Source organism: Neovison vison, chromosome 1 (assembly GCF_020171115.1).
Source record: "Neovison vison isolate M4711 chromosome 1, ASM_NN_V1, whole genome shotgun sequence".
NCBI lineage: Eukaryota > Metazoa > Chordata > Mammalia > Carnivora > Mustelidae > Neogale > Neogale vison.
This window is the reverse complement of record NC_058091.1, coordinates 309117330-309260650: the sequence shown is the minus strand read 5'-3', so window position 1 is coordinate 309260650 and position 143321 is coordinate 309117330. Positions and strand designations below refer to the sequence as shown.

The 143321-nt window shown below is 48.1% G+C and overlaps 3 protein-coding genes and 1 long non-coding RNA gene across 5 annotated transcripts; 2 read left to right on the top strand and 2 right to left on the bottom strand.

Moving 5' to 3' along the window:
• Nucleotides 1–81232: 81232 nt before the first annotated feature.
• On the bottom strand, nt 81233–98050 carry ATPSCKMT (ATP synthase c subunit lysine N-methyltransferase). The gene is made up of 5 exons (XM_044241795.1): nt 98020–98050; nt 93998–94284; nt 90482–90619; nt 88924–88974; nt 81233–81927 (listed from the first exon to the last, which is right to left on the bottom strand). The coding sequence occupies exons 1-5, from the start codon at nt 98033–98035 to the stop codon at nt 81763–81765; spliced, it is 657 nt and encodes a 218-aa protein (XP_044097730.1). The 5' UTR covers nt 98036–98050; the 3' UTR covers nt 81233–81762.
• Nucleotides 98051–98430: 380 nt separating this feature from the next.
• Nucleotides 98431–111888, top strand: CCT5 (chaperonin containing TCP1 subunit 5). Its single transcript, XM_044233875.1, has 11 exons — nt 98431–98613; nt 101069–101129; nt 101636–101800; nt 103263–103461; nt 105054–105246; nt 105326–105475; nt 107726–107845; nt 109095–109280; nt 109853–109990; nt 110434–110614; nt 111621–111888. Exons 1-11 carry the CDS (start codon nt 98509–98511, stop codon nt 111746–111748), a joined length of 1626 nt encoding a protein of 541 aa, XP_044089810.1. The 5' UTR covers nt 98431–98508; the 3' UTR covers nt 111749–111888.
• Nucleotides 111889–116031: 4143 nt separating this feature from the next.
• On the bottom strand, nt 116032–139252 carry CMBL (carboxymethylenebutenolidase homolog). Its single transcript, XM_044233850.1, has 6 exons — nt 139054–139252; nt 126294–126527; nt 124246–124353; nt 119936–120078; nt 117810–117901; nt 116032–116509 (listed from the first exon to the last, which is right to left on the bottom strand). Exons 2-6 carry the CDS (start codon nt 126506–126508, stop codon nt 116330–116332), a joined length of 738 nt encoding a protein of 245 aa, XP_044089785.1. The 5' UTR covers nt 126509–126527; nt 139054–139252; the 3' UTR covers nt 116032–116329.
• LOC122895973 lies at nt 120075–128481 on the top strand. 2 transcript variants are annotated; one of them, XR_006382343.1, is made up of 3 exons: nt 120075–122219; nt 124291–125388; nt 127592–128481. It is a non-coding gene; the product is annotated as an uncharacterized LOC122895973 (long non-coding RNA). The 2 variants fall into 2 exon arrangements; XR_006382342.1 differs by lacking the exon at nt 127592–128481 and having other exon boundaries at nt 124291–124534; nt 125221–126046.
• Nucleotides 139253–143321: the final 4069 nt, after the last annotated feature.

Below are 143321 nucleotides of genomic sequence, written 5' to 3'. Positions count from 1 at the left end.
GAGGCAATCACAGAGGTCCACCCAGGGCCCTGAGGAAGGACACAGATTCACCCCTCAACAGAGGAGCAGGGGCAGCGGGAGATGCTGCGGGGGCCTGTCCTCGGGGCGCACCATCTGCCCTGAGACTTCCTCACACTTCCTGTCACCTCTCGGCCGCCCTTCAGGCCCTGGGAAACCTCAAAATCAAATGACTTCATTCTACAAAGTAACTCATTGTTCCCTTTGATCCTCCTGGCCCTGCCCTGGGAAACCTCCCCTTTCCCACCAGAATGTTTTCCGCAACTGTCAGCGCTATTTTGCAGTAAGCAGGTGTGTCCCGATCGGGGTATTAGCACGAACTACTCAGCCAGAAGAGTATCTTCCGTGAGATGGATAGGGACCACTTGGGCACAGAGAATTTGTTTCATCATAACTTATGGAAGCCACATTCACAAAGCTGTATTAATACTTTCCCTGTAATGGGGGGGCAAAAATATTTAGTAAGTGAACGGATAAATAAATGAATGAATCAAACATGGACCATCAGCCAAGATGTGGAAATAATCTCATTACTTGGAACTGAGTGTTTTAATGTTATTCATTAAAATAGATTCTGTCTGTATTGGTGATATATGTGTGCTTAAAATTCATGGAGAAAATGAGCATTTTAATTACAAAATGCTGAAATCATTAATAATTCAAAGATCATTATTCAGCATCCCTTTCTAAGTAACCAAGCCCTTCCAGACAAATCAAACTAGCGCAAGGGCAGGGCCAAAGGTAACTGGGGACAGAGGGAGGGAGGGGGAGAGCCAGTCCCCCCTAACCTGTGGACACAGATGATTTCAATCCCGCCGGCAAAATGCATGAGGCCCCCGGGGATACCGCGGGAGAAAGAAGGGCCCGGAGTCACATGGGAACTATGACTCCCCTGAGATCACAGCCTCTGCTGAGAGACCACAGCCTTGCCCACCCTCTCCACCCCTGCTCTGTCAGCAACCCCCTCCGCTGCCCCAGGCCAGCCTGCATCCTCCACTCGGACTCCTTCGTCCCCTGGCCTCCACCTCCAGGAAGGCACCTGCCCTCAATTCCCACCCACTAAAGGGTCCCATCTCTAGGACCCAGTCAAACACCATGTCACCGAGAGGCCAAAGGGCCCCCCTCGCCCAGCCCAGGATCGACGGCCCCTCCCCTGGGCCGCCAGCTCTCTGCACTGCCCCAGCTCCATTCTCTGGTCTCCAAAGAGACACGAAGATCCCACGTTCAGGATGCGCTCCCGATGCGTTCTCTCCTTGCCGACTCCGTGTTACCCACTCAGCAGCCCCCTGAGGCACCGCAGCAGCGACTGTCCTCATGTTACAGAACAGAGCCCCGGGAATGAGGGACCTGCTCAAGGCCACACGGCCTGTGTTTTAAACACAGATGAACGCTGGCGGCCCGCCAGTCCATGTAACAACCAGTCACAAAGTCACCTTGGGGGGGCGGGGTTCCCACGCCAGGGAGGAGGGTTCATGTTCAGGATCTGGTGGCGAGTTACGGTCATATCTGCCCATCGCAGACAGAGGCAAATTCTACTCCTTTCGAGAGCATCCGACGCTGCAGTGACATGGAAGACCTCGGTTCATTCTGTTGTGTCCCCGAGATTTATGAGGGAAGGCGAGGTACTTACAACAGTTGTCAAGTATGTGCAAGAGGTTAGTTACACTTAACTTGTACCGAAACAGTAAGGTTTCCAAACTGGCTTGACTTCTTTAAGATAACTAGTTAAGCATTCATCGATTGTACAAACACTTTGGGAAAAAAACTGACGCTCCATCTGTCCCTTCGACGTTAGAGTCACATTTCAAGTGAGAATGCCAGAAAGTGATGTTACACAGGAAGCTTCCGAGCAGGACACATGGAAATGCTTCCCGGGACGACACGACTTAGCCGCCCAGCACAAGCCATGTCCCCCGTGAAACCCTGGCAACCGCGCACTTGACACGGAATTTCCTCAGCTGTTGAAAAGAGTATTTTCAGTGGATTTTGATCCCATATGTTTTAAGTTGCATAACTGGCGGGTGGGATTTTGAAAAAATGAGTTGTATCAAAGTCATGAACCCAATTTCTGGAATTTTCTGTAAAATGGAATTTTTTATGAATCTTTGCCAAACTCATCCATTAACATCTTCAACATGACATTTCCTTCTTCATATGATTAAGTGATTTTTTTAAAAGGGGGGGGTCTTTGAGTAAACATGAAATAGATTAACAAAGCTGGCTGGCTTAGTCTGCAGAGCGCGCAGCTCTTGATCTCGGGGTTGTGAGTCCGAGCCCTATGCTGGGCGTGGAGATTACTTAAAAATAAAATTTTTAAAATAAACAAATAAGTAAATACAAATACATGAAGATTGAATTTGAAAAAGTTCTTGACAAATTTGCAGAAGTTAAGACTCTCAGCAACTTATTTTCTGTCAAATAAGTGAGTTTTAAGCACACAGGCTTCCACCGTGTCCAACTTCTTGTTAACAGACCCGCGAGGAGCTGCTGCCTCCTGCTTTCTCTCAGCAGGAAGGGGAAGCAAAGGCCTTCCAGAATCTTCCCTCTGGCAGCTCGTTTGTTGCTTTCCACCTAACTTCCTCTCTTTCTCTTCTGTCACAGGGCTCACCTTCTCCACCACACGTACACACACACCCCAGAGGCTACACTTGCTTGGAGTATTTTTTAATAAAACTTTCAGAGTTCCTGTAGAGTAAATTGGCAATTTCCTTTTGAACCAAAATCCATGATATATCATGAACGTGCCCCCAGCGGCCAAAAATAGGAATTCTTTCCAGTATTACCCAAAAATCAATCCAACCTTCCCTCACTTATGTATTATCACGGATAGGCACCTACAGACTCAAAGGATGTGGCCCAAAGTTGACATTCCTTTATTCCTTTGTTTCAGGCCTGACTTCGAGTTCATCCCTTAGGCAGACTCCTGGTGCCAGGATAAAGCCCAGTGCCTTAGGGTCAGTCCTCGACGGATCCGTGCACAGCGGCCCATGGCACAACCCAGTGCCAGCAGCCACCTGCAGAGAGAGTGCGACGTGGTCCCCCCGAGGCTCCTAACTGACCCTGGGATAAGCTGCAGCTGAGACAGCAGAACGTCACGAAGCTGGCTGGAAAGACCTGCCACAATTCACTCAAAATCACAGAAGTAACTTGTAATCTGAAGGATCCATCCTGGGGTGGGGTGAATTGCATCCTTCATGTTCATTTCATGTTCAAAGGCCAGGCCCTGCCCCTCCCCACTCCCGCCAATGCAATCTGATTTGAAAATAAGGTCCTTATAGGTGAATAAGTGAAGATGAGGTCATTAGGGCAGGCCCTAATCCAGCAGGACTGGGTCCTTATCGAAGGGGAAATCTGGACACAGACATAGATATGCACAGAGGGAAGACGATGTGAGGAAGGCCAGTGATGACAAGTCAGAGGTCAGCATGGTGCAGCTGCAAGCCAAGGGACACCAGGCATTGCTGGCCACCAGCAGGAGCTGGAAGAGACAAGGAGGGATGCTCCCGGAGTCTCAGCAGGTGCACTAACCTGCCAACACGGTGATCTTGGCCTTCCAGGCTCCAGAACCATGAGACAGTAACCTCCTATTGTTGAAGCCACACACCCTCCCAGCCTACAGTACTTTGTTATGAAAACCCTGGGAAATTAACACACAGAAATCAAAGCAGAAAATGTAAACTATCCATTACTCAGTTAGTCATTGCTAGGTACTTTCTTTTTTTTTTTAAAGATTTTATTTATTTATTTATTTATTTGTCGGGGCGGTAGGGGGGAGGACAGAGCAGCAGGCAGAGGCCGAGAGAGAAGCAGTCTCCCCCCTGAGCAAGGAGCCCGATGCGGGACACGATCCCAGGACCCTGGGATCATGACCTGAGCCGAAGGCAGTGGCTTAACCAACTGAGCCACCCAGGTGTCCCCATTGCTAGGTACTTTCTATTCATCAAGGAGATTGTCCTAAGCCACAAGATCTATAATGCACAAGAAGACAAAAAAAAATGTTGGTGACAAATGCCATACAGAGAATGGAGAGTCGTAGAATTACTGTAGAGAGTGCCCAGCAGCTAGCCTGGGTGGCCAGGGTGTCACCAACTTATTCTGTGGTTCCCAAGAGCATCACAGCAAACGAAGCAAAACGCAGCCACCTGCCTGTCACTCTGCCCTGATAAGGATGGCAACCAGGCCTGCCATTATGAACTGAATGTGTGTCCCCACCCAAGATGCATTATGTTGAAGCCCTGACCCCAGTGTGGCTGTCTTTGGAGAGGGGGCCCTCTAAGGAAATAATGAAGGTTAAACAAGGTCATCAGGGTGGGGCCTTGATCCAATGGGATTAGTGTCCATACTGGAGAAGACTGCAGAGTTTACTTGCTCTCTGTCCCCAAGCACGTTCATAGAAGAAAGTCATGTGAGGGCACAGCGAGATGGACGTCTGCAAGCCAAGAACTGAGACCTCACAAGGAACCGAATTCACCGGACTTCCAGCCTCCAGAGCTGTGAGAACATTTCTGTTGTTCAAGCCATCCACTCAGAAGTCTGTTGTCATGACCGTCCAAGGAGACTACACACGTGTCCATTTGAAACTCTTCCAGGCAGGCCCTCAGTGTGTCCAGAGCAGCATCTCTCTCCAGAAACTCTTTCTTCAGCTAGGTGCACCCAGAATCTAAAGTAGTGTGTGGGAGAGGGGGAGTCAAAATGCAGATTCCCTGAGCCCCCACCCCCTGAAAGGCTCTGATTCCATGGGTCTGGATGGCATCTGGTCTGTTCATGGTCAACCAGTCCCCTACTCAGCTGATGCTCTAGATTTCTTTTTTTTTTATTCATGTATTTGACAGCAAGAGAGAGACAGAGACCACAAGCAGGAGGAGCGGCAGAGGGAGAGGAAGAAACAGGTTCCCCGCTGAGCAAGGAGCCTGATGTGGGGCTCAATCCCAGGACCCCAAGATCATAACCTGAGCCAAAGGCAGACGCTTCACTGACTTAGCCACCCAGGTGCCCCATACACAGGCAATTCTGACGAAGGGATCTCTCCAGCACTCTTCAGCCAATGGCAGGGGTAAGAAAAAGGAACCCAGGAAGGAAATCTATGGAATGTGAGCTTCACTGCCCCCAACAAGAGTGTGGCCTCCTTGCCCCTGCCCCCACTCAGCCCAAGAAGCCAAGGTAAGATAGGTCACCGCCAGTGATTTACCCCAGGAGATCGCCAAGGAAGAGAGCATCTTCTGTTTTTCCTCCCACCATCCCAAGCAGGAAGCTTGCACACTGTGTTCACAAAAAGGCTGCTGCACCTCCCGGCATCTTGTCTATATTCCAAGGAGGAAGAAGTGGCTTTGTCTTCTTATCTGCTGAGGAATGCCCTCCCACTGGAATTCTGCCTGTTGCTTTGAGTGTGTGACCTTCATCACATGGCTGGCCTGAGTTGCAAAGGACACTGGGACATCAAGTATCTTTATGTAAGGGTAGTGCCCACCCAAATGAATTTCAATTTTTAGAGTAAAGAAGGAAAGACATTTCTTTATACCACACGCAAAAATAGACTCAAAATGGATGAACGCCTCAGTGTGAGACAGAAATCCATCAAAATCCTTAAAGAGAACACAGGCAGCAACCTCTTTGACCTCAGCCACAGAGACTTCTTCCTAGAAACATCGCCAAAGTCAAGGGAAACAATAGCAAAAATGAACTATCAGGACTTCATCAAGATAAAAACTTGTGCACAACAAAGGAGACAGTCAAGAAAACCAAAAGACAACCTCCTGAATGGGAGAAGATATTTGCAAATGACATATCAGATAAAGGGCTAGTATCTAAAATCTATAAGGAACTTATCAAACTGAACATCCAAAGAACAAATAACCTAATCAAGAAATGGGCAGAAGACATGAGCAGTTACTTCTGCAAAGAAGACATCCAGATGGCCAACAGACACATGAAAAAGTGCTCCACGTCACTCGGCATCAGGGAAACACAAATCAAAATCACAATGAGATACCACTTCACACCAGTCAGAATGGCTAAAATTAACAAGTGAGGAAATGAAAGATGTTGGTGAGGATATGCATAAAGGAGAACCCTCCTACACTGTTGATGGGAATGCAAGCAAGTGCGGCCACTCTAGAAAACATCATGGAGTTTCCTTGAAGAGTTGAAAATAGAGCTACTCTACGACCCAGCAATCGCACTACTGGGTATTTACCCTAAAGATACAAATGCAGTGATCTGAAGGGGCACGTGCACCTGAATATTTACAGCAGCAATGTCCACAATAGCCAAACTATGGAAAGAACCTAGATGTCCACCAGCAGATGAATGGATAAAGAATATGTGGTGTATATATATACAATACAACATTGTGCAGCTATCAAAAAAATGAAATCTTGTCATTTGCAATGACATGGATAGAACCAGAGGGTATTATGCTGAGTGAAATAAGCCAATCAGAGAAAGACGATCACTGATATGTGGAATTTGAGAAACAAGACAGAAGATCATGGGAGAAGAGAGGAAGAAATGAAATGGAATGAAGCCAGAAACAGAGACAAACCATAAGAGACTCTTAATCTGAGGAAACAAACTGAGGGTTGCGGAGTGCAGGGAGCGGTGGGGAGGCATGGGCTGGCTGGGTGATGGACATTGGGGAGGGTATGCGCTGTTGTATGGGCAAGAGCGTGGTGAATTATGTAAGACTGATGAATCACAGACCTGTATCCCTGAAGCAAATAATACATTATGTGTTAATTTAAAAAAACATAAAATAAAAAAAAAAGGAGGAAGGACAGTAGCTATACCCCCTGCCATGGTGGCCACAGGTCCATTCCCAGGTACATAACAGATTTCATTGTTGTTACGAATGGGATCATTTTTTCCTATTATAACTTCTAGTAAGTTATTGTTAGCACAAGGAAAATTACTGATCTTTGTATGTTCAACTTACATTCAGCATTCCTACTAACGTAGTGACTCTAATCATTTATCAGGTGATTCACTGGTATTTTGAATTTAACAATTATAACATCTGACCATTGTTGCTTCCTTTCCAATTTGTATTTCTTTTCCTGAAATTCGGCTAAGATATGTAACAGAGCAGCAGTGACTTGACTTTAATCTTGTTTTCTCATAAAAAATGATGGCTCCTCCAGTTGTTGGGTGTATCTTTTTTATCAGTTCGGAGGGTTCCCTTTGATCCACTTTCTGGGTGTTTATACGATGGGTGAGGTGGGGGCAGGTGGCATCCATCGTGAAAATCATGGAATTTTTTTTTTCTTCATTTAAGACAGGCACACTGGTAACTGTTCTTTTCTGAACCAACCCTAGTGGCTCAAGATGTATTAGTCCATTAATAAACTGTAGGATTCAATTTGCTAATATTTTCATTATGGTTTTTGCATGGATATTCATACGTGTAATGAATCCCTGGTTTTTTCCTTCTTCTCTCCTTGCGGAGTTCCATAATAGGGTTTTTACTAACTTCATAAAGTGGTCTGGTTAATTTTTCATATTTTTCTTCTCTCTGGAACCGTTTCACCAGATCTGGATTACTCATGTCTTAAATTACTTTGTAGCGTTCACCTACTGAACAATATCGACTCAGCGCTTCTTGCTTATCGATCTTTGTCCATCATTTCCATTTATTTTACAGTCATCTCTGTATCAAGTTTTCTACTTGTTTTGGGGTCAAATTCGATTATTTATATTTAAGAAGTTTTCAATATCAGCTACTTCCTTATGTACTAATATAAAAATATTCAACTCTTTAATAGTCTTTTTTTAAGATTTTTATTTATTTATTTGACAGAGAGAGATCACAAGTAGGGAGAGAGGCAGGCAGAGAGAGAGGAAGGGAAGCAGGCTCCCTGCTGTGCAGAGAGCCCAATGTGGGGCTCGATCCCAGCACCCAGGGATCATGACCTGAGCCGAAGGCAGAGGCTTAACGCACTGAGCCACCCAGGCGCCCCTCTTTAATAGTTTTTAAGGGTCAATGTATCCATAGACTTTTTGTTTCCTTTTGATATTTATTCATGCTTAATTTCTCTTGTTGATTATAACTGCCAAAAGTTTGTCAATTCCATTAATCATTTCAAAGAACTTACTTTTGATTTTGATGAACTCTGGGGGACCTTTTGGCTTTCTGGTTCACTAATTTCTGCTCTTACCTTATTTCCTGCCTTCTACCTTTATTAGATGTATTTTGTTGTTCCTTTTTATAGTTTCTCAAGGCAAAAGCTTAGCTAATTTCTTTTCAGTCTTTCTTGTTTTCTAAGAAATGTACTTCTGGCTGTAAATTCCCATGTGAGGACCGTTTTGGCTTCATCTCACCAACTGTTTTCTTGTTAAAACATTAATTATGTAGAAGATATTTTTTAATGTCCCCATGTTTGTGGGGAATGTTCTGCCTCTCCTTTCGTTGGTGGTTACTATCTTCATTGCATTGCCCTGAAAGGAGGGGACTCGACTCCAGTCTTGGAAAACTGTGCGTTTTTCTTTGTTGCCTAGGACACGGTTAATTTTTATACATTTTCCTTTGTATTTAAAGAAGAATGAGTATACTCGATTGGCTGTCAAGTTAAATCCTTCAAATCCCTGATATTCTTATTAGTTATTCTTTTACTTGATCCATCCTCTCTTGAGAACTATGTTTGTTTCGGGGCTGCTGTCACAAATCACCACAGAGGCAGGGGCTCACACCAACAGGAATTTCTTCTCTCAAGGTTCCGGAACCAGAAGCCCAAAATCAAGGTGTTGGCAGGTCCCACTCCTTCCTGAGACCGTGGGAGGGACCACCCAGCGCCGCCTCTGGTACTGGCGGCGGCCCCATCCCCGGCTGGCAGCCACGTCACTGCCATCCCTCCCTCTGGCTCCTGTCACCTTCTCCATGCCTGTCTGGTGTCCCTCTGCTTCTCTCCTATAAGGACACTTCTGATGTCGGGTTCACCTGGTGGATCAGGAGGACCTCACCTCAAGACTCTGAACAAATTACATCTGCAAAGACTTTTTCCTAACAAAGTGATACGCAGACGTTCTGGGGACTGGGACATGAACGTGTCTACAGGGCTACCACTCTGCTCACTACCGGTGTGTGTGGCGGGGGGTGGTTAAAATCTCTTCCACTCGGTGTTTGTCAATTTCTCCTTATAATTCAAGGAAATTTTGCTCTATAGATCACAAGGATGTGATAGCAGGTGTCTACGGTGCCCCAACGATGTTATCTCCCTGGTGCCTTTTTTCTTTTATTAACACGAAATGTCTGTCTCTGTCCTTCTTAGTACCTTCCATCTTGAGTTCTAACTTATCTGTATTATACTGCTACATTATCTTTTTAAATTAATTTTGAAACTTTCAGAGTCATTTTGTCTCCACTTGATTTCATTTCATTTTTATATCATCACAACTGATAAATCTGGCCTTATCTCTGCCGTTGCGATTACTTTTCCTCCTCACCCTCTTCGTCTAGGGCCCTTGTCACCTGATCTATCTTCCCCGATCGGGGCCTCTACTCACTCCTCCGCACCACTGACACGCACGTTCAGTTGGGTGTTTTCAACTTCAATTACAATGTCCACGGTTGGTTTGGGTCATACGAAGGAAGCCACAGCTCTCCCCAAAGCACACAAGTCACGCCCTTCTTGCAAGTACAAGTTCCGAGAGCAACCAGTTTCAATTTCCATTTTGCGAGAGCCGCTGTTCCTTCTTGCAGCCCCAGCAACAAAACCCCTAGGTCTTTATGAAATTTCAAGGGAACTCGCTATTTTGAAAATGTATCCCGTCACGCAGCTCTTTGGTTGAAAAATAATAATAATAATAATAATAAAAGTTTTGAAGTATCCTGCAGACACAGCCAAAGAACACACATTGAGGGTAAGCTGGGAAAGGTGCTCAGTCTCAAGGCAGGGAAGGAAAGCCAAGGAGCCCCGTCATTTGACATCGTCACGCACTGCCTTTTTGTGAACCACGCTGCGGCGGAGCAGACTCTGAAAAGGAGAGAGTTACATAAGGGACCAGTGTGCTCGGAGGGAGCAGGACCACGGAGGCAGAGCGCGTTTCTGTGCCACTCAGAGCAAGTGTTCTTGGCTCAATTCACCTGCAGCTGCTGAGCTAGTAAAATCTGAGAAGAGAAGGAACACAGTGACTAAAGAAGACAGAAATGAAAGAAGAGAGTGCAGCCAAGAGAATCCCCAGATAAGGCAGAGGCATTAGAAAGAAAAGGAATTTATAACCCAGAGAACACACTTAGCAGGGCCTTCTCCCTTTTCTCCTATCTGTGTTCAACTCATCCGGGTTCAAATAAAAGAATGCTCTGTCCCGGTCATTATTCATGTTTCTTTTAAAGGCAGAAATTCCAGCATAGGCAATTTCAGTGGGAACTGAACTATTCATTTACCGGAGTCTTTGCTTACGACTGTTGTAGCCAGGCGAGTACAAAAGGACCCAGCACGCACGGAGAGTGGGGCTGGTGTCCTCTCTCCTGTGAGGCCGAGAGGGCCTTGCCTGACCCAGAATGAGTGTGGGTTATAAAATCTCAGCAAGGCCAAGGGCAGAGGAAACACCCACTTGGTGAGGGAAGCCGTAAACCAGACAGAAAGACATCCTCCGCCCGCTCTGCCAGGACAATTTCAGGCCTGGGGTTTAAATCATTCTGTGAACCGGTTTCCACATCTGTAACCCGGTGACGGAGCAGCCACAGGCTCAGAACTGCTGGGAAGAGCTGCAGGAAGCGCCGGGGAGGCACACGGTGTCCCTCACCCCGAGACGGACACCCCAGCTCCGCCCAGCGGGAATAAGTAAGGGCCTCGGGGACCAGCCGGTCACCTGGTTCCCTGAATGGCCAGAGCAGGGCTTTCTCACGACGGGTATCTCCAAGCATGAAACCAGGGGTGAGCCCACCCCTGCCATCTGTGCCCTGGGGAGCAGAGCAAGTGCTTCTTTGCAAGGGACTGTCCATCCGACTCCAGAAACCCTCCGTGAGGGACAGAAGAGGGGCTGGGCAAGGGCTTCCAGCTGCCTCTGTCTTCAGTAGGACCAGGGAGCTAACGCTACATGACCCTGCTCTCTCCAGAGCACTGTAGGCAGGTCCTTCCAGACCATTCTCCAAACTTCCCTGGGAGACTAAGCTGTCTCTGATATATTCAGTGCCCAGCTGTGAAACCCCTGCTGCCCCAGTCTCCTCCATGGCATCCCTATGGCTCCTCCTTCCCAGGGAAACCATCCCCCCACCCCTGACTCCAGGACGGTACCATCCACCTCCTTCCATGGGGACTCACTGGTCTGGGCCCTTGTGACGGACACGGCTAAGCACCATCCCCCATTTCTAGCAGATGCCGCGTCTCCTGCTGGAGAAGCGCCTCTCCCACGGGCTGCCTCCTTTGTACTGCGGCACTGAGACAGGAAACCCAGGAGCTGGAGGGTCCCTGGTGCACCCCCACTGGAGCTCTGGGGAGGCTGACGGCAGGGGGCCTAATTTTCGGCAACCACGTGGGAAGTAAGGGACCCACCCCTACCCTTTTGCCGCCCCCACCCCGTCTGCAAAGGTAGCCATTGCCCCGGACTCCCCCAGAGGAACAGCCAGGGTCCCCGAGTCACCAGGTGAGCCTTGCCCGGCCGCCAGGAATGTCTTCCCCGGACTCGCACGGAACGCAAGTACCACTAGGTCCAGCCACTGAAACGTGGCTTTTTACTTGCTGCACGAGCTAAAGCTGCCCAACAAAGGTGGGCAACAAAGACACCAAAAAGTCCGCACGCAGAAGAGTGGATCGTTCTGAGAGAACCGGTCCGACTCTGTGCTCTGTTTTGCTTTGAACCTTCCACAGTGACCGTCTTCCAGGTCTGGTGGGATCTGCGCCTAGTCCCCCTGCCCCACTCTGAAATCTCTCCCTGGTTCAGTTTGAAGTCACAAATCCACAACCGCCCCGTAGTCCCGGCCGGCCCATGGTCTCAGGGTTCAGCCAGCCCTGGGGCTCACGGTAGCGTGGAGGGCACTGTCCTGCCACCCCACCCCAACTCTCCCCTGGGCCCCAGGAACTGCCTAGACCTGCGGGGTCAGCAGGGGGCCGGGGAGGGTGAGAGGCCCGGAGGAAGTGTTGGGGGGACCTCCACGGGGAGGAGAGGGAGCAGAGAAGGCCCCTCGGACGCTGTGTGGCCTGATTTGGGGCAGGGAACATCAGCGGTATGGGTCTTTCTTCCGCCCGGTTTCCTCTCTCCTATAAAGCACAGCCGAGCTCGGACCCCTCCGTCTCTGAACACTCGGAAGCACCCACATTCACCAGGAACTGGGAGGCTGGAGCTGCCTTTCAGCGGAGCTAAGCTTCCAGCCCAGTTCCTGCAGGACCGCACAGCCTGGCTCCGCTCTGACCACCTGCCGCTGTGACGGCCACTCCCGTCCTCCTGCACTCTCTAGCCAGCCGGCCCTGAGTCCCCGGCCCTGCCTCCCAGTCCATAAGACCCGACGTCCTAAACACTGGCCAGAGACACAGCACTGCAAAGGAGTTCAGTTTGTCCAATCATTCTTTTTTTTTTTTTTTAATTCTGCATATTGATTCTATATCCTACAACTTTAGGGAATTTGTTTATCTGTTCCAGCAGTTTTTTGGTGGAAGCATAGGGTTTTCTATCTCATGTCATCTGCAAATAGTGATGGTTTTATTGCTTCTTCCTTTACTATTTGGAGGTCTTTAATTTCTTTGTCTTGCCGGACTGCTCTCCAGGTCCTTCTCCTGTGAGCATTTATTGAGCACTTGCTGTGAGCCAAGGGGAGTGCAGGCGCCCCACCCCCAAGGACGGTGAGGTACCCACATCCCTGTTCCCAAGAACCACAGTCATGAAGGCCCCGGGGAAGTAGTCACAGCGCGAGCCCCATAGAGGCCTCACACAGGCAAGGAAAGGGCTGGGACACGGTTACTGCAGCTGGGGGGGGGGAACCCCAAGACTTCCCAACACACAGCCAGTCCCCACATCCCGTTCAAGGTGCCCAGACTGGTCAGCCCTCTGCTGACCCATATGGTGGATTCAGTCAAGCAATACACCTCCTTGATGTGACACGATGACGTCCTTGGCCAGGGCCTGTGGATGAGGCCTCCATGCCCCCAAGCCGGAGACACTGTGGAGAATGGTCTTTCCACTTCCTGGGCTGCCCACAGGGCTGAGTCCCCCCCAGACCTGCTCGGTTTTCCCAGCACCCTGTGGGTAAGCAATGTCTTCTTATGTAGCAGAGTGTCCTGCACACGTCCACGCTTCTCAATCCCGGTGTTTACGTCTAACTGCCACACTAGGATACTTGCATGAAATTAACAATAATAAATTCCTAGAAAAGAGAAAGGGAAAGAAAGACATGCAAAACACACACCTCAATTTTTTATGATTAGCCTCAGTAGACATAACGTTACTCTATTGAAGCACCGCAGACGTTTCCAAACACTCTCGGTTCTGATCTTATCTGTCTCACGGCAGAAAGTGTAATAGTTCTGGAGCCCTTGGGGAGGTGCTGTCCCAGCCCCGGGGCAAACGGGTCTACTGTCCCCTCGCCCGCGTGTCCTCTGCGGCCGCTCTCCTGGACCACAGAGCTGAGTGGCTGAGACGAGCGTTTCCTCTCTGGCCCTTTACAGAAGGTGTTGCCTACCCTGGCCTGGACTGCCTCAAGGACACTGTCTGCCCATCCCAGCATGTCAGGTCTCCTCCCCTCGAGGGACGGCGAGAACGTTACATCAGCCCCAACAACGAGATCACGTGCATGAGTGTACCCTCTCCCCGGGCTGCCGGAACTAATGACCACGCACTTGGTGGCTTCCAGTGACAGGAATTTCTTCTCTCCTGGATCTGGAGTCCAGAAGGCTGAAATCAAAGTGTTGGCAGAGCCATGCTCCCTCCTCTAGGGGAGGATCCTTCCTGTCCCCCTAACCCCAGCTTCCTGGGGCTCCCTGCGATCCTTGGCTTCTGGCCACATCACTCCAAACTCTGCCTCGTCTTCTCACCACCATCTTCTCTGTGTGTCTATTGTTTCCTCTTCCGTCTCTTATGGGGCCACTGAATTTAGGACTCATTGGTATCACCCAAGATGATCTGATCTCAGGATCTTCAACTTAATAACATCTGTGAGAACCCTTTTTCCAAATAAGGTCATATTCACACATTCCTGGGGTTACAATATGGACCTATCTTTTGGGGGCCCCATTCAGCCCACTACATGGAGTGTTTGCTCCGTGCCAGGCAGTGTTCCCGTGTTAATCTCAGCCTCATAACATATTGATGAAGAAGGGACTATTGTTGTCCCCAACGTTAAATGAGGAAATAGGAAGGTGCCTCCAAGGGTTGGTCAGCAGAGACAGTGGGCAGTTGTAGTCCAAGGCATTGCTAGCCCACGTGGCACTTTCTTGCAAATTATTCAAAAGGACCCCTTCTTCGAGACTTTCATCCAAAAAAAAAAAAAAAAACTATGCCAATCTTTGTTAGAACAAGACATTTACTGCCACCTGCTGGAAAACTTTAGTAAAATACACAAATCTGCAATGTCTGTGAGAGGAGTGGGGTGCCCCCTGCAAATGAGTACCTTTGTGCAATGCACAACCTGCACATCTGTACAGAGCAGCTCTGTGTTGATGATGAGGCCAGAGGGGCAACAGAGGCCAGGCCAATCCGAAAAGCAGGATCCAAGGGTAAGAGGGGACCTCTGGATAGACCAAATATTGCTGGTATCAGCCTCTGGCATTTTAACTGCTGGTGGAAAAGCCTGAAGGGAAGTGGAGGCACAAGCAAACACATCCTTTCCATAGACACTGTAGTCTGAAAGACTGCATCCCAGGAGCATGTGAAGCAGACCTGCCCCCTGCACGCTGCTCTCTAGCTGCCCACTGGAGCAGGGCCCACCTTTAGAGTGCACACATGAACCCCAAGTCTCAGAAACAAGTACAAGAGAGTCATAAAGAAAGCAGCAACTTTAAGGTTGTCTATCTGAACTTGAACCGACTGTGCAAGTCTATGAATTGCCTCTTATCCATCTGTGTTCCCACCACAATGCAGCCTCTAGTCCACACCACCCAGGGCAGCTGGGGTGGAGGCAGGTGCCCTTTCCCTGGCACGGAGGAGGCCACACCAACTCCTCTGCGGACTCCATGACAAGTCAGGTTGTCCTAAGGGCCGGCTACCCGCATCTCTTCCTAGGGCCCTCCAGACTGTTGCCCCATAATACCAATACAAATAATACCCCACTCCAATCATTGTGGTGACATAGTACTCTTCTGGGTTGGTTGGTCTCTTTTCTTTATGTTATTTTTTTTTCCTAATAAGTAGGTTTTGGGGGGCACTTTCAGGTTCACAGCAAAACTGAGCACCAAGTACAGAGGTTCCCATAAACCCACACACACACACAGCTTCCCCTACCATCAACAGCCCTTTTTAAAATGTGTAAGTCTCTTATCAGCACTTTTTCATGAAGGAGAAGTAAAATCAACAGCAAGATACGCTTCACAAATGGGGGCAGAAAATCACGAGAGGAGCCGAGCACTTACAATAATTCACATACACACACGCACACGCAGCACGGCTAGGACACCTGTGAGCTATTTCTACAACCTATTAGGGGCTTGGACAATTCCAGATTTGTCGAGGTTCTCGGTTCTCTGAGAGTACCTCCTGGGTTGTCTCTGGCGTAACTCAACGAGATCTGCAAAACTTGAGGTTGACTTTTTACAGAAGTGACAGTAAACAGAGGGAGAACCCTCGGTAGTTCTACTTCTCTGCGTCCATGTAAGCCCCGCAGGATGGGGGATGGGCCCTCCGCACCAACGGGCCGCTCTTCTCACCCCAGCCCTGGGTACAATGGACACGGGGGGATCTCGTCCTAGGAGTGTGGTGAGGAGTGTCTGAAGAGTTCAGGACATCGTCGGAAAACATGCTACTCCAGCCACCTGCTAGAAGATTCGTACATTTAACATGACCGGAAGCAAATGACCATTCAAATTTCACTGCATCCTCTGGGTAAGTTTCATAACTGTGGTCATCACCGACGAAGCACAACGACCACCTTTGTGAGAGGGTCCCTGGAAGACAGGGGTCCTGGACAGCGTTACCGACGACACAGCATCACGAGGGACAGCGAGCCGGCCTGCAGTCTGTGCGGCGGGCAACGGCGGAGGCAGGATGGGCTGTGCTTTTTCAACATGCATCAGTTCTGGAGAGCCACGCTGTTGGGAATAACGGGGCGGGAGACCGGGAATTTCGGGGACCGGTGCCTTTGGCAATAAAGACAATCAGGGAGAGATGGTGCCTGGAGGGAAGAACCATCGCTGACTGGGAAATAAATAAGTGTGAGTATCTCTTTTCTACCCATTATTCTCAGTCTTCATTGACAAATCAGTACAGCTCAATGGGCCCATACGTTTTATAACACATTTTTCAATCACATGGGTAATATGGACAGGGGCCACAAAGGAATATTTGCCTGGGATCCCACACAACCTGGGGAAACCCTGGTAAGTACCCCAGCAAATACCGTGGGGGTGCGGAAAATAAATGAACGGGCGTTCTGGTGCTCTGTTAGCAGGAGTGCAAACTGGCACGGCCACTGTGGGGGTTCCTCAAGAAGATAAAAATAGAATTACCATATGATCCCCTAATTCCACTTCTGGACATTTACCCAAAGAATACAAAAACACTAATTCAAAAGGATTCATGCGCCCCTATGCTTACTCCAACATTATTTACAATAACCAAACTATGGAAGTAACCCAAGTGTCCACTGACTGACGAACGGATAAAGAAGATGTGGTGTGGGGACACCTGGGTGGCTCAGTCAGTTCAGCTTCTCCCTTCTGCTCAGGTCACGATCCCAGGGTCCCAGGATCGAGCCCCATGTTGGGCTCCTTGCTCAGTGAGGAGTCTGCTTCTCCCTCTCCCTCTCCTCACTTGGGCTATCGGTCTCTTTCTCTCTCTCAAATTAAATAATCTTTAAAAAAAGATGTGGTGTGTGTATACACACATACACACACACACACACACACACACACACAATGGAATATTACTCAGTCATAAAAAAGAATGAAATCTTGCCATTTGCAGGGACATGGATGGAGCTAGAGAGTATTCCGTTAAGTGAAACAAGTCGATCACAGAAAGACAAATACCATATGATTTCACTCATTTGTGGCATTTATGATTTATGATCATAATTTATGATTATGTACCATATGATTTCACTCATTTGTGGCATTTAAATGTGTGGCATTTAACAAGACAAATGAACAAAGGGGAAAAGAGAGAGAAACCAAGAAACAGACTCTTCACTATAGAGGACACACTCATGGTTACCAGAAAGGGGGGAGGGGAAGGGTGAAACAGGTGATGGAGATTAACAGAACACTTACCCAAAGGAGCACTGAGGAATGTGCAGAATTACTGAATCACTGTATCGTACACCTGAAACTAATGTAACACTGTGTGTTCACTACACTGGAATTAAAATCAAAAATTCACTAAAAAAAATTTTTGAAAAGAAACTAATGGCCTCAAACATGAGCGCTAGGAGAAGCCAAGAATGTACATCAGAAGGAAAAGGCAGAATGATGGAATAGGAGTGAGATTCTTTTCCAGATCAAGAAGAAGTGATGGCATGGTTTGCATTTGAGAGTAGTTATGTTGTCCCCACGTCTTATATTTTGGATGGGAAAGAAGAAAATCGGCTCTGTTGGTTGTCAGAAAATAAGTACATTGAGATTTAGAAAGTATACACATGGCTGGGACATTTTCTTTTCTAATAATATACCACCAACCTAGCCAACATAACCAACAGAGACATTAATATAGGTTTAAACAAGTGTATCTCCTAGGCAGATCCTTAAATTCCTTTAATTTTCATTAGGATATAAAATCGCTCATTCTAATGGGTTAGTAAATGCATAGTCCTTCCGAAGCCCCATTGACAAAAACACAGCATAGGCAGAGGGAAATATACTGTTATTTCTGCTCTGGCTGTATTTCCATTCCCTAATAACAATAATGAACTTGAAGCATTGTATTTGCATACAGATAGGTCTGGATTCCTGTTCCGCTGCGGCTGTACAGTTAAGCATGTCACTGATGCACACTTCCCAGCCTCAAAACACAATTTAATGACCACTTTATGGAGAGTCGAATTACAGCAATGTGTTTAAGCATTAGGGCTGTGGCTTTTCCAAAAACTGTTGGCAACAGGGCAGAGTTCTATGGCACATAAAAGCCGAACACAAAGTTCAGAGCTGTTACAGCTCATTGATTGTAGCTGTTCTTTCGATTTCTTAATGTCCCAGCCACAGTATACTGCCACCCATTCCATTTCCGTGCTCCTTCCTTCCTTCCTACCCTTCTTCCTTCCCCACTCCTTGCTCACACACACACACAAACGGCTGCAGGGGCCATGCACAACCCCACACACCAGTGCAAAGACAGGAATGCACAGGCCCTACCCTCCAGCAGTGCAGAGCCTACCTTGGGCTGATGGGAAGACAAACACGCACAGTACGGGGTGAATCCTGGTGTGTTCCGGTCACCATGAGCACACAGACACTGCAACACGTGCCATGGCCCATGGAAACCACACCTCTGTGAACATGAGTTCAACGGACAGACACTGGGATGGGGCGCGAGAAATGCATCCCCCACTGGTGTAAAAGTACAGAAGTGCATTTGAAAACATAACAAACACAAAGACACAACTTTCCTAGGAAACAGGTGGTTGAACTGTGAGGCAGGGCAAGGAGCTGAAAAGCAAAGGCCAGATGATGAACGTTCTTTAATGTGAAGCCAAGAGGTACAAGCAACTGAGGGCCACCAAAGACGTCGTATTGGTTTTGTTGACTGGTTGGTTGTTGCTCTTATTTTGTTGCAGGAACAAAGAAAAGAGGCAAAAAAAAGAGAGAGTAGAGGCAAGAAAATCAGCTAAAAGTCCATCACGGGACTGAACCACACACCCCAAGTTCTGAATGGAGGCACTGACAGACCAGTGCCTGGCTTTGAGTGACGTTTATGGAGAGGACTCACCAAGGGCTTGGCATCCAAATACGAGGAAGGTGAGAGAAACAAATGCCTACAAGGTTTTGACCTTGAGCCAAGAGACAAAAAACCATGCCATTTTTTAAAATTCCAGAATGTCAAAGAAAAATATTGATGAATTCCAGAATGTCAAAGAAAAAAATGGGGGTGGGGGGAGAGGGATCAGAGTAATTTTTACTTTAAACATGATTTTGAACATCCACTGGAGAGATCCCAAAGTCAAATTGAGGCAGACAAGGCTGCAGGTGTGGAATCGGCATGGGCCCCAGGGAAGGGGTGAGGAGAACACAACCCTGGAGGAATGGCCTTGCCAGAGAACGCCAAAGCTGAGACCTCAAAAAGGGAGACCAGGGTAGAGATCTTAAGGAAGGCCCAGAGGTAAAGCCAACGAGAGTCACGTGTTATTGACAAAGGACTAAAGCCAGGAGAACACACCATGGCCACAGGCCTTCCCCGAAGGCCCCAAGCCAGGTCACAAGTGAGGAGAGAAGGTGCCACGGCCTGTTGCCGGGACAGGAAGGACCTGAGGTTCGCTTTATCAAACAGGGTGTGAGTAGAATGAGCTCAACTGAGGACGGGCACCTAAAGGGCCAGCCGAAGCAGCAGACTGAAATCCCAGAGAAGTCTGAGGCACAAGGATGCCTTCGGTAACTTGCACAGTACTTGAAGAAAAGGCGTGCTGGACACAATGGGTACGGCCAAGGGAAGGCCAGCTTAGCCAGCAGGAAAGCCTCCACCCACCCTGGTAAATCCTCCATGGTCTGGGCTGGCCTTGGGCCAGGCAGCCCAGAGGCTTGTCTGCACGTAGTGTCAGAGGGTGTGGAGCTGCGAAGCTGACCCTTTGCTCACGAGGCAACAATATATGTTGGCTAACTGAACATAAATAATAATAAAAATAATAATAATAAAGGAACTCAAAAAGGGGAAGATGGGTTGATAAATGAATAAAGTCATTTTGTCACATTAAAAAAACAAACCTAGATCTAGACTTACTAATTCACAGTGAGAAATACAGATGTCATGTGGCCTGAAGCTCTTGTTTACTGACAGCTCAGCAGGACCTTGTTTCTTGCGGACAGGGAGGCAGCCCCCATGAGCTCCATGGTCTCCTGATGCAGTGAGAACAGGCTGGGGGTCCACCAGACCCCCACCCGGCATGCTGGACGAGGCCCAGTGAGCCTTTCCTATCTCCTCCTATCTCCTTTCTCTCTGTTCCCCTCCCACCAAGGTCTCTCTCCACAAAATCACACTCCCTAAATCCTACCTGATCTCCCCAGCTTCGAGAATCTTCCGAGTTCCTCGTGCCAACACAATGGAGCCCAGTGCTTTAATGAGGCTATCTAGGATTGAGACACCCCCTCCCTTCCGGACTCCCAACTTCCCACACCACCACACACATGTGATTCACTAGGGAAGGTGGTCAATGCGTCTTTGTCTCCCACCTGATCTGTAAGCCCTGGGCCCTCATTTCTGTGTGCTAGTGATGGCAGTTCACACCAGTTGAGCTCCTTCCCTGCTCCATGCACTAAGCGAAGGTCTGAGTACCTATCTGTCCATCTAATCCACATCTGGTGTGTCTAGTCCTCGGCTCTAGAGAGTTGGTTTGACCATCAGATTCGTTTAAAGATGGGGAACAGAGACTCGAGTGATAAAGAAATATGCCCGAGGCTAAACAGCTATCAAGCAATGCAGTTAGCCTAGGAACCCAGCCCTGAGCTTGGAGTCTACACTCTCAGAGTTGCCACCTACTCAAGGCACTGACATGGCCTGCACTGCAGCTGTTTATTTAATCAATTTGTAAATAGTTTACATTTGTAGTGTGAAAAAATGGGGATTATAATCATGAAAGCAAGGCCTTAAAATACTTTATTGCTTTTTTAAAAGATTTATTTATTTATGTGAGAAAAAGAGAGCACGAGCAGGGAGAGGCATGGAGGGAGAGAATCTCAAGCAGACTCTGCCTCAAACGCAGAGCCCGTCACAGGGCTCCATCTCTCCACCCTGAGATCATGACCTGAGCCGAAATCTAGAATCAGATGCTTGGCCAACTGCACCACCCAGGCACCCCCTGAAATACTCTGTTATTTTAAAGACCATTTTCCTTCATTGTAAAAGGAGATCTTCAAGACTGCATCCCTAATTGTAAAACCCTCACGGAATCTCCTCCAGCCACCATCTCTCTGGAGGTAAAAGACTGCATTTTTTTTTTCCGAACATCCTGTCATTCAGACTGTTTCTCCCCCAAATTCCCAAATTGGTCTGAATTGATGAGGCTTTACCGTAAAAAGCAATCTTCAGCGGACATGCAACATCATGTAGAAGCTAAACGTCTCGACTCTAGAGTGTGCTTTCCTGAGTGCAAACGTTGGCTCCATCACAACATTACTGGGTGGTTTTGAGCAAGTTAATTAACTCTCTGACCCACATTTCTACATCTACCAAATGGGAGTGATCGTCCTAGCCCACCCTCCCTCCAGGGGTGTGGTACACACATAATCCGGGTTATCAGATGGCATAGAGTGGACTCTCATACCCTATGGACACTGCCAGGGTATTTCATCTGTATTTAGAAATGAGATGCGCACTGTCTTTTTTTCCATTCTATTTAAGGAATTCTTGGGGAAAATGCTAAAAAGTAAAATCAATTATAAAATAAGATAAGAACATGTGCTAGCTTGGACAAATGGCCCGTTCTTCTGTTTCGGCCTTCATTGCTCTCTGGGAAGAAGGGAGCCATGGCGCGTCTGTGCCCTCCGAAGCAGCAGCATTCCCTCACTGCCAAAAGAGAGGAAAGCTCAGGACTCTAAATTCTGAATCTCTCAGACAGTCCCACCATTTTCCAAACATTGCACCAACATCACAAAACACTTTAAAATCAGTAAAAATGAACGTGGCAGCAGAAGGCAATTATTCATACATTATCTGAAAACAATAAAGTAAAATATACCATCCACTCAATTTTGGAGATTATACTACAGGTGAGTATTTATTTTTAGCTGCCTTTCCCCCCTCTTTTTCTTTTTTGCTCCAATTGTTAGTTTCAGAGGGTCAGAGAGAGTTCAGTTGTATAGAGAAAGTACTAACTGCTGAATGGGTCTGTCAGGCTCCTGTATTTAAGGAGACGGAATTGCATATTACAAGAAAATGATTGTTCAGCTACCTTTTCATTAACAATTTGTCTAAAAGGAGACAGACTTAACTGCTTCCATTGAAGTTGGGAAGCAACAAATTGAATGTGTTCCATAAGGATTATGTCATACTTCAAACATATGGTGAGCTACAAACACCGAGATAGTGTGCTCAGAAATGGTAGTGGGTTCACTGTTGTTTGGTGGCAGTTTAATTGAATAGCTATAAATACTACTAAAAAAAAAAAAAAAGGAACTTGTCGTTATCTGCACAATCTCAAGTGAAATACTGTAATGATTTTCTTTTATATATTTTTTTGGTCCCTGGCACGTTAAAGAAAAATTTCTTTTGGGGACCAATACTGAAGGTTATTAAGGAAACATCAGCTACTAAATGCATCCCAGGTCGGTTTCCTATAATGGCTTTCCATGTTTGAGCACACAGAGGAGACATCCAAGGGGAGAAGAGAAAACTTCAGAATGAGCCCATGGCCAATGCAAAAGGGATTTCCCTGGGCGCACCCCAGGACCACGGTCCTGGGACACACGGGTCAAGCAGGCTTGCTTCTATGTCTGCCCAACAACAAAAAATCCTGTCACTTCCCATCCTCACCCACAATGCCCTACCATTTGGGGGGTTTTTTTAAGATTTTTTTTTAACTAATCTCCACACTCAACATGGGGCTCAAACCCATACCCCCAAGATCAAGAGCCACGAGCCCCAACGACTGATCAGCCAGGTGACCCAACAGTGCACTTTCAGCCTTCTTAACTGACCAAATGATGACATTCCTTTAGACATCTGCAGAAAGCTCTGTTGGTGCTGTGTTGTCCTAACTTATACAGCCAACAAATTTAAAGCAGGGAAATCCCCACAACCCCATCCATGGTTTCAAGGGGTCCAGATTTATTCCTGTCCACCAGGAAATCCACTCTAGCTCAGTCACGGAAATATTACTCATTAACACTCACTATATATATAATGTTCATGTGGTCGATGCCAAAACAGCTTTTCTAGTCTCCTGCTTAATAGAAAGAGATCACTAATTACTGCAAAGGGAAAAAATATATACTAAAAAAAGAAAAGTCCATGCAGAACAAAGGAAAATCATGGAGGCGGAACTGGGTAAATAAAGCTGGCTCCAAGGACCAGGTGTGGAAAAAGCATAGCATTGCTAGAGAGAAAGACAGAAGAGGTTGCTTTCTAACAATTTTCTAAAAATAATATATTGATGAAAAAGACTACAGATGGCCAACAGGCACATGAAAAGACATTCAACATGATTAATCAACAAGGAAATGCAAATCAAAACCACAGTGAGAAACCACCTCACAGGAGTCAGAATGGCCAGTATCAGAAAGACAAGAAATAAGAAGTGTTGGCAAGGATGTAGAGGAAAGGGAACCCTTGTGTACTGTTGGTGCAAATGTAAATTTGGTGCAGCCACTGTAGGAAACAATATGGAGGATCCTCAAAACATTAAAAAAAAAAAAAAAAACAGAAATATCATAGAATCCAGTAATTCCACTTCTGGGTCTTTACCCAAAAAAAACCCAAAAACACTAAATCAAAAATATATGTATCCATATGTTTACTGCAGCATTATTTACAATAGTAAAGATTTGAAAGCAACTCAAGTGTCCACTGATAGACAAATGGATAAAGAAGAAGTGATCTATATATACCATGGACTGTTACTCAGCCATAAAAAAGAATGAGATCTTGCCATTCGCAACAAATGGATGGACCTAGAGGGTATTACACCAAGCGAAGTAAGTAACAAAAATAAATAACATGATTTCATTTGTATGTGGAATCTAAAAGACAAAACAAACAAAAAAGCATAAACAGACCCATAAATGCAGAGAACAAATTGACGGTTGCTAGATGCAGGAGAGTAAAGAATGGGCAAAGTGGGTGAAGAAGAGTGGGAGATACAGGTTTCCAGTTACGGGATGAATAAGTCATGGGAATAGAAGGTACGGCACAGGGAATATAGTCAATGCTATTTATAACTGTGTTGTACGGTGACAGAACATAACTACGCTACCTTTGAACACGGCAGGTCGTACAGACTCGTCAAAATCACTGTGTAGTACACTCAAAACTAAGGCAACATTGTATGTCAACTATATTTCAACAAAAAGATAATAAAATAAAATTTAAGAAAAAGATAGTATGTTGACATGACTATTAAGACCATAAAGACACGAGAGCTGCTGTCGTCAACCCATTATGATAACAAATACTTTATGTGTATCACTTTCTATCTGGAGATAGAGTTTGTGTAAAATATCACCTAAAACAACACTTACCAGGATAACTTCTATCAAAAAAAAAAAGAGCAAAAGAAAATAACAAGTGTTGGCAAGGATATGGAGAACCGTAACCCTCCTGCACTGCTGGTGAAAATATACAATCACGCAGCCACTGAGGAAAACAGTACGGAGGTTCCTAAAAAATTAAATATGGAACTTCTGGCTCAGGTCATGGGATTGAGCCCCATATCGGGCTCCACACTCAGCACGGAGTCTGCTTTCCCCTCTCCTTTTGCTTCTCCCCCTACTCTCTCTCTAATAAATACATAAAATCTTTTAAAAAAAATAAAAACAAAATGGTTAAGATGGCTAAAATGTGTGTGTGTGTGTAACATAACACAAATAATTTTTAAAATACTCAACACAATGTCCTAATGGTGAAAAAAGGGGAGAAAATAAATTTGTGACAAATGTCCATACACTTTGAGACAGCTATGTTCGCAGAACACAACCCTAGAGGGTTTAATGCAGGAGTCAGTACTTGCTGCTACCCTAGCATCTTCAAGGACACAATAGCCACAGCGGCAGGTGGACAGAGACGGTAACTCCCAGCAAAGCTGCAAGCAAAATGATTTTACCTGGCGGCTGCCTTCCTGGAAATCTTAGGGCACATCACACCAGGATTTATGGAAAACAAGAGTATTTTCACCACGTGAAAGTCCCATGGGACATCTGAAACTGACAGGACACAGCAGTCTTCACTGGACAATACTGGACCACACATGGCAGGATGCTGAGTACTCCTCTGTTGTTGTTGTTGTTGTTGTTTAATTTTATTTTATTTATTTATTAATTTATTTGAGAGAAAGAGCATACCAAGCGGGGGTGGGGGGCAGAGGCAGAAGCAGATTCCCCACTGAGCAGGGAGCCCAACTCAGGGCTCTACTCCAGGACCCTGAGAGCATGACCTGACCTGAGCTGAAGGCAAACACTCAACCCACTGAGCCACCCAGGTGCCCCGGAGGCTAAGTGCTCCCACGCTTCAGTCACTCGATGCTGGCAGAGCCCCCCAGTCACTCACAAACAAAAACGCCCCCTCTGAGTTCCAGCATGTAGAACCCCCAGGGGAATACCCCCCCAGCGGAGGCAGTGAGTACTGACAACTCACCCGTGAGACCCAGAGAGAAAAATCAAAGGGCAGGGCCTCTTATTTGGGGTTCTGTCCCGCCCCTCACCAGCCACACAGCTCAGGCCTAACCGCCAGGCCCTTGCCCAGGGGATACTTTCAGGATGCAAGCAAAAGGGCCCTCTTGGCAAAGCTATCTGGGGACAAAACTTAGATTTTCTTTTTTTTTTTTTTTTAAGATTTTATTTGCTTATTTGACAGGCAGAGGCAGGCAGAGAGAGAAAGGAGGAAGCAGGTTCCCTGCTGAGCAGAGAGCCTGATGTGGGGCTCAATCCCAGGACTCTGGGATCATGACCTGATCTGAAGCTCAGAGGCTTTAACCCACTGAGCCACCCAGGTGCCCCAAAACTTAGATTTTCTGATTTCATTTCTTTGACACTGGGTTTAGGCCCTCTCCCACGCGGGTCCCCGTCAGGGGATTTTATTGACTTAGGCTCATAAAAATAAAAGGCTTCAACCTCAAAGGAGCGAAGCACTAATGGTGAAAACGTATGTGCAGTCCCACCAGCGGGGAACCATCTTTGGTCTTCCTGATGCTCCCCAAATAGTCCGGAGCCTGGGGCCACCCACTCAGCCAGCAACAGGGGTGCTCCTGGATGGACCGCGCATGTCCCTGCATCTCCACGTAGCGATGGGCCTCGCCCTTCCGGCTGGGCCGAACAGCCACAGCCCCGACGGCTCCCCCAGCCTCTCCGGGCTCCGCGGGCCCCAGCCTGAACCAGGGCTTGTTGGAGACAGAGGCAAAGGGCCTAACGAGGAGTTACTTCAAGGAGAAAGTGGGGCTCAAACACCAATCCGACACTTGCTAACATCTGGGCCACGTGCCCTACATACAATAAGGGGATGACAGGCTCCCTTCCAGGGTCAAGGCCATGTCAGAAGAATCTCTAGAGGCTTTCCTGCCGGCCAGATCCCCCTACGCTCACGCACTGAACGAGGTACATGCTGGCGTCCTCGCTAGACCCCGAAGATGAGATCCCATCCCTTCGCCGAAGCAGTTCCAAGTCAGGATGCAGGACCACAGGCAACTACGGCATCTTTGAGAACCTGGGGGTCCCCACAGGGACAGGACTGGCAGGAGGCAGTAAAAACTTCCTCCCAACTAAAATGCCTGAGGTCCGGAAATGACTGGGGCAAACTAGTTTCATATGCCTGAATGACCAAGAACATCAGAAACCGTAAGCAGATTTTGTGTCTAGACAGAGCCCCGTCTAGGAACCGCATATGATATCCAATTTTCTACTTAGCAAAGCAGGTACGCAGAATTCAATTTGGGGGCGATCTGTATTCTATTCAGTTTCCACAACAGCACTCAAATGTAGGCAGGGACGGAGGGATTCATCTTCTGTGAATTCAGTCCCTAGGGGTCCGCTGGCTCATGGTGGGTCCAGGGCTAGCTCAATGGGTGGCTGAACGGACAAAAGCAGGAAATTACAGCCACAAATTGCCCTGTGGGAGCCTGGGTGCTAGAGCCGCTGGCTTGTGCCGCCTCCTGTAATTCCAGACCCAAAACTACTGCGAGAGGAAAGGCCTCCCCAGCTCCCCACCGAGCAGGAAATCTTTTCTAACATATTTCCTTGAGCTAAAACATTCTGCCATTCCGTCACATTTGATCATTTCTGAAATCTGGAATGTTGTGCGGTCAAATTGTCTGTTTTAACTGGTATTTCACTCTCCTCATCCCACACACAAGTACTATTAGTAAATCGATCATGTGTTTTGCAAATCAGTAACCTCTTAGGATTTGGAAATTCAGCTAGGACCATGATCTAAAATATATTCCATAGAACAACTAGAAACAGAAGCTAAACTGGGAAGCTAAGTGTGGCTTCCCACTCACACCCACATTATCAAATGTCTTTGGGTCACACCTGGGCCACCCAGCAGTTCAGCTTTTGGAATCCCCAGGGAGCTGAGCCTTCCCAGGGGACCTCTGTCATACCTAAGGCTCCACAAGGGAGAGAGCCTGGTCAAGCTCTCCCCAGGAGGGAGCGACCAGGCTCTCGGCGGGCTTGGGGTACACTCAAGCTTGGGAGCAAGCCAGGTCGGAAGGCTGGAGTCACACCCCGGAGCTCAGCCCATGTTCAATCTTCCATCTTCAGAAAGATGGGGCCCTGGCGACACTGACGTCTGCCTCTGATGGGGCTGGGGGACGGGGATCCTGCATTAGATGTGCGAGGCCTAGGGTGTGTCAGTGCTGCCGGAAGCCCATGCAGCCGCCAAGCTCCGCCAGCGTCCAGGGACAATGTATCGCTTGGAAGCAAGTGCTTGACCATGTCGTTCTTGGGGAGGAGGTATCAGAGCTGACCTGGTCCCAAGATGGAGCCAATGGATGGTGAGTCACTCGCCATGTGGTGGGTCTACTTCTACCTCGCACCCTCTCCGGGCTCGCCCTTCATGGCTCTTGAACTCAGGCCCCTCACCTTGGGCCCCAAAGGGGTTCACCAAGAAAGAACGGGTAATGGTAAACAGGAGACATTCCTTTCCAATGTCTTGATCCCAGAACTAGTTAGAAGTTGCTTTGTGTTGTTTTTTCCCCAACCGATCCAGGGTTTTCAGGAGGAGCCGCTAACTGTGGAACAAAGTTCTGAGAGCTTTAGGAAGTGCTAGAAGCATCGCCAGCTGTGGTTGACAAACCTGGGGAGTTCGGGGCTGACTTGAGAGCTGAGGTTTGGGGCATCCGTTGAAGGAACTGTTAATAGTCTGAGCGGTAACACGGGGAGCAAGAAGTCTCCCTTCTCCACAGGAGCCGGTGCGAGCCAGGCATCGGCCCAAACACCCACAGAAGCCAGCTCTCAGCTGGGAAATAAGAAGGGGAGCAATGCAGGAAACCAGACATCGCCAGGAGGCGTAGTTTTACTGCGAAGAAGCCGAAGGAAAATGCAAAGCTAACACTGGAGAGCCTGGAAAATGCACTGCTTCCTTGACACTTTTTTCTTTCTTTTTTTTTTTGGAAGTAAAAAATTAAGAGACAAAAACCTACACGAAGTTTTATAAACATTGTTTTGGAAAAGGAACTGATGGCCCCGTGTATCAAGGCATGTATTTTCTAAAGTACAAAAACCACCAGAGGCAAGCACATCTATGGAACACCATAGCCATAGGAAGAAGTGGGATTCTGGAATCATAAAAAGGCATTAGTTTGGGTAGAAGCCAACTGGAGACTGAATGATCCAAGATCCTAGAAAGAGCAGAACCATAAGAAAGTACTTGGGGACAAAAGCCACCCACCAACTAGGAACCCCTGACTGGGTTGTCATTTGAGCAAGAAACGAAGGTCTACACGGTGAGTCCTGAAATGTAGAGGTTTACTTATTCACCAACAAGTGTGACCCTGGTGAACACCAGCTCTGTGCTTACCAGAGCGTGATCTTAATGGTGCTTCCTAAGTTCTCTGGGCCTCAAAGTCTGTACCTGTAAGATGAAGCCGCACTGCTCCTTCACGGGTGTGCTGCAGTCATCAGACTGAGAAGGGAGTAGGGTATGAACCTGGAACGCTGTAAGCCCTCAATAAAGGTTTGGATTTACTTGTTTTTTTCCCCAGGAACAGAGACTGAGAATGGCCAGGAGACGCAATGAGGCAAATAAAACTTTAGAGCATCACTAGAGGGGCGCCCAGGTGGCTCAGTCAGTTGGGCGTCTGTCTTTGGCTCAGGTCGTGATCCCAGGGTCTTGGGATTGAGTACCACGACAGGCTGCTTGCTCAATGGGGAGACTGCTTCTCCCTCCACCACTCCCCTGCCCCCCCTTCCCGCTCATGTGCTCCTTCTCTCTTCCTCTAGCAAATAAATAAATAAATATTTAAAAAAAAAAAAAAAAGAGCATCACTAGTAGCAAGAAAGAGCTTACTGGAGGAGCGCCTGAGTGGCTCAACTGGTGAAGCGTCCAAGTGTTGACTTCAGCTCAGGTGATGATCTCAGGGTTGTGAGATCGAGCCCCGCGTCAGGCTCCACACTGGGTATGAAGCCTGCTTAAGATGCTCTCAAAAAATAAAATAAAATAAAATAAAATAAAGAAAAGGAAAGAGCTTACTGGAAATAGATATGAGAAAAATAAAACATTTTTTAAAGACTTTATTTATTTGACAGACAGAGATCACAAGTAGGCAGAGAGGCAGGCAGAAAGAGGGGGAAGCAGACTCCCTGCTGAGCAGGAGCCCGATGCGGGGCTCGACCCCAGGACCCTGAGATCATGACCTGAGCCGAAGGCAGAGGCTTTAACCCACTGAGCCGCCCAGGTGCCCCAAGGGAAATAAAACATTTTAAATATGGTTTTCTTCTATGTAACAGGAGGCACATGCTGCCATCTAAAAGTTCTCTCCCTCTGAGCAGTTCTTAGTGTCGGTCAATTTGGAATGGTGAAGTGCACGACGTCAGGCCGGAAACTACTGCCGAAGCCCTACTCCACCTCTGCCCTCGGTTCACACGCTGTTCTTCCTCATCAAGCAGCGCGTCCTAAGAGGGCAGCCAAGAACTTTCTGGAAGAAAGGCCTGTGAACAGAGGTGATGCCTGTCACTTGCAGGTCTGGTTCCTGAAACCCTGCATGTGTCCCCACACTCCTTCCCCTTCCTGCTGGCGGAAGTACCAAGGATTAGGGTGACCCTGAAAGCCACGTGTTGAGAACTGCAGAGCCATGGTCCGCGGAAGTCCCCGCGTGACCACAGGGAACAGAGCCACCACCAACCTGCACTGTTCCAAAGTCAGTGATACATTACAATTCTGTAGTTTGCCGTCTCTGTTACAGCAGCTAGCGTCACCCGAAGCAATACAGACCTGCCCACCTCTGGATCCCCGGTGCCTACAACAGAGCGTGGCTCTGTTACTCGTTGAATAAGCAAAACGCAATGTCTCTACATAAAGCAGGGCTTCGCAGAACTTCTCCCAGTGCTTGGAAAAACAAAGTGAGATTTTACTCCTCGTGATGAGGAAGAAAGGTCATAAAGCAAGGAAAACACCGGAGTCGGCAAGTACAAGTACCGGGAGGAGCCATGTGGAGTGCACGTGTAATCTGGAAAACCTCAACCCGTGAAATTAGTCATCTGCCATCCCCACTTCCAGCATTACCTCCCTCTCCATTCGAGGTAAAAATGCCAAAAGTCTTTACAAACCTCCCCTCCACCACTCAGCTCCGTGGTCGAGACAGACCCCTCTGCCCTCCCCGCCCCACCCCCACACTGGCACGCTGGCCCAAGTCCAACAGGTGATTCTGGCCCCTGAGCCACGGAGATTGATCTGCGCCTGGTCGGGGGAGCTAGGCCAGACCACGACGTCAGGGTATGAAGACGGACTAGAATGGAAAGCATGAGGTCAGGCCACCTCAGTGTACCTGCCGAGACGGCCAGCATGCCGAAGGTACTCCGAGCTACGGTCGCCCGGGCGCCAAAGAGACCCGCTGTGACCTTCCTGTGACCTCCAAAATTCCTTAAGTCAGTGCAGCCTTCACAGAGTGAGCCATCCCCCAGGTCGTGGGGCTTGGAGCCCGAATTCAGCATTCGCAGGCCACGTCAGCGGACAAGGCCCTAAGCAGTGCGATAGAGAGGCTACCGTACAGTTAGCTGCGCATCCCGTGTCCCATGTCCTATGAGTCACTGAGCCTACGGTAGGCCTGGCCATGGTTTATGGCACCCCTTTATGAAGATAGAGACAGATGCTCTCGTACCCCGCCCTGTCCCATTGCGCCCAGCGACACAAACAAGCATTACCAGGACACGGCAGGGCATGGCAAAACTATACTAAGAACCTAACACTAAATGAGCATGTGCTATTACAGTGTAAACCCCTGCTTCTGAGCAGGTAAATGGCCCGTTGGAGGCCACGATAAGGCTTGAGACGAAGACCAAACCAGGCCCTGACTTGTGTCTCCCTTTAAGTCCAAATACCTTAATAAAGGGTTACGGACAGGAAAGGCTGAGTAGCAGAGAAAGGGTCTGTGCTATGCACCGTGCGCTCGCCTACGTGACTTCCCACACGTTCCCCAAACAGAAGGGAACAATGTGGTCAGGGTCATCAATTCTTAGTTGGTCCTTGTTGTTCCTGTACTTCCCATAATCCACTCCCTGGTTGATTCTAACTTCTTGTATCAATAGTAGCTAATGGCGGGACGCCTGGGTGGCTCAGTTGGTTGGACGACTGCCTTCGGCTCGGGGCGTGATCCTGGGGTCCCGGGATCGAGTCCCGCATCGGGCTCCCAGCTCCATAGGGGAGTCTGCTTCGCTCTCTGACCTTCTCCTCGCTCATGCTCTCTCTCGCTGTCTCTCTCTCTCAAATAAATAAAAAAAAAAAAAATAGTAGCTAATGGCGTTAGCCGTGATTACCTGGCATCACCAGATTTGTTTGTAGTCAATGTAAAACTTGTTATAGGAACTTGCGGTCATCTGACTAGGTACCGATGTATTACTCCTTCTATTGTGCTCTGCCTTATAAATGCTTGTAGGATGTGGAACAAAATCGGCACTGTTGGACGTCCCCCTCAGTGCTCCTCCTGCCCCATCTCTCTGCTTCTCGAGATCTTTTCTTCATCCTCTTACCCTCACATTCCTGGTCGATTTGTCATGCCGGTCGCGACAATGACCCAATTCCAGCAGTGATACTTGGACTCCTGAGACCACTGGAGGGTGTGAACTTCACCAACGAAGAAGTCACGGTTCTGTGGCCTCACCTGCAGGCAGCTCATCAGGTTTTCCCTGCCAGACTCATCTCAGTGGAACCCACGTCCAGAAATGTGTTCTTGAGGCCACCAGCCCAGAGAACTGCAATACGTCCAACCCAACATCATCCTTCCCCTGAGGAACCGGCTGGTGGGAATCACGAGTGATCCCGGTGACAGTAAGTCTCCCCCAAGAACTCTACTACATGGCCCTTGCCCTCTCTCTGCCATCCAGGATGTCGTAGGTTAAATAGTGAAAAAATTCATGTGTACCCCAAAACTCAGAAGGTGACCTTATTTGGGGAAAAGAAAGGCTCTTTGTAAAAGTCATTAGCTAAGGATCCCAAGACGAAATCATCCCGGGTTTGGGGGCCATCCCTGTCCTACATTCAATGGCTGGTGTCCTCATAGGAAGAGGCGAGGACAGAGTGACACACAGGCCTCCATCCCCCTTAGCTTGCTGCCAAGAGCCCCCCAGATCTCACCTCTGGGACGTCTTCGAGATTCATCTCACAGGCTTCCAGCGAGGTCTGGAGGATGACAGGCTGGGTGTCCTAGTGCTGGCTCCCCCACTTGGCAGCCCACCCACCCCCATGTCCCCAATACCTCAACAGAGGACACTCGCAGGGCCGGACACAGCCACCAAACGCCCTGGGCTCCCGGAGGCCATCCCAGTACATGAAGCTCTTGCCTTGATGTCCCTCCTTCCTCGTCTCCCAGTCAAGCTTGCAGTCATCCTTTGCCATCCTGTTAACTACCCCAAAAGCTCGTCCTGACCAACACCATCCACCCCGGGTTTGCACTCTGGCAAGAGTAAGGACGGGGCCTTATTTGAGACTGTCTTTATCACGGTTTATCAGGAAGCCAGCCACTGAGCAGCGCCGAGGGCATGGGTGAGAGAGGGACACAAAGGGAGTCAGGAGGCCCCCCCATGGCCTCCCAACTTCTCATGAAGGGACCTAAATGCCAACAACTCCCACACACAGTGAGCTTCTACCAGGCCCCGAGAGCTCAGAGCTCTGGGCTCACTTGCTTCACACCACAAGAATGGCAGACGGGGCACATCGACCCTCCAGGGTTTAAGGAAGGAGTGTTGTACCACCAACATTCGTGCTCCCTCCGTAGGCACGAACATGACTTCACAGAAGGGATAGCTACCATTTAGGAGAAGCCCGCGCACACGTGTGCATGGAGGTCGCCATCACAGCCATCATTATTCCCCTACTTTCCCTCCCAGGCACAGGGCAGCTGAGCAACCGGCCTTTTCCAACTCTCCTTAGACATGGAAGATGGGGACACACGGGTCCCCTAGACCTGTCCCTGTTGGTCTGGGGCATCCCTCCAGTATCCTGTCTTCAGAAATGTTCTGGTTCAAGGACAGCGTTCCATCCTCATTTTCCAGAAGTGTCCTGAAACGTTAGGAAGTCACATTCAACACTCTTTCCCTCCCAGGAGTACAAGCAGGGGTGCTTAATTCCACAAACGCTCTCTCCCCTAAAGGAAGACTGGTTTTGCCTCTCCCTAGACTGCTCTGATGTTCCTTCCCAGAGGGATTCGGTGCTCTGGTCTCCTCCAGCATCATCACGTTCCCTGACAAGACCCCTACAGAGCCCCCATCAGAGACTGGCAGAAAGTGGCTGCCAGGCCCAGCAAGGCTTCCGACCCTTCCAGTGACTACACAAGAAGCCACACAGGGCCTGTGGTGAGGGCGGAGACAGGCCTGCCATTGCTGGAACACCCCCGGGGGGACTTGGACAGCAACCCTCTCCCAGATGAGCTCCAGTGGCAAAAAGTGAAATCTCACCTCCAAATCCATGCTTCGTATTTGTGGTTTTTTCTGATGACAGGAAATACCACACACTCGTTATGAATTTTTTAAAAAGTAAGGGAGGCAGAAAGTGGAAAGCATCCAAAATCTGTCCCTCCTTCACAAAAAAACTCCCTCATAAAAAAGGTAATAGGGGATGTGTACCCCATAGGGATCTATACCTGTACGAGTATATTGGTATAGGTATTAGATTATTCCTAGATTATTATTAGATCAGATGATTTCTAATCAACCACTTAGCCAAGCCATCATTGTGTCTTAGTGTTCCAGTAGTAATTTGGGCTAATAAGATACCAAAAAGGCAAACTAATCATTTACTATATATTTAAGAATAGGTCAGTTCTTCACAACAATGTTCTGGCTTCTGGTATTTTCCCTACAGTTTTTTCTTTCCTACTGGCCTCCACGTGGAGCAGAATTCTCCCTGTCCATCCATCTCTGTGTGTAAAGGTAATACAGTTGGATGAAGCAGTCAGATGACACGTTCAAGCTGGGCCGGTCGCTCCCTGGAGGACAGGAACGTCTTCTCAACACTGGGAAGTCACTCACCTGGATGCTTTTCTTCACAGGAGGACAGTCACCGTGCCTTCTGGTCGAGGGTGGCTGAGGGTGCTCCCGGTTCCAGAAAACAGATCTGGCTAAGGTGGTGACCGAAAGCTGTAAAATGCCCAAGTTCAACCGGTCTCTCCTTCCCCTTTCAAAAGGCTCGCAAAGCCGTGGGAGCACGTGCTGTGATGGGCCCAGCCTGGTGCTGGGAATCGAGGGCCTGCAGTGGGTACCGAGAGGCCGATCAGAACACCCCGTGCCCCATGGGCAGGCGAGATGCTCACTTGCTAAGCCTTGCACTCTCCCCTTTGCTGAAATAGCTACGATGTCCAGCCACGCGGCCAGTTCTAGCTACCATTAACTGACCGTGTAAACACACACCGTCTTCGAGAAAATACACTGTACACAAGCTCGTGCCGCATCTCACTGAGCCTCGAGCCCAGTCTGGGCCGGAAAGGCAAGGGCACGGAGTGTCTGGATTCCAGGGCCAACTCCGTCACTTCTTAGGCCTAACTTTGGTCGAGTTGCTAACATCTGAGGCTCCCTCACCAGTAACATGGGACTAAAAATACTTCTCTCCGAGAGTCCTTATTAGAACGAAAGCAAGCAAAATAATTTTTCTTTTAAACAGGCAGGAAAAAAATACAATAAAACTGTGTGTAGAGCAGAGGAGGCCCTCTGTAAAGGGCAGCTTCTTCCCAAATAAAAGCAAGTCCAGGGAAGGCAGGCACAGCACTCAGGAGAGGAGCGCCGAGCGGGGACCAAAGATTGTCCAGAGGAGACAGCCTAGCGCCGCATGCCTGGGAGGACCAGCAGAGCTGGCCGGCCCAGGGTTCAAATCCCAGCTCCCCACTCCTCCCCTCACTAGCTGCGCACCCATCGGCAAGTGACTGAGCCCCTGCAAGCCTCAGTACCCTCATCAGGAAGAGGATTATTAACAGGACCCTCCTCGCAGGGTAGTCAGGACGATGACATCAGGCCACGCATTTCAATGGCTAAAAGCAATCTGCAAAATGCTGAGGATTGCTGAAGCCGGGTATGTCCAGGGAGGAGCCTTTTACTGTACTCCTTACTTTGTGTGCATTTGAAACCATCCCTAATAATTTGCAACCAAGTTCTTAAATAGGCCTCACACATAAATGCTTACTAACTCCTTCCTAAACCCTCAGCTCTTATGTAACAAAGAGAGACATCGCATGCTGTTCTTAGCATTTGGAAGATCATGGGCCCCTCCAAGGATGTGATGAATAATGTGGACGTTCTTCACATCATTACACCACAACCCTTGCCCCACCTTGTACACAAAGCCTGTCTGGAACCCCTGGGGGCTCCACGGATCCCAGATTAAGAAACCCTGCCCTTCCACTGTGGGGAAAAGACAGAGGTGCAGTAACTCTCTGTCATGCTACCCAGAGTTTCCCAGCCTCCCTTAGATCAAAGTGTACTGTGGGAAATCACTGAAGGAAGAGGAGCTGAAATCATGGGCCAGTCCTCACTAGGAGAACCCCAATCCGGCACCCAAAACAAGCAAGACATGTCTCATCTCTGTGGTTGGTAGTTATTTTTCTGCCTTGAGTCATTTATCCGAACATGGAGTCCTTTTCATTTCCAGCCAGAGTAGGAGAGAAGTTTTAGCTCCGTAATTGATGGGGTTTGAAATTTTGATACACCTGTATCAGCTATCATATTCTTGGGTTGAATCTTCTCCATAAGAATAAATCTTAGGAAAAAAATAAAAGCAAGATGATGAGGTGTATCACTTCTGATTCCAACAGGATTCTTGGTTTAACATAGGACTTTTTGTCTTTGTTAACATTTTTTATCTAGTTTTGTGCAAATAGATGGAAAAATATCTAACGTGGTACAAAATACAAGTGTGACATGAAAGCTCTATTAAAGCCACAAGCAAGAAAAATCAGCTACAAAGATATCTCTCAAGTTGAATAAAATAGTTTTAGTTTTGGCTGAACTATCAATTTGGAACACAATTACAGCCCAGTAGTTAGCAGATCACTCAGAAATGGATATTTTAGTGTTCTACTTTTCAAATTACAATGTGGAACTTTCAGCAATAAAGAGCAGTTTGAAGAAGTGAAAAGTCATAAAATGGGAAATGTAGCACCTCAAGCATGAACAAGGGGGAAAGGGAAATGTGTGGAGCATGAAACGGGACTGGAATCACTGCGAAATTTTAGGAATAGCAACACTCTGATCTGAAAATCCCAAGATAGTGTAAAACAAGGGAAGGCTGGATCAGTTAAGTTTAAAAAAAAAAAAAAAACAAAAAAAAAAAACAAAAAAACAGGATAAACAGAACAAGTACTCTGAAATAAATGTGGAGGAGACCAGTATAAACAATGTCAGCTAAAACCAGGTCAGGGTTGTCAGTGGGAATTATCAATAGCATGCTGCTGGGGGAACAAGCATGAGCCCGGGATTGTTCACACTACCACGTAAGAGTGGTTCAGTACTCAAGAGGAGTTCATGAATGATGATTTGCTTGAATTTGCTCAGCTTCCTGTCCAAATGGTACTTCCTGTGTTCCAAGCCAAAAAAAGACAAAGCTGCACTCCAAACACCTCCCACCGCAAACAGGAAAAGCAGTCTCAGTGCTCTGAGGATGGCGTGCTGAAAACCCCAAGGGAGGCACATCTCTCTCTTCCATGGCGCTAAGCAAAGCTACCACTTGTTCTGGAAGAAAATATCATCTCTGTCTTGCCAGGCTGTTTGCTCTAAAAATCTCCATAGAAAGGACAATCCTAAAGAAGGGCTGTCAGTGCCTCCTTTGCACAACATTCAGAAACACAAATGATATTTACAATGACGCAGACTTCTCTCCAATAACATTCCATGTAGGGAGACAATGGAATGACATCATTGAAATGATCTAAAAAACAAGTAGTCAAGAATTTTATCCCCTCAAAAGTAAAAGCAAAACACACATCTTCTCAGAGAAATGTAACCTTTAGGATGAACTACTCCAAATTCTGGGATGCACTCATAAAGCAATGGAAACTTACTAACATCCATTTTCATCTCATTTTTGCTTTGAAACTGCCAGTGGACAAGTTCCTCTTCTACTCCTGGATAAAAACTCAGCCCCATCAATGTCCTGGTCATAATCAGATTACAAAAATCTAAAAAGGGATAAATCACAAAAGATCAATTCCATATTTTAAATATCCATTTCTGGGTAAGTGTCGAAACTCAAACCACTGCTCCCAGCTGCGGTTTCTCTGTTTCCCCCACACATGAGGCTGTGCTCTGCAGTTAGGAAAGGGGCTGCCTCAGCCTCTGCTCTTTCGCTAGGCTTAGGCTTCTATCCCTGCTTCTGACCCCTGCAGCCAAGCGGGAAGGAAGAAAATGCAGAGAGCAGAGGAAAGCTCTTGCTGACTCATAGGGGAGGTGAGTAACATAGCGCTCTTGGGGTTCAGCAAGTGTCCACGTCTGACCCTTCATCTCATGGTGTATTATGAACTGTGTCCCCCCAAGATCACAGATTGACTCCTCACTCCCAGTGTGATGGTATTAGAAGGTGGGGCCCTTGGGAGGAGATTTGGTCATGAGGGTAGAGCCCTCAGGAATGGGATTAGCATCCCTACAACCTACAAGAGGAGACACAGAGCTTCCCCTGTCTCTACCCTACTCCCAACTGGTTCTCCTTCACTCTCCCATGTGAGGATATAATCAGAAGACATCCATGAAATTCTTAGAAGTAAGGTTCTTAAACCCCAGTGAAAGGATCAGTGCACCCCAGGAAAAGTGGTGGCACGTGGCAGGATCTACAGACTCTCCACAAAATGGCAGTATCCCTACACCTTCACCATCTGGTTAATGGACGCACACACGGCGCTTCAAGGCACACAGAGCCCTAATCCCCTTTTAAATGGCCCATCCTTAAAAATTAGCTACCAGCCCAGGATCTCTAGACCCATGAAAAAAGCCTCTTTATGACTCAACTACAGCTGTTTGCAGACGATATGATCTCATACACAGGTAACCCTAAAGACTCCGGCAAAAAACTGGGAGAACTAATAAATTCAGTAAAGTTGCAGGATACAAAATAACATATAGAAATCAGTTGCATTTCTACACACTAACAATAAGATAGTTGAAAATGAAACAATCCCATTTATGAGAGCATTGAAAACAATCAAGTACCTAGGAATAAACTTAGCCAAGGTGGTAGAGATCTGTACCCTGAAAACTATAAGGCTTTGATGAAAGAAACTGAAGATGACACAAATAAGAGGAAGATACCCTGTGCTCATGGACTGGAAGAATTAATATTGTTAAAATATCCATACTGCCCATAGGAGTATGGATACAATCTCCATCAAAATTCCAATGGGATTTTTCACAGAAATAGGAAAAAACAATCCTAAAATTCATATGAAACCACAGAAGATTTCCCTCCTTTGGCTAACTATATTTAAATTAAAAAAAAAAAAAGAAAGAAACCACAAAACACCTTGAATAGCCAAAACAATCTCGAGAAAGAACAATACCAGAGACATCACACCTCATAATTTCCAACTTTATTATAAGGCTACAGTAATCAAAATAATATGGTAAAAAAAATGTGTTTCAGTACTGGCACAAAAATATACATATAGACCAATGGAATGGAATCTAGAACCTAGAAATAAACCCGCAGGTATTTAGTCAGCTAATACTTGACAAGGGAGCCAAGAACACTCAATGGGGAAAAAATAATCTCTTCAATAAACAGTATTGAGAAAACCAGATAATCCCTTCTTATAACACTTACAAAAATTAACTCAAAATGGGTTAAAGATTCAAACACAAAAACTAAAACTATAAAACTTCTAGAAGAAAACAGAAGCTAAAATCCATTGACATTGGCCTTGGCAACGATTCTTTGAAAGGGCACAAAGAGCACAAGCTACAAAAACAAAAATAAGTACATAGGACAAACATATGAGAGGTATTCCCTTGAGGAAAGTTGGAATAAAGTTTGGAGGAAATTGCTGGTTGAGTGTGTAGAAAAATAATGCCAGGGAGAGGAAAGAAGACAGAAAAGGGAGAAGAAAAACTGCAGTTCCAAACTGAAGGAATCGAAAATGCACAGGAAAGGAAACAATCACTACCATATAATTTGTCTCATCTGTAAATAAGATCAACACAGCTAAAGTAATGAAAACACTACCTAACCTCTCCATCCCTAAAGGTGGGGAAAGGAAATACGTACACTAAAGGATTATGTGATAGTGTAACAAATCTTAATTCTGAGTTTTCTTAATATAAATTCAACAGTAATAAAATGGTACTCAAAACTAAAAGTCAAGAAATAGGAGTATAAGCATTATCTTTAGAATTATGGTGGTAAAAAACATAAGAAAACAGCAAAAAAAGAAAAAAGTAGAAAGCATCTGCCAATGGGGGTTGGGGAAGGATAGGGAAAGGGATGCTCTTTTTCATTAGAGACTATTTTATTTAACTGTATGTGCCAACTTGACTGGGCTAAGAGCTACCCAGATAGGTAGAAAAACATTACTGCTAGTTCCTATGAGGGCATCTCCAGAAGAGATCAGCATTTGAATCAGCAGGCTAAGGAAAGATCATCCCCACCACAGCCAGTGGGCATCACCCAATCTGTTGAGAGCCTGAATGGAACAAAAAGGCAGAGGAAGGAGGAATTCATTCTCTGTGAGCTAAGACATCCATCTTCCCCCGCCCTGGGACAATGGTACTCTTGGTTCTCGGCCTTTCAGACTCAGATTGGGACTTACATCATCCCAACCCCGACACACTCAGACCCTCAGACTTCAACAGAACGACACCACTGGCCTTCCTGATTCTCCAGTTTGCGGACGGAAGATAGTGGGACTTCTCCATAAACGTGAGCCAATTACTATAAGAAATTTCATCTTACTACCTAGGAATAAACCTAACCAAAGAGGCAAAGAATCTATACTCAGAAAACTATAAAGTACTCATGAAAGAAATTGAGGAAGACACAAAGAAATGGGAAAATGTTCCATGCTCCTGGATTGGAAGAATAAATATTGTGAAAATGTCTATGCTACCTAAAGCAATCTACACATTTAATGCAATTCCTTTCAAAGTACCATCCATCTTTTTCAAAGAAATGGAACAAATAATCCTAAAATTTATATGGAACCAGAAAAGACCTCGAATAGCCAAAGGAATATTGAAAAAGAAAGCCAAAGTTGGTGGCATCACAATTCCGGACTTCAAGCTCTATTACAAAGCTGTCATCATCATCATCATCATCATCATCAAGACAGCATGGTACTGGCACAAAAACAGACACATAGATCAATGGAACAGAATAGAGAGCCCAGAAATAGACCCTCAACTCTATGGACAACTAATCTTCGACAAAGCAGGAAAGAATGTCCAATGGAAAAAAGACAGTCTCTTCAATAAATGGTGTTGGGAAAAGGACAGCCACATGCAGAAAAATGAAATTGCACCATTTCCTTACACCACACACGAAAATAGACTCAAAATGGATGAAGGACCTCAATGTGAGAAAGGAATCCATCAAAATCCTTGAGGAGAACACAGGCAGCAACATCTTCCTAGGAACATCGCCAAAGGCAAGGGAAGCAAGGGCAAAAATGAACTATTGGGATTTTATCAAGATCAAAAGCTTTTGCACAGCAAAGGAAACAGTTAACAAAACCAAAAGACAACTGACAGAATGGGAGAAGATATTTGCAAATGACATATCAGATAAAGGACTAGTGTCCAAAATCTATAAAGAGCTTAGCAAACTCAACACCCAAAGAACAAATAATCCAATCAAGAAATGGGCAGAGGACATGAACAGACATTTCTGCAAAGAAGACATCCAGATGGCCAAAAGACACATGAAAAAGTGCTCCGTATCACTTGGCATCAGGGAAATACAAATTAAAACCACAATGTGATATCACTCACACCAGTCAGAATGGCTAAAATCAACAAGTCAGGAAATGAGAGATGCTGGCGAGGATGCGGAGAAAGGGGAACCCTCCTACACTGTTGGTGGGAATGCAAGCTGGTGCAACCACTCTGGAAAACAGCATGGAGGTTCCTCAAAATGTTGAAAATAGAACTACCCTATGACCCAGCAATTGCACTACTGGGTATTTACCCTAAAGATACAAATGTAGTGATCCAAAGGGGCACATGCACCCAAATGTTTATAGCAGCAATGTCCACAATAGCCAAACTATGGAAAGAACCTAGATGTCCATCAACAGATGAATGGATAAAGAAGATGTGGTATATATACACAATGGAACACTATGCAGCCATCAAAAGAAATGAAATCTTTCCATTTGTGACGACGTGGATGGAACTAGAGGGTATCATGCTTAGCGAAGTAAGTCAAGCGGAGAAAGACAACTATCATATGATCTCCCTGATATGAGGAAGTGGAGATGCGACGGGGGGTGGTTAAGGCGGTAGGAGAAGAATAAATGAAACAAGTTGGGATTGGGCGGGAGACAAACCATAAGTGACTCTTAATCTCACAAAACAAACTGAGGGTTGCTGGGGGAGGGGGGTTGGGGGAAGAGGGGTGGGGTTATGGACATTGGGGAGGGTATGTGCTATGGTGAGTGCTGTGAAGTGTGTAAATGTGGTGATTCACAGAACTGTACCCCTGCGTATAAAAATATATTATATGTTTATAAAAAATAAAAAATTAATTTAAAAAAAAGAAATTTCATCTTACAGATCTCTATATATCCTACTGATTCTATTTCTCTGGAGAACCCTGACTAAAGCCACAAGCAAAACTTTGGCAAGCGTCTGCTGACCTTCCATCCTCTCTCTCCCATTGGTCAAAACAAGTCAATGACCAAGCCGAGCTTCAGAGTGGGAGGAGGGTAAAACGTTACGGGGGGGCAGGTGGGACCATTCAGGGGGCCATTCGTGTGACCAACCCACCCACTGCCCCACTTCGTGGGTTTGTTTCAAGACCAGAATGAAGCTACCATAACAGGACTGGAAAGGTAGTACTCAGGAATAGAGGACTCTGTGACGGGTATCTGAGCTCAGATACCCAAGGGACACAGCCAGCCTGCTCTGGCCTCGCTCAGTTGTCTTTGAGCTAGAATGCTTCAGATTTAAGTGACCTTACAGTTGGACAAACACCAGGAGGACCAGACGTGGACCTAAGCCAGGAGTTCTCAAGCTTTGCACCCTGGGGCCCCAGAAGTCGGAGGGAGGGTGGGCAGGAGGGAAAGGGGGTACAGCGGTTGAGACCCCTCTGTTCTGAGTACTGGTTTGCTTACGTTTTGGCTCGCAGACTGCAGCATATGATTTAATGTGAACCCAGTTCGAAACCCACTCCTCTAAGTACGGTCTTTAGTGCCAGGCTGTCAGGAGAAACAGGACCCCCCCGTGGACCCTCTGACCGATGTCACTGAGCAGGGGCCATGTAGGACAGGATGCTGAGAGCCCCGAGGAGACAGGCTCACAGAATCTTGGAGGATAAACAAGGCAAATCTGGAGCCAAGGCTCTCGCTGCAAGCTTAGTTTCCCCTCTCCCTCCATAACTGTGCCACTGCTTTAATTATGGTTGTGGATGGTTCTAGCAAGGAAGAGAGTGAGAGGTCAGCGAGGTGCCTGTAGAAAGATAGGGGGGTGGCAACCTATATGCAACCTTATCCAAATCTGTCCCTCACCCCTTGGCCGCCAGTACTGCATCCCTGAGCCCTAGGACACAGGCATGTAACTGTAGGGCAACGAAGTGTCCCATCCCAGGTCCGCACAAGTGTCACTTGCCACGTCATCTCAGGCAGGGACAGCGATGGGATCTGTGGGACTCAGGGCAAAATGAAGAGGCAACGCTCCTTGTTCAAAACACCATAAGACTCTGAGGACAGCGAGTGACAGCAGCATGTTAAAGCAAGCACAGAGCCCTCTGCAGTGTGGGACCCTGTGTGACCGCCTGCGGGAGGGCGAGCCCAGATAGCTAGTCCTGATTTCCAGACCCTGGGGAAGACCCCTGCTGGTGAAGGGTGAGAAAGGGCTTACATACTGCTGGCTCCCTCCCTTTCATATAAACATGGCTGGCCAGTCCTATAACCTCAGCTCTCTTATCAAATAATTGCACAAAAACAGCAAGTGAACGGGAAGAGTTAACATTTCTAAGAGAGGCCACCTTTTCTTCTGCTGTGGTCTGGAAAAAAAGTCATCACATATCTGCTGCGTGCCTTGCAGAGGACGTGAAAGACAAAGAGGAGCAAACAGTGGCCCCAGCCTTTAGTTTTAAACCTTATCTCTGAAGAAAGCCTTGGTCTCCCTTAAAGGAATCCTGGGCATCTGTGTGAATCTGGAAGAGGTATTTTGGGAGAGGAGTATTTTCCCCAAAGAAGTTCTTAGAATCTTTCTCTGTAGGCAGTGACCTGCTTAGACCAGAATGTATGTCAACAATTCAGAATCACTTATATTTTTATTAACATTTAATGTATTATTAGCCCCAGAGGTACAGGTCTGTGAATCATCAGTCTTACACACTTCACAGCACTCACCATAGCACAGACCCTCCCCAGGGTCCCTAACCCAACCTCCCTTTCCCTAACCCCCAAACCCCAGTAACCTGAGTTTGTTTCCTGAGATTAAGAGTCTCTTATGGTTTGTCTCCCTCTCCTCCCATCTTGTTTCGTATTTTAAAAAATATTTTCTTTATTGACCTGAGAGAGAGAAAGTGTGTACATGAGCAGAGGGAGGGGTAGAGGGAGAGGGAGAAGGAGGCTGACCACTGAGCAGGGAGCGTAGTGCAGGGCTCCATCCCAGGACCCCAAGATCATGACCTGAACCGAAGGCGGACGCTTCACTGACTAAGCCCCCTGGGGCGCCCCTAAAACCAGTTGTTTGTAGATTCCCACGCCTGGGTACATTTTGAACTGTAAGTGGACAGTTTATATACGCACATAAAACTTTGCCCTTGGCTCATAAGCCCCAGCAGAGGGAAAAGTGTGCTGAGCCTGAGTCACAGGGGCACAGCTAGTGAGTGGTTATGCACTCCGGCTCCGGGGACAGACACCTTGCCCGAGCCAGCTCTACCGTTCTCAGTCCCTATGACCCCAAGGAAGCTAGCTAGTTTCTATCAGCCTCCATTTCCTAATCTACAAAATGCGGGTGACAGCAGGCAAGGATTCCATGAGATCTACATGTAAAACTCACCTGCAACAACGCACGTTGTCAACTCAACAAATGTTCAGTTTCATCACTGAGCCATGGATCCCACAAGGAAACGTGGTCTGATGTGAAGTTCTCGGGGGTCAACTCAGGAGAAAGGGGGCACCTGGTCCCCAGGTCTCCTGGAGAGGTCCTGTTCTACGTCCAGGGATGCTACTGAAAGTCCTGGTCTGACACCTGTCCCTGGTCAGCAGACACCCCACCACCCACCACCCCACCAGCCTCGAGGAAGGAGCCCTGAGCTCAGCCCAGGGTACGGCTCTGACAGTGACCTCCACGCAGTCCCCCAGATTCTGTCGTTTGCCTTCCCCAACCCACTACCAGGCCAGACTTACCAAAACACAATGATTACAGTTCTCTGCTCAAACCCTTATTCCTCATCACCTTGGCCTGATATCGACAAGCTTCCACAGGACTCCCTCCTACCAGACGGATGGCATTTCTCCCTCTGCTCCACATCCTCAACCTCTCCTTGGAAGCCAGTGTTACTCCCGGCTGTAAAGGTGCCCAACTTCACAGCTGCCTCCAGAACCACCCAGACTGGAAAGTCTTTATCAGTCCTCCACCTGCCCAACCTGACCTGGAGCTGCCCAAACCTCTAGGTGGGATGTCTGGCATTGAAAGCATAGATTGCTCTGGGCAGTACAGACATTTTAACAATGTTTATTCTTCTGGTCCATGGGCATGGAATGCTCTTCCATCTTTTTGTGTCTTCTTCAATTTCTTTCATGAGTGTTCTGTAGTTCCTCGAGTACAGATCCTTTACCTCTTTGGTTGTTTATTCCCAGGTATCTTATGGGTCTTGATGCTATAGTAAATGGAATCGATTCTCTCATTTCCCTTTCTGTATTTTCATTGTTAGTGTATAAGAAAGCCTCTGGTTTCTGTACATTGACTCTGTATCCTGCCACGTTACTGAATTGCTGAATGAGTTCTAGTAGTTTGGGGGTGAAGTCTTTTGGGTTTTCCATATAAAGTATCATGTCATCTGTGAAGAGAGTTTGACTTCTTCATTGCCAATTTGAATACCTTTTATTTCTCTTTGCTGTCTGATTGCTGTTGCTAGGACTTCTAATACTATGTTGAACAACAGTGGCGGGAGTGGACATCCTGGTCGTGTTCCTGATCTCAACGGGAAGGCTGTCAGCTTTTCCCCATTGAAGATGATATTCACTGTAAGTTTTTCATAGATAGATTTTGTGAAGTTAAGGAATGTTCCCTCTATCCCTATACTTTGAAGCATTTTAATCAGGAATGGATGCTGTATCTTGTCAAATGCTTTTTCTGCATCAGTTGAGAGGACCATGTGGTTCTTCTCTCTTAATGATTTGTTGTATCACATTGATTGATTTGCGAATGTTGAATCACCCTTGCAACCCATGGATAAATCCCACCTGGTCATGGTGGAGAATCGTTTTAATGTGTTGTTGGATCCTATTAGCTAGGATCTTGTTGAGAATCTCAGCATCCATATTCATCATGGATATTGGCCTGAAATTCTCCTTTTTAGGGGGATCTTTGCCTGGTTTGGGGATCAGGGTAATGTTGGCTTCATTAAAAGAGTCTGGAAGTCTTTCTTCTGTTTCTGTTTTTTTGAAACAGCTTTAGGAGAATAGGTATTATTTCTTCTTTGAATGTTTGGTAGAATTCTCCAGGGAATCCATCAGGTCCTGGACTTTTGTTTTTTGGTAGGTTTTTGATCACTGCTTCAGTCTCATTACTAGATATTGGTCTATTCAGGCTGTCAATTTCTTCCTAATTCAATTTTGGAAATTTATGTTTCCAGGAATGCATCCATTTTGTCTAGATTGCTTAACTTATTGGCAAAGACTGTCATCAGAGATGAAGAAGGACACTATATCATTCTTAAAGGGTGTATCCACCAAGAAAATCTAACAACTATAAATATTTATACCCCCAATACAGGACCAGCCAACTACATAAGACAACTGATAATCAAGATAAAGAGTCATATTGATATGAACATTAATAGTAAGGGATCTTAACACACCACTCTCAGTAACAGACAGATCATCCAAGCAGAAAATCAATAAAGAAACAAGAACTTTGAATGACATATTGGACCACATGGACCTCATTGATATATACAGAACATTCCACCCTAAAACAACAGAATACCCATTCTTCTCGAGGGCACATGGAACTTTCTCCAGAATAGACCACATACTAGGTCACAAATCAGGGCTCAAACAATATCAAAAGATTGATGTTATTTCCTGCATATTCTTAGACCACAGTGCTTTGAAACTTGAGCTCAACCACAAGAAAAAGTTCGGAAGGAATACAAACACTTGGAAGCTAAAGCCCACCCTGCTTAAGAATGTTTGGACCAACCAGGAAATCAAAGAAGAACTTAATTCATGGAAACCAATGAGAATGAAGATACTTTGGTCCAAAACCTATGGGATACAGCAAAGGCAGTCCTAAGGGGGAAATACATAGCCATCCAAGCCTTCCTTAAAAAAACTGAAAAATCCAGACTACACCAGCTCTCTTTACACCTTAAAGAACTGGGGAATCAACAACAAATTAAGCCAACCCCACACACAAGAAGGGAAAGAATCAAGATTAGAGCAGAGATAAACGAGATAGAAAGTAGAGATACAGTAGAACACATAAACAAAACCAAAAGCTGGTTTTTTGAAAGAATCAATAAGATCGATAAACCATTGGCCAAACTAATCCAAAAGCAAAGAGAGATGACCCAAATTAATAAAATTATGAATGAAAATGGAGAGAGCATGACTAACACTGAGGAAACAGAAACAATCATGAGGTGGCACATCTGGAAAAAACTTCCAGAAAGCATTAGAGAGACTACAGTTTAACCTAGAACCCTCTGTTTCCCTTTAATTCATGTGGGGGAAATACTAAGTTAGACACCTATCACACTCTTCATACCAAAATAAACTACAAATGGGTCAAAGATGTAAGTTTTTAAAAATCCATAAGTATTGTTGAAGAAAACACGGGCAAATTCCCTGATGTTCTCCAAGTAGGGAAGACCTTTTTATGCATGATACAGAACTGAAAAGCTATAAATAAAAGACGTTTTAAATCTGAGGAAACAACATTAAAATTTTCTGCATGGCAAGAGAAAACCACCAGCCGTGTTCTAAGTTCACAGCACTCTGACAAAGGGCGCCTATAACACAAAAATGGGCAAAGGACATGAATGGACAAGTCACAGGAGGAAAAAAAACTGTTTCCCAAAGTATGAAAAATTCTCCATTTTATTTCAAAATACAAACCAGAAACTACAAGAGGATATCCATTTCCATGATGAGTTTAGTGAAGATAAAGTTTTTGTGTCACCCACTGTGCTATCCCAAGTGTAAGGAAGGAGGCAACCTGACCCAGGTCTCAAGGCTGAGAGGTTAGTCGGTACGAGCTGTCTGAGCAGCAGTCAGGATCTCAAGTTCACGTGCCCGTGGACCCAGCCCTCACCCGCATGTTGCTTGCTCTGGATTGTCTATTGTTAGCTCTTGGCCACCAGCACTCACTCGGGCATCATTAAAAGAAAAGCAGAGGGCTCCCTCCCCAGCACCCACTTCCCAGGGTGGTCCTGAGTTAGTCCTCCCTTGCAGATGAAGGACACGCTGGAAAGCGGGAGACTGGTGGTCCAGGCAAGCTCCTGGGGACCACCCACATGGTGCAGCACCCAGAGATCCTCCGTGAGAGCTGCAGAGATTGCTGGAAACCGCCACCATCTCGCTAAGGTCGCAAGGACCACCCACTCAGCAGCTTGCGGCTGGACTGCCGGCTGCATCCTCCCTGACCCTCACTGGCCGCATGTGTTAAAGATGCACGTGCCCTCGCTCCTCTGAAAACCTCGAGCCAGAACTTTTACGAAGACTGGCTTCTGTTTCCTGACTGACCTCGACCTCTGTCACAAGAGGTCTGGGGAGATCTTTAGGGAATTTATCCTAGAGGTAGACTCACTCAAATATGAAACCACGTCTATATCCCCCAAATGCGTTGTTTCTAATTGTAAAAGGTCATAAACAACTTAAACAGCCGTATGACAGAGTGCCATTTCCCACCAAAAAGTACCATGCTTCGCGTCTTCAGACAGACTGATCGCCAAGAAAAAAAATAATTCGTTTATATTGTATGTTCCTGCCTGTATAATTAAAAAAAAAAATACAAAGACTATCACCAGGAGTATATATAAGGAACCAGGGAGCTTGAGTGCCTCTGGGAAGAACTTAGGCAATCAGGAGTGGGAGGTGGAGCTATGTTACTCCAGCCACCCTTTCTAGAAACTCCTGAATATTCTAACATGTGCATATAGTTCAAAGGCGAAACTTCAAATTAGTAGTTAGTAAGATTGCATAATCCTTGCAAAATGGCAGGACATCAACAGAACACCAAGCTTTCTTCTCTTTCGCCCTCTTTCTGGTCTTTATTTCTTCCTGAAATGTAAATTGAACTGGAGATAGGGAACTCTCGGAACAGTGCCCCCTTGCCTTTTGGAGATGAGCTTTCTATGCTCATTTACGGGACTAAACACTCGTTCCTCACACCCCAAAGATGAAGCAGGAACTGGGTGGGGATTTACGTGCCTCCTTGTCTTATTCTAACAAAGAATTACTTAAATTGCAAATCCACATACTTGATCTTACTGAGCTAAAGTGCCTACTTTCAGATAATAAATTCTAGAGATTGATTTGACTGTTCTGCATCTTCTCTCTAATTGAAAAAGAATAAATGAAAAGGGGACAACCTTGTGTAGAAACGGGTGTCCAAAGGGACGCCCTCCACAGAATGGTGACTCTGGAATCCCAATACCACCATTGAAACTCAAGTTCAACATCATGAGCTCAAGTACTTCCAGCTTCAAGTCACCCCAGATCCTTGATAAACATCTTACCTGATTCATCAGATAAATGTAGCTGATATTTTAACTCTTTTCCTGAAACCTTTCCTATTCCAGCAAAAAATCCTTCCTTCCTTCCTTCTTTAGACCCCTGTCATACTGCATATAATTTAAGTAATTAGTGTCACCTGAGTTTAAAAACTGGCCATTCACCAATATATTTAAATACATTTGGGTGCCTGTTTTTTTTTAAGTATTATTACTGCTGTTATTAATTTCTAGACAGTACTAATGAGAAATATCCTGGCTTTTTCTGGTATTTCCACATAATGACCTATGGTATTGCTTTATGCGTAGTCCCTCCTGTGTTCCCAGCTACATGAGTCAGTAATCCTTTTCTCACTTAGGCAGTGTTGAGCTGGGCCTCTGTCTTCCAAAGGCGAGAATCCCAAGAGCTCTCATCCGGTCTCACCGTAGGGTTGGCAGCATACGCGGTGCACGCCGGTCCTCTGAGCCACTCTGCTAACTCAGCTCCTAATCAAACAGTCCTCCCAGCACCGATCAAATATTGCTCCCCACAGCTCACATCGGTGCTCTTCCCCTCACGCCCACTCTGTGTTAGGCCCCCAAGTTCTGCCTCGGGGGCCTTCCCTGCTTCTCCAAGTGACATTGCAAGAGACAGAAGTCACTTCCAAGAAGCTCTGGGAAAAAGACATATCACAAGGTGCTATGGGTTGAATTTTGTCCCCTCGAAGAATACGTCCAAGTCCTAACCTCTACCTTCGTAAATGAGACCTTATTTGGAAATAGGGTCTTTGCAGATATGATCAAGTTAAGATGATGTCATCAGGGTGGGCCCTGATCCAACATGGCTCCCCCCACCACACACACATCCCACACACCCTTGAGAGTCTCTGCTTTGGGAAGTATTGATGGAGAACAAACATCAACCATCGACAGACAACAGTGCGTTCTATTCTACAGAATGTGTGAAGTTAGCCTCAACTCCCCATGATAACAAACCAGACTACGGTCATGGAGCTTTAGTAAGGAGCCATTGGAATCATCATGGGGTTAAAGTCCTTGTAAACCTCATCATGCAAAAAGGTATACAATGGCTCTTCCTCCGTCATTATACCCTGATTTTACAAATGTCAGCAATTTGTGAGTCACCGTTCTGTGTTCCTGGTTGGTGGTTCACGAGGAGGCAAACCGTGATCTGAAGGTTCATGAGGATGCTGCCTTCTTGCTGTCAACTACCGGTTCGTGCCCGTTCCTTGCAACTCACAGTGAATGGGACTGATGGTGTGTGCTGGAGGCCCAGGCTTGCTCTGATCAATGGTTACACATCACCCTTGTCCTACTAGAGGCCGCTGAGTGGAGAAGACTGAACGGCTGTTAAGAATCCATGAACCACTACTGACAAATTACCTTCAAGCATGTTCTTCCCACGCTGATTCAAGAGCATCACCTTTGACGACAAAGGACAGCTCAGTGACTGATGGGCGTCCTGATGTCAGCTCGACTTCGCTAAGTAGCGAAGGACAAACTCCAATATACTGATCATAGTACACAAATTCTGTGAAAATTTTGGAAATTTTCCTTCACTTATTAGTGATTAAATCAGTGGAGCCAGACTGTAGGCCATGCCACCGTCCTAACAATCCCCAAATCTCGCAGCTGTAAACATTATCTCTCGCCCTTGCTCACGACTACTGCCGACGGGCTGGGACTCTGCTCCGTGTCATCTGCATCAGGGACACAAGCTGACAAATACTCGACCATCTGGGATGTCACAGATGCTGTGGCAGAGGGAAGTAGAGGCGGGGGGGGGTGGCAAACGGCACATTAGCTCTTAAGTGAGTCTGCCTAGACGGAACACCTGTCGCTTCTGGTCTCATTTGATCGGCCAAGTGAGCCACGCGACAAAGCCTATCTTCAAAGGGTCCTAGAAACACGATCCTCGCGGCTGAAGAGTCCTCATGGTAACTGCATGCCCCTCTCTGGTCGCGAAAGAGCTCAGTTCTCTTGCCTTAAACACAATTCACTTACTCCCCTCCCCAGGAGAGACGACTCCGAAGTCCCTCCCGCGGACCAGTTATTTCTGGGGGCCGCAGGACAGGCCCTTCCTCAGGAGTGGTGTCAGTCGGCTCGAGCCGGCAGAACAAAATACCACAGACCGTGGGGCTGAAACAACCGGAGCTTGTTCTGTGTGGTTTGGGAGGCCAGAAGGCCAAGGTCAAGGCACAGCAAGGCTGGTTCCTCCTGACGGTCTGTCCCAGCGGACTGGGGCCCACCCTTAGGACCCAGTTATCCTAATCAGCTCGTTAAAGGCCCTGCCCCCAAGTGTCGTCCCACGGGGGAGGGGGGTGGCTGGGCTAAGGCTACAACATTTGACTGCAGGGGACACAGTTCGGTCCCTAACAGAGGATACACAGTTTAGTCACTGTGTGCCTAAACTTCTCGTTCCGGAGCCTTAGGAAAGGAAAAGACCAAGTATCCATCTCTCACATCTAAACTACAGAGACGAAGCAGGAAGCAGACGGCTCTGTTGTCTGCTTGGGAAGAGACGCCGAGGCCCCAGTCTTAAGCAATGCTGAAATCCCCCGCACAAAAACACAGAGGCCTGCCCTGGCCTGAGGACCATGAGCCCCTCAGTGTGCTCTCTGCGAGCAGCCTCATGACCCGAAACCCTCCGCAGCCCCACGTCCCTCGCACAGCATGCTGTCGTGCTCCTGACGACCGCCGAAGCAGGCGTTAGGGGATGCGCTTGGCTCGAGAGCTGAGCTCGGTCAGCCCACTTCCTGCCCTAAATATTTGGGGCCCGAGGATCATTTTCGGTCATTGGCAGTTCCAGTCTCCTGTGGTTCAACCTGGTGATCCTTTTGGAAGCAAAGCTTCTGCAATCACATCGGCCTCTTATCTCTCAGATTCCAGAAAACTTCCATCTGCCAACAGTCATGCCCACAGTTATCTGAAAAACATATCTTATCTGCATCTTTACTCTAGTAAAGAGGTTTTAATAATGCAGAAGTTGGAATAATGTAGTGATAGCCAAGGAAATACAATCAGCTGAATGGTTTTTAACGGGAGGCAAAGAGGTCATGCACTTTGCTGCAAGACTCAGAGGTAACATTCTTCTATGAGCAAAGGCTCTCCCAATGGTATCTTCTGCTCTTCGGAGTCAGTCTTCCCAACACTGCAAAACCTCAAATCTCCCCTGAACTCCTGATGAAAATCCAGCTGATTCTCTTCTGACCTTGTGTCCTGTACTACATGGTCAAAGGGAGCCAAGAGAAAACAACACACATCATTAACATTCTGTTTTCCTGCCTTTTCTCCAGAACTACAAATTCATTAGGCATATAATCTGCCTTCCAAGTTAGCTGGACATAGTTTCACCAAGTTTTTTGCCACTCAGTAACACGGGCTGTCCTCTCTCTGACTTTATAACAGCTCCTTCACTGTCTATAACTTGATGTTCAAGCCAATGACAAATTACAATTTTTTCGCTATGCCAGGGCCCCACTCCTGGTAGCAATTTCTGCATCAGTCAGAATTACCTAAATCATGCTGCAGGAAGAAACCACCTCACAGCTTCCACGGCTAGAAGAAACTATTCTTTCTCATGTTATACATCCCTTATGCCTCAGCCGGTGAGGCTCTGCCCCTTAGTGTCACCGCGAAGGGACACAGTCTGACAACAACTCCGCCACCTGGAACTATTACGGCAGGAAGAAATAAACGTAGCACCTGGCGCAGGAGCTCAACCAAGTCAAGTCACGTGGCCATGACCGAACTTAATCCAATCCTACCATGTACCAAAGCAGGGTACCAAAATAATAGTAAAATGTCCTTACGATTATCACATTCATTTTTTTTTTTAAGATGGAGATGTGTAAGAATAAGTTCCAAGAAACTTGACAAAATGTTACATCCAAAAAGGCCTCAGGAATAGCTCATGGAACTGATGTCCCTGGACATATACTTTGGGGAAAATGGCTTTTGTGTCTAAAAATACAATTTGGTTGGGGAACTTGTCCTGTATTTTGCTAAGTTTTCATTTCTCAAGTGAGTTACGTCTAGGCTTGGCTATCCTAAAGGATACGAGCTATGAGTCCCAAGAATCTGCTGAGATCAACTAAAGAGGGTGTCTGTGTGTCACAGAGATACCTCTAGCATGTCACCTTCATATTCTGAGTGCCCATCACTTAGGGTAACTTCAGGTTTCATACAGATAATTCTCCTATCACAATTTCTTCTGCTCTCTACTTCCGACCATTGGGCACCAAAGGTTTGGGATTGGTCTTCTCTTCTCCACAACACTCAACTTGCCCTTCAGGCGTTCCTCACCCATAAGGACCACCTTGACATTCCTATGAATACAATTCTACTCATCCAACACTAGACAAAATCCACACCTAGATTTCGTGACCTCCATGGGTCTGGCCCAAACTCCCAGGAACCATCTCATTAATCCCAACCTATTCCACATCTCTCACCCAACTATTACTCAAGACTTCTTTGCTTTCGACCAGAGTCTAACTTTCAGGTCCTCATTTTCTCTTCGGGTCTATGAGAAGGTCATAAACATATACCCGTTTATGTCTAGTTACCATTGTGTTTGTGACTTTACAAACGCAAGACTGATTTATCTCCTGATACTAAACTGCATTATGAACAATTTAATGTGTGATAAACTCTCAGGAATGCGTTTCCTCTCTTCCTGTTCTCTTGCCTTATTTATTCCGAGAAGAACACTGGGAGCTTACTCAAGAAGGATACTGCTCCGTTGGTTATGTCTTCTCTGGGAGTTGCAAACAAGACCCCATCAGCCTGCCAAGCATATGCACAGTTTTCCAACGTGCAACAGAAGCTTCACTGATCAGTGAACAGAACAACCCACAGCTGCTAGCTTAGTTCTGGCTCCAGTCAGGAGGTGTGACTTATGCCATCTCCAAAGGCTGGTTAAGGCTCTGATTCATGCATGAACTTCCCAGTCCATATGCGGTAGATGACTCAGCTTGAGCTAAAACTTTCTACTAGAATTTAACAGAGTTCAGGAAAACAGGACTCTCACACCAATCCATTGCCAGTTTTGTTGAATGATAACTAATTGAATGGCATCATTTAAGGCCATGCGCTTTTAATCTCAGAAGAAGCAATCTGACCTGCCCACAGGTAAAGTTTGTGGAGAGCTGCTAACAGTTACCCTCCCAACCAAACTACCATCTCCATCTCTTTAAATGAAGACAGGAGGGGCACCTGAGCGGCTTAGTCAGTTAAGTGTCTGACTCTTGATTCCAGCTCAGGATCTCGGGGTTGTGAGATCCAGCCCCACGCTGGGCTCCAAGCTGAGCATGGAGCCTGCTTAAGATTTTCTCTCTCCCTCAGCCCCTCCCCACTCCCTCTCTAAAAAAATTTAAAAAGTAAATGAAGGCACGAGTCTCTGGAAGTCTCCCTCCTAGCACTGATAGGTACTTGGGAAGAACTCATTAAGCCTATGCTTCTCAAACTTCCCCACCAAGGTTCCCCAATAGAAGGCAATGAAGGTGTTTTGAAAGGAATGCAAGAGGCATTTCTGGGGACACCTGGGTGGCTCAGTTGGTTAAGCAGCTGCTTTCAGCTCAGGTCATGATCCCAGCGTCCTGGGATCGAGTCCCACATCGGGCTCCTTGCTCAGCAGGAAGCCTGCTTCTCCCTCTGCCTCTGCCTGCCATTCTTTCTGCCTGTGCTCACTCTCTCTCCCTCTCTCTCTCTGACAAATAAATAAATAAAATCTTTAAAAAAAAAAAAAAAGAGGCATTTCTGAAGAGGTGTGAAATTCCTTTGAGGCTGTTTCTGTTTTATCTGTTAAATGTAAATAAATTTTCTGTTCTACTCCAAAGATATGACGGTTATTTTAATATCATAGTAAATACTGATTGAAGTACTTGGGTCAGTCTGGGTCTGGTCAGGACAGAAACCATGCCCTACTATTTTAACAGAGAATTTAACAGAAAAGTTGACAACCAAGCATTGGTGACACAGAGAGGGGACACAGAGGTTCCCAAAGGTCATGATGCAGAAGGCAGCTACCACACTGAGGTTGGGAAATAGAGAGAAGAGGCTGAGATTACGAAGCTCTGGAAGGGGAGAGGAGGAGCCCCAGGAGGGATCCGGGTCTCCGAGAAGGGGACACCAACAGCCAGTGCTGTGTTTCTGGGGAGACCCATGACACCGGTCCTGAGCATGTGGAAAGACTGCAAACGGCAGGCAGCCATAGCTACTGGATCCTGTGAGCCTGTGCGGTAAGGACTCAAACTGTCCGTGGGAGGTCAGGCACAGGGAACAGAAGAACTGCGTCACTTCTCCTGCCTTGCAGCCACCCTCCAGCACCCCCACCCTTGACAGCGCCTGAAAAGGAGCAGTGGACGATGCAAAATGTGCGGTTTCGGTCCCAACACCCCACACTGAACACAGAAGGGCAGAGGGAGCTGAGAGACATAGCACTCCATTCTCTTCGAATAAAAGTCCTCCTTGCACTGATACTCCAAGGAGATGCGCCATATTGATTCACCCGATGGCTTTCTAGGGTCCTGCAAATCCCGAGCAATGCGTGAGCACTGGTGACCACCAGCCAGTGCGCATGAACTTAGGCACTCAGCCAGGTTCAAGGACACCGGCATGAGCGTTCCAGTCCAGCCACCTTTTTATGCCTTGACACATCACTTTCTCGGTGGCCTCTCACTTAGGACTTGATTCATTTTCTTGAAGTCTGGTTCAGTTTTATAATCACTGGAGATTATTATAGGAAAGCCTACCTTTTATACGCCTCCTTTCTGCAGAGAGAGACGTCCAAATACGGTGAGACTGCTAAAACTCTACCGGGCACCCAGAAGTAACTTCAGGGCACTGGGAGGAGGAGAGCCTTGAAGGAAGGGGAGGAGAGAGAAAGAAACACCACAGGAATGGCAGAGCGTGGAACAGAAACCCATCAGGGGCGTTAAGGTAAGAGCAGAGAGGCAGAGCGGGGAGAGCACCTGCCCTTTCTCAGTGGCTCATCTCATGACTTCCACTGGTTGTGAAATGCAAGTGTGTGCGATGATCTGTGTGCGGACAAGACGGAACAGGCAAGCACAAGTCCACTCAGGGGGAAGCCAGCCTTTCCTGTGAAGTGAGGAATTAGCGTCCAAGCTGGAACACTTAATCCCCTCTTCCCTCCAGGACTGGGAGAATGGGAGGTAGGGGACCTGGACGCATGGCCATCTGCCACCGAGCATTTCTTGACATCAGACACCCTTTGTATAGATGAAATACTTCGTGCTTCTTGCAGAATGGTGCTATTTCAGTGCAACATGTAACTCACTGCCATGCAGGGGGAAAGCTGCTTCTAATTGGATCACAGAAAAGACAAGTGAGCACCAAAGGGTAGACGGTGTTTGTGGCCAGACCCTGCATGCGCCGCCATCTTGAACTCAAGATGCTTGCAATTCCCCCTACAACTCTCCCCTGAATGTGGTCACAAATCACTCAGTAATTAAATATCCGCTTCAAGATATCATGGCTGATTTAATGAGGGCCAAACCCATCATAACAGATTATAAATCTGAGCTGGTGGGTTTTTTTTTTCCCTTTGTTTCATTTTCAAAGATCTTTATTATGGTAAGATATTTGGTAATATTCTTTATTAGGCTGATAAGTTTTGAATTGCTTTCCATTTTATTATCACATTAGTTCCTTCTTAATGGTTTTACTAGAACTCAGAAGTCTCCCAAGTTTTAATAACCTCCCTTTTTTCAGTACTTATAGTCATGGAATTAATTGTATAAAACCACGATCCTTTACTGAATGTGTCACTGGGCCCAAAGAAGAAAACTCAGTAGGAAGAATTAGACCTTGAAGAATGAATGACCATTCATCTTGCTACAGATTTTTCACTCGGGGACTTTCATTTGCAAACAGTAACACAATTTCCTCCCTTTCCACCTCTAAGAACACCCTTCAGACTGAGGAATGCTTTGGATTTCTCTGAACCGAGGTTTATTAAAGTGAAACTTTTTAGAGATCAGTCGACTTTTTTAAAGGATATGAAACGACATCTTTTCTTCACCTAAGGATACTCTTTTTATAGTTGGCTTGGTTTAAAAGAGAGATGACAATAAGGTGAACTAGAAGAAAGTATCCCATTAGCAAGTTTTCTTTAGGCCTTATTTCCATGTTCATCTTCCTTGATCCATGGTAGTAGCAACTCTTTTAAAAATAAATGGCTATTAATTAAAGTCCTGAGGTCAAATCACCTTTGTTAAATTATAAATAATTAACATAATACTAAAATGACAAAATGCCAGATATAACAGGCTCAGAAAGAACAGAAATTTTAAATCATCTTTTGTCTTAGATTTTAGCAAACAATGAGACACTCAAGAGGAAATCAGTGGCCAGGCTTTCAAAAAGGAATAAACAATTAAATGCTCCAGAATAAGAGTTGGGCAAATTAAAATCAGTTTACACATTCATTATCAAAAACGAGTCACTGGCAAATGAATAAATATACTGGACGACCAGAAACTTTCACTCTCACCAATATACAACTGCCTACATACATTCCAACGAAGCGTCTCCACAGCAGCAAATTAGAACATCATCTACATGTCAAAATTTCTCTTCTAAACCTCATATATAATAGATAAACAATAAATGTCTACTGAATAAATGGGCTTGTTTAGTTGATGGTTTTAATCAGTTAAAAGATACCTGAGTTGGATGCCTGTGGCTGGCTGGCTGTCAGCCTTCAGCTCAGGTCATGATCCCAGGGTCCTGCGATCAAGTCCCACATCGGGCTCCTTACTTGGCAGACAGCCAGCTTCTCCCTCTGCCTCCTGCTACCCTGCTCATGCTGGTGTGTGCGCTCACACTCTCTCTGACAAATAAATAAGTAATTCTTAAGGGAAAAAGAATAGATACCCGAGTCCATCAAACATGATTCCTTAGTCTAACAAAGCTATAAGTCTTGAAATTAGTCAACTATTAATGGATCTGATTTTTAACAATTCATTTGGGAAGGTGAGTTACTTCTAAAGATATTTAAATAAGCAAACTATTAAGGTGATAACCCAGCTGTGATGCAAACTATTTATATATTGGTCTTTGGTGTATATAAGACTAAGTATGGATTTTATTTCCTGAAAAAAGCTTTAGATAACCAGATGGCTTCACTGGTGAATTCTATTGAATATTTGAAGAATATATAACATCAATCTTTCACAAACTCTACAGAAACTAGAAGAGGAAGCAACATTTTCATAACTCATTCTATGAGTTCAGTACTATCCTGATACAAAAAACAGACAAAGACATCATAAGGAAAGAAAGTTACAGACCAATATCCCTTGTGACCATAGGTACAAAAGTCCTCAACAAAATGCTAGCAAACTGAATCCAGTAACATATAAAAAAAATTACCCACCATAATGGATTTATTCCAGGGATACAAGTTTGATTCAATATATGAAAATCAATCAATGCAACACATCCTACTGATAGAATTTTTTTTTAAAAAAAATACCATTGCATCATCTCAAAAGATACAGAAACCACATCTGACAAAATCCAGCACCTTTTATCACAACACTCAATAAACTAAGCATAGAAGATTTTCTCATCCTGATAAAGGGTAGTTACCAAAAAAACCCACAGATAACATTATAGCCAATGCTCAAAGACTAAAAACTTCCCCTCTAAGATCAGAAACAAGACAAGGATGTCTATTCTCACCACTTCTCTTCAACATTCTACTAGAAGGTTTAGCCAGGGCAATTAGACAAGAAAAAGAAATTAAAGCATCCAGATTAGATGATATGATCTTGTGCAGAAAAATCCTAAGGGATTCACCAATGCACTATTAGAGCTAATAGACAAGCTCAGAATGGTTGCAGGGCACAAGGTCAATTTACAAGAATCAAGTGCATTTCCATACACTTGGAATTAATAATCTTAAAAGGAAATTCTACTTGTAATAGCATAAAAAATAAAATGTTTAGGAATATGCTTAACAAAAGAAATGCAAGATTTGAATGCAGGAAACTACACAACATTGTTGAAAGAAATTAAAGATCTAAATAAATGGAATAACATCCCATTTTCATGAAGGAGAATGTAGTATTGCTACGCTGACAATATTCCACAAACTGGTCTTCAGATTCAAAATCTATCAAAATCCCAGATGACTTTTTTTTCTAACAGAAACTGATGTGCTGATCCTAAAATTCACTTGGAAATTCAAGGGACCCTGATTAGCCAAAACAGTCTTGAAAAAGAAGAAAGTGGGAAGACTCACACTTCTTGATTTCAGAACGTACTAAAAAGCTACAGCAATCAAGACTGTGATCCTGGCAGAAGAACAGACTTATGGATCAATAATAAAATTGAGAGTCCTGAAATGAAACTGTACATTTCCAGTCAACTGAGTTTTGACAAGGGCGCCATGACCATTCAAGGGGGAAAGAGCAGTCACCAAATGGCGCTGGGACAAATGGACGTCTACGTGCAAAAGAATGAACTGCGACTTGATGCCATACAAAACTTAATTCCAAATGGATCAAAGACCCAATGTAAGAGCTACATCTACTACACTCTGAGAAGAAAACACAGGAGTAAGTACGCACAACCATGAAGGAGGCAATGGTTCTTAGATGTGAGACCAAAAGCACAAGCAGTGAGAAGATAAATTGGATTTCATCAAAACTAAAAACTCTTGTGCTTCACTTTTGTGCTTTTGACACTGTCAAGAAAGTGAAAAGACAACCTACAGAATGGGAGAAAATACTTACAAAATCATGTATCTGATAAAAGCTTATTTTCCAAATACTTAAAGAACTCTTACAATTCAACAAGAAAAGGATATATAACCCAATGTATTAAATGGGCAAAGGAGTTGAATACAGATGTCTTCAAAGAATAGATGTAAGTGGCCATTAAGTACATGCAAAGATATTCAGCATCATTCATCAGCAGAGAAATGCCAATCGATGCCACAATGTGGTACCATTTCTCTCTTTCTCTCTCTCTCTTTCACACACACACACACACACACACACACTAGGATGGCGAAAATCAAAAAGATGAACAATAACAAATATGGGTAAGGACACAGAGAAATCGGAACGCTCACACACTGGTGAGAGTGTAAAATGGTGCAGTCATTTTGGAATACAGTTTGGCAGTTCCTCAAAAAGTTAAACGCAGCATTACTGTATGACCCAGCAAGAGAACTGAAAACACATGTTGTACAAGCACTTGTACATGAATGTCCACAGCAGCATAATTTAAAATAGCCCAAAATGGAAACAACCCAAATGCCCATCAACTAATTACTGGATAACAAAACTGGACATATCCATACAGTGGAACACTACGCAGCCAGTAAAAATAAAGGAGAGTTGTTACATCCTGCAACATGGATGAACACTGAAGACGTGATGCTAAGTGAAAGAAGGTAGGCACAGAAGCCCAGATGCTATTGTTCCAGGTAGATGAAGTCTTCGGAATTCACAAATCCATAGAGACAGAGAATAGATTAGTGATTTCCAAGGGCTAAGGAAGTGGGGTATGGCAGTCATACCTAGTGGGCAATTTCTGGCATGTAGAAAATATTCTGACATTAAAAAGTGGGGATGATTGTACAACTTTGTGAATATACTAAAACTCACTCAATTATACACTTAATTTTTTTAAAAAATCAATGCTGTGGGGCTTCTGGGTGGCTCAGTTGGTTAGGCAACTGCCTTCAGCTCAGGTCATGATTCTGGAGTCCCAGGACTGAGTCCCACATCAGGCTCCCTGTTCAGCAGGGAGTCTGCTTCTCCCGCTGACCTGTCTCTTCTCATGCTCTCATTCTCTCTCTCTCTCTCAAATAAATAAAATCTTTAAAATTTTTTTAAAAAATCAATGCTTTAACAATAAAATACACATTCCTTTATTTTAAAAAAGCATCCGAGGGGTGCCTGGGTGGCTCAGTGGAGTGTCTCCTTCTCCCTACCTCTCTGCCTCTCCCCTAGTTGTCCTCTTTCTGTCTCTGTCTCCATCTCTCTCAAATGAATAAATAAAATCTTTCTAAAAATGCTTCACATAAAATATTAAGGTATGTGAAGGGCACCTGGGTTGCTCTGTCAGTTAAGCGTCTGCCTTTGGCTCAGGTCATGATCTCAGGGTCCTGGGATCGAGCCCCGCATGGGGCTCCCTGCTCAGCGGGGAGCCTGCTTCCCCCTCTCCCTCTCCTCCTCCTCCCTGCTCGTGACACCCCCACAAATAATCTTTTATAAAAATGAAATTAAGTATTAAGATACATGAAAAGGTGACTATGTTCAAAAAAATTATATGAAAAGTTATAGTTCTATACCCAAAACTAATATTGCACTTAGGTTAACTAGGTGGAATTAAAATAAAAACTTGGAGGGAGTAAAAGATGTAAATGTTAATAAACATAGAAGTAGGAGGATAAAAAATGTTATAGCACTTAAGATGAAAATACTAAAAATCATATTTTGCTCTGTCACATCTGTTCTCCCTAAATAGAGAAAAAATTTTATCCCTAGTTTCCTGTATCATATATTGTTGATACACATCATTCCTGTAGAGCAATGGCTAATAAAATGATCAAAAATCACTGCCTTTCTTTTCATTGGGATAATTATAATAAAATACTCAGCAATGATTTTTTCAGAAGGTAAATCACACCCATTCATTGACTATGCTCCAACTTCTCCCTTTCCTGAACATGTTTTGCCATTTTACAAAGTAGTTGATCAATTAAATTTAAATAAAGCAGCAGCCACAGTTAAGACTGATGTATGTCAAGTACTGAGAATTCTTCAGTTTCTGCACCTTGCATCTAGTACTCATTGATCCATCAAAAATCGCACATGGCCCCTTTCAAAAATACTGTGTATGTGTGTTTCATATTGGAAAAAGCATTGCAGTCATGCCAAGGAAATAACTATAATCTCATGTTCATTAAAACAAGGGTCAATCTTAAAAGATAATTACGAAGATTGGACTTAATTATCTCATGATGTCCGACGGTATAAGCATTTCCAATCTTTCTTTACCTAAAGAAATCTTTATCTAAAGATCAATCTGCTTCTTTATAAGATGGCAATGGAAACCCCCAGAGAGGCTCCCGAAGGCTTAAAACACAGAAAATCCCCATTATGTTCAACATCATTCCAGCACTGACACTGTAGATACGTAATAAATTTGAGAGTGTAAGAATTATACTGGACTTGAATTATAATGATCAAATCTATGCATTGTTATTATAATAGGTTTCTTAATTAAAATGCATTACAACTATAATGTTTATGACACCTTTGAGGTTAGTTTTTTATTTTATTTAATTTATTTATTTGACAGAGAGAGAGCACAAGCAGGTAGAGTAGCAGGCAGAGGGAGAAGCAGGCTCCCTGCTGAGCCAGAGCCGGACAAGGGGCTCCATCCCGGACCCTGAGATCATAACCTGAGCCGAAGGCAGTTGCTTAACCAACTGAGCCACCCAAGTGCCTCTAGAACACCTTTTGTGTGAGAAGCCAGATCTTCAGAGTTCTTTCACTAGTCATGAAAAGGGAGGAAGAAAGCGGGTACTAACATCTCCATTTCATATTTTCAGTAAGAGAAAATGAGAAATGTCTTGCATGATGTCAGCATACATTACAAATACTTTTAAGAGTAGGCCAGGTGAGAGAGAAAACAAGCCAAAGGAGCAAATTAAGCCATGTGGCCCCTATCTTTCAGGAACTAAAACTTCCTGCTCTAAATCAAAGATTTTCCAAACACACTGGGTGTGTATGAACACAGCAGTACTGAAACAGATGCAGTCACTGCATATTGGAATAACCTTTCTACATGACTAAATCCAACAAGGTAAAGAAAGATTGGAAATGCTCTCTTAAAACAGTAACGAGGAGAAAGATAATAGGGGCGCCTGGGTGGCTCAGTTAGTTGAGCATCCGACTCTTGATTTTGGCTCAGGTCATGATCTCGGGGGCCTAGGATCCAGCCCTGCATCAAGCTCTATGTTCAGCAAGGAATCTGCTTGGGATTCTCTCTCCCTCTCTCGCTGTCCCTCCCTTCCACACTCCCTCTCTAAAACAAATAAATAAATCTTTTTAAAAAAAAAAAAAGGTAATGGGGGCACCTAAGTGACTCAGTTGGTTAAGCAACTGCCTTCAGTTCAGGTCATGATCCTGGAGTCCCAGGATCAAGTCCCGCATCAGGCTCCCAGCTCCACAGGGAGTCTGCTTCTCCCTCTGACCTTTTCCCCTCTCATGTTCTCTCTCTCTCTCTCTCAAATAAATAAATAAAATCTTAAAAAAACAAAAGGTAAAGATTCCCACAAAGCTCTTTTTAAAAGGTATTCATAAGGATTTCAAACTGTCCAAAGGAGAGGAAGTTTTGAAGGTAAAGGTAGTAGAAGAAAAAAAACCCTTAGAGCCATCTAGGATCTATCTAGTGTCCCTCCAACTAGAGAGAATTTTGCAAGAATATAGGTTTAAGACTTAGGAATGACACCACTTTGGCACTTTTTAAATTTCTTTTGGTATTTATAAAGGATGGTATATTTGTTCTATTAGTTATTATCTTATATATTTTAACATATTATTAGATTTAGTGCAAACCCTTTAAAAATCCTAGTAGAGTTTTTTTGTTGAAATGGACAAGCTGACTCTAAAATTTACATGGAAAGGCAAAGGAACTGAATAGCCAAAATAATTTTTAAAAGATTGAAGGTGAAGGACTCACCATCCACTTTTTAGACTTATCATAAACTAGTACATAAGACTGTATGGTACAGAAGAAAAGATAGACATATAGACCTGAGAAACAGAATATACAGTCAAGAAATAGACTCATATACATATAGATGGCCAAGGACAAATGAAAAGATGCTCAAAATCATTCAGTGCAAATCAAAAACTATAATGAGTTATTAATTCACACCTTTTAGAATGGCTAAAATCAAAAGCACAAGAAACAAGTGTTGGCAAAGGCATGGAGAAAAAGGGACCGTTCATGTGCTGTTGGTGGGAATGCAAACTGGTGCAGCCACTGTGGAAAACAGTAGGAGGCTCATCAAAAAAATTAGAACTAGTGTTACCTAAGATCTAGTAATTCCACCACACAGTATTTACTCAAAAAATAGGAAAACACTAATTCAAAAAATATATGCACCCATATGTTTATTGCATTATTATTTATAATAGTGAAATTATGGAAGCAGTCCAAGTGTCCACTCATCAATGAATGGGTAAGAAACATGTGGTATATATACAATGGGCTATCACTCAGCCATAAAAACAAATGAAATCTTCGGGCACCTGGGTGGCTCAGTCGGTTAAGTGGCCTCCAGCTCAGGTCATGATCCCAGGATCCTGGGATCCAGCCCTGCACCGGGCTCCCTGCTCACAGGGAGCCTGCTTCTCTCTCAAATTCTGCCCCTCCCCACCCCCGCTTGTTTTCTCTTTTTCTCTCTCTCTCTCAAATAAATAAATAAAATCTAAAAAAAATTTAAAAGATTGCACTTATTTACTTGAGAGAGAGAGAGCAAGAGCACAAGCCAGGAGGGGAGGGGTGGTGAGGGGCAGAGGGAGAGGGGGGAAGCAGGCTCCCCGCTGAGTAGGGAGCCCAATGTGGGGCTGATCCCAAGACCCTGAGATCATGACCTGAGCTGAAGTCAGCGGCTTAACCAAATGAGTCACCCAAGCACCCCTAAAATCTTTTTTAAAAAATGAAATCTTGGGGGGCACCTGGGTGGCTCAGTGGGTTAAGCCTCTGCCTTCAGCTCAGGTCATGATCTAGATCAGGTCATGGGTAGACCTAGAAAGTATAATGTAATGCTAAGGGAAATAAGCCAGTCAGAGAACACAAATACCATATGATTTCACTCCCATGTGGAATTTAAGAAACAAAATAAGTAAACAGAGAAGAAAAAAGAGGGAAAGACAAACCAAGAAACAGACTCTAAACTACAGAGAACACACTGATGTTTACCAGTGGGGAGGAGGGGGAATGGGGGGAACAGGTGATGGGGATTAAGGAGTGCAGCTGCCGTGACCGAGCTCTGAGCAAGGTCAGAACTGCTGAATCACTGCACTGTGCACCTGAAACTACTGCATCACTGTGTGTTAGCTGTCCTGGAATTTAAAATGTTTTAATTTAAAAAAAAAAAAATAGAGTCACATATATTTTGTCAAATGATTTTCAACACAGATGCAATGGCAAATCTCTGAAGAAAGAAAAGTCTTTTCAACAGAAACTGCTCGAACACAGACAGCCACATGCAATTAAATAAGCCTTCACCTACACTTTACCTCATAAACAAAACCTAACCTAAAATGGATCACAGACCTAAATATAAGTGTGAAACTATAAAACTTGTCAAAGTAAACATAAGGGAAAATCTTTGTGACCTTAACAAAGATTGCTTAGCTATGATACCAAAGCCGCCAATTCAGTAAAGATTAAACTGGACTTCGTCAAAATTAAAACCTTCTACATTGCAAAGGACACTCTTACTTGAATGAAAAAGAAAAGCCACAAACTGAGAGAAAATACTGGCAAAAGACATGTATAATTAAGGATTCGTACCCTAAATACATACAGAACTGTCAAAATCCAATTGTAAGTAAACAAGCAACCCAGTTCTGAAAAGAGGCAAAAGAGTTGGACAGACATTTCACCAGAGAAGATACATGGGTAGCAAATAAGATTACAAAGAGACGCTTCACAAAATGCAAACTGAGACCCTAATAAAGAAACCAGGACAAATCTATTAGGACGGAGAGAAGAAAACGGAGAAAAGCAGATGCTGAGGAAAACACACGGCAATGGGAATTCTCATAGACCACAGTGTCATACAGCTAACATTCCAGGCAGCAATCCTACTCCAAGGGACTTGGCCCACTTCAAGAAAATCTGTGTTCACAAAAGAAAGTCTGTACACAACTGTATATAGTGACTCTATTCATAATCATCAAAAACTGGGAAAAAGGGCGCCTGGGTGGCTCAGTGGGTTAAGCCGCTGCCTTCGGCTCAGGTCATGATCTCAGGGTCCTGGGATCGAGTCCCGCATCGGGCTCTCTGCTCAGCGGGGAGCCTGCTTCCTCCTCTCTCTCTCTGCCTGCCTCTCTGCCTACTTGTGCTCTCTCTCTGTCAAATAAATAAATAAAATCTTAAAAAAAAAAAAAACTGGGAAAAAACCCAAATGCTTCTCTACTGGTGTTTGATGACGTCAAGTACCTTCATCTAGTGGAGCTCTACTTACCAAGGAAAAGTAATAAACACCCAAAAACAGGGACAAGTTTCAAGTGCATTACATGAGGTGAAGGAAGCCAGACACAGAGGTTATGTTCCATATGTTTCTGTCTCCGTGACGTTCTGGAAAAGGCACACTACAAGGACAGGAAAGAGATCAGTGTTTGCCAGATAAGAAAAGTGGGACAAGGCACTGACCAGAGTGCGGCAGGTGGGAATTTGGTGGGTAGTGGGATTCTATCCCTATATTCTCTAGCTTGATCGTGTCATAGTACAGGACTGTACATACATCTGTCAAAACTCACAGCACTCAAGACCAAAAAGGGTGAATTTTTCTATATGCGAATCCTACCTCAATTTTTCTTAAGTTTCTAGCTTTCCTCCCCTACCATTAACCCCTTAAAGTAGGATGTTAAAACCTTCCTGTATCATACTAACATACGTCATCATTACCAGCCGATACTTGGAGGAGACTTTTATTTTCTTCGGGCAGAATATTGGTTTTTCTGGACAAAGGTTTGTCTGACAAAAATAAATACCAAACCCACTTGGAAACTTTCTCCCACTGTGGGGAAAAAAAAAATTGCAAATAGCAAATCACTGTCCTTCCTCATTTTCCTCCACATCCAAATTGAGCAGTAAAATCCTCTTTCTCGTTTTAATTCCAGCAATAGTTCATTTGCTTCTGGGAAAGCATTCATCATCATCAGTCTGAGTTATTTTCATGTCTCTTAGCCGTCTGCAGGATTTGACCAACAGTCCTATGGATAATTTGAAATATTTGTTTGTTCATATCCATCTCCACACAATTCATTGTGTTCTGTAGCAAAGTAATTCTTTATGCCTGGGGAAAAAAAATCAAAACCTTCTGTTTTTACGAAAACCTTCTTTATATAGGATCAAAATTCATGCCTTAAAAGGCATCGAGTAAAAGCCTGGACAAATAATCACCAAACTATTGAAGATCCAAAATGCCGACAAGTGAACCAAACCGTGAGGCAGATTAAAATGGAAATCCATCACGTACTTATCTCAGAGAACTGCTGAATACTCGAGCTTTTTTCTCTTCTCTTTGCCTAACTACTAAGTGGGTGGAAATGTTTTCCTTTCATTTACTGGAAACAAAAGTGATGCTACATCAGCAGATAGGCCACAGAATAAAACACAAAAAGCAAGATGATGCCTAGTTAAATGTGAACAAAACAAAACGACAAGAGGCTTCATTAGGGCACGAATTTTGCAATCAAAAATTCTATTCAGGGGCGCCTGGGAGACTCAGTGGGTTAAGCTTCTACCTTTGGCTCAGGTCATGATTCCAGGGTCCTGGGATCGAGCCCCGCATCGGGCTTTCTGCTCAGTGGGGAACCTGGTTCCCTCTCTCTCTGCCTGCCTCTCTGTCAAGTAAATAAATGAAATCTTTTTTAAAAAATTATATTCAGAAAAATTAAAATGTAGGGACGCCTGGGTGGCTCAGTCAATTAAGCGTGTCTGTCTTCAGCTCAGGTCATGATTCCAGGGTCCTGGGATTGAGCTCCACGATGGGCTCCTTGCTCAGCAGGGAGCCTGCATCCTCCTCTGCCCCTCCCTGTGCTCATGCTCTCTCTCTCCGTCTCTCTCTCTAATATATAAAGTCTTTAAAAAAAAAAAAAAAGAAAAGAAAAGAAAAAAAAATGTGGAAAGAAAAAGAAAAATGTGGAAGGACGTGTGTCCCTCTTCCCCGATGTCCTTCACTCACACACTTACTCAAGGACACAAGGACAGAAGGAGCACAAGGTCCAGGATGCAGCAGAGAGTGGACGGGAAAAACATGAAGGTGAAGGTCAGAGGGAGGAAGAGCGCAGCCAGCTCAGCTGAGCTGATGGAAGGGAAAAAAAAAAAATTAATTATTAAGTGGAAAGTACTTTGTAAATTGTAAATAAAAGCAGAAATGTGCAGTAAATGTGAAATTCTAGTTTGTTCTATTTTGGCAACCCACCACCCCTGAAATACTTGGATTTTAACTGACATATTAAAAATGAAAAATTGTGAGTAGAAAGAAATGTTCTCCCAATTAGTACTTAGGCTCAGAGGAAACTTTCTCATTAGAAATTCCAAATTTAGACTGATTTACTCAGGAAGAGACTAGCACTGCTCGAATTCCAGTTTCAAAAGGCAAAAGGAAGTTTTTTTAAAAAAATAAAAACGGGGGTGGATAGCAAAATGTATTCTAACTCGGGCTTTTTCAGTCTCCAGAGAAACAGCCTTGTCAGTTAACTGCTCTAAATGAATCCGAGTTAGAATGAAACAGTGTCTAGAAAACGGAGAAGTTGTGCACATGAGACACTGAAATTACCGTCGGGGATGCTGGGGAGATGGACCGAAAGCGCCAGAGATCCAGGCGGACACCAACATCGGTGACGTCCTGACAGGGGAGGAAGGTCAACTGTCAGACCGACAGACACACAAGTGTGGGTGTTAGTTCGGCTCGGAAAGACCGGCCTTGAAGGTCCGTGCACGCCCGCAGGACGGAAGGGAAGGTTCCAGCCGCGTGTGACCGCACCGCTGGGCCTGGAGAAAAGAGCCAGCCACACGGGCCAAATGCTGCATGACCCAACCTGCACGAGCAATCGGAAAGAGCCAGACTCCTAGGAGCAGAGAACAGAATGGGGGCCGCCAAGTGCTGGGGGAGCAGGACCTGGGAGCGGCTGTTCCGGGGCCTGAAGTTTCAGTTACGCAGGATGAAGTCTGAGATCTCTGCCGACGACACGGTGTCTGTGGTTAACAATCCTGTGTTGTAGGGGCGCCTGGGGGCTCCGCCCGTGAAGCGGCTGCCTCTGGCTCAGGTCATGATCCCAGGGTCCTGGAATCAAGTCCCACATCGGGCTCCCAGCTCAGCGGGGAGCCTGCTTCTCCCTGTTCCTCTGCCTGCTGTTCTCACCCTCTGACAAATAAATAAATAAAACCTTTAAAAAAAAAAAAAAAAGTTCAGTGTTGTATACTCCACAATTTATTTCTTTCTTTTTTATTTTTTTAGATTTTATTTATGTATTAGACAGAGAGAGAAACACAGGGCAAGAGAGAGAACACAAGCAGGGGGATTGGGAGAGGGAGAGGGGGAAGCAGGCTTTCCAAGGAACATGGATCCCAACACAGGGCTCGATCCCAGGACCCTGAGATCATCACCTGAGCCAAAGGGAGATGCTTAACGACTGAGCCACCCAGGCGCCCCAACTTCTAAATTTTTAAGAGGACAGATCTCAGATTGTGTTCTTATCCCCAAAACAAAACACAAAAAAACAAAAGAGCAGAAGGAACCTGTTGGAGATGATGGATATGCTTATTACCATGATTGTGGTGATGGCTTCATGGGTGCGTCCCTATGTCCAGATTCATCAAATTGTACATATTAAACATGCTCAGGTTTGTTATGGGGTTTTGTTTTTTTTTGTTTTTGTTTGTTGCCTTTCAGATATATTGTTAAAAAAGCTTTTTTTTTTTTTTTTAAGAAAGAAGAAAAAAAATGTGGGAAAGCAAATAATAAAATATGAGTCAAAAAAAAAAAAAAAAGAAGAAGAGGAAACTTCAGGAGACACTATGGATTGCTAAGAATGGATCCTGGAGATCTTTTCTAACCAGTGCCCCAACACAACTTGGGACTAGGTTGGAATAAAGAGAAAACATAACGCAGCTAGACTTCCGCAAGATGGGTCTGCTCTTCCCCAATGTCCTTCACTCATACACTTACTCAACAAGTATTTGTGGCCTAAGACCCAGCCACACAGCGATGAAGCCACATGGAGAGGACATCGGGCTACGTTCTCATGGTCCACTCAAGAGCATCAGTGAGTAGAGCATTCGTGAATGAACCACCACCTTCTGGCAGTGCTGGCCCGCAGAGCAGATGATACCGTTTACAGGACAGATGGAGCCCAGGGCTCTGTCTTACTCGAAATTTGTGGCTTTTCTTTCAAATAGGGTAGATAAGGACACTAATTTCCTGGTTGTTAAAGTTGTATGTGGCATCGAGTACACGGGGACAACAAAATAATTAGACGATTAAATTAAGATCCCAAATAAATCCCTTAAAATCCTGTGGCAGTGGGACAAATCTAACACGACAAAACTTAAGAAGGAAAATATTTAAATTTTTCACTTGCTTCAAAAACATAACATGCGGGGCGCCTAGGTGGCTCAGTGGGTTAAGCCTCTGCCTTCGGCTCACGTCATGATCCCAGGGTGCTGGGATCGAGCCCCACATTGGGCCCTCTGCTCAGCGAGGAGCCTGCTTCCTCCTCTCTCTCTGCCTGCCTCTCTGCCTACTTGTGATCTCTCTCTCTGTCCAATAAATAAATAAAAATCTTAAAAAAAAAAAAACATAACATGCACTTGGGTCCAAAAACAAGAAAAATAACTCCAGGGACACCTGGCGGGCACAGTATGACAAGCGTCCGACTCATGGTGTCCACTCAGGGCATGATCTCAGGGTCACGGGATCAAGCCCCACGCCAGGCTCCACGCTCAGCATGGAATCTGCTTGGGATTCTCTCTCTCCCTTCCCTTTGCCCCTCCTGTGCCTATGTGCACTCTCTCTCTCAAATAAATAAATCTTTTTTAAAAAGTAACTCCATGGCATGGTTTATACAACTGCATAGTACGAGACAGATGACTTATTGGAAGCATAAGCAGAAACTCCGCATGAGTCGAGGATCAGGATGTCAGTCTGAAGACAAAGGAAGGGGACTGTCTGTTCCCCTCTGCACTGGGGGGCCCACACCTGACTCTCTGACTCCAGAACCCATACTCCAGAGAGAGAACCCAGCTTGTGTGAACAGGAGGGTTAGGTTGGTTTACACAAAGAAACACGCCAACAGAAGAGACAGCGAGGACAGGACAGAGCCCTCCGAGTGTGTGGATTTGGGATTTCCCACGGAGGCAGCAGCAGATTTGTTCGGGGTGGCCCCGGGTGGCCAGTGAGGGAAGTGCCAGCGAGCATTTCTAACGGGGTGCCCTAAGGTAAGACAAGCTGCCTAAGAGTTAGGGGTGCACGGCCAGTCCCCAAGGCCTGACGCAGGGGCACCCCAACAGAAAATAGTGTTTCAGTCCACAGCTGATGGTCCTTTAGAATCAACAACAGAAACGCTCCATTCATCACTGTCTGTGTGGGTCCCCTGCTAGTCTACCTGGTTCGTCCTTTTCACACGATACAAAAAGCAAAGAAGAACATGTCTTGGCTCGGAACTTGCTATCCCAATATGGTGTTGGGCACAACCACTTCTAAAAGTTAACGCCAAACTCTCAGAGAAGGCGAGAAAGAGCCGTGACAAGGCCAGGGATAGGAGCTGGACATGACCTACAGAGGCCAGGGGAGAAGGGCAGAGGGGAAGGAGTCCCGGGGAAGAGGCTCCCCCCAGAGCTGCTCACGCACACCATTCACGAGAACCCACAGCTCATCCCTATGACCCCCATCCTGCAGTCCCTTCTGACTCTGGGGTCCTGCAACCTCCTGACCCAAACTTCGCAAACCATGTGTTTCTCCCTTCGACTTTACGACAAAGTGTGTGTCACGGGACAAAGGAGAAAAGACTTGGAGGAAAACACGTGCATGTGCACAATATTAACCATTAATACATCCCTGGAATTCAGTTCCCACCGTCACAAAATCTTAGCCCAGAACACCAATGGGTGTGCCTTGAAACATGCTAGCACCCAGGTGACCCAGAGTCTGACTCCCCACGGTGTGAGGTCACACCTGCTCAGCACGGTCAGGCCCGCCCATCACGGTTACCCTGGGTCAGCACGACCACAGCCACTCACCACCGTCACAGCCGCTCAGCACGGCCACTCCGGCTCAGGAGGGTCACACGCACTCGGCGTGGTCAAGCAAGGTCACACCCGCTCGGTGTGGTCAAGCAGGGTCACACCCGCTGGGCACGGTCAAGCAGGGTCACACCCGCTCGGCGTGGTCAAGCAGGGTCACACCCGCTCAGCATGGTCAAGCAGGGTCACACCCGCTCGGCGTGGTCAAACAGGGTCACACCCGCTGGGCACTGGTCAAGCAGGGTCTCACCTGCTCGGAGTGGTCACGCCCGCTCAGCATATGTCGGTCCCACATCATCATCCACAAGTTCTCTCCCACGTGCGCTTTCAGGAGGGGCATCTCACGTGTGAGCAGAGTCAATCTTCCACCCGTGCGTGTAAGCTTTAAAGAATTAACGTTTTGGGGTGCCTGGGTAGCTCAGTGGGTTAAAGCCTCTGCCTTCAGCTCAGGTCATGATCTCAGGGTCCTGGGATCGAGCCCCGCATCGGGCTCTCTGCTCAGCAGGGAGCCTGCCTCCCCCTCTCTCTGCCTGCCTCTCTCTCTACTTTTGACTTCTGTCTGTCAAATAAATAAATTTTTTTAAAAAACCTTAAAAAAAAAGATTTAACGTTTCATTGAAAAGTTATATATAGTTTAAAAAATGCAAAAAAATATTTTAAAATCTATAATCAAAGGGGTCTTGTCCTCATCTTAGGTCCCAAACCCCAAGTCCCAGGGGCTATAACCAGTTTCTCATACCCTCGCGGATGATTTCCAGCAGGGTATGCGTGGGGGAGTCGGGGACGGAGAGGGCACATGTATGACAGCTTGTGAAGGCCCTTACGAAAGTGGAGGCAAATGTCACAGTGTCCCACCCCTCGTCTCCGCCCCCCCGACAGAGACACTCCGCTCTGCCACAGCACCACTGCTGCGACACCGGTTAACTCCCATGCCACAGCCGAAGCGGGGTGACGCCAGAGTCGCCTGGAAGTTTCGCTGGCCTCCGGGAGGTTCTTTCTGCAAGGGGAGCTTAGCTTTGAATCATGAGAACTGGAAACTTCAGCAGGAAGAGAAGTGACCCTCAACACAGAAAACTGTCAGTCGGATTTTTAGAAAATGTACGGCTGGAGAGGGGCCCCCCAGGCTTGCAGTCCTGGGCTTATGGCAAGGGACAAGGCCTCCGGGGCTCCTCTGCACGGCGTCGGTTCCCACAGCAGCATTCCCAGGCTGGTTTTTTAGATCATCACCCCCCCGCGGGCAGTCTCCAGCGCCCTGGGCTGCCTGGGGACCGCCCGCTTCTCTCCGCACAGACCAACGACCGTTGCCGTTAATGCCGGGACTTCAAGGTTGCCGCCACTCTAGGTGGTCTCCCATTAACCCTGCTTTTTCCATAAGACCGGCGAGGCTCGACGTGCATTCTCGCAGGAACCCCAGCCTCTCCTGGGAATCGCACCCATCAGTCCGTGTCACTCTGCCAAGCCTTTCCCCAGCTGCTCCGCACAGACGCACCGTGTACTCAAGTAGTCTCAGCTCATGTACGCTTTGGCCGTGTCCAATCACTTGCTTTCCAAAACGAGGCTGTCGCTAACTTGGTAAGATGTTCTTATGGACTGATCGGTGGCCCTCTGCAGCCACAAAATCTCACGTATTAAAGTTCTAATCCCCAGTATTCGGAATGTGACTGTATTTGGAGACGGAGCCTTTAAAGATGGGATGAAGCTAAAACGAGGCTGTTGGGGTGGGTCCTGACCCAACAGGACCAGCGTCCTTGTAAGGGGAACAGACATCGGGGAGGCTGGTGCACAGAGGCAGGGCCGTGTGAGGACACTGTGAGCAGAGAAGGTGGCCACCTGCAAGCTAGGCAGAAACCAAGGCCAACACTTTGGTCTTGAACTTCCAGTCTCCAAAACTGTACAGGAATACAGACCCGCTGGCTCCGTGCCTGGCCGCGCCGCTCTGAGGGCAGCCCCAGCGGGTGACGGAGATGTGTGCGTTCCACAAGCTGCTCATTGTTCGACACGGCCAGGCTGCGATATGTCTGCACTGACCCACCTTCGGAGGTGGGCCTCCCAAGCAGGTGACAAGCCAGTTCTTCCCGGGAGGCAGTACCTCCTCTACCTACTTCTGAGTGAGCGACAGCTCTGAGAAACCGGCTGCTCTACCCTTTTCCCCGGCTTATGCTTCTAACCCAAGGACCACCCTGTCCCTCCGAAAACAAAGATTTATTTTGATTCAAAGAGAGAGGAGACCCAAGCCTCAGAGTTATTCAAATGTTGCTAATATCTGAGCTACTGCGTAGACAGGATTGAAATTGCAGCAGCAGAGCCTTCCCCACACCCTGGCCAGTGTGACAGTGGCGGGGGTGGGGAGGGGGTGGCGGCAGGGAGTAAAGTCACTCTGGGTTTGAATACCAGCCCCACTCTTTGCTAATGAGTGCAGGGGCCTTAACAAAGCAATTACCCTCTAAATGCCTCAGTTTCCCCCACTGAGAAATGTCATACCTACACCGCAGTTAGGAGGAGAATTAAAAATAATGCATCTACAAGACCCATGACAATCAGCGCTTGGAGAGCTAGCCTTGCTATCCTAGCTTCTGGGCTATGAATTTCCATTCCTAATTAACACGTTCCAGTCAAGAGAAACTTGCGGTGACCACGGTCTGCCTTTCTGAGCTGTCTCAGATATGCCAGCTGGGTGGTTTGGGCTGGGGCCAGAGCGGGGCCCTGAGAGTAAGTGTTGGATTATAAATCCATCTTTTACTCTCACTGAAAATTCAAATTCATACCATAGCGCTCCTTAACAAAATGCAAATGCCCTTGAAAATGGGACTATGTAACGTAATTCTTAAAGAGCAGTGGACACATAGCAAAGAGGGGACGGGATCAAGGATAAAGCGTGGGTGCCCAGGACAAGTAAATGTCAGGAGGCAGGAAGAAGGGACCATCACTGGAAGGGCTGCCTCCCAAATACGCGGACTGTTCGCCACGTGCACCAGCATGTACCTAATGCTTTGTGACACGCTGCCTCTGCCGCTGTCACGTTCCCCATGAATGACACTGCCCGGCTATTTTCCCAGCAAACCCCGCAAGACCTCACCCCTCAAACGTATCCACCAAGTCTGGGACACTCGCGGGGTCTTGCGGATTTTCCTGACGTTTGGATTCATTCTCATCAACGGTAATTTCGTTGCCCAATTCTTCACCCTACAATATTCCGGAGAAGAAAATGCACTCGATGCCTCTTTTCCATCCTTGAGTTAAGCCTCGTGATCAACGAGCTATTGTTTTATCAGTCGTTCTCAGGTAATATTCTCACCATCATATTAAATTAGAAAAAATAAGACGGAATTTCCCTCACCTATGAAAGTTTTATGGTTTTTTTTTGTTCATGTTCAATTTGCATCAGTCCATTGGGCAACCAGTGTGACAATTCCAATGTAGCCGTAATGTGTCACTATTACAGGAACACTTCACTCTACCTGAGAGGATCCCAGAAGACTCCAGTTTTCTATTTGAGCATGGAAACTTCATTGTGTTACTTAGAAGGGAGATTTCCTTACATTTATGTAAGTATCCATTTTTCTACTTAAATATATTGCCTGCCCCATCTTTGGGGATAATAAGTTCCTAGTGTCTAATATCCATCATGACAAATGGGATTTTCACTCGTCATAAAATAACCTACCTCACCAGCGGAGTTGTTCAGAGAACGCGACACTCCACTGAATCCTCTGACAGGCTGAGATGTTCAGGACCACGAGGGCTCCGCCGGCCACAGTATGGCTCTGCTCCTGCCCCCGTTCTTGGGCCCTCTGGGGTGGCGGAGGGCAGGCCTGCGGCAGGTCCTACTCCACAGGACTGTGGTCCGCTCCTTGGGACTGAGTCCCTCATCCAGAGAGAAACCTGTTACTCTCATTTCACAGCCCTCCAAACTTCTCTGGCCTCAACTTCAAGAACTTAACTTCCACTGGGACGTCCCCAATCTTTCTGTCCCCCACGTTATGAATCCGCAGGGCTCATCTCATCTCTACAGCCTTTGGCTCTGATGCCAGACTCTGCCCCCAATCATCTGGAGAAGGGTCGGCAAGCCCTGGGTCCTTGTAAGACAAGACACGGTGATGGGTGGGACTGTGTCCCTCAGAGGGGGACGAGGTGCCGTTCAGGACGTGTTTCTCCCAGCGGATTCAAGAACAGTCTCCTGGTTCTCATCCGAACGTGGGGAGGACAACTTCAGCTAAGTCCTCTGGGGTCCAAGAGAGTCCAACCTTCTTCTCAGCATTACCTCTTTTCGGATGGAGCGCTGATAAAGCTTACTGCCATCCATCAGCTTCCCCGAGATTTCAAGATTTCAGCTGCTTTTGTCTCCTACATCAGAGTAAAAAGCAGCCCGTGGCCTCCTGCTGGGGGAAGCTAAGCGCCCCGGAATTGTGTGAAATGCCCTCACTGCTCACACCGCGCTGATGCTTCCCAGAGCCACTGGGTTCTGCTCAAAGGGTCTGGCAGACCCACTGAGGCTGGAAAACTTGTGATCATTTCAGGTCCTTTCTAGACTCCGCGCCTGCCAGCTGATGGGATCCTTGCTACAACATCTCCACCATGTGGCTGTCCGGCCCTCTGCGGCGGCAGCCCCAGTGACCACAAAGACCCTACGTCCAGAGGCAACGCATTCTAACTTCCAACGACTTTCTCCAAACCCCACTTCCCACTGAGCTTCAGCCCTCCCGCAGCACACAAAGAGCCAGGCCACTCCTCAGAGCCGGTCAGATGACCGCAGGGAAGCAACCGAGCATAGAGAGAGACTCTGGGCTCCTGTGTCTGATCAGGACCGAGTGAGCTGCCCACAGGTCCCTGTGGTTGAGAATGAAAAAAGCCAGTAGACGACAGCACCTCCCCCCTAAGGATGAGCATGGGGTATTCCTGCACACGAGACTTCCGGTACGTAGCCATCACGCTCATGGTCACTTTCCTCTCTTCTGCCTGGCAAGCCTTCACACGCTGGGAAACGTCTGTCCTGTCTCCTCCAGCCTCCTCTCATCTCAGGGCAACAGTCTCAACCTCCTGAGCTGTACCTGGTAGGACAGTTCTCCAGACTCACCGCCACCGAGAATCCGCGTCTGCTGGTCGACACAGCAGCTCCTGTTGCTCTGGCTCTACTTTTTTCAGAGTCCACGTTGGTTTAGGGACAAACTGTGCCGAAAGCGTGTCAGCGGAGAGGCACAGGAGAGACCCCTCCCGAGGAAGCCTCCCCCCGCCCCCGTGCCGGTGCCCAGCACGCCCCCCAACGGCCATCCACATGGAGCCCACCCCGCCAACCAGCCCTGACCATTACATCCAGAGGATGGTTTCCCGCTCTTCCCAGATGGCACTGGGGAGAGAATTGCCCTGAAGCTTGGCTCCCTTCAACCTCCGTACCTCGTGCGGGCCCAGGAAACGATGGCTAAAGCGGGACAAGTCTGACAGTGCTGGGTGGGCTCTATCTAGATGACCAGCTCGGACGCTGTCACAGAACGCCGCGGCCTGGAGGCTTAAACAAGTAGCTCTTCCTCCCAGCTGTGGAGGCTAAGAAGTCTCAGATCACAGCTCCAGCACGTGCGGTGTCTGGTGGGAAGCCCCTCCGGTTCACAGCTGCCTGCCCCTAACTCACACGGCGGGGGGACGGAGCTCTCTGAGGTCGCCTAATAAGGGCACTGATCCCATTCGGGAGCGCTCCCCCCTCAGGAGCTAAGCCCCTCTCCAAGGCCTCCTCGTGTGATCACACAGAGGGTCAGGATTCCAACCTAAGGACACAAACGCCAGCCCGCATCATGGCTCCCCGCCTCGGCCGCCCCCCCACCCCAGGGAGCAGTCTGAGTGTTTTCCTCCCTTGCTTTTATTAATTCTAATCCTGAGGAATCATCTTTCCCCCCCACAAAACTCTATGGGAGCAGGGCTGTGGCTGGGCTCTGCTGGGACTTGTCCCTGTCCATGTCCCCAAGAACGGGAAACCCACCTACGACTCCCGCTGCTGGGGAAGGCAGGGTCCACGTTCAGAGCCCCCTTGACTTGGTCCAATGGCCCAAACACCCCTCTGGGAGTGCAGCCTCCCCCAATAGGAGCTCCCGGTCCCTCGCGAGTCATGCTTCTGACCTTGCCAGCGAGTCGTTCTCCTGCAGCGCCGTCCGATGCCCGCGTTCCACAAGGCCGGGCTCCCTCACCCCACCTGAGCCTCAGAGCCTCCTGTCCCGGCCAGGCCACCACAGGGCAGAAGCACTACCACACCAGTGGGACAGCAACAACATGGTTTGTCACCTCACCTGAGATGTCCCGAAGTCAGAGGCTCTGGGTCAGGTCAGCGACTCCAGGGTCTCGTGAAGGACCTCGAGTCTGTCTGTCTTTCTGCTCCACCATCCCCTGGCTCCTAGCGTCCCTCTCCCGCCGCGGCTGCAGAAGGGCCGCAACAGCCAGTGTTCTTGCCCGAGGACAGCAGGGACACTCACTCCTCAAGCACCTCCTTCTGTGACAACGAAACCTTTCCCAAAGCTCCCAACAGACAGCCCTTTGGACCCCACTGGCCTGACGTGGATCGATCACATGCCCACGGCCCACCAGCTGCCCTGACGCCCAGGGGATGGGGCCAGACAACTGGCCGGGCCCACAGTCCCCGAACACACCAGTGCCTGACAGCGGAAGCACCAGGTGCTGTCACCCAGGAAGAGGGGACGTGGCCACGGGATCGGAGCGAGCAGCGCCCACACACCTTCAGCCAGGACAGGGCCAGGGTGGAGACCGGCACACCTGGGAGCCCGGGGCCGGGGAGGAGCCCTCAGACTGTGGGCAGCCGAGGAAACACGGCTCACAGCGTCAGCTCCGAAGACACCAGCTCTGAGCCCATCCGTGCCCTCACAGGACCCCTTCACGGCACCCCTTCCCGGCCCCGGCCCATCAGGGCAGGTACGTGGGCAGAGCCGTGGTATCAGCTGCGTGGCGGAAACGTCAGGAATCTTGCGCTTTTCCTGTCCTGCTCGGCTGTGGCTTGTCACGGCGTCCGCTGTCGCTCGGCAGCGGGGAACACGTGTACCTGCCGGAGTGTGGCTCTTCGGCCGTGCACACCTGGGTGCGCAGCCTCTCGGCGGAGCTCAGCGCTCCCGGGGGCCCGGATGTCGGAACCGGCAGGGGGTCTGACCAAGTCCACCTTGGACACCCGGGAGGGCAGGGCCTGCAACCGAGGCCGAGCCCTTAGAGAAAGATGCAGACGGGAGTGTGCTCAGGCCACAGAGCCGAACGCCGACGGGACGTCCGGGACCGCTCACGCGGCTCGTGTCGGGCGACGGCACCACTCAGCTCACTTCTGTTCTGGTCTGTTGTTTGTCTGAACTTCCCATTTCATCGCGGTAGCACTTCCGCCTGATTTCAGTCTGCCAGACATTCTGAGTCCGACGTTTGACCTCAAAAAGAGTAGCTCCCGCTCCCCGCTTCGTGTCGTGTGCCGGCTGAATCAACATCGTCCCCCTCGTAACGGATCGTGGAAACCAGCCAGAGAGGCCACGATGACCCCCAGGAGAACATTCTTACGGGTCACTTCGAGGCACAGCTGAAACAAACCAGTTAAAGATCGTACAAACTCCATGAACCTCCACACCTCTGTGAAACGGTCCACTTCACTCTGAGGCTGCAGGACCAGCCATCATCTCTTCTTGGGAGCTAATGGAGACACCAAGAACAGCAGAACCGCCTGATGATCTACATGGCGATTATCAAGCTGATCAGTTTTAGTTCAGTTAAAAACGCTCTCCCTTCCTCACTTTCGCAAAGCTCCGTGAAGCCGGTTTGGAACTTAGGTCACGGGTGTGTGCGATCGGGAGCTCCGTTCTTTCCCGTGACGCACAGGGATTCTTCGAGCCGCCACTTAATACGAACGTCAGATACATGAAGCTTGTCGACCCACATTCAAAGGTTTTCCTTCACTGTTTTATCTAATCAGTCAAGGCTTTTCTCATAAATGAGAAATATTACATAAATGGCAGCTTTCACAAAGTCAAGAAGTGACTAGCAGAAATAACCCCTAACTTCTGTGAATAAGCTTGCCTTTAATACCTAAAATAATGAACACCACTTACAGACCAAAGACTTAGTATCGTAAGTTTACCCAAAAAAGTCCCGTTCAGTGTATCATTATCCCCACAAGTGCAAGCCAGTGGTCCAGGGCCTCCTGCTGCTGGCCAGGCAGGGATGTGCTCCCAGGGCTGGCTGAGCCCCAAGCTCGCACCTGCTTATTTTACTATCATGTTCCTACCAATGACTTCCCTCTGCCATGAGCTTCTCTGAGCCCATCTCCTCTCCTCAAACCTGAGACCCATCCATGCCGGCAGGCATCCGACTGTATCACGACCCACGACACTGCCCATCACAGAGACAGAACGCCATCGACTGGAAGGTACAGCACCGTTTCAGAAACGTTCAAATGTGTGTCTCCACACACACGTGCACACACACGTACACATCTCCGACTCAATAAAATACAGTAACCCGCTAGCCTTGGAACAAATTATTCCTAGTAAATGTTATAAAATATGAGGGCCTACGTACTTTACAAAATTAGCTTTACCACGAAGTACAGAAAAGAAAGACATAAATCCATAAATCTTAAGTATGAATCAAACTTAGAGGAAACCGCAAATATTTGCTAACACACACACCCTCTTTAAAAAGTGTTTCTTTTCATCTGTGGCATTAAATCATATTTTTTATAATGGGAAGGGCTGTTCACACGTTCCCGCACATGAACGCGATAGTCACTCATCCACGTTTTCATACATCCGAGTGCCTGGAAGGGAAGGAGGCCACTTTTTTAAGTACAACATGAAAATGGACTTTAAATCTACCTGCTGTTCTAACTTCTGTTTGTTTGGCAGAAGTTAAGGAAAGTAATAGTTTTTCATTCCATACTGAAGAAAAAATACACTCTTTGCTGAAGACACAGCTGGAAGTCTCTGTAAAATCGAAGCCCACCAACACTCGGAAAATCGCGCTCAATAACGTCTACATCTCCAGGATCGACTGGAAACGCACGGGTCTTCAGGGCCTCTTGCCTCTCACAGTGCTCACGTCGTAGGCCCACACGGTGTCCACGCCCTCCCCGGTGACGTGGTCTGGGGTCCAGCGAGGGAAAGGGAACCGGCAGGCAATGACTCTGGCATCATCCTTAAGCTCCAGCGTGAGTTTCTCCTCCAGCTGCAGCATCTGGGCAGAAGGACAGCTGTTACTTCAGTAAGCGGAGAGGTGGAGGGAAAGATTCCTAAAGGTTCTTTTGGATCTGAGTGCCTGGAAGTAGCTGTGCAAAAATTAGGAACTGTAGGGGCGCCTGGGTGCCTCAGTTGGTGAAGCATCTACCTTCGGCTCAGGTCATGACATCGGGGTCCTCGGACCGAGCCCTGCATCGGGCTCCTTGGTCAGCAGGGAGCCTGCTTCTCCCTCACCCTCTGCCTCTGCCCCCCACTCATGCTCTTTCAATCTCCCTCTATCTCTCAAATAAAATCTTTTTAAAAAGATTATTAACTGCATATAAGATCCCTTCGGGGCAAAAATACATTACCAAATGATCCATTAAAACACAGAAGTCATATTAACAACAGGGGCACATGGATGGCTCAGTCAGTGTCGGACTAGATTTCAGCTCAGGTCACGATCTCAGGGTCATGAGACTGAACCCCACCCTCAGCGGGGAGTCTGCTTGAGATTTTCTCTCTCCCTCTGTCCCGTCCCCCTCAGGAGATAAAATAAAATATGCTTATTTAAAAATAAATTAAACAATGAAAAACAGCTTTAAATTATCGGCCCATCTAACATTTTAATCTACCCCGTCTCAACTATTTAACACATTTTCCCACATGTTTTAACATCTTGGAAATCAGGATACCTCTTATAGCTGACATCGTCTTAGAATTACAACCGGCGGTATTTTTTTTCTTTTTCAATGGCAATGGTACATCCTAAAATTAACAGCCTCTAGACTCCGTGAAATATGGTTCTGCTAAATTAGACCATGAAACAATATGCTCATTCTACTAACTTGAAATACAATGAAGTATTTCATAATTCTTCAAAATTTATCTATAATGCGCAACTTCTTCATCGTCAACGTAACTTATAAAAAGTAAAACCTTCTGATGTGCCACTTTTGTATCCTTTGATTACCAATCTACCCGCCGCAAGTATTGACCCTGTAATGGTATCAGCAAATTAACAACCGATTCAAAACTGATCTTCCAATCTTACCACCTTTACCTCCTAAGACTATTTTTTCACTTCTGTGATTGTGAAAGAATTTCAAATGTACAGAAAAGTCGCAAGACTAGAACAAAGGACTCCTGTCTGTCCTGACCCGGGCTCACCGGTTTTAAACAGCTCATCAGATTCGCCCCCGTCCTCTGTGGGTACTTTCCCCAAACCACTTGGGAAGAGGCTGCATACAACATGCCCCTCGACTCCTCGGGACTTCCATATTCCTAAGACACAGCCCCAGCTCAGTTACAAATTTGGAAAATTTAAGGGTGCATTCCAGTAATAATGGCAATAGCCTTCCTATTTTGCCAAACGTCCCGATAACGTCCTCTGTGACACTTCCCCCCCCCACCGAGGTCACGCTGCGTTTAGCTATCATGCGTCCATAGTCTACTGTCACCTGGAACAATTCCCCTATGTCCCTTTGTCTCTGATGACATCTTGAGGAAGACGGGCCAGTGAGTCACCGGTGGTCCTCCCCTCAGGTTCTCCTGTCATCTCCTCGCCTTCGGCTCATGACTCGGCACATGCATCTTGGCCAACGCCCCACAAGTGGGGCTGGGAGCTTCTCAGGGCCCCGTTGTCGGGTGCCCATGGGGACCTTCTGCTTTGAGAGTGAGGTCACCACCCAGTTAGGGTGACAGGTGCTATCTCCACAGTGGGGTTACCAATTTCCCCTTATAACGAATAATTTGTCAGAAGTAGCTCGAGATGATGTCAATATCCTGCTTCTCACTGAACTGTCCCTCACTAGATGTAGCCCTCGTCATGGTTCTGGCCCACGTTAATTTTCACTAGATGGTGGCAAAGTGGCAAATTTGCTGCTTCCATCATTCCTTCTAGACTGAGAGTCGGCATTGTACTACAAGGAAGAGCTCTCCCTCCTCTGCACGTGTGTGCCTACTGCCGTTACGCACGAGCGCCTCGATGCCTGCTCTGTTCAATGGGTTCTAATCTACCATCATTCTTGTCTCTTCCGATGCTCAGCCTGTCCCAGGCTGGCCCCGGGCAGCCACCTCAGGTTGGCCTCTCTCCCCCGTGGACGCGCCCCAACAAGCATTCTGAACTCTTCCTCGTATCGGGGCTCCACAAAATGCCCCAGGCTTCTGTACCACTCCCCCCCTCGGCCCTCAGACCTGCCGCCTCTCCGACATCCCCGGCTCCTCTAAGTGGAAAATGGTATCTTGAAACCAAGATCTGAGCAAAAACGAATCCCTTTAAAACTAACCAAATAAATCAAGACCAAAAAATCAACAGACCTTCTACAAAGAATTTATTCCTGACCCATATGTTTAAAAAAAGGAGCTTCGGGAAAGTCCTCCATGTGACCTCCGGCTAGAGTGAGCCAAATCTCCTGATTCTTCATGACAATTAATACCAAGATAACCAAGAATAAATTCCATTACGGACGGGATATTTCTACTCTTTTCACAGCCAATAAAAGATTTCTTTAAAAAAAAAAAAAAAGTGTTGTTCCTCAAGGGAAAAATGAACTAAGCAAAGAATGAGACAATATGTGTTTTTCCAAAATATCAGAGGGGTTTCTTACGGTAATTTTGTTCATCAAAAGGATCATTGTAAACGTATTCATGTTATCGTTATTATTTTCTCTTTTACAGTTTCTTTTATTTCCCGGTGACTGTCATATGCTAAGTCAAGATAAACCTACAAATGAAAGGAGCCATTTCAACAGTAAGAAATTAACTGAGTCAATCACACATAAATATGCAATGAACCTGGGTTTCGATATCACGCACAAAGAGAGGCAGCGATGTGTCTTGTCTGTCTAATGGAATTCAAAATTATTCGTACAATTAGAGGCTCCAAAGCGACACGAACTCATCATATTCTAATTACAACTTCAAAACTTTAAACGTCAGTTGAAACCAGCTCGACGATGTAAGACCGAACAGCCATGCCCGTGAGCAGCTCCCGAGCCAAGCGACAGCCCCCTCCTCCCTAAAACACTGGCTTGGCTTGGCCTCTAGGGTAACCCCCAACCCCCTGGGCCTTCCTCCTGCCCAGCTCCTCCTCTGGAGGCTTTACGGGGCACTCCCGTGTCAGAGGCCAGAGCTCGGGCCTTGCCCAGCTCTGCCCCCTCCCCGGGGGAACCTCAGCCACTCCGGGCTTCAGCAACCTCTGAGAGCTGAGGCCAGTCTCCAGCCCCTCCTTCCTGAGCCCCAGGCCCCCCTCTACCCACCACTGCCAGCCTCCGAGCTCCACACACACCTCCGCCTCCCCGGTTCTCCCCCTCCGGGATCTGCCTGCGCCTTCCCCCGCTCAGCGACAACTGCCAACTTCCAGTTGCTCCCGCCCAAATCCTGGGCGAAGGGCTGCTCCGGCTCGCCCGCCCCACACTGGCCATGCCAATGCTTCCTGCTGGCTCCGTCTTCCCGACGCGCACAGAACCTGCCCGCCTGTGTCAGCTTCTGCACACGGGCACGAGCCGACCACACCAGCCGCGGGGCCACCCGCAGGAGCCCCTAACCTGCCACCCGGCTCCCACCCACGTCCGTGTCCACACAGCAGCCTCGGACCCTTTGCCCCCAGGCGGGTCCTCCGCGCCTCCGCTCAAAGCCGCCAGGGCTCCCGCATCCCGACAGCACAGTGTCCTTCCCGCCCCGCCCCGAGCTCCTCTCTGACGCCCCCTCTCTCCCTGCTCCCGCCACACCCACCGCCCTGCTGCGGCCGGAACCCAAGGGGCACCCAGCCCTGGGCGCCTCTGCGGGGGGCTCTGCCTGGCACGTTCCCCAGACCTCCATGTGGCCCCTTTCCAGGGACACGATCTCTGTCCCTCCTTCTCCTGCTTTACTCTACCCACAGCACTTAGCCCTCTTGTTGGACACTTTTTTTTAAAGTTTGTTATTTTTTTTTTTTTTAAATAAGCTCCATGCCCACTTTGGAGCTCGAACCTACAACCCTGAGACAAGAGTCCCGTGCTCTGCTGACCAAGCCAGCCTGGCGCCCTCTACACAGGGACCTCATTTAATATCTGCTCTCCCCACGGGCATCTAGGCACCTCGGGGCAGGGATGTCCCTCTTGCTCACTCACTAAAGGATCCCAAGTGATCAGAGAACGGCACTTTGCGGCACCGAATAAATACTTGTCAAATGAATGAACAAAGGACACATGATCCCATCGTGAATCATTTATCTTCATCAGAATATGATGATAACATTTACGTTCATCAGTTCACATCTTGATTCGTAATTAAAATTAGTCCTTGAAGTTATGAAATTCAATACCCTACCACCAAGTGTCCTTACTGGGTACGATTTACTCATGCCACAAGTACTTCCTGAGTCTCCGCTCTGTGCTGGTGCGGCCATGCTGGGGGTAAGCTCGCTCTGGAACTTACGTTGCAGTGCCCGCGGCAAACCTGCCAAGGCTACCGTGTACAGAGATGTGTGATAACTCACCCCGGAGAAGGGAACAGGCAGCCAGTGGATAGAAAATGAGGGCACTGGGGTTTGTCTCCCGAGGCAATCAAGGATGACTTCCTGAGGAAAGGACACCTGACATGTGCGTGGCCAGGAGGCGCTCACCAACTAGGGCCAGAGCTGGGGGGACCGAAGCCAGAGGGAAGAACACGACTCACAGTGCAGATCCAGGGGCCAAGAGAAGAACAGAGCACTGATGCGCGGAGAGCGGAGGGAAGCAGGGGCCACTCTGCACCATGACTCGGACCTGGTGGAGCCGCCATACCTTATCCTCGCTGCTTTTTTAAGCAGTTAAGATGTCCCAGGTGGGTTTCACCCAAGGACAAGACCTGTTTCACATCTGAGTAGAGGAGCAGGGCTACAGTTAGCTGTGGCCATCTACCACACCCGGTGCATCTGCCAGGCCCGGATCAGAGTCCTCACCTCTGCTGGGGGGGAGCCACAAAAGCACAGAGCTGGTAGGAACCACTGGTGTGCTATCGGGAGCGGGACAAGGACCGCTAACAGCAGGCTTCTGCCTCTCCAGTTTCCTAAGCATCCTCCAGGCTCCCCCGTGGCCTGCATGTGGCTTGGCTGCCACAGGGAACACAGGTGCCACACAGGATCCGTCGAGCCATGTCACCATGCCGACCAATGCCCAGACAAGGGAAGTGCGCTTCCTTGAAGATGGCCCCATCAGGGCTCCCCAGACTCTGGGGAACAGAGCTGGCCCCCTGACCCCCCGGCTGGCACTTTCCCTCTTCCCCTCCACAGCCTCCACGTAGGCAAGGCTCCGTGAGGATTAAAAGCAGGGCCCTGCACCCACGAGAGAGTCACCACGGGTCCTGTGAACACGCTCCCTGGTGGGAAACTGGCTGAGTCCCTCTCAGCCCACAGTACGTGGCTGTCCTGTGTTTTCAGCTGCTCCCCTTTTTCTTGGGAACAGGGAGATGCCACAAGGTGTTTATTTAAGGTTTCCTCTGCGTACAGGAAAATGGACAGTAACTGCAAAAGCTTCATCAAAAACACAGGCCTCTTATTTCTCGAGTGAACAGCTCCAAAACCTTACAACACTCAAACATGGTCGGGCGCACAAGGAGCTGGAGCCGACAGGCCACGTGGCGATGACGTGCCCACCCCCCCAGGCCACTGCTGCCCACCCCACCCCCTGCCACCCTGGGGCGGCGCTGCTGTGGCCTCGAAAGCCCACACCTCAGGCCACCACCGGCCGGCCTCGCAGGATGGCACGGAAGTCACGGCAAACATCACCTCTCCCTTTAAATAAAGCGTGCAACTCAAATTAAATCTGTTTTCCCCAAAATGCTGCCCAAGCACCATCAGGAGCAGGTGACCATCAAAGGCCAGGACAATGCTAAGGGCCCAAACAGTTCCTTTAACATGACAACAGATCACGCCCCTTTGCGCTTCTGTAACAAGAGGGTGAACATCCACGTTTTGTCTTAATTTGAGGCTTACGGAGAATTCCGAGCATACAGAATCCTGCTACTTTCAAGCACATGTAACAGCAGGACTTCTGAATTGACTTTAAAAAAAAAAACACGGAAGTGGCATTGTCCTGAAGTTCCTGATCGTCAGGATAACCCTCCCAAGCACTCAGCCGTCTTCTACAAAAAGCTGTGACTAAGGAAAAAAATAACACAAAAAAGCTAAATTCCCCTTTTTTTTAATATTACAAACTACACATACCAGTCATACTGTGGCATTTCAGCAAACACCCAATTTTGCCACGATTATTAGGGCGACAATTACAGACCCTGAAAAGTCAAATGGGATTTCTCTCTGTGGTCTGTGCACCAACAATTACAGTAAGAGCATCCTAGCCTGGTCAACTTTCCAAAAGCTCAGTTTGGAGCCGTTTACAACACGATGCCATGGTATTTCCACTTTGTAAAGGGTATAATCTAAGTTCGCTACAAATCAGTCCGATGAGGCCAACCGAAACTAGCCGCCGCTCGCCGGCCCTGGAAACGGCCTCCCTACAAAATCAGAGGAAGGATCGGCTCGAAGGAACGTGTCATTAACTCTCCCAAGTGACTTCGGCTGGCTGTTAGGTGAGCAACCACGGAAATCGGCCACCACATTAGACACCGGGAGCTCATAAAGCAGTTTCCAGATTCGAGTTTTTAGGGCTTAGGGAGATCATTGAGAATTTTATCTGAGGCCAAAGTTTTAACGACATGACGGACTCTTCTACGATTAAAGTTTTACGGCCCCGAGGTACTTGGCCCCTGCAGATCCAGGGGCCAAGAGAAGAACAGAGCACTGACGCGCGGAGAGCGGAGGGAAGCAGGGGCCACTCTGCACCATGACTCGGACCTGGTGGAGCCGCCATACCTTATCCTCGCTGCTTTTTTAAGCAGTTAAGATGTCCCAGGTGAAGTGAAACCCGACGTCCCCCAGACTTTCGGGGTGGGCCCCGCGTGGGCCGGCGGCCGCACAGAAGTGGCCTGTCAGCGCTGGCCAGTCTGCTCAGGACCTAAAGCCGAGCAACCAGGGGCAGGGCCGCACACTCACCATCTGAGGCACTCCGAAAACAATGACGTTCGAGTACTGCGAGAAAGTAACCTAGAGGACAGGGAGCGATGCGCGGGTTAGTTTCAAAGGCCAACATCAAGCTGAACGTTTGTTTCTAAAGGACCAATTCCCCGTTTCGTCCAACGGCAGGTTTCCACAGAGAGTGGCTCCTTGTGAGATCTCACGAGGAGAAGCCACGCTCCTGCTTCTGTTAATCCGACCCACTGCCGCTGTCCAAAGACCTCCCTAAGTGACTGCTGTCACCCTCCGGGAGCTCCCGGCAGGGCCTACCAGCGGTCACCCGTCCGAAACGCCAGTGACTCGTCCAGTGACCAGCTGGTGGCCGTGTGGTTGGCCTCGGCCACCTGTGCCCTGATGCACACGTCCTCCCCTGCTCTACCATACGCCGAACGGGCTCAGCAGGATCGTGTGACGCCAGACACGCACCTGTCTGTGACATGAGCCATCTTAAGAGTCTAGGCCCCCTGCTCTTCTCTAAAAGACTAAGTAAAAACTGGAATAAAATGATCTTTAGTTGAAAAACTGGGGGAAAAGTGCTTTGCCAGTCAAAATTCTTATTACCCAATAAAAGTCTTATCCCTCTATAGAGGGATCGTTTATGCATAAACAGTCTAAAAAACAATGCAAGCAAAACTCAAGTGAATTTTTATAAGCTACTGATGACAACATTACAATGGGAAATTCTTATTTAAGAAAAAGCATTTCATGGAGCAATTCTAAAGCAAAATTACAGGACATTTTTTTTAGAGTACAAATAAACTTAAGTATCTTATACATTATGAAGACCAGAAAGAACCATGACAATGTAATCAGAGGATTCATTTTTTGGCGGGGGGATTCTCTCTTTTGCACTCATCTCTGTCTCTCTGTAGACACACAGCCACACACAAAAACACACTTCTGTGTATGCACACACTTGCACACATGCACACAGGGTCTACCATTTACCAAGAAGGCCATTAACAAGTTAATTCCTGGATGATAATTTATAAGATTTCCAAATGAAATAAATATCTCAGCATTTAGTAACGAATAGAAAGGAATTGAGCAAATTCTTAGAATTCACATGACCTATCGGGTCTAAGACCTTAAGCTTCTACTCCAAAAGTGTTAACGTGTAAATCTATCAATTTAAAAAGTGTTCACGGGTGCGCCTGGGTGCCTCAGTGGGTTAAAGCCTCTCCCTTCGGCTCAGGTCATGATCCCAGGGTCCTGGGATCGAGCCCCACATCGGCCTCTCTGCTCAGCAGGGAGCCTGCTTCCTCCTCTCTCTGAATGCCTCTCTGCCTACTTGTAATCTCTGTCAAATAAATAAATAAATCTAAAAAAAAAACAAAACAAAACAAAAAAAACTCATGGTTTAAAAAAATAAAATAAAATAAAAATAAAAAGTGTTCACATTTCATGATGCTGAGATATATATACACTTGTATCTTAACTGTTTTTATTTTAATAAATCCTCAGTTTTTAATCATACTAATTGCGAATTACAAAGTTTTGGTTGGCATTTTCTAGGAGCACTCTCTGCCTTACATACCTTCCACAAGTCTGATATATAAAACTTGGCGGAGTCCTGCACCCCTTCTCTCCAAGCACGGTATCTGGAGTACCAAACCAGCCATGGGTTTAATTCATAACCAACGGCTCTGAATCCTGCTTTTGCAGCTGCTATCACCTGCAAAAAGAGGCCAGTGTTTATTCAAGGTAAGAAGAAAAACATCAACCTACTGAATGGAAGATCTCTGCAAATGACATTTAATAAGGGGTTAGTATCCACAATATGTAAAGAATTTAGACAACTCAACACCAAAAACAACAAATAATCCAATTAAAAATGGGCAGAAGACGTGAAGAGACATTTCTCCAAAGAAACATGCAGAATGGCCAACAGACACATGAAAAGATGTTCAACATCACCGTCGGGGAAATGCAACCCAGGACTACAATGAGATACCACCTTGCACTCTTGAGAGTGGATCCAGTCAAATACACAAGAAACAAGTGTCAGTGACAACGTGGAGGAAAACCCTCATGTACTATGCATGGGAATGTGAATTTGGTGCAGCCTCTGTGCAAAAGTATGGAGGGTCCCCCCAAAATTGGAAATACAATACAAGCCAGTAGTTCCACTACTGGTTATCTACCCAAAGAACATGAAAACACTAATTTGAAAAAATACATGTACTCTATGTTTACCGCAGCATTATTTACAATTGCCGAATTATGGAAGCAGCCCCAGTGTCCAGTGATAGATGAAGGGATAAAGAAGATGTGGTGTGTGTACATATACACAATGGAATATTACTCAGCCATAAAAAAGAATGAAATCTTGCCATTTGCAACAAATGGATGGATCTAGAATGGCATGATACTAAGTGAAATAAGTCAGAGAAAGACAAATACCCTATGATTTAACTCATATATGGAATTTAAGAAACAAAACAAATGAACAAATATAGAAACAAACAAAAAAAACAGACTCTTGGGGCGCCTGGGTGCTCAGTGGGTTAAGCCTCTGCCTTCAGCTCAGGTCATGATCTCAGGGTCCTGGGATAGACCCCCGCATCGGGCTCTCTGCTCAGCAGAGAGCCTGCTTCCTCCCCTCTCTCTCTGCTTGCCTCTCTGCATGCTTGTGATCTCTCTCTCTGTCAAATAAATAAATATTTTAAAAAAAAAACAAAACAGACTCTTAAATACAGAGAATAAACTACTGGTCCCCAGAGGGGAGACAGGCAGGGGGATGGGTGAACTAGGTGACAGGGGTTAATGGTTCGCTATCATGATGAGCACCGAGTCACGCAAACAATTGCTGAATCACTGTATGGTACACCTAAAACTAATGTAACACTGTATGTTAACTATACTGCGATTTAAAAAATAAACTTAGAATTTTTTAATTAATTTATTTTAAAAAAAAAAAGAAAAACAGCAACTTAACGTGCCCCACTGATAGGACTACTTCCTATTTTTGGTATATAATCACAAAATGTCCAATTAAAAGGTACTTCTTTTGTTAAAAAAGCCATTTAAAGATAGATCTCTGAAACTATGTAGCTTTGCAGACAAGACAATGCTGACTTAAACTCAGTTTTCATGTTTTTGTTGAAGATTTCACCTGGAGCACCACCACCGTCAGGTTTGCTCTGGACAGAGCATTTCTGGATTGGCCAACCCCTGCCTCCGCCCAACGAGCAGACCCTGGTAGCCCAGCATCCCTCTCCATCAGTGACAGCAGAGCAGCGGGCAAAACGAATCAGCGGGGAGAATGTTTTGTGAACTAGCTCTAATCTCAGACCAAAGTGAACTGTCAGGGGCACCTGGGTGGCTCAGTGGGTTAAGCCTCTGCCTTCGGCTCAGGTCATGATCTCGGGGTCTTGGGATCGAGCCCCGAATCGGTCTCTTGCTCAGCAGGGAGCCTGCTTCCCCCCACTCTCTCTCTGCCTGCTTCTCTGCCTACTTGTGATCTCTGTCTGTCAAATAAATAAATAAAATCTTAAAAAGAAAAAAAAAAATGACCTGTCAATGAGAACCTGCAACTACTTACACACTTCCTTAGTACTTAAAGACTGTTCACCCCAAGCTGAAAACAGGTAAAAGTAAAAGGGAAGGAGTCACAATACAGTCGACTGCAGAAGGCTACAGGCCTCTGTAAGCTGAGGACAGTGGGCGGGTCCTGCGGTCCCTGCTCATTCTGTCTTCCCACCACTCCTCGAGGGAGCATCCCGAAGGAGCTGTCCACCCACAGTAATCTCCCTCGTTAACTATAGTGTTATCCCTTTAAGGAAAAAAGGAAACCACAAAGATACTGCTCATCTTTGTGAGCATTCCTAACTGGGTTGGGTTTTTTTTTAAGATTTTATTTATTTATTTGACAGAGATCACAAGTAGGCAGAGAGGCAGGCAGAGAGAGGAAGGGGGAAGCAGGCTCCCCGCCGAGCAGAGAGCCCGATGTGGGGCTCGATCCCAGGACTCTGGGATCATGACCTGAGCTGAAGACAGAGGTTTTAACCCACTAAGCCACCCAGGCGCCCCCGTAACTGGGTTTTAAAACTTCCTCCTGGTTCACAGATATACCTCTTGATTTCCTAAAAACAAACAAGATTTTTATGTTCTAAATATGCTTATGTTTTAACCTCATCCTGGCTATCTGGGTCATCAGGACGGCATGGCAAGGTCCATGCTCCAGGGGGTGGTAAAAGGAGTCACGCCCCAGCTGATCTCCACCCAAATGTTTCCAGAACAGGAGCCCTGACAACTGCTATCCTCACTTTCCGAGTCATCCCTGGATGGGGTCCTAAGGATGGTGCCACCGTGCCCATGGAGGGACATGCTGGGGACACCCGCTGGCCAGTGGCCTTGAATCTCACTTACAGGTTCTCTGCGGGAGTCAGGGAGCTGAGATCACTCAAAGTCTGATCTCTGGATAAGTGAGGGTTAATGCACTGGCTCTTTCCCATTTTAACTCTACATTACCCCCACAGAAACCATTACAATGTATAAACGAAGGCAAGTATAGAAGCAGATGTCTATGTTAAACTACAGGGCTCCATGTTTCCTCTAATTAACACCACTTCTCCTGGCCCGGGTTTTTTTATTGGAAAATTTCGTAATTACCTATTAATTGCTCCTTTTTACCTGGCAAATCTACAGAGCACTTCCACCTTCCAGAAAAATTAAATCTGAGAAAAATAAATTCCAGTTCATGCTGGAGGGTCTGAGAGTTCAGCCAAACACACAAAATAAATGACAACTTTACTAAACTGTCCGATTTAGCAGGTCTTGGCATAAACCTCGTAAATGAGGTGAAGCTGGGACGGGCTACATGGTGCTGGGGACTGTGGAGGGCATGTGTGATGCGTACTGGGTGCGAATCGCTAAACTCTACTCCTGAAACCAATACCACAATCTATGTTAACTAACTAGAATTTAAACAAAAACTAGATATGAGAAAGAAAGAAAGAGAGAGAGGGAGAGAGAGAGAAAGAAACGAAGCAGGAAACCTCTAGTTCAAAACCTCTAGTTCAAAACACTCAAGCATCTCAGCATAACTCACAATGCGCCCGTCGCCACTGCCGATGTCGACCAGGGATCCTGTTCTGCAATGCAACATTTTCACAACATTTTCAATCTGCTTCGTAGTTGCAGGTACAAAAGGCAGACAAATTTTTCGGAGGGCTGGCGTTAGAAATGGTGTGGCCACGGCATACACGGCCACCAGCGTCCCGCCCACAATCCCGGTAAATAAGAACCCCCAACTGCTTCTCTTTAAACCGTTGGCTCCGTGACTTGCAGCTGGGACACATCCCGACTCATTTTCTTCAAGGACTTCTGGGGGTGCACCTAGATGGAAAGCAAGCAGGAAACAGGTACATCACCCCAATCTGAAATCCAAGGTAGTTTTTTTTTTTTCTATAATTCTTTCTGACAAACTCATACTGTTTAAAGGATGATCTAGCTAAACACAACCTAAATTAGAGGTAGGATTCCATGAGTTCTAAATTCCATCAACTAAACTGAAGCGTTTCTGAGAAAATGATTCAGTTCTAATGGGAGACTGACTAAAATCTTTTCTTTCCAACGAACTAATATTTTTTTTTGAGTCATTCTTTGAGAAAAATGTATTTGGGCATCTGGGTGGCTCAGTCGGTTAAGCAGCAGTCTTTGGCTCAGGTCATGATCTCAGGGTCCTGGGTTCAAGTCCCGCATCAGGCTCCCTGCTCAGTCTCTCCCCCTCCCCCCGCATGTATGCACACACACTTTCTCTCAAATAAATAAATAAAACCAAAAAGAAAACAATGTATTCATTCCTCTCTGGCATATTATGAATTTAATAAAAACACACATTAATACAGGTATTAACCATGAACTCCATATTTTCATAGTTTAGAACAAAACTTCACAAATAAGTATTACAATGTCTAATTACCACCCTATTTCCAATAAGATACACAGATTCCACATCCAACTTGGTTAGGTGTCTACAGTCCAGATGCACTAATACCAGTGTCAAATAATAGGAGACCAAAATCTGGTTTCACAAAAAAAAAAAAAAAAAAAAAAAAAAGTATGGTAATAGAAAGATTTTTGAAGAAGATGCAAAAAGAACAAATGATAAAATCATTTCAATCCACCGGTGTGGAATAAAGCAAGCTCCATCCAGTCACTTGAACACAGAAATGAATGAAACCTGAAATACACTCCTTCTGAGTTTTACCCTTTAAAATACAATCTTAAGAGGAACTCAAATTCCCAGGACTGAAACTGATTTGAAAGTGATTTTGAAATTGATTACAGAGGGGCCCAGCATAGCAAGTAAGAGCATGACCCCCAGGTGAGGATCTGGGCTCTGCACCTGACTACTGGTATGACCCTTCACCTCTGGGAACTTTGCTTTTCTCATCTGTAACATGGGGATTACAGGGTCACTGCAGATTAAGAGAATGGATGCAAGGCACACACTTAGAACGGCTTGGCACATGCTGACCATGTCCACCGCTGGCTATGTGCTGAACCCTACAGGGAACAAAGCCGCCCAGAAGCAGCTCCCAGTCTAGTAGAGAAGAGAGGGCCCAAAACTCAGGAATCATAGGAAACAGAAGACAGTAAGGGGGGAGAACAAGAGATTCTTGTCATTTGAAGATGTTAACTAACATCCATGGTTTCAGAAATTAGTAAGCGATTCTAAAGGTCCATTGGATGAGTTTCCCAGCACTGTAGCGAGAAATCTTAGAGAGTTAAAGTAACCCATACTTATTATCATACAGGTCAGGAGGTCGGATATCTGAAATGCGTTGGCAGCACTGGGTTCCTTCTGGAGGCTCTAGGGTAGGATGGATTTGGTTGCCTTTTCCAGCATCTAGAAGCCACCCACACTCCCTAGCCAGTGGCTCCACATCACCCCAACCTCTGCATCTATCAGGATACCTCTGACTCCCCCACCTCCCTTTTCTTTATAGGGATCGTTGTGAGGACACTGGGTCCACCCAGACAAGCCAGAATAATCTCCCCATCTCAAGCCCTAACGACATCCCATTTATAAATTCTCTTGTGTACTATACTCACAGGTTCCAGAGAGTAGGACATGGATCTGGGTGGGGTGGGGAGAGCCTCTGCCTACCATACCCGTGAAATACGGTGATCTGTTACAACTTGTGAGGTACGGAGGTGAACACATGACACACGAAAAGCTGGCCTGCTGCAGTGAGTCACTGCTCCAGGCCACTGACCAAGCACCAGCCTCTCAAACAGAGAGCTTTCCTCTTTACACCTGAGGTCCCCTAAACTGAGTTTTAAAACTGGTTTCACAATGGAAAGCCAACTGAGAAACAAGAACAAGAGTCTCCTGCTAGTGCTGGAGATAAGAAAAAATTAAGATAAGGAAGTGATGGCGTTTACCAGAAAGCAGGAGTTGGAAGTTCATTTGCAGTTAGACTTTTCAGCATCATATGGAGGACTTTACATGCTATAGTAAATAGTCATGCATTTGATTGTTTCTTAAAAAGTCAAAGTACCATCTGCCAGACCTCTGCAAAATTCTACTGTCGGCATTCCGATTATACAGCACAGTGGTTAAAAGGGTTTGAGTCATAAAGTTCTGGAGTTACAGAACTTAACGAGTGTATAATAGTGGATAAGTTTTGGTCAAGGCTCAGGCTCTTCACCTGTAAAATTCAGAAATAAGAGTGTCCTCAGGGGATTATTGGAATAGATAAATAATAATGCATATAAGACTTAATGCTCTAAGTAAGAGAGTTATAAGTAATGACTGTTAGCTGCTGTTACTGTTAGTGTCAGTACTACGGGTGCAGGGGGAGCTCTGGAATTTTTAACAGCTTCATATACCATACAATGTGCCCATTTAACACACATACTCCAAAGGTTTTCAGTATATTCATAGACATGTGTAACCATCACCAAAGTCAATTCTGGAACATTCTCATCACCTCAAGAAGAAACCCCTTAACCTTTAGCTATCACCACTCCCGCCCCCTTCACAGCTTAGCCCTAAGCAACCACTAATCTACTTTCTGACTCTACAGAGTTTCTGGAATTTCACGGGAGTGGAATCATATAGCATGTGCTCTTTTGTGACTGGCTACTTTCACTTAGCCTGTTTTCAGGATCCATGGATTAGGACAGCAGACCCTTGAAACAACACCGGTTTAAGCTGCACAGATCCTCATAAGCATGTATTTTTTTGGATACACTATTGTAAACATTTTCTCTTGTGACTTTAATAACATCTTTTCTCTAGGTTACTTTATTGTAAGCATACAGTATGTAATACGTATAACATACAAAATACGGAAATTGGCTTCCCATCAACGTATCAGCAAAGATTTGGGGGAATCAAATGTTGGACATGCATGTTCTGCACATGGGGTCTGATTCCACAGGTTTAGACCGCACGGGTGCCCCTAACCAGCGCAACTGTTCAAGGGTCACTGTACTTTATTACTTTTTATGCCCGAACCTAACCCTTTAAAGTACGAGGTCATGACCAGTACCCTGAAGCGGCAGAAGGGATTTCAAGGACAAAGTACTAGCAAGACAGAATCAAGAGCGGGACCTTAGCGCCGGGCTGTGCAAACTTGCTTCCTACCGAATGTCTCACGTTGCCCGAGTTACTCTTTGTGCAAAATGGGAATTTCTTCAACAAACACGTAAAGAGAACGTGCGAAGGGCCAGGCACTGTTCTCCCTGAACCCTTTCTGGATCTGTGCCGGGTACAGTCACTACTGCCCTTTTTGCAGGCAAGGGAACGGAGACACAAAGCGGTTGTCACCCCGAAGCCTCAGCTCGCAGTCAGCGGCCGCGCGGCAGGATTCGCACCCAGCGTGACTCGGGCGCACAACTCAGAACACCGTAGGGCACAGCCCGCGGAGCCGCTCGTCCCAGAGCGCTCCGGACAGCGCCCGGCAGCGGCATGCGGGTACCAAAGGCCCCGCGCCCCGTGCACCCCCGGCTCCCACTCCCGCCCGGCCGGCCCCGGCCCGCGGGATGCTCTGCAGCCCGCTAGCCCCACGTGGGGCCCGCAGCCGCCACCCCTGCAGCCCGCCGCCCCAGCCGGCTCACCGCCTCCTCCCTCCATCGCGAGACTTCCTGCGTGTCCGGGAGGGGGGCGGAGACGGAGACGGGCTGGGGGGGCGGGAAGAGAGGGTGGGAATCCGAGTGGGCTCTACCATCGTCCCGGAGCCGGGGTGGGGCGGAGGGAGAAAGTAACACTATAAGGAAACGAGTCCTCGTTGGGGACCCACTACCCAGAAACGCTCCATTGTACAGCTCTGCCAAATGAGTTCCATCTACTCTCGGCTGGTGGATTTTAACTTCCCGCCCGTGTCTTCGAAGTCCCCCCCACGCTTCCTGGGTGATTGAAGCTTCCTAAGGCCTCTGATTCCAGAAGGTACTGTCTGGCGTCAAAGTGGTCTCGGGTGAAAAATAAGTCTCAGGCGGCCGGGACTGCGCCTGCGCGCATCGTTAGCGCCCTCCCGCGAGCGGAAGGCGTGTGCTCAGTTCCGGAGCGGTCGCCACCGGTTGGGGGAAACTAACCACCGCTGCTGCACCATGGCGTCGGTCGGGACCCTCGCCTTCGATGAATATGGGCGCCCTTTCCTCATCATCAAGGATCAGGATCGCAAGTCTCGTCTTATGGGACTGGAGGCTCTCAAGGTAGCGGGACGGACGCGGCCGGTGTCTTAAGGGGAGGCGGCCTGAGCCGTGGCTCTGCGCCTGCGCCAGCCCCGGAGCGGTTCCGCCATGTGCTCCCGGGGAGGGTCGGGGAACGCGGTCCCCTCTCCGGCCCTGCACCCCGCTCCTTGAGCTGGGGCGAGGCCAGCGTAGAAGCCTTTAATCCCGGTTTGGGGGTTGGGGCGGAGCCGCTGGCGCCCTTCGGCGTTGGGTGGGGCAGCTCGGTGTAGACTGCGCGCGCGTCCGTCCACTGTCCAGTCCGGACCTTCGCATCGCGTTTCCATCGGGAAGACGCAGGGAGGGTGTTCTCTGCTCGCCTGGCCAGGGGAGAAGCAACAGCCCCCAAAGGATGGGGCTCCCTTTTTTTGTCACTTCTTAGAGGCGTAGTCGTTTACAACGTATTTCATTTCTCAGCGCCTTCCTACATGGCGGGATGCGGGATGTGGTGTCGTAAAGACGAAACGCGTGCGCCCTTAAGTAAGAAAATACCCCCGCCGGGTGGAAGATGCAAGGAATACGAGGCAGCGTGTGACCAGCATCTCCCTTGTGGATGTGGATGAAAGGCGGAGGGTGGGTGGGTCACTGTTCTGAATGGGACAGAGTAGCCTTTGGGGGAGAGGGGACAGCAAAGGCAAAAGGCTGGGCAGGAAAACGCGACGCATTGTAGAGGGACAGAGCAGCGTGGTTTTGATGGAGCCCAGTCTCGTGTAAGTTAACAGCAATTCCCCCAACGTGGAAGCCTGAATGCCTCATAGTCAATCAAGATGTTAATCCTCCAAGGGAGGGGAGCCAGTAAGGGGGTTTCGGCAGAACCGCAGTTCAGGTAGAACTACTTTAGGAAGTGGGGTCTGGGTACTGGGATTGAGTCCCACATTGCTGTGCTCAGCGGGGAGCCAGCTCCCCCCCCCCCCGTCTGCCCTGTGATCTTTCTCTCTGTCAAATAAATAAAATCTTTAAAAAAAAAAAAAACTGCTTACCTGTGATGATTATCCTTTAAAAATTCCATTACACAGACAAATCTGTCAATGTGTATTTTTTTTTTTAAGATTATTTGTTATCGCTTCTTGGCCTTTTGGCTAAGATCAGGTGAAGATTTTATTTATTTATTTGACAGAAATCACAAGTAGTCAGAGAGGCAGGCAGAGAGAGAGAGGAGAAAGCAGACTCCCTGCTGAGCACGGAGCCCAATGCGGGGCTCCATCCCAGGACTCTGAGACCATGACCTGAGCCAAAGGCAGAGGCTTAACCCACTGAGCCACCCAAGTGCCCCTGTCAATGTGTATTTTAATGATTACCTGGATTTTCACAGATCTGTGAAGTTTGACTTTTCTTTTCTTTTTTTTAAGATTTTATTTATCTATTTGACAGAGAGAGAGATCACAAGTAGGCAGAGAGGCAGGCAGAGAGAGAAGGGGAAGCAGGCTCCCCGCTGAGCAAAAAGCCAGATGTGGGGCTCCATCCCAGGACCCTGGGATCATGACCTGAGCTGAAGGCAGCGGCTTAATCCACTGAGCCACCCAGGCGCCCCAAGTTTGACTTTTCTTACCTGTCTGATGGAGTGAGCCAGGAGGGCTTCACAGAACGTTGCGTTTGAACTTCTTTGAAAGTTGGTCAGGGTTTTGATGAGCCGAGTGCCTTTTATGCACTGTACTCTTTCAAGGGTCAGAGGCATATGTAGAAAGTAAGAGTGGACCATCGTCACCGGAAGGGGAACTAGCTCTCAGGTTGTGAAGGGCATTGGAGGAAACGCTGAAGCTTTCAGACTTCAGTGTTGAAGCACTAGGACGTCATTTAAGGTTTGCAGACCAGCAGATAACATGTTTGAGAAAGATGGATGGATTAGCTGGATGTTGGATGACTAAAGATCGGAAGTAAGATGAGAGACCCTGGACTTCTGTAGGGTCCTCTGGATCCAGAGGTGACAGCAAGACTGGGAGCAAAGGAAACAACATTATGTGTGCAAACAGGAAAGGGATAATCTCGGCACGTGACAAGGGTGACTTTTCAGACGGGCCATGTACTGGCTCAGCTGTGGAAGAGAATGGTACGGCTCCGCAGTACTCCGTGACGTGATAGTTCAAGGTGCTGCACGGGGACATCTGGACTCTGCATGAGGTTAGCGTGGCAGAATGGTCTCGCAAGGCCTGTCCGGTCAGACGCCCATGCTCTCGACTGCGAAATGGGGCAGGTAGGAGAACTGCCTCCTAGACGTGCTGAGTTAAAGCACCAGCTTCCAGTTCTTCTACGTAAGAATGGTCTACTCAAGCTGCTGTTGGTGAAGGTTACCACACTACACCTGTGTGTTGACTTTTAAATGCAGAAGCTTCTAGAGAGTAGAAACTGTATAATTAGATTTTATAATCATTAGTTGTGTGGTTTTAACTTAAAATTGTAGGTAACTTGAATATTTGTTTTTCCTGTTTATTTCATTTTTTAGTCTCATATCATGGCGGCAAAGGCTGTAGCAAATACCATGAGAACATCACTTGGACCAAATGGTAAGAGACTATCATTCCATGTTTTTTCACAAATACTATCAATTACAGACAGTTGCTAGAATCCTTTTAGAAGGTTGGGACATGGAGCAGGGGGCATCCTGGGACCCTACGCTAACACACTTGATCTGTGTGCTCCGGGCTTTCAACATATTTATAATCGTAGGTGCATATGGTTTCACGTCAGGGATTTTTTCTCCCTTTTCACATCATTTCATTAGCATTTTCCAAATTGTAGTCGTCCCTTTTGATGATTAATGTTACATTTAGTGATGCTTCCTTTTTTCTCCCATTTCTCTGGTTTTAGCCCTTTAGATTGCTTCCTGTGTCCTGCTCTGTGTTTGCCAACCTAAGACTGTCTGCATGTAGATACTCTTTCATGTAATTAAATTTTTAAAATAAGTTCTAGAAATGGGGAATGAGTCAAGAAGCCTAACTTCATAATTTTCGTACATATTTTGTTTTTGTTCTTTTCCCTAATGCCATCGTAAACATTGCCACCTCTCTAGGACTTGATAAAATGATGGTGGACAAGGACGGCGACGTGACGGTCACAAACGACGGTGCCACGATTCTGAGCATGATGGATGTCGATCACCAGATTGCCAAGCTGATGGTGGAGCTGTCCAAATCCCAGGATGATGAAATCGGAGATGGGACCACGGGGGTGGTTGGTAAGAAAGCACAATAGCCTTTCTAACACCCCATTTCAGACAGAGTAGTTAAAATCGCACATACCTGCCAAAAATACTTCCTGTGCATCAGATGTGAGGACACAGTTGTGCAAGTCCAAGTTGAAGGACATGGTCAGTCCAAGGCCTAAAAGTCCTTTTCCTGGAAGAACAAGAAGGGGTTGGGGCAGCATTAAACAGCTGTTCTAAATCCAGGGAGCCAGAGAGAAATGGCACCCAGATGAGTGCGTAACATGTGATTGGCTGTGGGTGCTTTGTTGTTCTCTTTGTTTTTGTTTTGTTTAATTGTGAGGGATGTTTGGGATATATGTGGGGCCTGTGGAATGCACATTGTAGAATAGTACCCTGTTAACTTTCCTGAGCGTGGCAGTTACGTTATAGTGCTGTGGGAGAATGCCTTTATACCCGGAGTCGACGCTCAGGTACTTAGGGGTGACACATTGTGATGTTCCCCACTAACGGTCACAGAGTTGAACAGAATTACTTGTGTGTATTCGTAGAGAAATGTAGCAGAATGGTGTTAGTGAGTAAACCATTCATTTTTCTAGTCTCACATTTTTTCCTGATGGTCTGAAATATTTAAAAAGTTGAGGAAGCTGAAGAGGGAAATAGCTGTAATGTTACCTTTTCTGCAGATGAGATTTGAATTCATTTATTCAGCAAATATTTTTTGGGTACGAAGCACTATTATGGATGTACTTGGAGCGTTAATGTTGGGGTAGTGAAACAAACAGTGTTCTTCCTCTTTGTGACCATAAAATAAGGGGGAGGGAAGGTGGTGGGGAGGATGAAGCATAAATTTTTAGATCATCTTATCACTAACAAATTCTGCAGAATAGAAATCCCTGGCCTGGGAGGGGCACTTGGCTGGCTCACTTGGTAGATTGTGCAGTTCCTGATCTCAGGGTTGTAAGTTAGCAGCCCATGTTGGGTGCGGAGATTACTTTAAAAAATCTGGGGGCACCTGGATGGCTCAGATACGTGTTTGCCTTCGGCTCAGGTCGTGATCCCAGGGTCCTGAGATTGAGCCCTGCATCAGGCTCCCTGCTCGGTGGGGAGTTCGCTTCTCCTTCTATTTCTCCCCCTTATTCATGATCTTTTTCTCTCTCTGAAGAAGAATCTTTTAATAAATAAAATAAATCCTAAAAAAAAGAAATTCTTGACCCAGGAAATACAGGAGATTTTTGTCCTTACAAAAATGTTTTTAGGTTGTGTTTCTCAGTTACATTCTGTCCACCACCGAGAGTTCAGTGCCCGTTTATAAGGGGAGAACTGTAGATCTTTCCTAAAATCAAAACCAGAATCTCTCTTAAAATACCTCTGTCCCCGAGGTACTTTTATTTTAATTCCAAAGCCTTCCTGCTTGTAGGGTTAGCAGCTAATCAGTATCGATCCTAGAAGCTTTGGCGTTTTCCTGACTGGTCGCGCGCTGTCCTGTCCACAGTCCTGGCCGGCGCCCTGCTGGAGGAGGCCGAGCAGCTGCTGGACCGCGGCATTCACCCGATCAGGATCGCCGACGGCTACGAGCAGGCTGCCCGCATTGCTATCGAGCACCTGGACAAGATCAGCGATAGTGTCCTCGTGGACATGAAGGACACTGAGCCCCTGATCCAGACTGCCAAGACCACGCTGGGCTCCAAAGTGTACGTTTACAGTAGAGCGCCGCCGTTGGCACTTGTGCGGAAGCCAAACGTGTGGGCTTGTGACGAACGACGTCCTTCTGAGGCCGCTGGTAGCCTCGTACTCGTTCCGTGTCCTGCGTTCTGTTTCTGTTACTTTGGTTTGCTTCGTTTGTAATACAGGTACAGTCACATGTGCCTGTTGTAGCTGGAAAGTGGAGTTCCAGGCTTGGGTGGTAAATCCTGTCCAGTGTTTGTGAGCGATGCTCTTTAATTCAGCAGGATAGGTCCTCCTTGGGCAGTGTTCGTTTTCAAAACACTCACCATTTCTTTGCTTTTAAAATGACTTTTAAAAAGCCATTTAGGGGGAGGGGCTCCTCTTATATATTCAACAAGCAAGTTATGGGTTCAGAGTTTTAATTTAGTAAGAAGGGACAGTCTTGAAATTGACTTATTTTGGGTGTTCTCCACCTTTGCCGAATGCTTGCTGTTTGCCAGGCCTGCTGCCGTTTCTTGGGGGCTCAGAGACACAGTTCCTGCCCCTGGAGACTCAGCAGCCTCAGCCAAGGAACACACTCATTTACACAGTAATAGAGATTTACTGGCTCTTGCCGTGTTGTAGCATAAAAGTCTGGCCTGAGGTACTTTATTACACTGGTTGTTTTGAATCAAGATCAGTGTGAGAAATAATTTAATTACTAATTTGTGTATGTGGTAGTTTCAGCGAAAAGGAAGTTACAGTCGACTTGGGTGTCAGGGCGAGTGCAACAGAAAGTGTTGTTGCTCCTTCTGTCCCTCGGGGAAAGGCCTCTACCACAGTGCTGTGCTAGGTGCCTCTGTCGTGCCGGTGCTGGGTGCGGAGACTGGCTGTCCGGAGGAATGGCCTCGGCCCCAAGCCCAGCACAGTCTTCCTCCCGGAAGGCAGGTGTTACCCTTACCCAGAATGCACGGATCTCGTGTTACAGCTTTATAAGCTGGCCTGGCTCTCTCTGCAGGGTTTCACAAAGTCGAGCACACGTCGGTCTTTAGAACCAAGGTGTTCAAAACACCAATAATGGCCAAATGTATGTAGTATAACGCAAAATACTATAGATACCCCTAGTTAGGATCCTAAAAACTCAAATGACTTCATGGTTCTGCTTCTCTCATAAATGATTCGAGATTTCTGGCTCTGTGTTCAGGTACTAAATTTCCATGCAGTTTTTCCAGAACCAGAAGTAAATTTATTGAGCAGTCTGTTCCGACATTTTAAAGGTTTCAAAAAAGATACCACTACTGCCACCCCCCTAGTCCGTAACTGATGTTGGCGGAAGTTCCCACAAGAGTAGCAGCCGGCGGGTCAGGCTCTCGCTTCTTACCAAGCGCATCACCTCATTCAGACAGGATGTCGTGGCTTTCCCTGTCCATTACAGGTTTCTCTGGGGTCTGTGGGGCCCAGAGTAGGAAGCCCTGCCCCAGGCTTGGAAAGCACAGGTTCTGGTGGCACTGCTGGCTACAGCCTCTGAAACGTCACTGGTTTAATGAAATGTACCTGAGGGACCACGTTGTGTCACGTGTCCAGCTTCGGTTACAGTCGTTGCCGGCGAAAGTGGACGGTTTCTTGGGCTCCCCCCCAGGGTGAACAGCTGTCACCGGCAGATGGCCGAGATCGCCGTGAACGCCGTCCTCACTGTGGCCGACATGCAGCGCCGGGACGTGGACTTCGAGCTCATCAAAGTGGAAGGCAAAGTGGGCGGCAGGCTGGAGGACACCAAGCTGATCAAGGGCGTGATCGTGGACAAAGACTTCAGTCACCCGCAGATGCCCAAAGTAAGTCCGCGCCCCGCGGCGTTGTCGTGCCCTTGCCCTCGCCCTCGCCCTCGCCCTCAGGGCTTCTCTGTCCCCGCAGCAAGTGGAGGACGCCAAGATCGCCATCCTCACGTGTCCGTTCGAGCCGCCGAAGCCGAAGACCAAGCACAAGCTGGACGTGACGTCTGTGGAGGACTACAAGGCCCTCCAGAAGTACGAGAAGGAGAAGTTCGAGGAGATGATTCAGCAGGTGGGTCTGGCCGTGGCCGTCAGTCGCACTCAGGCCCCCGCGGGCCGTGCTGGGCGAGCTGCGGGTGGTCCGCGGTGGAGGCCGCAGGGCGCTCGCCTGCACGGCCTGGGTCCCTTGCCGTGTGGCCACAGCTGGCGTGTTGGCAGCAGGCACCCCCCTTCCTTCGGTTCCGAGTCAGGAAAGTAACGACCGTCCACCCTGAGAGGAAATCCGAGGGCACCGGGCACGGAGAGGCTCTCACGGAGGCGAGTGAGCCGATCCTGGCTTAGCGCCGTAGCGCGGGCAGTGCCTGGAAGAGCGGCCGGCCGGCTCGGAGCCAGCCACGTCCCCTGCTGGCCTTCCCGGACGCCTCTGCTGGCCCGTGCACGGTCCGATGACTTCAGTACAGCGTAGCGCGTCCAAGGCACCTGCCCCTGGCTGGGAGGGAGGAGAGTTACTGAGGAACAGGAGTCCCGCTGGAGCGTAGTGAGTAACGATTCCTGCTCTTCGCGCACGTGAGTCCGAGTACTGTAAACGCCTTTACCAGCTCTTCCGTGGTTGTTAGTGTCTTAGTGTGCATGACCCTAACAGTGGCTCCTCTTCGGAATCCTGTTCTTGGGAGTGTACAGCGTCCGCAGCTTGAACGTGAACGTTGCTAGGGTGTGACAGACACCCTAGAAGCTATCATGACATCTTTCTTCATGGAAGTAGTTGGATTCATCTGCTCTTACGTGATCTGTGTCTACCATATGCCAGGCGCTGTTGTAGGTGCCTGAGATGTATCAGGAAATAAAGCAGAGTTCTGGCTCTTGAGGCAGAAGGGGAAGGTGAGTAGGGGCTCTGCGAAGGACACTGGTCAGAGAAAACCTCTCTCAGGAGGTGACATGTGGCCAGAGACCTAAGCAAAGTGAGAGCGCTATGTATCTGGGTGGAGAGCATTCCAGGCTGAGGTCAAATGGGCGTGGGCAGCATGTGCAGAGGTCCTGAGGCAGGAACATGGTTGGCATGTGCAGGGAACAGCAAGGCTGAGAGGTGGGAGAATGCTGGCAGGAGTTTGTAAATTAAGACCCATTATCTGGGCTACAAGACTGCCGTGGAAAGGCCAGCCAAGGTGCACTGGGCACAAAGGTGGCAGAAACTAGGACCAGGGGAGTTGGGTGGAGCATGTTGGTACATGTGTGGGTTGCCAGGAATGTGATAGGACTAGAGGCTAACGTTCTAAAGAGAGTTGGCCACAGAGGAATGTTGTCGTTAGTTGTGGGGACCAAGAACGACCCCCTTCTATTTTGAGCACATGGGAGGGAAAACCAGCCGTTTGAGGAGCAATACTGAGGCCGATGGATCTCAGGGCACAGTCAGGGTTTGTTCGCAGCAGGAATGTGCCAGAAGCAGTGCAAGAACGAGGGGGCTGTTAACAGACTGCGTTCCTGAGGGTCAGGGACTAGAAGCAGAGAGCTGGTGATGGAAGATTCAGGAGGCTGGGTGCTGTGAGGCATGGCCTAGCCACCACAGGGGACCGCCAAGGGCAGGATGCACAGACGGTTCTGGTCACTGCTGCCTTCCCGGGACAAATGGCTTAGCCGTCTGCAGGGATGGGAGGCAGGATCACCTCTGTGCGCCCCTGAGGTAGTGTGTTAATCCACAGAGGGTGGTGCACTCGAGTGAGGAAAGCACGGGGGGAGAAGGTGTCTCGAAGATGCTGTTTCTCTTATATGCACACACGAGTGAACTTGCCTCACCGGTATCTGTGGTGAAAGACAGCTGTCACCCCGGGTCGGGGGCCGTGCTCACAAACCTTGTTGACACGTCTTCGTTTTATTTCCCTGTAGCCACGGGGTTCAGCATGAATTCCTGATTCTTAAAGCATCGTTTACAAACTGAAGTGATTCCAGGGGTGCCTGGAGGGCTCAGTCAGTTGAGCACCCCACTCTTGATTTTGGCCCAGGTCGTGATCTCAGGGTGGTGGGATCGAGCCCCGTGTCGGGCTCTGCACTCAGCTCAGAGTCCACTTGGGATCCTCCCCCTCCCCCACGCTTGCGCTTGTACATGCTCCGTCTCTTGATAAATCTTTAAAAAAAAAAAACTGCAGTGATTCCCGTTGATAATCTGTTCATCGTTTGGAATTTGGGCCTGACAGAAGGTAGATGCTTGGGTGTTTCTCCTCTTTTCTGTGCTTTGTTTTAGTGCACACCCTGCTGTGTATCCCAGCTTTCTTCAAGCACAGGGAACACTTCTAGTGAGTGACATGACTGTGGCATTTTTTTCCCTCAGATTAAAGAAACGGGGGCTAATCTAGCTATTTGCCAGTGGGGCTTCGACGACGAAGCGAATCATCTGCTTCTTCAGAATAACCTGCCTGCAGTTCGCTGGGTGGGAGGACCCGAAATAGAGGTAGGACGCGCCGTGCGCAGACTCCTACGGACACAGGGGCTGAGCTCATGGTCCCCAGTGTCTTGGGGCTGCTTTTTTTGTTTGTTTGTTTTGTTTTGTTTTGTTTTCCCTTAATAAACATATTTTTAGCCCCACGGGTACAGGTCTGTGAATCATCAGGTTTACACACTTCACAGCACTCACCATAGCACATACCCTCTCCAATGTCCATAACCCAGCCACCCTCCCCCTCCCCCAGCAACCCCAAATTTGTTCTGTGAGATTAAGAGTCTCTTATGGTTTGTCTCCCTCCCTTCCTACCTCCAGAACCCCCCACGTTGCATCTCCACTTCCTCCTATCCGGGAGATCATATGATAGTTGTCTTTTTTGACTGACTTATTTCGCTGAGCATGATATCTCTAGTTCCATCCACACCATCACAAATACAAGATTTCACTTCTTTTGATGGCTGCATAGTATTCCATTGTGTGTCTATACCACATCTTCTTTATCCATTCATCTGTTGATGGACATGTAGGTTCTTTCCATAGTTTGGCTTTTGTGGACATTGCTGCTATAAGTATTTGGGTGCACGTGCCCCTTTGGATCACTACGTTTGTATCTTTAGGGTAAATATGCAGTAGTGCAATTGCTGGGTCATAGGGTAGCTCTATTTTCAACTTTTTGAGGACCCTCCATGCTGTTTCCCAGAGCGGCTGCACCAGCTTGCACTCCCACCAACAGTGTAGGAGGGTTCTTGGGGCTGCTTTGATAGCACTTGTGCCAAGGCTCCATAGGTTAGGGGAGGGGAGCTTGGGGGGGAGGTGCCGGAATCTTTTTTTATTTATAAAAACATAAATTGTTACAAGAATAGCACAGCCGGGTAGTTCTGGTGTCCTTGGTTTTCAGAAATGCTCTCCATCTGTCATCCCACTTGGCGCTCTGAGGCAGAAAGCCCTGTCTTAGCCACTTCCATGTCAGCCGCGTGCCGACGGCGACCCCACATGTGGTCTGTGCCCAGACACACACGGCCTCTGGCCTTCACCGTGGCCAGGAGTTCTTGGGAGTATGTGCAGGGTGATGGGGCCCGACCAAGACATCAGCCCTTCAAACCACACTGAATGACACGGTTTTTTGGGTTGACCTTGACTTTCTGGGCGAGTGTGGGTTAGGACTTGGATGCACTATAGAGCTTGGCTCACGTGTGGTCTGATTGGAGCAGTTCAGTGCTCACCAGCTCTTCTCTCCTCCTGGCCCCGCCCCGCCTAGCTGATCGCCATCGCGACGGGAGGCCGCATCGTGCCGCGGTTCTCGGAGCTCACCTCGGAGAAGCTGGGCTTTGCCGGGCTTGTGAAAGAGATCTCCTTCGGGACCACTAAGGACAAAATGCTGGTCATCGAGCAGTGTAAGAACTCCAGGGCGGTGACCATCTTCATCAGAGGAGGAAATAAGATGGTGAGGCTCCAGTTCCTTGTCTTGCGTTTCATTCGCTTCTGGTATACGGTTTGGCTTTGCCTATCAGGTGTTTACCTGAGACACGATTGCTTACCAGGATATGAAATGACCAGGACTTACCAGGAAATGAAATTATCAAAGACCTTGTTCCATTGTTAATCTACAAGGCACACTGGTTTTTGAGTCACTTAAGTGAAAGTAGGGAACCCAACTAAATAACCACGGTAATCTCTCCCTTCTCCGAAAAGGGGTATTTATTGCATCGTGATTATTTAAACGGTGAAGCTTTTCTTGGTCAGTTTTGGATTTTCTGACCCCTTCCCTCGGTCGTGGGTCTCAGAATGAGTCTATGGCTGCGTCTGTGTGGTTCTAACTACATTACGGAGAGGAGAGGGAGGGTGGAGGTAGAAACCATCTGGTAACGAACATTCTAGTGTGTTCTCTCCATTTGTTCTTAACCTGGACCGTTTTAATGGGGTGGTAGTAGTACTTCCAGTGCCCAGCAAACGCGGCCGGCGGCTGGCTCTAGGCACATCGTGGTAGCGGTAACTGAGGCAAAACTTCTTCCCTAGATCATCGAGGAGGCCAAGCGATCGCTTCACGACGCTCTGTGTGTCATCCGGAATCTCATCCGCGACAACCGCGTGGTGTACGGCGGGGGCGCCGCCGAGATCGCGTGTGCACTGGCAGTGAGCCAGGAGGCCGACAAGGTAGAGCCCGGGCGGGGCTTCTGGACTCGGGCAGGGACGGTTGCGGTGCCGCCAACAGAGCGTCGTAGCCGTGGGTGCCCAGCGTCCGGTCTGGGATTCTCGCCATGTTCGTGTCCAAAACTCCCTCTTCTCCGCCTCCTGCGGCCATTCCGGCCTTTACAGTTGCTCTCCAGTCACGCAGTGGTATTCGAAGCTCCAGGTTAATTGGCCATCGTAACTAAAAATAAAGTAGGGAGAGCTGATGGGAGCCCTCTCTCGTGTGTGACCCTTTTCTCCCTCCATAGTGACAGCTACGTACTCTGGTAGATTAAAAATAGCACTGCCTGTTGGTAGAGCTCTGCGTGAGTTAGGTTTTCAAAGTACGCGCTTTAATTACATTTCCAAAGTGCTGGCCTCTTCGTCCTTATTGCCAAGCTTGCTAACCGCATCCCCGTCCCTTCCAGTGCCCGACGCTGGAGCAGTACGCCATGCGGGCGTTCGCCGACGCGCTGGAGGTCATCCCCATGGCCCTTTCTGAAAACAGCGGCATGAATCCCATCCAGACGATGACCGAAGTCCGGGCCAGACAAGTGAAGGAGATGAACCCCGCTCTGGGGATCGACTGTTTGCACAAGGGCACAAACGGTGAGGAGCCCGCCGACCCGGAGGGGCTGCGTTGGGTTGAAATCGAGCGATTCGTGCTGACTGCGTGGCATATGGTGCACAGCGTGAGCTTATCCTGTCTTCTCAAGTAGAGGCTCAGTAGGTCCCGAGTTTCAGAAAGTTTTATTCGATTACTTAGGAGTTGGTTAGACTGCTGGTCCTGGCAACAGAGGACTGATTTCAATCACCGAAGTATAAGGTGCTGTTTTTATACCAAAGGTGATTCCCATTTCAGTCCTTGGTTTCACAAAAACAGTTCCCAGCTTTCTCTTTTACACAGGTGTGTGTCAGGTAGGTTCTGGGTGTCCTGGGAAGCAGCTCTGAAGCAGACTTGGTGTTCTCCGAGGATCCTGGGGTCTGCGTCCACACATTGCAGGGTGTTTTCCTGTGATGTGCGGCCGCTGCTGGGGCGTCAGGCATGAGCTAGCAGAAGCTAACTGCAGTGGTGGTGCTCATGGTTCTGGGGCTAGCAGGGCCGAGTCCAGAGTTCCACGTTCTCCCAAGCCTGGAATCTGAGGATTTGTGCTTTTACTTGGAACGACAGCTGTGCTGTGGTTTTCATGTTCACAGCCAGCAGGTTTTAATAACCGTAGCGACTCTTTGTCAGACAGATGATTAAATTTGTTTTTAATTTGCGTGCCTGGTTCTGTTGATGTTTTTAATTTTTAGGCCTTTCTTGTAATTATTTATGTTAGTAGCGAATACTTTATGGGGCGAGACGTGTCTGCAAGGTTTTATGTGGGCGCTCAGCACTTGGGCTTGTCAGTGGAGAGAGGGGTGTGTGTGTGTCCCCCGCAGCTTTCTGGCACCCAGGTTCAAGTTCCGTAGTGTCCTTGGGACTAACGAGATCATCTTCCTCTGAAAATGTAACTAGGACTGGGGGCTTCTTCCAGATTTGTACTTTTTTTTAAGTTTTATTGTGAGTCTGTGAATGAGAACAAGTTATTACTATAAATTATATTTAGGATAATGTGTTTGTGTTTTGCAGATATGAAGCAGCAGCATGTCATAGAAACTTTGATTGGCAAAAAGCAGCAGATCTCTCTTGCAACGCAAATGGTGAGAATGATTTTGAAGATCGATGACATCCGGAAGCCTGGAGAGTCTGAAGAATAAGGGGAAAATGGAGACTACGATGCAGTGAGGCCCCCCGCCGTGGCGGAATAAAGGGGTGTCTGGTGGCGCATCTGCAGTTGTTAGTGTCTCCTTCCCAGACCCTGCGGGTGCTGCTGTAATAAATAGGAAACTGTTTGGTACCTGCGGTTTTCCGTGCTCAGAGACTCATGCCAGCGGATGTGCTGTTGCGCGGGCTTCTGTGTGTGTCCCATTAAAGCGGGCTCTCCGGCCCACCGCTGTCTCCTTCCTCTGCAGGAGACTCCCGACTGTCATTCAAACGCTGCCTGGATGAGGGGGTTCAAGTGGGTCTTTTTTTCAATCTGTAGGTACATTTAACAGCTTAAAACATTGAGCCTGTGCTACAGATGCCGTGGACTGTGGGCTCGATCCTGTGAAGGGTGTGTTAGGGCCTCAGCAGATGCAGAGAGCCGTGGGAGGGGAGTGTGGGAAACCACGAGACAGCAGGGTGGCCTGAGCGCTCCTAGCCCAGAGCCACACAGCGAGCGTGGGATGAGACTTCCCGTGGTCCCCAGGGAATCCCGGGACCCTGGTCCCACGCCACCTGCAGGAACTCTGAAGAGCCGTTCAGAGCCCCACCAGGGTCTCCACTGGGACGGAACTCGGGGAGGTTAGAGTGGGTTGAGTGGAAGGAAGGGCACCGTGGCTCCCATTCCCAGGTGGACCAGTGTCTCTCACCTAAAGTGACCGTGGCTCATGGGACCTCGCCCACAGCAGAGGCCAGTCCTTTTTCTGAGAGTCGGGGCTAGCCTCGCACTGCGCTCCTCTGCTGGCTGGGGAGCAGTAGAGCTGGGTCGAACCCAGTGGCCTGACCCCAGGGGCCCCTCCTCCCCATGCCATTTTGCCCCATGTATGGTTCTCTAGATTCCGTTTTTCTGGAGAATCCTCATAAAATTTACTTAGAAGCCACCAGGGGGAGAGGAATCCTTACGGGACCAGTCAGATAACCAGAGTCAAAAGGTCACTTGTCTACGCTGACGTCAGTGAAGGTTCAGAATTGCCTCTCTCAGCCTGGAAGCTGTTGGGTTAGTTCTTCTCTCTGACTGCGCTGGTGGTTTGGCAAGCAGGTGGCCTGCAGGCTGGGAGTGCGTGCTGGTTGTGGGGGGCAGTCTGGTTCTGAACGCTGCCCCGGGTGCCTGCAGGGCTCAGTCGGGTAAGCATCTGCCGTCGTCGGGCTCAGGTCAGGTTCCCACGGTCCTGGGATCGATCGAGCCCCAAGCCGGGCTCCACACTCAGCTTGGAGCCTGCTTCTCCCTCTGTCCCTCACCCCTACTTGTGCTCACTCGCGCACACATGCGATCAGATGAAGAGAAGAAATTTAAAAACAAAAACCTACCGCACGTAGCACCTGGTTCCGCGTTTCATTCTCAAGCAGCGCAGTAGCCCTGTTGCTGTCCGGACTGCCGGCTCTGGGTGCGGGCTCCAGTCAGACCCACTTCGCGGGGACCGCTTCCCGCCCGCGGACGTCACAGCGCCTCGCTCTGGACCGGTCTCCCCTGAAGGGGTCCGCGGTGGTCTGAGAGGAGTCACTGGGCGAACCACTCCCTCGCGGCGTGGGTCTCCCCCGCATCCCTGGTGGGTTTGGGGGCCGAGAAACGACTCGGCCTCTGAACAGAAGAACCCGCAGAGGCCGCCCGCCAGCCTGTCTGCGCTCCGTGGGGGCTCAAGATTGCACGCCACCTTTCTTACTTGCCAGTTACAATCCTTGTCGAGTTAGGGTCCCCCTTTTTTTTTTTTAATGTATAACACAGGACATTTATTTCCGTGCTCCAATGAGGATACCGGTCCAGGGAAACCAGTCTCTGAGATGCAGAGCACCCGGAGCCTGGAATAGCCGACACTGGGACCCAGGCTCCCAGTGCGGGGTGCGGGGGCCCTGGCCGGGGCTGCCTTCGGCTGTGAAGTCACCTGCTGCTCAGCAGACTTTGCGAACGTGGGGCCTTCCTGCCGGGCCGGCTTGCCTAATCCTGACCACCGGACAGGTCCCGGAGAGCTGGCTCCCCGGGTCAGGGTCCCCCCCCCCAGTGCTCCGGCGCCCACTGTCCACACGCGGCAAGAGTGACCGGAGGCAGGGGACCCCCGGGCCAGACGCCCGCACCAGACCGCGGCCGGCATGCCGGCCACCTCGGACGCTAGCAGGTTTATTCGGTGTTCGCGAGGGGGCCTGGTCTCGTGACGAGCAACCACTCAAAGTACCGCTGCTTCTGGGAGGCCCGAGAGGCCAGCGTGTCCGCGGACGGGCCCGCCCGGGAAGGCCGCTCTCCGAAGGGGGGGCCTTGCCCAAGCCACGCGGACGCGGGGCCCTCGGCTCCAGCCTGGAGCGCAGCCGCCCGACGTCCCTTGCCACAGCGGGTGGCGCGCCTGCTCGCAGCTCACGTGACGTCCCTGTACTTGAAAGGCCGCCGACCTGCTTCCACTTCCCCAGAGGGATGCAGAGAGCCTGGACCTGTGGCAGATCATCATCGTTCAGGCTTCTAGAAAGAAGTGCTGCAGGTGGTGGCTTGAACGTTGCTCTCACAGCTCTGGAGGCTGGGAGTCCCAGATGGAGGGCAGGGGTCTTGGGAAAGAGTAACCCCCCCCCCCAACAAAACCAGAGCCCTTGGCCCCCCTGCCCGCCCTGGTCGGTGTTCTGTGAGGGCGAGGCCTGCCGCCGGGCCTGTGAGGAGTGTGCCCAGAATGGCGGGCACACACCCGTGTCCTGACTTCCCCAGGGCCCGAAACCGCTCCAGGACCCAATTAGGAATGTCGTGAGAGAAACTTCGGTGCTACTCTCTCAGCCACGGTTAGTCGAGCCACTGTGAGTCAGGGTATTTGCAGCCCAGGAAAACCGTATCTTCCAGCCTGGACCCAAACCAAACTTTCCCCCACAGCCCTGCTTCTCTCCCTAACGTGCAGGCCTCAGACGGTTCACAAGTACTCTTCCAGATGCTCTGGAATCCCTCCTCTCCATTTCCCTGCCTGGGGGAGGCCCACATCACTGCTTCCTTCTCTCCCTCTCCAGAGGGACCCATCTTGTCACTAATCCATCAGTCACGTGGGACTCTGCAAGCCCAGCCGTGGAAGAAACGAAGGGTGGGTGTGGATCCTTGACATCGCGGGGACCCTTCTCGCTCCTGTCTTCCAGAAAGGAAGTGCGTGGGCTTCCTTCCCGGAGGCCCAGGATCAACAGGAAATGGCTCCAGGTTGGCCACGGTGCACGGGGGTGAACAAGGTCCCACCCTGAGCCCAGGAGCCAAGTGGAAAGGCCCTCCCCAGGGTCCCACCGGATGGAGGGCACATCCTGGAGGGCCCAAGCCTGGGTGGGAGGGGAACAAGGTGGCCTTTCTGGATCTGCAGACTCAGAGGGGCCGGTGGGATGACCGCCGTCCAGCCTAGGGTTCGTGGAAAGTCAGCAGGCTGCAGCTAGAAGGAAGAGCCTTTCCTGGCGCAGACTGACTCTGTCCCAAATGGCTCCTCCCGGCCACGTGTGGCCGCTGAGCGCCTGGCACAGGGGCTGAGGCTCCCACAGAGCTGAGCTGGTTCATGGGATTTCATCTCAAGTAATTCAAATCTAAACACTGAAACTTGACCCTGTACCCCTTCCAAGTGATGCAGCTCCAGGCCCTTGGCCTGGAAAATGCCGTTTTAGAAAAACACTTCCTAGGAGACAGTCACTGTAATCCATCAGTCTGTATTAGCTTTTAGAAGAAGCCACACATTCAAAAAGTAAGTTTATTGGCTTGATGTAATTAGGTCAATGAAACCCTATTTCAACTTCAGGATTTCTCACAGTGCAACGTATGAACGTCATAGACCGATCCGTATTAGGATAGATAAATGCCCCCTGAAGCTGGGCTTTGAATTTGAGTTTATAGCTCACGTTCTTCATGGCTATACTGTGCTCATCAACTTTTTTTTTTTTTTTTAAAGATTTTATTTATTTATTTGACAGAGAGAAATCACAAGTAGACAGAGAGGCAGAGAGAGGGAAGCAGGCTCCCCGCTGAGCAGAGAGCCCCATGCGGGACTCGATCCCAGGACTCTGAGATCATGACCTGAGCCGAAGGCAGCGGCTTAACCCACTGAGCCACCCAGGCGCCCCTGTGCTCATCATCTTAAAGGATGTACTTAATTAAAACGCAAGAAGTCCACATCTGAGCTGTCAGCAGGCCCATAACCAGCCCTAAAGATTCTATTTATTTGACAGAGACAGACACGGCGAAAGGGAACACAAGCAGGAGGAGTGGGAGATGGAGAAGCAGGCTTCCCGCTGAGCAGGGAGCCCCAAGCAGGGCTCAATGCCAGGACCCCGGGATCATGACCCGAGCTGAAGACTGAGCCCCCCCAGGTGCCCCAGCAGCTCCAGGTTCTTACAGTTGGGATATTATCCTATCAGTCAAATCCATTGTTTAGGGGCTTTTTTAACATGTTAAAAGTTAAATTATATCATGCATTAACAGAGGAAATAACGAGTTTCAGGATTCCCTGGTTCATAAAAAGTGAAAATTAAATCAAATGATCCAAATATCCCAAAGCACGTTTGTGGGTGCAAGCAAGCTGTCTTGAAGTTACGCTTGGCCACAGCTAAACATACTTGTGCAGCCACTCAAGTAAATTTCTTCTTGCCTCGTCAATATAGGGCTTGTCTTCCGCTGAACAATCTTCTCTCTTTCGATGCACGAAGCCATGGGTTTGCCCTGAAAATGTTTTAATTTGATATTCCACTTTGCAGTGTTTTTTCAACTTCTGGGTCAGCAAAGAGACCTGATAGACAAAAGGATTTCATGATAGTGTGATTTTAAGTCTAGTCATTGTTTCCATTCCCCAAATCCTCTCTGAATGCTCAGAAAAGAAACTTAACACCAGTGCCTTAAGTTCTGTAGCTATTATGAATTTTTTACTTTTATACCTAACACGGTCCTTATAACCTCTGGCAAAGGAGAAGATTCCAAGCAATATAAAAATGATACAGTATCAGTTCTTTGAAACTATATTAATATCTTTGGTATACCATTCAATATATAACAAAACATTCAATATATTCAAGTAGAAATTATTTTAAATTTGTATTAATATAATGTATTAGTTGTGAATAACAATAATTTCTAAATGATTGCTTTTCAACCAGTTTTCTTCTGCTTTTTTCTTTTTTTTTTTTTTTTAGATTTTTTTTTTTTTTTTTGTATTTGACAGAGAGAAATCACAAGTAGATGGAGAGGCAGGCAGAGAGAGAGAGAAGCAGGCTCCCTGCTGAGCAGAGAGCCCGATGCGGGACTCGATCCCAGGACCCTGAGATCATGACCTGAGCCGAAGGCAGCGGCTTAACCCACTGAGCCACCCAGGCGCCCTCTTCTGCTTTTTTCTTATCAACATACTGGGTTGAACATACCCACCTTTTTTTTTTTAAAGTAAACCCCCCACAATGTGAGGCTCAAACTTATGACCCAAGGTCAAGAGTTGCAAGCTCCACGGAATGAGCCCACCAAGTGCCCCACACCCACATCTTTAAAGACACAAGCCTTATCTTAACTCGTGGGGTTTTTTTAAAGATTTTATTTATTTGAGAGAGAGAGAGAACACAAGTGGGGGGAGCATTAGAGGGTGAAGGAGAAGCAGGCTCCCCGCTAAGCAGGGATCCCGATGTGGGGGCTCGATCACAGGACCCTGGGATCATGACTTAAGCCGAAGACAGACTCTTAACCCACTGAGCCACCCAGGTGCCCCATCACCTTTATAACTTTAACACTGAAAAATATTTGGAGCAACAAATGAACCTTTGGGACATTTTCCCTGAAAGGTCAAATCATGTTATTAAATATAGAAATGAGAGGAGGGGCACCTGGGTGGCTCAGTCAGTTAAGTGTCAGACTCTTGATTTTGGTTCAGGTCATGATCTCAGGGTCAGGAGATCAAGCCCCGGGGCCCGCCCGTGCTCAGCAGGGAACCTGCTTGAGGATTCTCTCTCCCTCTCCCTCTGCCCCTCCACCCACTCACGAGCATGTGCTCTCTCTAAATAAATAAATCTTCAAAAAAAAAAATGAAAAGAGGAAAGATGCCAACTTACTTGCTCAAGGGGAATCACAGCATCATTTTCAGCGAAAATGAACAACGTGGGGTTCTTTAAATTGTGCACGTCTTCAGAGTCCTTGACGATGCCTGGAAGATGGGGACAGACACGTGAGGTAGGATTTCCAAATATGGGCCTCAGAAACCTCTGTGGGTCTGGTTTGATTTTTCAAAGTAAAATATGTGCTTTGAGGTTCAGTTTATTTTCTTTTTAGTAATTCCACAGAAGTGGCCTGGCCTATAAAATCAGTCTCAAAGAGAAACTTACCTAGCTAGACCTTCCTGCTCTCTACACTTCATGAGAAGTCAGGCCAGAAATAGTGGAATTAGACCTTGCTGTCTGCTTGGCCTGCCCAGAGGCAAGAGCAGCCTGAAAAACGCCCCCTTGTGCGACGATGCCTTCCTTTACAAACAGGGGACAAACTTTCAAATTTGGACCATCTGGCCCCTCCTGTTCTAGAAGTCTCTCACAATCCACAGAAGCCCCACAGTGTCTGACCTCAGTTTGCCAAGTGGCTTCATACATAAGGTGGGGCGGCTGTTCCCCAGGCTATTGGTGCTCCGACCAGACCACGGTTGTGACGTCACGGGTATGACATCACAGATGTGGTACCCGGTCCTTTCATCCTGTGTTTCAGAATTTTAGCGTGCATTTGGTCCAAAGCCTGTTCTGCCCCGGGCATTCAGACCACAGCCGGGGCTCTGCCCACGATCTGTCTGTGATCCAAAGCCATTTTAAGGTAACTAGTGTTAAAGGAAATTATTCTGACATGGTGAAGGAAGTTTTATTCAAGAAGGACCACCAGAATGAGGTCTGGCTATAGGAGAGAGAGATCGCTCAACCCGAAAACCAGGACAACAGGGGATTTAGCGCCAAGGAGCAGGGCGCGGGGGCAGCGGGTGGAAAAGGACTAAGAGCAAGCATCAGAGTGAGACGGATTCTGGCTGGAGGACGTGACAGAATTCCAGCTCACGCGATCCTGAGGGTGGGGGGTGAGGAATGTGGTCAGACATCCAAAGTTGGGGGATTCTCACTAGGCTGCCCCAATGGGCCAAGGACAGAGCCCAGTCGGGGCCCCCCCAGAAAGAGGACTCACAGAGGAGCCTGGCTCAGGTCTGGTCGGGACAGGCTCCAAGTCAGTAGGAAGAAGAAAATAAGGGGCATCTCTTGCTTCCATGTCTGGTAGGCAGCACAGCAAAGCCAAGCAGCCCAGAGGGCTTCCCCTCCCCTATAGCCCCTTTCGAGGAGGCAGGAAGCCACAGGAGGGTTGGCCACGCTCCACAGAGGTGCTGACCCCTCTGTTAAGGTCACCATGCATCACTGGACAGCAAAGGTTCGATGCTCCCAGGCGTCTCCTGAGTCCTGCCAAGGCCCTCAACTCGCGCAGTGCGCACCAGCGGCCACAAGGGGGAGCCGGCGAGGCGTCCACGCGGGAGAGCCTTCGTTTCGCAGAAGGGGACGGTCATCCCCGTTGTGCCCACAGCCAAGTGACAACGTGTTCTCTTCGGTGTAAGTATATTTAAAGGATTCTTTTAATGCTAAAAGTAAGCAAAATCACCACAGCGAACAACCACTGATCCAGATAGGAATCCTCGGTCCGTAACTGTAGGACATACGATCATGAAAGAAAACCAGATTCCCTTCTGTCTTTTTTCTTTTCTTCTTCTTTTTCTTTTCACGTGTTTAAGGGCCGCTCCTCCAGCGGGGACGCCACGCCCCCGCGCACGCGCGCTCTCGCTTCGTTGCCATGGCAGCGGCGGTCCGTCCGGCCGCAGCGTTTCCGCGCCGCCGCAGGGCCCTCCCCTCCCCTCCCCTCCCCTCCCGTCCGTCCTTAGCCCGCGCCGCGCAGCCGGACCCTCCCGCTCGGGACGGCGGCTCACGGGGTCCCTCAGAAGGAACGCGGCCGGAGAGCCACCACGATCCCGGAGACACACGTTACCCCCGTCGCCCTCGGGCTCGGGGACGGTCCCGACCGCACAGCGCGGGGACCGGGGCTCGGGGTCCCAGGGACAACTCCAGCCGGCCCTCCCCTCTCAGGGCTGCAGAGCCGAGCCCCTGCGGACGCGCCGCCCCTCCCCCAGGCCTCCCGCTTCCACCGCGTCGGGCGCGCCAGGCGGATTTACCGTAGACGGACACGCCCGCCCGGAGCCCGGGGTACGTCATCATCACGTGGTGCGCGGCCACGCCCCCCCAGCAGAATCCCACGACGCCGACGCGCCGCGCGCCGCACTGCCGCTGCAGGTAGGTCAGCACGGCGTCCACCTCCCTGGAACGGAAAGTTCGGGCGTCAGGGGCGCCGGGGCTGCTCGGTCGGCGGAGCCTCCGCCTCCGGCTCGGGTCGCGATCCTGGAGGCCGGGATCGAGCCCCGCACCGGCTCCCCCTCGGCGGGGAGCCCGCTCCTCCCTCTGCCCCTCCCCCCCGCCCTCGCGAAGAAAATCCTACAAAAAGCGAAGAAAGGCGGGAGAGGCCCCTTGTAGGTGGGCTCCGGAGAGCCAGCCTCGGAGCCGCGGTCGCCGGGGCGGGGAAACACCGCACGAGGGGCGCGGACTCCGGCCCGGAGACGGGCGAGCCCCGGGCTGCGGCGTGGGCAGAGCTGGTGACGCGGTCGATGCCGCTGCTTTCCGGGCGCGTGGGCCGCGGAGGGCGCCGGCCGCGCGCGTTCCCGCCGCCGAAAAGAAGGTAACCCTGGGACAGGACGGCGGCGCTGCCAGAGGCTAGGGTGGCAGTCATTTTGCAACATATAAACGTGTCGAATCAACACTGCACACCTTCCACTTACACAACATTATGGGTCAATTATATCAATAAGGCGGGGGCAAGGGGCGGGCAAAAAGACAACCGAGAGCCATCTTGTGAGCACCCCGTCTCTCGCCCCCTCCTCCCCCCCACGCAGGGGGCGAGCGCGGGACAGCAGGTGCTCAGCCCCTGGGCAGTCACGGGGCTTCCGCAGCAGCTCTGCCTCCGCGGTCTGCGATTCTTGCATTTGGAGCTCTGTCCTCCCCCGCAGCTGCCGCAGTGATGCACATCGCCCCACGGGTCTTCCCAGGTCTCTCCACCAAGCACAGGCCTCCTCCAACCACCTGACAGAGCGGCGGGCGGGCTCTTTGCAAACCACAAATCACACTAGCCCACAGCCCAGATGAAAGCTGAGCCCTGACCTTCCACAGCCTCCCAGTAAAGGCCAGAGGCCAAAGCACAGTGTCCTAAGACCTGATCCCAAGATCCACCCCCGCACAGAGCAGCCCAGCCTGCTCGCCTCTGGCAGACACGAGCCCCCAGCCGGGCAGCTCCCCAAACTTCACTCCCGCAGCTAACACCCCGATTCGGGACCGCTGGTTTCTTCCTGTGCCCAAAGAGCAGAGCAGGACTTGGAAAGCTGCCAGCACGATGTAAGCCAGAAGAACACCAGGAGTGGCCCTGTCTTTGCAAATGGTTTATTTGCAAATTGCTTGTTGGGAACTCAGTGTATTTTCAGCTAGAAGCAATACACCCAAACGGAGGTTTGGTGCCAGCCAGAAAGTTCTGGTTTGATCGGATAAGGAAGAAATGCTACAGCTTAAAAGAGAGAGAGCAAGCCATTCTCTTGCACTTCCTCTCCCTTTTGATCATAGCATATCCTGGAGCACCTTGAAATAAATGGATTCTAGTGCTAAGTACAGGGCACTTAACAGTCCTCATGTGAGCGATAATTAAGTAATTCCGCAAAATAACGTGGAAAGAGCAATAGTTCTTGACATTTGGGGTTTTAATTTTTCCTCGGATGCTTTGATCTCAAGAGTAACTGCCTTAATTGGAGACGAGGAAGAAGAGGTCACTTCTATAAAAACACTTGAGCTCGTGTGAACATGTCTTTGCTGGTGCTGCTCTGCAGGTGTTCCCTACTTTTCTGGAAGCACCAGGGTTCAGCTTTGGATGAAGCTCTCCTCCCACCCACCAGTGCTTGGTTCATACACCTTGGGGGATTCTGCACTAGGTTCCAATTGTGAAGTGTGTGGTGCAGGCTGACCGGCAGAAAGCATAGCCATTTCCTGGCCACAATGACTGATTCCAGGACAGACCTAGGACTGAGCCATAGCCATTAGGGCAAAATGTGAATTTTGCTGGGTTGCTGGAAAAGGGACCGATGGAAGGCTGGAGCTGCTGCAGCCATCTTGTCACCCAGCAGCAAGAGCTGCCTGAGAATGGAGCCAGTAATACAGTCAACCTAGTAGAGAAATGTTGGAAGGCAAGTCCCAGAGATAGTTTCTGTACTAGGAACCAACCCCTGCTTAAGCCAGAAACTACCTCTTTTCAGCTCTATAAACCAATAAACCCCATGACTGCTTAAGCAGTAAGCATTCAAGATGGATTTTATGTTACTTAAGAACACACTTGACCAGATACAAGGATTTCAGTCTCCTTTCAAAGTGAGTATTTCTCTCTCTCCCCCCCCCACCTTTTGTTTTGTTTTGTTTTGCTTTGCTTTGCTTTGCTTTGTTTTTTGAGAGAGAGAGCACACAAGGGCAGGGAGAGGGGTGGGGCAGAGGAAGAGGGGGAGAGAGAATCTCAAGCACAGAGCCCAACATGGGGCTTGATCTCACGATTCTGAGATCATGACCTGAGCTGAAATCAAGAGTCACACGTTTAACCGACTGAGCCGCCCAGATGCCCTAGTGTTCTCTGTCTCATTTTTAAATGCATTAAACATTTTAAATGTTTAAAATGCATGACTCTCCTTTTCCCCAGTGGAACAGTGCCGCTGGGCTGCTCCACCATCTGCCAGAAACGATCACTCTGCTTTGTGCTCACAATTGGCAGGCAGACACCCGCCCCAGTTTTTCCTCAGAAAGTCACAAAAGGTCCTAACTATTCTCCCTGACCCCGGCCCCCCATGGAAAGATGAATTCCACAGTCGCATCCTGGTCTCTGTGGTTCTCTTGTGTTTCTACTTCTAATTTTTCTCTCTACATCTGGCTTCATTTTGGTTTTCTTGGGGTTGCAGGTTAGGGGTGCAGGTCTCCTGGGAGGGACTAGGAAGAGGTTAAGTGTGCGGGAGGCTTCTCCCCAGGAATCTCGGGGCCAATGCTGAGGAAGGGGAGGGAAGGACACGGAGCCAGGCGGGGGGAGCAGCCGGCTGTGACAGTCTCCACACAGGCCCCAACCAGCTCCTCAGGGAGGCTTGGAGCCAGGGTGGCCGCTGAGGATCCCCCTGACTTGAGGCGAAGGAGCCAGGCCTACACAGCCCTGCAGGAAGACTCCTCAGGAGGGACAGAGGAAGACAAGACAGCTGATGTTCCAGAGACAGTGCCCCGGACCACTGCTGCGCTGGTCTCCCGCCCGTAAGCTTGGCCATGCCGGGAGCTCCCAGTGCAGCCCGCAGCACAGGCCCTGCGAGAAGGGGTTCCCAGTGAGTGTGGGCCATGAAAACAGGGCTGAGAAGCCAGGTAGGGGCACTCAGCAGGGCCCCAGGCCCCTTTGGGCTAGGGGCAGAGGTCTGCCTGGGGTCCACCAGCCCTGGGTGTAGCTCTTGAAGGGCATTCTGGTGGGGGAAGGAACAGAAAGTTCCAGGGACCGCATGGCCATGGGCAGGGCCCCACATTCTTAGCAGTTTCCCCAACCTCAGCTGGGGGAGCAGCTTATCAGACCCAAGGCTCACGTCCGGTGACAGGGAAGGAGAGGGTTCAGATGGCCAAGGTGATTTGGGCTGATGTTGGGGGAACCTCCTTTGCCCTGGGCTCACACTGACTTGTTCAGGAGAAGCCTGGCATCAGAGAACCTTCCTGGCCCTTTCCCCCTGCACACTTAGCCCAGACAGAAAGAGCTGTCTGGACGGCAGCTAAGCGCGCTGTTCCTGGCTTCTGGGCCACAGGAGCTAATTCAATAAAAAGCTGAAATCCTGGGGGGATCCCCTTCTTTTACTAATCGCTGCTCCCTGGACCCTGACAAGATGGCAGTCCTGGTCTAATGGGCCTGGTGTCAACACCTGAAGTCTCTCAAGGGGGAGGTGGGGGGTCAGGTCTAGGCTTGGGGGAGGGGACAGCCCTTTAGGTTTCCTGTCAGCTGAGTCCTAGTTGGGCAAGCCCCTGACCCAGCTTCTTTTCTCTGCCCACTGCCTCAACTGGTTCTGCAGCCTGGACAGGAAGGAAGGATTGTTGACCCTATGCACCTCGAAAGCATCCTTGTCAAGGGAAATTGGGCCACCACAAAGTCGCTCAGAGAGGGAAGCAGAGAGCCTGCTGGTGTCCCGCCTTCCAGGCCACACACAGGCTCCATGAAAGCCGGTTTCCTTAGGCATTAGCCGTGGCCCTGGAAGTCCCACACGAGGGAGGGTGGGGGGTGTCTGAATAGTGAAGCCGTACCCGCTTCTCCCTGCAGCCTCCGCTCTCCCGGGAGTCCTGGGATGGGAGCAGGGGCGGGGGGTGGAGGGTGGCACAAACATGGACGATCACTTACTTATCGATCTTCCTGGCATCTCTTGTCTTCAACCACTCCGGGAAGGTGGACCAGTCCCCAGACGGGTGCCATGGCTCCTGACCTACGAAGAAGTCCGGGACGATGGTCCTGTCAAACAGGGACATTCATTGCTCTTCATTTCGGAGCTGCTGGGCTTTGCTGACATTCATGAAGAAGCCTGTTACACTGGTGATTCTGATTCACAGTGCGGACCACGAAGGCCAAGTGTGATTGCATCAGAGAGGCCAGTGGGCGCCAGGCCAGACCACCGGGGATTTCACAACCATAGGTGCGCAGTCTCTGCCAGCCTCCTCGGAGCCCAGCCCATCTGAAGTGACAAGGTGATCCCGCGGGCACAGTCCCCATGGGACTGACGACCCAGGAAGGAGCCCCGAGCCCCCTCCCCCACCCCGGAGGAGCCACCTGGCTCAGCTGGCCTCCTGCGTTAGTCCCAGGTCAGAGGGTACACCCGGGTCCCGCGTCCAGTCACGGTGACCAAGCAATTTCGCCCCAGCCTCCGCCCAGGATGCCGACAGGGCACAACCTCCTGCTCAGAGGGAAAGGTCTCCTGCAGGTTCTAAAACAGGCGGCAGAGAGAAAACAAGCCAGTTCCCCTGAGTCCGTGTCCCTCCTCCATGTGTGTCAACCCCCCCCCCCGCCGCCGCCCCAAGGCTGGGTCCACACGGCACCGGCCCGAGACTCGCTTCCTAGAATAAAGGCCATGGCCACAGATGAAGGAACCCAGCTCTTCCTGCCAGGGTGGAAGGAACCCTGGAATCTGGGTCATTAGAACCCAAGTTCAAGCCCCAGTACCACGCCCGCCCACGCCGTGACCTTAACAAGTCACTTTTAGCCTCATTTTCTCGGTCTGATGAACAGACAGCCCTGGCCAACCTCGGCGGGTTATTCTGACGGCAAAGGGAGAGCTCCGTAAGTCACGGGCGCCTTTGCTCATCGTTTGTGTTCTGTCTCCAGCTAAGGACCCACCGTAGGACAATGGAAGCCACCACGCCGGGGCCCAGCCTGCGGGTCACTGGGAGGATAAAAGACCTATCCCTACAACGCCCTCCACATGGGGTCCGTCCAGCCCAGCCTCGGAACAACCAGGGTTGGCTACGGTGCTTCTCACTGGGTTTGCCCCTAGTAAGTCACGTGGCCTCCTGTTCCAGACATTTGGGGGCATGAAAAAGTGAAAACTCAAGCACAAACCCTCTTTGCCATCCGCACTAACGCTGAGTCACACAACAGTGGGCGTGTGACCTTCAAATCGATTTCTCTGGTAGGGAAACAAGGTCGGTGCACACTGGATTTGCAGTTTTCTGAGAAAACAAAGGAAATCGCAGTGCACCCCACTCGGGGCTGGTGGGTGGTAGGCTGGCTGAGGCTGGAGGGAAGGACCGGCCCCTCTCCTCTGTGTTTACGGACACTATGCCAGGACCCGGTGTGATGGGAAGCAGACAGGTGTGTTCTCAATACTCAATCCGGCAAAGGCCTAACCTTTAGGAGAGCAGTGAGGTCTCACAACAACTTCTGGAACCCCTGGACTCAGACAGGACCCTGATCGCTTGTGTTTAGCGTGTGTTTAGGCTAACCATGGGTGCCCTGCTTGTAAAATCTGACCCGACTGAGACGTGTCCAAGGCCAAGGAGCAGATCCATTACAGAGCCAGCAAGGGAGGCCGGCCCCAGGTGCCCTGCACCTGCCCAGGCAGGCCCCAAAACCAGCAGTAACTCCCTCGGAGTCCAAGGGGTCTACAGGCCCAGGCAGGGCAAGGAGGAGCCAAAGCCCTGTTGGGGTGGGGGTGGGGGGCCACCAGGGGTCTGGGTGCAATGGCAGCCTCTGGACGCCAGGCAGGGTGTTCAGGTCACGTGACATTCCCCATTTGCGCAGGGGGGGGGGGGTAGGGCCACCATGAGATGAGGAAGTAGTAACCTAACTTAGAGTGCAGGTGGGGCTTTTTGGCTTTGGTTTTGTTTTCCCTGAAGGGACCATAACAGAGCACAGAAATCCCCAGGAATTTAAGGAAAAGAACAGAACTTCCTACGTACGTGTATCCATTTCCTGCGATCAGGTCAGCCATGTATCGGGTGTTGGGCAACTGCCAGCCAAATATATCTTGAATGACAATCACGGCCTTGTCCGTGTGGAAGGGGGCCTTCGTCACGTAAGCCTTGATGTGCTCGACTTGAACTTCTTGTCCCATCCCTCCATACTCTAGCCTGTGCCCAATGTCACACGGACAAGGGTGAGCCTCATTAGCCATTGCAGAGATTGAAGGTGGGCTACAAAGAGAGAGAGAAACGTGCATTATGTTCTGAATGGTGCAAATCCAAAGATGATAAATAGTAAACTAAAATCAAGAGGGTAGAAAAGAATTCATTTTAACTATTTGCATCGTGTATTTCATGGAGGAAATCGCTGGTAACTTGTGATTGAGTGGGGCTAACAGGAATCCATTCCCATTACAAACACTAGAAATACCAGAGGGAATGGAACCAACAGATAAAAATTAAAATGGTGGAGCCCAAAAAGGGAACAATCCCCAGCCAGGATTGGAGAGACTTGAAGCCAGGATCATGGTGGCAACGAGCAGATACTGAGTGAGCCCGGCGATCCTGGGGAGCAGGCTAGACCCAGGAACAAGCACTAATACCCCCTGAGATGGGGATTAGTGACTGAGACCCCACGCAGTGTCAGAGCCCCCAAGGTTTATATTTACTGGGGAAAAAAACAAGAAAAAAGAAAACTCCACCAACAAGGACTAGGACAAAGCTTAGAAAGCCCAGGGAGGGAAAAAAGAAACCAATCTCCCGAAATTTCCCCTCTCCCTTCAAAGTAGGAATCCGTAGGTGGTGAAATGAACCAAACACGTGACCCGGGGCCGCGAGATCCCTGCGCACCCGCAGAAGCAAATGCAAACCTCCTTAGAGCAAGACTTCCACAATCCAAGACAAAAGACGCTACCCTGAAGAGGATCGGCAAAGGGGACAGCCTGAGGGTGGCTGGGGTCTGGACACCATGTGCCGGGAGAGCCGACTGGTTTTGTTGGTAGATGGCATGGCGGAGGAGGAGGATCAGGCAAAGAGGGGTCGGGGACGATGAGGGTTTTTTGCCCGAGCAACTGGAAAAAGGTAGCGTGTCTTTCAACAAGAAGGGGGAGACTCAGGAAGAGCAGGTTTGAGGAGATTGGGTCTTAAAAGTGGGGTGGTAAGTCGGAACCCTCTGTTGGACAAGCTGAGTGGCAGCTCCTAACAAGAAGATCGGGGCAGGGGTCCAAGCGGAAACGACAAGCTTGAAAGAGGAGCAGTCCCCAGCCCAGCCTCTTTTTTTTTTTTTTTTTTTTCAGATTCCATACACATGAATTTGCCTCATTGCAAAATTTACTGCAACTCCAAAATCAGTATTTGTTATGCTTTCGCCATCATCCACAGACTTCTGTAGAGCAGTAGCAGATCTGAGTCACTGACACGCACAGTTTCTGCCAAGGTCAAACAAGGCAACACTCTCCCTCCTCCTTCAGCCCCCACCGCACACAAGGATCCACTCGCTTTCTGTTGGGTCCCACAGCTTCCGCATTTTGCACTTTCGATGGCGACTTCATTGTTTATGAACAGACTCCAGACGTAGTGCTGAAGAGCCCTCTCGTGATCCTAAGGGCTCCATATGCCCCCGAAGATAATACGGACGAGACAAACCTAGCTCAAACAGCCGCTGATGACAGGTTCAATGTCGTCAATGAATCAACTCTATTATTAAGTAAGGCGTCTCTACTCAGAAACACACATAAAACGGGGTGACCCATTGACCAGTGCACAGAAATGGGACCAGAGGCTCAGAGCGGTGGTTCGGGATTTGCTAGTCTGCTATCCACCTGACTTTATCGCCTATGACTATGTTTGGCCCTCAACGCGGGTTTTAACTGCACGGGTCCACGTTCACGTGGCTTTTTTTTTCCATAAATACACTCTAGGACCATAAATGTATTTTCTCTTTTGTATAACTTTCTCAACATTTTCTTTTCTCTAGCTTACTTCATGGCAGGAATACAGTATTTAACACATATTAACATGCAAACTATGTGTCAATCATCTGTCTATGGTACCGGCAAGGCTTCCGGTCAACAGTAGGCTATTAGGATTACATTTTGAGGAGTCAAAAGTTCTAGGCAGGGGTGCCTGGGTGGCTCCGTTGGTTGGGCGACTGCCTTCAGCTCAGGTCATGATCCTGGAGTCCTGGGATCGAGTCCCACATCGGGCTCCCAGTTCCACAGGGAGTCTGCTTCTCCCTCTGACCTTCTCCTCGCTCATGCTCTCTCTCGCTATCTATCTCTCTCTCAAATAAATAAATAAAAATAAAATATTAAAAAAAAAAGTTCTAGGCAGATCCCTGACTGCCCAGTGGTCAGCACTCCCAGCCCTGGTGTTGTCCAACTGTAGTGTAAATAATGAGGATCAGCTGCACATTATGGTTAAAACCTTGAGAGTGAATGACATCAGGAAGGGAACAACAGTAGATAAAGAAGAGAAGGATCTAGAAGTTCCAGCCCTGGGACCTTCACCATTAAAGGCTTTGGGGAGTAGGAAGGAACAAGCAAGCGAGTCTGAGAAGAAACAGCGAGTGAGCGGGGAGGAACCCCAAGTCATGGGCCTGAAGCCACGTGAAGACACAGTTTCTAGGAGGCAGAGTATAGACCGAGACCTTCTGCAAGAAACCCTGAGAGAGGCACCGGGCTAAGCAAGGTGGACGTCAGGGTGACCTCCACGAAAACAGGTCTGGAGGACTGGGGAGGGCAAGACAGCAGCAGGCTGCAGAGAATGGCAGGAGAGAATCAGACCCGGTGAACACAGAAGCTCTTCATGACTTTTGTCAGAAACAGCAGCAAAAAGAGTGAGCAGAAGATGGAGGGAAAATAGGGCAACAGTCTTTTTATTTATTTATTTATTTATTTTTATTTTTATTATATTTTATTACCTATTTTATATTTTTATTTTTATTATATTTTAATTATAATGTGTATTTTATTTTTAAGATTTTATGTATTTATTTCAAAGAGAGAGGGAGTGAGAGAGAAAATGAGCAGGCGGAGAGGCAGAGGGGGAGAGAGAGAGAGAAGCAGACCCCCAGCTGAGCAGGGAGCCTGATGTGGGGCTCGACCCCGGGATCATGACCTGAGCTGAAGGCAGACGCTTAACCAACTGAGCCACCCAGGCGCCCCTCTTTTTATAATGGAAGAAATTTTAGCACATTTCCATGTGGATCAGAATGGCAGCTCACAGCGGAAAACAAAGCACAAGCAAACCAAACTGACAATGAGAGGGGCACAGGGTCAGCCCAGGGAGAAGGTCAGCTTCCCCGGAAGCTCAGACGGGACCTCCACGTCCCCAGAGGCAAGGCAGGAGGCTGTGTGGATGTCCCCTACCTGCTTCTGCTCAGAGAACCGAGAGCCATGTCAGCAGTGAGGGGGAGAGCGGGGGAAGTCGGAAGGGACAGGAGCAGAGGGAAAATGAAGGACCAGGGAAATGGACATGGTCCCTGAGGCTGTGTCCCTCCAGCCCCGTCCCGCAGCAGGAGGATGGTCCGAAGAGGGCAGAGAGACGGAGCAGAGCAAGACCGGGCTCTGGAGGTCGAGGGCATAAGGTGGATATGGGGGATAAGACGTGATGACCCTGAGGGACCCAGGGGAACGGACGGGTCACAGTGGAGCCCCCCCTACCGCTGTGCAGCCCGGCCAGACGGAGAGAAAGAAGCCTGAGGAGGAAAGCAGAAGGAACCTGTTAGAGAACACCGTTTTCTTGACCCTTGGCGTAAAGCAGCATTCCTTACACTAGACCCAAAAAACACAAACCAGAAAGAAAGGGTTAATAAAGTTCACGAAGTGTGTATTGGGCTGCTGGAGCTTCTATAACAAAATAGCACAGGCAGGGCAGTTGACATGACAGAAAGGTATTTCTCCCCACTCCAGAGGCTGGACGTCCCAGATCGGGATGCCCGCAAGCTCGATGCTGCGAAGGGCTCTCCTCTCACTCGTGACAACCGCCTTCTTGCTGTGTCCTCACAGGCACCCACAGAGAGAACACACTTTACGGCCTCTTCTTACAAGAGCACTAATCCCATCCTGGGGCCCCGCGCTCGCGACCTCCTCTAAACAGAATCACCAAAGGCCCCGCCTCCAATTACCAACAGGTTGAGGGTTACAGCTGCCACCTATGAACTTAGCGGGGACCACAAGTCCGTGCACAGCAGTGGCCAACTGTAGAATCCACTCGTAAGACAACTGGGGGAACCAAATTGACTGAATATTTGATGGCACTGAGCATTACTGTTATTGGGGGGGATAATACTATCACAGAGATGGTTGTGTGTGTGTGTGTGTACGCGCGTGTGTATACAATTCTTAACCTTTTACAGCTACATGCTAATGTATATACAGACCAAAAAACTACATGTCTGGAATTTGCTTCAAAATAGTCCAGGGGTAGTAAAGGTGGGGAAGAGTTATTATTTGAGATATCGTTCTCAAAGCAGAAGATTTAATATCTAGATAAGATATAGGAAGAATTCTTGGGGCACCTGGGTGGCTCAGTCGGTTAAGTATCTGCCTTCAGCTCAGGTCATGATCCCAGATCCTAGGATCAAGCCCCATGTCAGGCTCCCTACTCAGCAGGGAGTCTGCTTCTCCCTCTCTCTCTGCCTCCCAATCCCCTTGCCTGTGTGTGTGCGTTCTCTCTCTCTCTCTCTCTCTTGCTCTCAAATAAAATATTTTTAAAATTTTTTTTAAAAGGGGGCGCCTTTTTAAAAAGTGGGTTAAGCTGCTGCCTTCGGCTCAGGTCATGATCTCAGGGTCCTGGGATTGAGTCCCACATCGGGCTCCCTGCTCGGCAGGGAGCCTGCTTCTCCCTCTCCCACTCCCTCTGCTTCTGTTCCCTCTCACGGTCTCTCTCTATGTCAAAGAAATATATAAAATCTTTAAAAAAAAATAAGAGTAAATAAAAAGGAAGCATTCTTACAAATCAACAGGAAAAAGACAACCCAAGAGAAAAATGCTCCGAAGATATGAACAGGCAACTTACAAAAGGGTACACCTGAATGGCACATAGACATATGAAAAGATATCCAAACTCACTAGTATCTAAGAAATCGTACTATTTTGTACATGACACAGATACTATTTTGCACCTTGCAGATTGGGAAATGTCTATTAGCACCAAGAGCCGTTACTCACGCGGGGAAAAGGGAGGGAACACAAACAGATAAAAACTCTGGAAAGTACTCTGACAAGGTCTAGCAAAGTCAAAGATGCAGACACCCTGCAACCGAGAAATCCCACAACTGGGTGTGGGATTTCTATTCCCTAGAAAAATTTAAACCTCTGTGTGCATGCAAGCACACACACACACACACACACACACACACACACTCATGCCCATATGTGGTGAGTATGGGAAAAGATGCTTTCGGTGGCACAGATGTGATGACGGTAACAGGAAGCAATCTGACTTTCAGGAGAACAGGATAAACTGTGATGTATCCGTTGTTGTGGGTTGACTTATGTCCCCAGAAAGACATGTTCAAGTCCTAACTCCCAGAATCTATAAACATGCCATTACTTGGAAACAGGGTCTTTGCAGAAGTAATCAAGTCAAGGTGCGGTGTCTGGGTGGCTCAATCAGCTAAGGGTCTGACTCTCTTGATTTCGGCTCAGGTCCTGGGATCAAGCCCCACATCAGGCTCCACGCTCAGCAGGGAGTCTGCTTGAAACTCCCTCTCTCTCCCTCTGCCCTTCCCCCCTCAAATAAATAAATCTTTAAAAAAAAAAAAAAAGTTAACATGCGGTCACCCTGGATGAGAGCGGCCACTACCTCAGCAGCTAGTATCCTTGTATGAAGAGGGAAATTCAGAAACAGAGACACAGGGGGAGGAAGGCCCCGTGAAGACACAGGCAGAGACTAGAGGGAGGCTCCTACAAGCCCAGGAACACCGGGCAGTGCTAGCAACCATCAGAAATGAAGAAAGAAGCAAGGAAGGATTCCCCTCTGCAGGTTTCAGAGAAAGCAGGACCCTGCTGACACCCCTGTTTCAGACTTCTGGCACCCAGAACCGTAAGAATACACTTCTGTTGTCTTACGTCCCTCAGCTGGTTCGTATTTGTTACAGCAGCCACAGGAAACAAATACACTCAGAAACAAAGTACACGTATACTTCCAATATGATACATCTTAGCAACATAATGCTAGATAAAAAGACAATGGCCCTTTTGATGCTAAGTAAATACTAAAAGGAAAAATATTTCTTTTACTAATAAATATACTGTCATAAAAGTATAACGCATGGGAATAAACACACCACCATTAGACAGTGGTTCCTGGTGAGGGAGAGAGGGTGGAGACCACTGCCTTTAGCTGCATTTGTTACATTTTATTGCCTCAGAAAGTTCCAATTAAAGACAAAATGTTCACATTTCTTAAGCTTGGGTCATGTGAATATGGGTGCCTGTTAGACTCTTTCCTGCACTTCCCAGGATACTTTAGAAAGAAAATAATTAAATTTTAAAAGAAACACAAATTCAGAGCTAGTAGTTTAGGCAAAGAAAATATGAAACTATTCCTCATGGTTTTGTTTCCACAAGCTCAGTTATAAAACTATTATTAGTAAGAGAAGTCACAACAATCCAGGACCAACAGAGGCAAATCTTATGGCTAATGCACTCTTTGTGGACAGCTGGTTCCTTTGGCTGATTTCTTTCTTTCTTTCTTTCTTTTTTTTTTAAACTTAAATTCTGTTTAGTTGACATACGGTTTAGCATCATTTCCAGGAGTGGAGATCAGTGGTTCCTCATTTATACACAACACCCAGGGCTCATCACAACAAGCCTTCCATAATGCCCATTCCCCATCCAGCCCGTCCCTCCCATCTTCCTCTAGCAACCCTGTTTGTTCTCCACAGTTAAGATACTCTCATGATTTGACTCCCTCTCTCTCAGCCCCCTCCCAAATAGTCATGTTTTGTTTCTTAAACTCCACATGAGTGAAATCATACAGTATTTGTCTTTCTCTGATTGACATATTTCACTTAGCATAATACACTCTAGCTCCTTCTGCATCATTGCAAATGGCAAGATTTCATTCTTTCTGATGGCTGAGTAGTAGTCCATTTGTGTGTGTGTGTGTGTACGCGCACACGCGCATGAGTGTATCTGTGTGTGCACTGATACACACACACATACGTATATACCACTTCTTTATCCATTTATCGGTCGATGGACACTTGGAACTATTTCCATAGTTTGGCAACTGTTGATAATGCTTCCATAAACAGCAGGGGGTACGTACTCCTTTGAATGTGTATTTTAGAATCCTTTGGCTAAACCCCTAGTAGTGCAATTGCTGGGTCGTAGGGTAGCTCTATTTTTAACTTTTTGAGAAACTGCCATACTGTTTTCCAGAGTGGCTGCCCCAGTTTGCATTCCCACCAACAGTGTGGGAGGGTTTCCCTTTCTCTGCATCCTCGCCAACACCTGTTGTCCCGTGTTGTTAATTTTAGCCATTCTGACAGGTGTGAGGTGGTATCTCATGGTGGTTTTGATTTGTATTTCCCTGATGATGAGAGATGTTGAGCATCTTTTCATGTGTCTGTTAGCCATCTGGATGTCCTCTTTGGAAAAATGTCTATTTATGTCTTCTGCCCATTTCTTACGTGGATTATTTGTTTTCAGTGTGTTGAGTTTAATAAGTTCTTTATAGATTTTGGATACTAACCATTTATCGGATATGTCATTTGCAAATATCTTCTCCCATTCTATAGGCTGTCTTTTAGTTTTGTTGAGTTTCCTTTGCTGCGCAGAAGCTTTTTATCTTGATGAAGTCCCCATAGTTCATTTTTGCTTTTGTGTCCCTTGCCCCTGTTGACATGTCTAGGAGGAAACTGCTACAGCCAAGGTCAAAGAGGTTGCTACCTCTGTTCTCCTCTAGGATTTTGATGGTTTCCTGTCTCCCATTTAGGTCTTTCACCCATTTTGAATTTATTTTGTGTGTGGTATAAGAAAATGGTCCAGTTTCATTCTTCTGCATGTGGCTGTCCAGTTTTCCCAACACCATTTGTTGAAGAGACTGTCTTTTTTCCACTGGGCATTCTTTGTCCTGCTTTGTTGAAGATTAGTTGACCATAGAGTTGAGGGTCCATTTCTGGGCTTTCTATTCTGTTCCACTGGCCTATGTGTCTGTTTTTGTGCCAGTACCATACTGTCTTGATGATTACGGGTTTGTAATGGAGCTTGAAGCCCAGAATCATGATGCACGCAGTTCTGCTTTTCTTTCTCAGGATTGCTTTGGCTGTCTGGGGTCTTTTTTGGTTCCATACAAATTTTGGGATTGCTTATCCTAGCTCTATAAAAAATGCTGGTGGTATTTTGTTAAGGATTGTATTAAAAGTGTAAATTGCTTTGGGTAATATAGACATTTTAATAACATTTGCTCTTCCAATCCAGGAGCATGGAGTGTTTTTCCATTTCTTTAAGTCCTCTTCCATTTGTTTTCTAAGTTTTTTGTTGTTTTTTTTAAGATCTGATTTCTTTGACAGAGATCACAAGTAGGCAGAGAGAGTGGGGAAACAGGCTCCCTGCCGAGCAGAGAGCCCCGCCCAATGCAGGGCTCCATCCCAGAACCCTGAGATCATGACCTGAGCCAAAGGCAGAGGCTTACCCCACTGAGTCACCCAGGTGCCCCAATTTCCTAAGTATTTTATGATTTTTAGAGTATAGATCTTTTACCTCTTTGGTTAAGTTTATTCCTAAGTATCTCATGGGTTTGGTGCAGTTGTGAATGGGATCGATTCCTTGATTTCAGTTTCTGTGGCTTCCTTATTGGTGTCCAGGAATGCAACAGATTTCTGTTCATCAATTTTATATCCTGCAATTTGCTGAATTCATGTACCAGTTCTAGCAATGTTTTGGTGGAGTCTTCTGGGTTTTCTACAGAGTATTATGTCATCTACAAATCGTGAGAGTTTGACTTCTTCCTTGACAATTTGCATGTCCTTTGGCTGATTTCTTACCTGACTTGTCCTATGGGGCTGCGGAGACCCCCCAAAATCATGGCCATTTCAAAGTGCCCTTGAGCCTGAATCTTTTTTCTTTATCTTTAACTGATACCCACTTTCTAGAACGGAAGTTTATGGCCAGGAGAGCCACCATCTGGACTGATCTGCACAAAGGGGCAGTACCCAGGACAGCCTGGGTATGGAAGGCTTCACTCCAGCCAGACCCACCAATGGCACAACACTGGTCTGTGTTCTAGGTCAAGCAGAGTTTCCAAGGACCTCTCTCCACTGTGGCTCGCAGGGAAAGACCCTCAGGGCAGTTCTACTGACTGGAGGACACAATGTCTGGACATCCCTTTCAGGATTTTGGCTTTGCTTCACCCCTCCCCAAATGACACATTTGTTAAAGGAGAATTTTCAGAAAAAAATAAAAAGATGACTCTCATAAGTTTTTTTTTTTAATGAACACATTAAGGATTTTATTGTACTCATATAATAGGAGGGAATGAGGCAGCTGTGACAGCTCGTTGGAAGGAGAAGGAAAGAGCAAAAGCGTACGCGGAATAAAGGCATCACGAAAGGAGAGAAGTCTGAGATCACGAAAGGAGAGAAAACAGGTTTTTCCACAGGTGGGAGGAAGCCAACTGATCCTCCACCAGAGGTGACAGAAGTTACTAACCCACTGGTTACCAGCGACTTACAAAGAATCGTGGTGGCACCAAGGGGCCAGAATCAGACGACCCAGAAGGGTGTGCCACCGGTGACAGAGGCTGTCCCCAAAAAACACAAAGTTTCTTCTGTGTGACATTCATCATGAGGTCGCTCACGGTGAGCAAAAGTTTTCCTCCTATTGGGGAAAACCCACAGAGATGGGACAGTGGGTCTGACACAGACGGTGGGAGCCTCATAAAATGTGTCAAGGAGGACTTTTCTGGAGAACCTGGCTGGCTTGGTCCGTAGAGCATGCAAGTCTTGATCTCAGGGCTGTGAGTTTGAGCCCCATGTCAGGTGCAGAAATTACTTAAAATCTTAAAAATAATAATAATAAATAAACAGAAGAAGAAGGGCTCTTCTGTTTCCTAGCAGGTGGGCCTGGCAGCACTCACTGGCCACCTCGAGATCGGATCTGTGGTCTCCACTAGTGAAGCCTCTGGAAGTCTGAACACTCCTCATGGCACCAAGGATAACCAAGACACACCCCTGCAAAAGAGACCCTGACTGGCACCTTTACGAGGCCACACTGGCTAGCAGCGCTAACATCTCACCATCCGCCCGCAACCTTCATGCAAGATGCAACAAGACTGTGAATGACCTCAAGGCCCACTCTCCCTAAGTGACTTACGGTCCCTTCACCAAGCTCCTCTGAACTCTCTTCTCAAATAGACCCTGATTTGGGGGTTTCCGATGATGTCTCTGCTACGTTCCATTCCAGGAAGAATCCCCCTAAGTCAGCTTCACAGAATTCCTGACTCTTCAAATCTAATCTAGTTCCTCATCCTCCACAGCCAACACCCACACCCCACCCCTAGGGTGAGGTCTGATCCCGCTGGCTTGTCTTTTGCAAGAACCCATTGGGTCGGTTTTCCAGAACTCCCATCCCCTATGATGCTTCCTTCCTCTTAGCCATTTTCCATGCGCTGACCCCCGCTCCACTCTTTGGCTCTAAATTCCCACTTTTCTTTGTGATTTCCGGAGTTGAGCCCAATCTCTCTCCCCCACTGTAAAACCCCACTTTACTGGTCCCTAGCCCTATCCCAGTGGTCCTGAGTAAGGTCTGCTTTCCATTCTTTACCAAATGCCATGAATGAATGATTTGTCCTCCCACACCCTACAGCCCTACTTCACATACCAAGGGTTTCTACGATATCACAAGTCAAGACCCACGGGGATCACTGGTGCCTGTCTGACCTGCCAATTCCCAGGGGCTGACGTGTCCTGTCCCCTCTCCTAACTGGAACCTTTCTGAGGCATTCCTTTGCCCCATGTATCTCCATGCTTCCGGACTCCTCTCTTGAACCAGTTATAACATCTGGCTGGTTCCCTTTTTCATGAATGAAATAGAATCTTTTAAAATGTGCTCATTAAAAAAAAAATTTTTTTAAGTAATCTCTACACCCGACATGGAGCTCGAACTCACGACCCCGAGCTCAAGAGTTTCCCGCTCTACCAATGCAGGCAGCCAGGTGTCCCAACACGGGCTTATTTCTGTATCTGTATGAGAGTCACGATTTTACCTCTCACTGAAAATTATCTTTTAACAACGCGACGGAACAACATTATCTTTTTCTCACTGGAAGTCAAAAAGCAAGAAACGGGTGGTAAAGCATGGTCCAGCGAGGCTGGCTTTCCTGCTCTCATACCCTCAAGGATTTCAATAATTCGTAAGTCAGACTTCTCTATGCAATGATGTTCTCCAGCAGCAACAGAGAAAACAAATTTCGACGAGCAAGGGGAACAGGCGTCAATGGGACTATAACCAGCAACGGTATCAAGGAATAAATCGCTAGAAGCTTCAGAGATTTAGCCAAACACAGGCTAAAAGGTACCAGGAAGGCAGTGGCTGAGAGGGAAGGCTCAGGGTTTTCCCCCTACTGGGTAAACAAAGCAGAAACTTGCCTGGCCACTGATTCCCGATCTTGAAGCTGGGAAGGCTCAGCCACCGCCCTACTTACCCATCTACCCCACGATGATCCTACAACCGCCAACAACTCCAGATATTTATTTGTCAGCAATCCTGCCTGTATTTTCCGGAGGGTACAGGTCTAGGCAGCAAGCATTAGAAAGGCAGACCCATCAGCCCGCTGGCCTGCAAGCATGCCAGTCACGTGGCCGCCTTTGGCCTTCTCTCAAGTTCTCCTGAGGCCTGGAGAGCCCTGCCCCCAGACACCTGCGGGGCTCACTTCTGACCACCTTATTCTCAGTGGGCTTTGGAAACAACAGGTTGTATTTGCCCCGGGCACAGCCAGCCCAGTCAAGGGACACGCAGCAGCCGTAGGGTCAGCCCTAGGGTAAGAATGCTTGCTTAAATTACTATCCTAAGGAATATAAATATTTTGCAGATTCCAAACTCCTGAGATGGAAAGACCTCCAGGGCACAGACAAAGTGGTCACCTGCTAGTATGACCTCACGGGCCTCCAATCAGCAGTGTCCACCTTCTCAGGAGATCCCCTCCCCGAATTCTGCCCCTAAAAGCCCTCATTTGCAAGCCATCCAGGATTCTGGACTTCCGGGCATTGGCTGCCTGCTCTCCCGGGTAGCGCCGCTCCAATAAACCCGCTGGCTCTCTCCTCTGCAGAAGCTCGGTGTCCATTTTCACCGGCTTGCTGCGTATCTGGTGGGCAAACTGTCCCTCGGTTCGGCTACATTTTGATGCAGATGTGCTCATTCTCTCCGCAGGCTTATGCTGGTAAGAACCAGACAACCAAAGGTCCCACTGTAGGTCAGTAATTCCAGAGCATTCAGTGGCATGAAAGAAAGGCACCAGATAAATGGGAAAACTTAACACGAGTTTCCGTACTACAGCATGACTTCAACTACGCTTTTCAACAATGTGGCTAAACCACGCGGGACAACACACCAAGGCGGGCTGGCCAGGGCTGCTTTTCCGCGGTGACAAGGTACTATGCCGCTCTGGTACAAAGTCAGGTTTTGAACAAGGGCTTCGATCGGCTCGTGACCTGCGCGCACCGCGGACTCGCTCTACCTCCGGCAAACGCGCGCGCGAGGGAGCAGAGCGGGCTGCGCGCGTTCCTGGGCCCGCGCAGTGCACGTACCTGTCCACCGCCCGGAGCCTGCGTTCTCCCAGCGCCGAGACGGCCCGCCGAGCCCGGGGACTGTCGGGGCGGGCGGGGCGGAGGCGCCTCCCGCCGGGACGGAAGTGGACGCGCTGACGGAGGGCGGCGGATCCCCGCGGGCCAGTGGCTGCCCCGGATTCCCAGCCTCCCGCGAAGGCCCAGCGGGAGGGAGGGAGTGGGGTGCAGGGGAGGGGAGGTCTGGAGGGCACGGGGCGGGTGGGGGAGGGGAGAAGGGCGGGGCGGGGAGAGGAGGAGGCAGGGAGGCGGGAGGAAGGCCCGAAGCAGGAAGACGCCCCGCCCGTGAAATTTGCATGAGCGCCGGCCTCCTAGGACCTGTTGTAAATCTGGATTAGGCCATTTTTTAAAAATAAATTGTTACATAGTTCCATATTCATCGTTGTTCCCCACTTCATGCTTTGGTCACCGAAAATCGTCATAACCAATTCCGTTGGATGCCAATGTTAAGAAAAGAGGAAGAAATGCGCATTAGGAAAATCAGTGACCGTGGAGAAAGGAGCCGCTTTCTGAGGCTACAAGAAACTAATCCCAGATCTTGGGACCCCCAGAGGGAACCTCATTAATTTAGTTGCTTCTAATAGGAAAATGCATGAGTCCGGACTAAGGGAGACTTTTTCCTTCAGGGATCTTTCGTGCAGAGAGAAGGCGAATCAGTTAAGATAGAAAGACCGCGGCAGGAAGGTTTGTGAGGGAGACAGCTGGACTGTTGTTCAAGGGTAATCGTCCGGCAAAGATAGAATCATGACCCGTGTTAAAGATTTTATGCTCTTCATTCATTAATGAGGGATCCAGGCAGATGTTAGAACGAGTTCAGAGGCGCAGGGGTGGCTCAGTCAGTTACACATGCGGCTCTTGATTTCAGCTCAGGTCGTGATCTTAGGGTTGTAAGATTAAGCCCCCCACCAGTTCCACAAGCCTGGAGCCTGCTTGAGATTCTCTCTCCCTCTGCCCCTCCCCGGGCTCACATGCACTCTCTGTCTCTCAGATAAATAAATAAATAAAATCTTAAAAAAAAAATGTTTTAAAAGAACAGCTCAAAAGAAAAACCAAAAAAAATCACACATTTGCGTTTATAAAGAATAAAAAATTTTTGAAAGTGTAGAAGGAGGCAAACTGGCTTTCTTCCAGGGGATGGGAAAGGAGGGCGGGTGATAAAGGACAGTCTTGGTGTCTACCATTTACGTGCAACTTACACAATTGTCAGGCGTCTCCAAGACATTGAAAGATGAGAATCAGCCTGGAAAACATCCTCTAGACAAGCCTAGTTTTCCATCAATACACAAAATTGTTTCTATAAGACTGTTTTGAAGCACCTTCCAGCATCTTGGAAGTACCATTGACATAGAAAGACCAGATATGACTAATGACACGTCATTTTTGTCTATTTGCTAATTTGGCTCCCTAAGCATCATTACTAACTTCTGATTTGATAACACAGTGGTTAACACGCGAGAGTTCATAATCTCAAGACTCTATGCCTTGCTGCAGTTTGCCGGCTCAGTGTTAAAGTTGTCTCCCCATCAGTCTCAATTAGCAAAATGTGCTGTAGATTCAAATGTTATGAGGCAGCCCTTTATTACAAAATACGCCTCTGCCACAGTATTCAAAAGCAGTTAATTCCTACCATTTTTCCACCTTGTTTCCCAAAAGGATCTAGCAGATCCTTTGTACGGTTTTACTCATCATTTACTTGTACCTTTCACTAGAGCCCGCCTGGACTCCTTCCTGCCCTGCCCTTTCCTTCCTGCGGCTTTCCCACCTTGGGGAGAAGGCGGCCCTCTCTCTTACCATTTATACAAATCATCTTCAGCTTTTAGAATTCTTCTCCATGAAGCTTGCTTGAGCGCTACTACTCTTCTTCTTCCTTTTTTTTTTTTTTTTTTGAAGATTTTATTTCTTTATTTGAAGGTGAGAGTGAGCAAGAGAGAACAGGACCAGGGAGGAGCAGCAGAGGGAGAGGGAGAAGCAGACTGCCTGCTGAGTGGGGAGCTTGACGTGAGCTCTGAACCATCGAGGCTACAACTCTTTTGCAATTCCCTCATCTACATTCCTAAAGAACGATTCCTTTGGCATTTTGTATTCTAAATGCGGTCACTGGGTAAGTATCATGTTCTCATGGAAGAAAGCCTTGTTTACACACATGTAGTGACCTGAGGTTTCTCAGAGCAGACGCTGTGAGTATTCTACTCTTAAAGCACTAGAGCTCAATGAAGAATGCTTCCCATTCCTGTCAATTTTCCTTAACCCACAGACATGTCCCTTCTCTTTGGATTTGGTTTCCTTAACTATAAAATGAGGGATGACACCAGATATGGTTCTCAAATTTTAGCCTCCAAATCCCCTGGAGGGCGTGGGAAAGGGCAGGACCCCAACCAGAGCCTCTGATCCAGAGGGGTCCAGGATGGACCTTGGGAATTTGCCCGTCCAACAAGATTTTGGGTGATGATGCTGACATTTCTGGTCCAAAGACCACATTTTGAGAACTAAGACCAGAATTAGAGACTAGCGAACCCACTTAACCGATCATCAAAACCACTTAGGAAACTTGGAAGGGAAATTCAGATGTCCTGGGCTCAGACCTCCTGAGCCAGAATCTTCATAAGTGACACAGGGAGAATTCGTATTTCAAAAAAGCTTCCCTGACAACTCTTATAATGGACAGAATTTAGGACCTGATTGAACTAGTTAATCTGTACAAGTCATGTCACTGTCGACCTTCCATGGTTTTATATCCTGAGTTCAGCAAGAACTGAACGTCCTTCAGCTGAAGGACGACAGGGGCAACTCCCAGGCTAGAATATCCCCTGTAGCTCAGTCAAACCGGAAACATACAAGAAAAGGGATTTCTGGGGGAAATGGCTGGGTCTAGCCAAGAGGACTCACTGACAGCCCATCTCACCACGGTGGGTGCTCTTCCTGTCCTCCGCATTGTTATCCGCTGGAGATACACTTGTTGATCGTCAAACAGATCCCTTTATATCCCAGTCTGAAATGTCTGTAATCAAATTATTTTACTGCCTTGGAATTTCTCCAAAATAAAGGGTAGGTGTTTATGGGGTTTTTTTTTTCCACATCTGAATTATTATTCAATTATCACCAAGAAACTACCAAAGTGTTATCACCAAGAACACACTGAGGGGCAGCCTTACCCATAAATTCTTGTTTCTATCCTGAAACGCCCAAATGTCTCACAACACCCAAAATGGCAGTTTTTCAGATTCCCCAATTTTAGTTCCAAATTCCTCTGGAAAATTCATCACACAAGTTAACATTTAACCCAGGCTCTTAAAAAATTGTTTAAAGTTACATTCTTACAGAAATACTTGGTGTCGGCGGACACTAGGATTTCAGGGAGTTCCTTAATGGGCGGAAGAACTATGACTCAGCAGACACAGCAGGTATCTTTCCAAAGCTGTTTTAGTTTTCCTTATGAAATGAGGAACTAAAGTCCAGGGACTGAATGAACCCAAGCTGAATTAACAAACAGGGCAAAGGCAAAGCTCAGCAAGACTGCTGACTCTGCTAGAACCCCATGATTAACACTGACCTTGAAGGCAAGGTCACGAAAAGTATTCCGTGGAACTGTTCCTCCCAAGAAATCTTGGAACACCATCAGAAAAAGTGCTGGTGTGTTTCAGAACATCTCGAAATAATACCTGAGGGAGAACATATTCCAGCTCATCTGTTACCACTTATGGGGCCTGAGCTGCTGACTCAGTTCCCACCCCCGACCCCGCAGCCTCCGATGCAGCTGGAGGTAGCCAGCTGGGAGAGCGTCGTGTCTTGTGTGCAAGGCAGGCACTGCTGGTGAAGACAGGTCAGAAAGCTGAGTGGAAAAGAAAGCAACTGGCTTCTGGAGGATTCTTTAGCCAGTCGGCCATCTTGTCACCCCCAGAGAGAATGCCTAAATTTCGCTAAATTTGTTTCATCAATCTCTTTTTTTTTTTTGCCCAAGTATGTAAGTTATGGGCAACATGACATTTTGCCCCTCAAAAAAAATGTGTGGTAGTCAGCCTCCAAGATGACCCATAATGTGCTCCTTCTTCTGGGAATTCACACCCTCCTGCAGGCTCCTCCCACAAACCGAAGGGAGAGAACAGAGAAGCAGTGTGTCTCTTCCGGTTTGGGGTTATAAAAGATGGCTTCCATCTTGCATTCTCTCTCGTGCACTTTCAGATCCTTTCTGTGGGGGAAGTCAGCAGCCACGTCATGAGTAGCGCTGTGGAGAG

What these genes read in the sequence shown, in the direction of transcription:
- CCT5 (XM_044233875.1), top strand. Translation starts at nt 98,509, where the DNA reads ATGGCGTCGGTCGGGACCCTCGCCTTCGATGAATATGGGCGCCCTTTC. An exon ending in TGGGAGGACCCGAAATAGAG is followed by an intron (nt 107,846 to 109,094) that starts GTAGGACGCGCC and finishes CGCCCCGCCTAG; the next exon opens with CTGATCGCCATCGCGACGGG. An exon ending in TGAGCCAGGAGGCCGACAAG is followed by an intron (nt 109,991 to 110,433) that starts GTAGAGCCCGGG and finishes CGTCCCTTCCAG; the next exon opens with TGCCCGACGCTGGAGCAGTA.
- CMBL (XM_044233850.1), bottom strand. Translation starts at nt 126,508, where the DNA reads ATGGCTAATGAGGCTCACCCTTGTCCGTGTGACATTGGGCACAGGCTA. An exon ending in GATGCCAGGAAGATCGATAA is followed by an intron (nt 120,079 to 124,245) that starts GTAAGTGATCGT and finishes TTTCCGTTCCAG; the next exon opens with GGAGGTGGACGCCGTGCTGA. An exon ending in GGCGGGCGTGTCCGTCTACG is followed by an intron (nt 117,902 to 119,935) that starts GTAAATCCGCCT and finishes CCCATCTTCCAG; the next exon opens with GCATCGTCAAGGACTCTGAA.
- ATPSCKMT (XM_044241795.1), bottom strand. An exon ending in ATATATCAGACTTGTGGAAG is followed by an intron (nt 88,975 to 90,481) that starts GTATGTAAGGCA and finishes CCTGTCCTCTAG; the next exon opens with GTTACTTTCTCGCAGTACTC. An exon ending in TTTTCGGAGTGCCTCAGATG is followed by an intron (nt 81,928 to 88,923) that starts GTGAGTGTGCGG and finishes CCTTCTGCCCAG; the next exon opens with ATGCTGCAGCTGGAGGAGAA.